The sequence below is a fragment of the Gobius niger genome, assembly GCF_951799975.1.
Source record: "Gobius niger genome assembly, chromosome: 11".
Taxonomy (NCBI): domain Eukaryota; kingdom Metazoa; phylum Chordata; class Actinopteri; order Gobiiformes; family Gobiidae; genus Gobius; species Gobius niger.
This window is the reverse complement of record NC_136862.1, coordinates 26,019,424-26,163,602: the sequence shown is the minus strand read 5'-3', so window position 1 is coordinate 26,163,602 and position 144,179 is coordinate 26,019,424. Positions and strand designations below refer to the sequence as shown.

The 144,179-nt window shown below is 42.0% G+C and overlaps 3 protein-coding genes across 4 annotated transcripts; 1 reads left to right on the top strand and 2 right to left on the bottom strand.

Moving 5' to 3' along the window:
- Nucleotides 1-6,634: 6,634 nt before the first annotated feature.
- Nucleotides 6,635-60,182, bottom strand: pdlim4 (PDZ and LIM domain 4). Its single transcript, XM_079565995.1, has 7 exons — nucleotides 59,796-60,182; nucleotides 48,089-48,240; nucleotides 32,440-32,524; nucleotides 21,583-21,881; nucleotides 19,007-19,164; nucleotides 12,458-12,596; nucleotides 6,635-8,069 (listed from the first exon to the last, which is right to left on the bottom strand). Exons 1-7 carry the CDS (start codon nucleotides 59,910-59,912, stop codon nucleotides 7,865-7,867), a joined length of 1,155 nt encoding a protein of 384 aa, XP_079422121.1. The 5' UTR covers nucleotides 59,913-60,182; the 3' UTR covers nucleotides 6,635-7,864.
- Nucleotides 60,183-88,574: 28,392 nt separating this feature from the next.
- Nucleotides 88,575-90,192, bottom strand: LOC306970695 (uncharacterized protein). Its single transcript, XM_079566723.1, has one exon. It carries the CDS (start codon nucleotides 90,135-90,137, stop codon nucleotides 89,043-89,045), a length of 1,095 nt encoding a protein of 364 aa, XP_079422849.1. The 5' UTR covers nucleotides 90,138-90,192; the 3' UTR covers nucleotides 88,575-89,042.
- An 11,274-nt stretch (nucleotides 90,193-101,466) lies between these two features.
- p4ha2 (procollagen-proline, 2-oxoglutarate 4-dioxygenase (proline 4-hydroxylase), alpha polypeptide 2) lies at nucleotides 101,467-141,418 on the top strand. 2 transcript variants are annotated; one of them, XM_079565979.1, is made up of 14 exons: nucleotides 101,467-101,565; nucleotides 105,557-105,653; nucleotides 107,640-107,791; nucleotides 121,393-121,530; nucleotides 121,747-121,986; nucleotides 125,442-125,638; nucleotides 125,883-126,059; nucleotides 127,493-127,563; nucleotides 127,808-127,907; nucleotides 129,155-129,208; nucleotides 130,907-130,972; nucleotides 139,226-139,294; nucleotides 140,376-140,472; nucleotides 140,716-141,418. In XM_079565979.1, exons 1-14 carry the CDS (start codon nucleotides 101,481-101,483, stop codon nucleotides 140,784-140,786), a joined length of 1,614 nt encoding a protein of 537 aa, XP_079422105.1. In that variant the 5' UTR covers nucleotides 101,467-101,480; the 3' UTR covers nucleotides 140,787-141,418. The 2 variants fall into 2 exon arrangements, with proteins under 2 accessions (XP_079422105.1, XP_079422106.1); XM_079565980.1 differs by lacking the exon at nucleotides 130,907-130,972 and adding an exon at nucleotides 130,786-130,845.
- Nucleotides 141,419-144,179: the final 2,761 nt, after the last annotated feature.

Here is a 144,179-nt window from a genome sequence, read left to right as displayed (position 1 = left end):
CTCAATGTAGTTTAGATTGTAGACGCAAGTTGTTTTGTATTGTACATCCAAAAGCTCTGATCTCAGCATCCTGATCACATCTGACCTTCTTGTTTCAGGCCCGCCACAGGGAGAAGTCCCCAGAGTCTCGATCCATGCCAGGTCTGACAGACTGAAGTACATCGCTGTCAGCCAGGCAGCCCGGAAACTGAACTCTCCCCATCATCTCCCTCTGCTACATTTTTGATATTGCTCTATGAAAAGCCTCCATTTAATCATTATGTTCTATTATTATATACAGAGGGTTATTGAAGGTTGGCAAACAATAAAGTTATCTGATTTGAACTGAATATGTAGTCCTTCCAATAGTTTTAGGTCACACAGGTTTTCAAGTATAAAAGTTCCCTGTGGGGTAATAAAGTTGAGTTACACAATTGTCTAACTTAAAGACACACCACGTAACATTTCACCCAATGAATATAATATAATACAAGCAATACAATACCTAAAGAATTAGCAAAGAAAAAATCTGGTGTGTTTACTTTACACCTCTCATAAGACCTGACTGTAACTTTACACGTCTCCATCATCCATGTCTGTTCTTTCATTACCCTCTGCACAAATAGCAGTTTCCATGTCTAACTGCACATTAGCAGCATGTTTTGTATCGTTGGCAACAGTGTAATCCAAAATGCTACACAGAGTGCCTTTAGGTAAAGATAACGGGAAAACAAATTTACTTTAGTTAAAGTATCAGAGTGAAATTCTAGTTACTGTATGTGAAAATACAGTATAAACCTAGTCACTTTCAAAGGTACTTTGTAGGTAAAAAGTAAAAGTATTTCACACCCTTTATATATACATCTATTTGATAGTTTTTATAATAGTTTGCCATTGTTATTGAACAGGTTCCCAAACTAAGATTTTTTGGTTCAATCGTGCAACATAAAACATATAACAGATGACTTAGATCACTAATAAACTATAAAAACTGTAAACTATAGACCATAAGGAAATGCATAAGAAGATTGAAATAAAAAATTATGATAAAGACAACAACAATTTGACAACAACAGCATGAGTGTATACAGAATGTGCAGGTGCTTTAGCAGCAGATCTAAGTGTGGAGAGACCACATAGTGCAATAGAGCAGAGCAAATGGCTGGAACAGATTATTACATTCATGAGTCTAATAAAGAGTTATTGAGTCTTGTTTTTGTTCATGAGTCAGACGGTGGAGGGAAAAAAACAAGTGGCGGGAGTCTTTGAGTCTGAGTGGACCATAGCCTCCTGCCTGACGGGAGAGGGGTGAATAGTCCTTGTCCAGGGTGAGAAGGGTCAGCTGTGATCCGATACCACATGGTGATGGAGGAGGTGAAGATGGACTGGATGATGGCCGTGTAGACCTGCACCAGCATCTTGGTCGGCAGCCTTGATGAGGGAGCTGATGGTTGGCTCCCATTTGAGGTCCTTTTGCTTGTGTTTTATGCCTTTTTACATCTTGGCCAGGGGACTACAGATGAAAAATAGCCCTCTGGCTAATTCTGGCTTTTTTAAACCATGTTTGTTCATGTGTTATATGAAATTGCACTGTCCCCTTTCAAATAAACCAATCTAGTCTAATCTAATCTAATCCTGGGTGATGGTGGTGCCCCAGAAACAGATGGAGTCCACGATGTGACTTTCCTGAAGTCCTAGTGAAGTAAAAGTAAAAAGCATTTATTATCAAATCAATTTCAATAAAAGAACCTAAAAGTACGTACTTTTTTTCTTTTTACTTGTACTTTATACTTACTATTTTCCCACTACTTGCTCTTTCCTACTATGGGTGCCATTTTGAGAGCTTTATACCATTGAAAAGTGCATCATTTTGTATTTGAATTCTCATTTGCAAATGGTCCTTATTTTGCAAACACATTTACTGTTCAAAATGTCTTCAGTCTATTGCTAAGTTTAACTCTCGATCCACGTTTGAGCCCTGAAACAAGCATTTGGACCCGCAGTCATAGTTCTGCTTTCGATTACTTCATTTCACATACGTGCTGATACATTATGGAGTGGGCATTTGGTCCTGAAATGTGATGATGACCAACACATTTTCTGCACCGTAAACCAAAGCTTCAAAGTCGGCTGTAGCTGATCCCCCGTTGGCCCATGTCCCAGAAAGGCATTAGCCCTATAGCTGTGGGGCAGAGTGGTCTTTTAAACCTGATTTAGTCCAGTTGGCTTTGTGAGTGTGTTTTGACACCGCTCCAAAGGTAAACCTGGAGTTCAGTTATTGCTCTAGTTAGCTGATCTAGAAGGATCCTTGTACTTGTGTAGGTTTAAAGGTTACTATACAACATCGACTTTTCTGAGGTTATCCATGTTCATGGAGTAGTTCTTCACTTATTTCACAAAGCTTTAAATTAAATCCTTTTCACTTTGGTGGATTCCTTTTCAACTTCTGAAGCACTTGATCTGGATCTTGTTATGTCATAGATGGGATACAAACATGTTGTCCACATTTTTAAAGCCCATCATGCATCACGGAACCGGATCTGAGGAGCTCTGTGAGAAGTGTGTTCATCCCGGCGCCAAGGATTTGCCTACGTGCTGTCAGTTGAAAGTGAAAGCTTGTGTTCACTGCTTTATAACATGTCATTCCCATTCCCACTTATACCTGCAGGAGGCGCCCCAGGACAAGTACTTTGGGGTTAAAAGTTCAAAGAATCAGGCTAAGAATGTTATATTGAAAAATCCGCTTAAACATTTTTATATATATTTATTTATATTTAAGTGCTGGATCTTTGGAGTCCAGGAGGATCTTGGTGGGTTCATGCATGATGCTGTCTATGTTATTTGTTGATGCAGTACAACTTAAGCAGTGGTGAAAGAAGCAAGGCCGTGGGAACCCAAGGTGCTAAGGGAGCTGTAGTACCCCCTGGTGGATTGTTTGTGTATTGCAAGCAATATTATTAAATAGTCCCTCAGCACCCCCCCTAACCAAAGCACATTCCCACGGCTGTGGGAAGAAGTAATTCTTTATACAATTCTATTAAATTGTGCACTCAAATACTTTTACTCAGTTAATTTCCACCACTGTAGCCGTGAATCCACATGCTACCCTCCCAGGCCCATGGAGAGCCTTCACACAGAATGTCTGTATTAGAATCAAAGCCTGCTCTGCTACTCCATGACCTGAGTTTTGCTTGTACAAGGTGGAGTCCTCAAACATGATTCAAAATCAGTGTTCGACATTAGTAACAGTCTGCAAGTTCCATGTGTAGGGAGCAAGAAAGTAATGTCACAAGTAAGCACAGGTAAATTACACTTTAAAGAAGAACTAAGTAACTTGTTTACCTTAATAAACCCTTTCCGTCGTCCCTCTGGGGGTAATACAAGTGTTCATGGGATGATTGGGCATCTTTCATCTCACCCTGGTGTCTCTGGCCAGAAAACCACCATTGCAACATCCCTGGGGCGCAATACACACTAATGGAATCACAAAGAAAAAGCTACCAAGCTAACTGCCGGCTAGCGCCACTTTAGCAGTGTTTACAGCCAAGTTTGAGTGAAAAAACGTTATCTCCATTGTGTAATTGGGTTGTGGCACAATATACAATATCCCTCTCTCCCTTTGTCTTTTCTGTCAGTGTAGTATTTACTCTCACAGACAGTTAATGAGTAAAAAACCAAAAGCAACACGCTATGACAGTGGCGCTTATGGCCTCTGGGGGCACAAGTTACTTAGTTCTGCTTTAAAGTGCAAGGTTTCATAAAGGTGTCCAAAGTGTAACAACTGTATACAATGTGTAATAAAAGTGCACAAGATGTAGTTTTGGCTGTTTATAGTCATATAGATTCATAAATTGGGGGAAATTACTGCATAATACTAACAAGCCATATCTAATGCAGGGTTTATACAGGCTTTTTAATGCCCATAGTTCCATCCATCCATCCATTTTCTTCCACTTGTCCGTTGCCGGGTCGTGGGGGCAGCTGTTGGAGCTGCCCAAATCACATTGCACCAGCCTCTATGGCTCCTCTTACAAGTGGTGGGTCCACAGAAGGACGGCCTCATGGTTCTATCCGGGCCTGTTGGTCTCTCATAAGGGGCTTCTGAACCGCTCTTTGTCTGACCCATCACCTAGGATCTGTTTGCCATGGGAGACCCTGCAAGGGGCACGAAGCCCCGACAACATAGCTCCCAAGATCATCCGGGTGCTCAAACCCCTCCAACACGTTAAGGTTCCAGGAGGGGTGCCCATAGTTTTCATATTTTATTTTTTCATTTTATTTGGTTTAATTTTTAGCTTTATTCCCAGTTTGAATCCAATGTAGTGCTTAATGACATTTAAGGCCTTGACTTTTGGCACAATTAAATTACTTTAATGCTTTTTTTCAATGCCCTGCTGTAATATGTAGCTACACATTAATGCAGGCTGTAATCTGCAGTGAGACACTATGTACAGCTGTACTAGACTTTGTACCCCTTTGTTACACATACACCTCCATGTTGTACACCCTTGTTACACTTATTAAACCTTGCACCGTAATGTGTGATTGCCTGTACTTACATGTGTAGTTACTTTCTTGTTACCTGTACCTACACAGGTTGTCATGGTCTGCTTTCTGTTGCCCTGTTTTAGTTTGTTTTCTTGTGTTTGTGTCCTTGGCGTTTTATTTTGACATGTCTTTTTGGTCTGTTGTGATTTTCTGTTTGACTTCCCTCTCGTCATTGCCTGCCCCGCCCTAATGCGTCTCACCTGTGCCCCGTTTCCTCATGTATTTCTACCCCTGCGTTTCCATTGTTCTTTGTCAGCTCATTGTCTTCATGTCCGAGTCTGTTCTTGCGTTGCTCCTGCTTTACTTTTGGCTTTTGTCAGTTTCTTGTTTGGATTTTTGCACGCATTAAATCTGTTTCCGTTGCAGTCTGCATTTTGGGCCGTTTCTTTTTCATTTTTACTTCAAATCGTGACACAGGTAATCTAAAGTGTTGCCAACATTTTAGCATGGTAAACATAATTGATAAAACACACTCTCCGTCTCCAAAGGCTCCATAATCCTTTCCCCCCTCCAAACAGTGCTTTTTTTTTTTATCCCCCTCATGTAAACACCACCTGGCTGATAAGGCCTTCACTTTGCTATGTCAGTCGTAAAAAAAGTAGAGATGTTCAGCCGTGAAAACACACCAGTGGCTTCTGAATCTTGACAGTTTTCAGCTCAGATTTAGCGCTCCTGTACGAGTCGATACCTCGGGAATAGGGTTACGAGATTCACTGCACCTCGGTGGTCTTACAGTGCAAGCTATAAACAAGCTGCCAAGGTCAAAAACGCCAAATGTAAAACCCTGTCTAAAGTAATCCCCCCCCCGATTTAAAGGATTTCACGGCGTCGTCTTTGAATTTTACAGTCCAAACCCACACGGCAAATGAACTCACAAACCCATGCAGCGTAAATGCAAGTGTTTTGTTTATTTGCAACATTGAAAATAAAAAAGTTAATCAGGAGAAGAAACCTTAGACATGAAAATAATAAGTTAGTTAAACCCAGAGCATTGTGTTAAAAAAAAAAAAAAAAGTTGTTGTTTTTTTAAGGCACAAGCAAGGAGTCCAAATTCTATATACAAGTTTGTAGGAAAATGGTGGAATATATACTTTTTTCACATCATTTACAAGTCACCATTCATTTGAATCCGTCCACAGAGAAGGAGAAGAAGAAACAAAAATACACTCTAGCGCACGGTTAAAACAGGAGAACGTTCAATTTGATGTTATTGGAAAGCAGGCGGTAGTTTTTCATGTCATACTGTAAAGATGAATCCACGATATCTAAACAAAACGTTCTATTGCTCCCACATGTTGGAGACGTTTTACAAGGCAGGTTTACAGCGGTTCCGTCTCAGGGCTATTTTTAAACCTGTCATAAAGGGCACAGACCTTATCCTTAGCTTGAAATTCCGCTCACAGTCAGGTGCATGCCGGGCACCGAGGTATTCAAAACAAATGCTCTTTTGTGAAAACGGGAATCAAGCTGCTTTTCAGACGTCATCTTCGCACGCGAGCTTCAAATGAGGTCTGTTTGAGTGTCATTTACGCGCAATAGGTTGCTTGGATGGAGGCGTTTTATGTGGGAAAATTTCTTCCGAGAAAAATGTAAAAGAATCTGCTTGCATTGAGGGTATAGGGCCAACACATTCACCAAAACATCTTCACACATTCAGTTAAAATGCAAGAAAAAGCACCGGCTGAATTTGCATAGATTAGCAAAATGATGTACATGAAAGTGTATAGGTATATTCTGAAGTTAGAAAGTTAGATAAAAACTATATTGGATAAAATGATACCAGTTAAAACTACCGAAAAATAATAAGAAAGGTTGATAAAGCATTACTGATTGTAATACATGTGTTTCTTTTGGCACTTCGACAGTCATTGTTTCCCTGTGAACAAATCTGAAATCTGTGCTCTATCTGATTTTTCCGGTTTAGAAGTTCCCCTATCACATTCACCCCTTCTTTTAGTTTTTTAGGGTAAAAGATCCGGCAAAGATTGGTTATAACGGTGTTTACATGAGAGAGTGTTTCCAGTAACTGTTTTGGTCTGTTCCCCAAATCCATCACATCAATCCAAAAGTGTTCTAGAAAACTAATCAACAAATCAAGCACTGCACCAGGCTAAATTTTTTTAGTAGAGATGCAACGATCCACCTTTGTTGCTTCCGATACCGATACTGGGGGTTTGAGTATCTGCCGATATCTGATATTAACCGATACCAAGAGACTTTCTCTGAGAGAAAAAGTCGTATCTTTTCTTGTCATGATGTTACAGATCAATTATCAATTCTATATAATAAAAACTAATGGAACAAAATTTACCAAGGATCACTGGACTTTTCTATGCTAAATATCCTTGGGTATATGACAGGCTATTAGTCACATTAACATAAACAACTCACATACAGTGATCTGATCATTACAACTTGTGCATTACAAATATGTTAGATCAGTTATTCTTCAACAGTATTTCATCTAAAATACAAACAATTTGATCGTATTAGGCTACTTTACTTAGTTCTATCCAGTGTTTCTGATCCAGCCTTGATAAGTTGCAATAGCATGTTGTCGCTAGATATAGCATGCTATTGCTAGCGACGGCATTTACCACAGTGATCAAAAATACATTTGTGCATGCCCGTAGTCACTTAGATTTAGTAGGTGAAAGTTGTGTTTTTTAAAGCGGGGAGAGACAAAACTGGTATCGGCTCAGTATCGAATATTAGTAGCCGATACCAAATATCGTATTTTTTCCAGTATTGGCTCCGCTAGCCATTACCAGTATCAGATCGGTGCATCCCTAGTTTTTAGCATCAGCGCTATGTCTGTAATAATATGGCGCACACTGCTCAAAGTCTCTCATTTTCTCAAACGTATCGCAAACAACAACTATCAGTTTGAAAACGGGTACAGTGCCTTTAATAACCTCGGACTAACGCTCACTACTCCCTCTAGTGGCAAGATGAGTATTCTGCATTCAAATTTAACATGTTACGACATTCTCACCGGAAAGTTCCAAAGCTCTGCAGGAAATCATATTTTGAATATAAATGTTAATAATATATTACAAAATAAAAAATACTATTTAACCCCAAATACAATCTTTCCTTTAGACATTAGAGCTGAGAATCTGTGACATCTGTTTGATAAACACTGTGGTTTGTACTTTCATGATAAAAGCGAGCTATTGTTTTTACTTTTCCAACTTTGCACCAAGCATGTAGAGCCTAGTTCATAAAAACAAAACAAAGAAAACAACAGCATAGCATCACGCTATAACCGCAGTCAAAATCCCCCACACAATATCATTTGGTCTTCTATTTACATGAATGAATCGCACGCTCCATCTCAGACGATCTGCACTTTGTTGTTGGGATAGACGGCCACGACGTCGTAGCCCTCCGGCGGCTGGACCCGGGCCATCGCGCAGGCCTCGCAGTAAAGGCTCTCCTCGATGAAGAAGTAGCCTCTCTGCTTCAGGTTGATGTTGCAGTCGTCGCACATGAAGCAGTCCGGGTGGTACAGCTTGTCCCTGGCCTTCACGATCGTGCCACTGGAATAAAGAGAGAGAGAGAGAAAGAAGAAAGTTCTATTAACGTTTTTGCTAGTTTTCTCAAGAGTTCACTCTGACTGGGCATTAAAAGTTATTCAAATTCAAAGCATTCATTTTCCGTGGTAAGATTTTTTTCGTTTCAAAGGAAAAGCATGTGTAAGCAATAATGTGTTAAATGTGTGTGTGAAATAGAAAGGAATAAACAAGAGCTTTTGGGCCCAGTATTTCCTGCAAACAACTCCCTGTTCAACCACAAGCACGTTGGTTAAACGACAGTCACCTGAGGCATCCTTAGATAAGCCTCATCCTGTATATTTTTGGTCATATTTGCATAAACAACATGGTCTTTTTGACATTCAGCCCTTATACGGACATGCATTTGCTTTGGAAATAAATATACCCACGGCACATCTGATAGGAAAATAACATTTTGTCACTCGGGACACAGGAACCATAAATGGGCAGATGAGTCGAGGAAGAGCAAATAAATTATTGCTTGAAACATGAGCAGAGTACAAAGTGTACCGCGCTATGAAACCAAATACAGGCTGATGTTGACTTAGCATTTGCAAATGAGGCCAAATTATGCTAATAAAGCATTTTTACAGCATGAGTTATTGCAGGTGCTGCGCTCCTTAAACGGACACACACTTGCCTTGGATAAGGTTTACGGTGTGCAGCCCTGGACTCTGACCAGCCTGGCCCAAATTAGCGTAAATGTGCACTTACCACCCGCCTTAACCTCTTACCACCCGCCTAAACCAAATGCATTCTGTCCGCTTTGGCTATTATATAGGCCTGTGTAACACCTCATTTGAAAGCTAAGACCCACAAGACTGATCTTTTCCCCCCGCATTGTTGCTGTTTGTGTCACCTTTTGTATGTTTTTTTTTTTCATATTTATTTTTTTTGTCACATTTTTGTTGAGTTTTTGTCACTTTTTGGTTGAGCTTATTGTCACTTTTTGTTGAATTTTTGTCACATTTTTGTTGAATTTTTGTCACATTTTTGTTGAATTTTTGTCACATTTTTGTTGAATTTTTGTCACTATTTGGTTGAGTTTTTGTCACATTTTTGTCACATCTTTGTGGAATTTTTTGTCACATCTTTGTCGCGTTTACATCCTTGTTTTCTTCAAATTTTTTTGTGGCTATTTTGGAGCTATTTTCCCCAATAAGCTTTTTGATTTGGGTAAAGCCAAACTGGAGAAAATGGGATCCGTTCAGGCGGAAGTTAAGAGGTTAACGGAGCACATTTTCTCCAGTTTGGCTTTTGCCCAAATCTAAAAGCTTCTCGACTGGAGAGCAACAATGTAACGCCTCATTTGAAAGCTAAGACCTACAAGAGTGATTGTAACTTTTTGTCAAGTCGCCTCAATTTTTAACCTCTTTTTTTGTTTGTTTTTTCATGACTTTTTTTTGTGGCTTTTTGTTGTGTTTTTGTCACGTTTTTATTGTGTTTTTGTCACATTTTTTCTATCATATTTTGTTATGTTTTTGTGGCCTTTTCGTTGCTTTGTTGTCGTGTTTCTGTTGCCTTTTCATCACATTTTTCGTCACGTTTTGTGTTGCTTTTCCGGCACATTTTTGTTTTCTTTTCATTATCTCTTTTTTTGTCGCTATTTTGATGCTTTTCTTTTTAGCTTTTAGATGTGGGTAAAGCTCGGTTGAGGCGGGACTGGTGGCCCTAGAGCCAGTGACCCTTCTGTGCTCTCCCAGAATGGACATATGGCCAGTCCGCCCCCGAATGTATGGGAGGTAAAAAAAAAATAAAGAAAAAGTTTCACATTTTTTGCTATAACGGGGAGCATTTCCAGCAATGAAGTTCTAGTGTCCAAAACATTGTCCACGTGTAAATTAATTTCTGCTTGATTGACAGTGTGGAGGAACTTACGAATTGTGTTACTCCAAAGTCAAAGAAAACTAAAAAAAAAAGAAAAAAAAAGCTGGAAATAAATCAACAATTCATCTGATTCCTTTCCCCAAGTGTCCGTGTGCATTTTTCAACTGTGAAATATTTCTGGGTTCAGGTCAAATGATCATTTAGGGACACAATTTCAAGGACTTCCTTCTTTGATAGTTAATAATTTGGCTTTGAAATATAAACAGCCTTCTTCTTCTTCTTATATGGTTCTTTTTTTTTTTTTTTTTTTTTACAAGCCAGCCCCAACTGCATCACACATCGGCCTATTTAGCAGTTATTTGTGGTTGGCATCTGATCAGCAGCATAGCCCCCATTGTAACACTCCAGTGCCGCTTGTGACCGCAGCGACAGCAGTGTATGAGGGCGTTGTCCATTCACTTAGCTGAGATTTTTCCTTTCTGGTTGTGGGAATAGGGGCCAGCCTTTAGCATTGAGTCACTTTTTTAACCACCTAACCACACGTCTCGCTGGATAAACTCCTGACACTGGCCTATAGAAGCTACTGCGGTAATGGCCCAACAGGTTTCTGAGCGTCTACAATGGGCTCCTATGTGAAAGATGACATCATGCTTTACCTGTAGTGGCTTTTATTGCGCGGGGATTACCGGCGCATTTGGTTTCCTTGGCATAAGGCCCTCTGTGTGTGTGGGTGTATGACATGTTTAAAGTTGCCTTGGATAAAACTTGTTTTCACACGCTACCACTCTGAATTATCAGGATAATCAGAATTACAGGTTAGACTCCACCAACCAACCATTTATGCACTTTTTACTACAATATGCCATGTACTGTTCACAATTATCTGAGACTGTTTCCACAATTGACCTGTTTGAATTGAGTGGTGAAGGCAGTCCCTATGTTAAAGTATGGCGAGGTATGGCATGTCCGTTTCATTGCATTGATATCATTTCATTTGCCATGAACACATTATAAGATTATGTTTGGTGGCTGTTGGGTGAATATCCGACGCCACAAAAAGCAGAAACTTAAAGCCACACTGCGTAGAATTTTACCCAATAAATAAAATTGAAATACAAGCATTTATTTCATAATTGAGATAAATACACAAACTAACATGAGCTTTTGCTGCTCTCCTAAGATATGACTGTAACTTTACTGGGAGTGAGTACGTCTCCAACCTGTCTCCATGGAGATGTCGACTAAAGTCAGCAGAATTGGAGATTTAAACGGGATAGGTCCTCATCTAAATCCATTCTTTGATTAACCACTGCAAAAATATCATTTTCTGTGTCGATCTGGTCATTGGGAGCATGTTTTGTACTGATGTCAACAGTATAGTCCAAAATGTTACGCAGTGTGCCTTTAACTGAACGTGATTTAGCATTTAGCACAGAGGGGCTAATTTTATACGTTAATTCTTATCTAGAGTTCATTAATGATTTCGAACTACACTTTGAAATCCCCTAAATGCGGTCAGTGGGTTGACAACAGCTGAATAAATACGGATCGTCCCAAAATGTGGGATGTTTGATGGCTAATGCTAACGGCAGGCGGGCTAGTGAACGCTGAAAGGTTTCCCGCACTAGCAGACTAGCGAGAATCAAATGCTGCTTCTCCTTTTTATTTCTATGGTTATATTACTGAAACAGAATTTGATATTATATATAGTCTATATACAGTATATATTTGTCAATCAAAATAAAAGTGATTGCTATATTGCCATACTGGATGACTAAGTGGGGTTAGGTAATTCATCAAAATTGCAATCTCAGTTATTGTCACGGTCCTCTTTATTCAAATTGAAACAAACATAGAGATGGATCCATATTAAATATATTATAGTCTTTCTATATAAGCAGGTCAATTAGATCTCTTAACATGTGTGTTACTTGGTTTTGTTGATTAAAGTGACGAAGTACATGTATTTTCTTGACTTTTTTCATGGGTTTATGGATGTGAAGACCCAAACTGGCTTCAGTGTGTCATATCGGAATTCACATTTAACATTTAACAACCATAGAGGCAGCGATGAAGCAAAAAGAGGCTGGAAAATCACTAACACATGTTTGAAAAGGTTTACAGTCCACCTGGGAATAAATCAGTCAAATTTTGGATTTCATACTACTCAGTCAGCATAACTTACCGTATAATTAAAATGAATTTGTAATTATGAGCTTTAGTGTCCAGGGCATTTCCACATCTATTAGTCAGAGCAGTCCAAGTCAAGGTTGTCAGTTTCAGTCGGATCATTCTCATACTGGACGTATGAGAATGATCCGACTGAAACTGACCTTTCAAAACAGTACATATCTATCTATCTATCTATCTATCTATCTATCTATCTATCTATCTATCTATCTATCTATCTATCTATCTATCTATCTATCTATCTATCTATCTATCTATCTATCTATCTATCTATCTATCTATCTATCTATCTATCTATCTATCTATCTATCTATCTATCTATCTATCTATCTATTGTTATGATAGTTCATACTCACACAATGCCGTTGCAGCAGCGCGTGCACTGGGGGAGCTTCTGTAGACCGGTTGTAGGACTGGGGATGGGGTTTCCCAGTTTAGGGACCGGGGACCGGATCGGAGACTTCAGATTCCTCAGTCTGTCGGTCGGGGACACACCTGAGAAAACAATGAATTGCATATTTATACACTGTTTTATTTTTGGTCTTGGCAGTTCATTCGTTTCACAGAAAAAACATATATTCCTATGTTTTAATGTAGAAATCCAAAAGAGCAGTGTGAGACAGGTGGAACGTGGGTTCAGGTGAGAATTGGAACAGCTACCCACTGGTTTATGGGTGAGCTTTAAGCCAGGCTGTCACTACCGCCCATCCAGAAACATTGGCATTTTTACTTTTACAATTTTGAAACAACATCCATGTAAAGAGAAGTGTAAGGTCTGAAATGCTGGGCAGGATTTCATATTGACAAAGAGCCCCCCCTCCAGGCAGCAGTGGGAATGACCCATTATAAAGCAATGAAAACAAGCTTTCACTTTCAGTCAATGGCATGCTTGCAAACCAGTAGTGCTGTGACGAACACACTTCGAGCACAGCACAGAAGGGTGACAGATCATAGGCTTAAAAAATGTAGTAGATGACAGTTTTGTGTTCCCTCTATGATGGAACAAAATCCAGGAAGTACCGATCGAAGTGTTTCAACAGCTTGGGAACAACTGCCAAAGCAAAAGGATTAATCATAACAAGTTGGTGTTTATGTTTTTGACAACAGAACAACATTATAACACCCAAAACAGCTCAAATTAGCCAATTTTCCATGATGTGTACGTCTCCTTTAAGTCCAAATCATAATCAAAACACCACGTGAATTCTATTATTTTGGGTGTTGGCATAACTTTAACACCTCTCTCAAAAACTCTCTGACCTCCAGAGCTCTTTTATGCCCCAGTAGGTTTGTGGAGGTCATAGTTCAAATTTGCTTCAAAGAATTACAGCATTTGTAAACCGTGTGGGCTTTCCACTCTTCAGGGGAAAGCCCTCCGAATTCCAGGCAGAGGTTGTCAGCTTCCATAAAGGGCCACTTCTTTCAAAGGTTTCCCCCCCAAGTGCTCCTAAAAACAGACTCCAGGGGCCGTTTTGTGTGCCCCTTTAGACCATTTTCCCCTCACACAAACACATGTAGCCTACTGTAGTAACTGACCACCAGCGGGAGTAGCCAGGAGCAACAGCAAGTAAAAAAAAAAAAGTGATTTCGAGGATTAAGCCAACGTCACACCACGAGCCCGAACTTATTTTGCCAGCGCCAAATTTCAAAGCTCCTTCCGCTCACCGTGACCGAGCCTATAGCTGCCCCGTGGTCCGTTACAGATCCGGTGTTTTCTTTTCACGGATTACGCTTTCTATTCTTCAACATTGTGACACCTGTTTGGTTAGCAATCTTCCCGGAGGTGTCTTCGCCTCAAGCCCAGTCCCTCAATAACATCATTATGTCATCATTACGCTCCTATTCTTTACACAAAACATGTCGAGCAGCCATTTTTACAACTTACACTCCGACACAAGTTAGAAAGACCGTGTTGTTTAAGACTAAAGAGTCTCAAGGTCCGTATGCAGTCCATTGAAGCGTGGGCCGGTGTTTAGAGTGCGGGAGAAAGAGAAGAACTGAAACAAAACACACTACTCCAGGTATGTTTTGAAGAGGAGAGGACTTTATTAAAAGGTATCACTCCTAGTCAGTTTTAGCTCATAAGTGGGAGACCCTCTACACAGAAAAGCTCAGCCGAGCCGTTCCCTGGAAGTGTCCGAGAGCCTGATGGATGTCTTTAGTTCACACAAGAGCAGCCTACTCCACTCCGGAGAGTCTCTTGCAAAACATCAGTTAATAATGAAAACGTATCATGTTGTGCTGATGGCTCTCCACAGTATAACAGTTCAATCCTTTATTCAGCTTTGTCCTCATCTTCAAAACCCAAGCAAAGGAGGCGCAGTGTAGTGTTTTTAATGAAGGATTGGACCGACTTTTTAAGATTGCCAAGGAGTCACGTAAGGCTATCAAAACACCTCTTCAGGACTATGTTCACAGCTTGTTTTATTCTCCAAAGTTACACCTGCACAAATGTGTTTCGTCAGCAACTACTGCAGCTAATTAGAAAATCGCACCTCTGTGTACCATAACAAGCTAACAGATCCCAAATGTAAGAGCTACGCAGCTAAGCAAATGAAGCAGCGGCCGAACTCAACGCTGGTCCTCCTCCTCCTGTGGAATCCTGGGTAACATGATACAACTGTTTACTTTACCTTTGAAAGTCCTGAAAGTCAACAAAGCTTTCCCTGCAACATATGTTCCCCGAGAGGTAAATGAGACCGTTTTATGGATCTTCATGTGTATATGTTTTCAATTTAAACACTTTTTTGTTTTCATCAATCTATTCAGTTCATCACTTCTGATGTAAAAAATTCGAAAGGTGGACTAATCTGTACTGAATTATTAAATGTAAAGAGAGTTTTCCTTCCTTGAAAGCCCATGAGGGATCAAGAAAGATGCAAAAATCACAGATCCAAGTCTTAGAAAAGTGCTGGATCCCTCCCCATATATAGGCATTAATCATCAAAAAGTACAACTAGCTGCCAAGTTTTTATTTCTTGCACCACAAATTTGAAGGGACAAGATTGAAGAAAATGTGTGACGAAAAGCCCAAGTATGCTCATGTAAATGATGTGAGGTCGTGGTTAAAACCTCAAAGAAGACATTACAGCGTTACGCATCTGGCTCATACAGAATGTCAAATCTGAGTTATCAAAAAGCACATCTGGCCAAACTGCCGCCGGGGTGGCGCTCACACTGATCGTATGGGAGACAGTTAGCGCTGAGACGATCCCGATGTCTGTGAATGAAGGGGGGTTAACCTGTCGATCAACACTCCGCTCAATGAGAGAGAACAAATACACTGGGCTTTGGGCTCTTAACCCCATCAGCGAGAGGACGTCCTCCGCTGTCTGTCAAACTCTGTGACAGCGTTTAAACCGCACCCATCTCACAGGCTCTTCCGTCACGTCCGGGAGAAGCCTCGATCGGTGCCAGGTCCGACTGCCTGGAGGACAGATTCATCTACCGGGAAGATGAACTCTCCCCTTCCCTCCCATTTACAATACTGATTTAGGTGTTTTTGTCTCACAGCAAGACGATCCCGGGTTTGACTCCGGAACGGTATCTTATTATTGTCGTTTATGTAAACTTGCTCCGTGGTGTCACAGCGGCAGGTTATAGTCCCAACAGAGATGTTAATCATAAACCAGTGTCGGCCTAAGGCTCGTCACACGCTGCTTTCGTCTCCATGCAAGCTGGTTACTGTCCACCCACATTCTTCAGCCTGTATCAGAACATGAGGGACTTTTCTTTTTTTTTTTTTTGCTCAAGGAGGCCACTGTTACACATTAATCATTTACTATCTCCGCGAACAGGACCGAAACCCACTTCTCCTGCAGGTCAACCCGTCGCTTAAGGCTGGGCTATATTTAGTCTGACATTGAGCTTGTCCTAGAGAAGTGGCCAACACAGGGGAGGTTTTAGTTGACGCTGCGAAAATTAAAGACTTTGATGACTTAAAGTGCATATGAGAAGTTTTAACTTCTTACAGCAACTCAGACCCAAGCATATTTTCTCAAAATAGAGACAAAAAAACAACAAAGAAGCAACAAAAGAGCAACAAAAAGGTGATGAAAACACGACAAAACAGAAACGAAAACACATCTCCAAAAGTGTGTCAAAAATGTGGCAACAATGTGCCAAAAAGTAATCCGTTTTGCAGACCTTAGCTTTAAAATGAGGCGTTACACTGGCCTGGTTAGTGGTCGGAGGGACCATTTGGTGCAGATGTGAGTAGCCTCGCTTCTGTCAGTCTACCCCAGGGGAAACTGTGACTCCAAATGTAGCCTACCACCATCAGCATGGAGTGTGAAGCACTTTGGGTGTGACTCGTGTCATATGAAAAGCGCTGTGCAAATCAGATTCCCCTCCTTTCCCTGTATAGGCTGTGAACTCCAGTCGAGAAGCTTTAGGATTTGGGTAAAGCCGAACTGGAGAAAATGTGCTTGGTTCAGGCGGGGGTTAAGAGGTTAATGCTTTTGACAATATGACTTATGTAGATGTATGACATATTTTGTAAGTAATCATTATCATTTTATTTCAGTGAAATAGTTTTAATGAAGAAAAAACCCTCCATGGGGCCAAACGGGTCCTTAACAACATGTTTGGTGTTTTTGCGTGACAGAGTGAATGTGTAAAGACCAGCTACGCATCAACTCGTCTAAGCTAAGGTAAGAACATATCTCAGTACGGAAAAACGGTGGCCTGTTCCTTTAAGCTGCTGACAGGAAGTGATAGATAGAGGTAAAGCGTTCACATTAGTTTGACTCACTGTTTTCCCATTGACATAACATGGTTGGCGCGGCAACAGTTTGAGATTTTTGCCTCTATCTATGTCACTTCCTGTCGGTGCCCAATAAGGAAGTGAAGCTATAAACCTCACAGAATGGTCAAACTAAAGAAAGATGGGTATAATTTTCAACAAAGTCTTAAATAAAATTGTGTCTAATGAGTCATATGCACTTTAGAAGGGCTTCATGTCATCGAGGGTATTTTAAGGCGAGACACTGCAGGTGAATAGGGAAAAACATTTTTTTTTTACAGATATCAATTTGAAACTTTTGCTGTCGATCACTGGCATAAATGTGAGGAAAAAAATACATTGCAAGTTTTCTGTCATTGTATCTTTTCATATAAGAACAAGGTGTTTTATGCCTAAAAATGTCCCAAATTTCGCATCTTTTCGGCGACGAAATCTGAATAATGGACAGAGCTACATTCAAATTGATGGTTTCATTTTATTGATGAATGAGTTGCCAAGACTTTTTCAGAGGGGATTTTGGATTTCTTGTTTAGTTTTAAAATAATCTGTTTTTAGTGTAAAAATGTGTAAAAATGTAATTTTCGCCTTATTTTTTGACATTCAAAACTCAATAAATGGGGCTAGGGATTAAATAATAAAAAATCCCTCTGAAAAAATCTTCCAAATATTGTTCAGTCCAAGGCTGGAAAGTGTGAAGTCTTTAGGCCCTACTGACGTGGACAAAGTGTCGCCACAATGACAGAAAAATGTGTTTTGAGAAAAAGGCCCTTGAAATTGCATTGTCCCATATAAGTCTATGGGGGAACATTGAATCAGTGCAATATTTAATTTAATCTATTGTGAAGATTAGTCATATTTTCTGTTTCCGCTTGAAAGCTTGTATGTTCAGAGACCAATTTGGCCCAAAACCTGAAAACTGAAAAAATGTAGTTTTGCCTGTAGCGTCTCCCCTAAGTAAAAAAAAAAGAAAAGAAAAATCTTACTCCACGTACAGTAAATGAACTGACATGAAATGAAACCGATACAACTAAGCAATCGAAGAGTTTCAAATTAGTTGAAACTATTTTAAAACAGGTTATGAACTGTGGTAGGGTATCAAGGAGCGCACAGACTTAAACTGATCAAGAACTTAAGCTATCAGTGCTATCACCTGCATATCAGTGACTTTTGGAAGTAGAGATTGCAAACTGCGACGCTGATTCACTCACAGCCCGATTCAGAAATCAAAGCATTTTAAGAAGCCCTTTCACGGCGGCGCGGATCTTCGTCACACGGAAATCGCTGAACGGACAGAAGCCAGACAGGAAGGCCGTAAATCCGAGGTTACAGTCCTTTGTTGAAGTTGTTTTCGCAGTAAATTTGCCTTAACAAAACTCGTCTTGAGCCATTCAAAGCACTTCATCTTTCTGCCGCTCACTCGCTCCCGTTTTGTCCAAATCTCTCGGCTCCTGTCGTCTCCTCCGAGCCTCAGCGACCTGCGCCGCGTCTCTATAAAAGGAAAACTATTCACCGGAGACGGGTGGGATTAGCAGAGTGGAGCTGGAGAAAGTAATGTGCCCCCGTCAACTCGAGCGGGCTCCAAAGAGGCTTAAGTGTACGCTTTTGACAGGTCTCACTTTTACTGTAGTTTATGTGCTTAGGATAGACCAAATCCAACAAAAGACAGTGTCATTTTTGTATTTAACAATAACCTATAAGGTGATATGTTGGCGGTTGGTAACAATAGGGTTTACAAATCACTTATTACAGCAGATTGTTTGTTTGTTTGTTAACTTTATTGTCCCCGTAGGGAAATTTGTTCTCTGCATTTAACCCATCCTTCGATGCCGCTGTTAGAATGTTTTTATTATTGCAAAAACCTTGGTCTATATCTGATTGCTTTGTAGAACCATAATGATAATGTTTTGAATTTGAATGTCTCAAGGCTGTTTATCCTGTAATGCAGTAACATGGTCGTAGTAAATACAGGACAGTGAAGAGAAGTGTGTCCTTAAACCTTCTATTTTAATATCCTCCAACTTTTTTTACTCCTAAGGACAACTTTTACCAATCAAACAAAGAGCGCTTTAACTATATTTTGAACGTACTTGAGGGACTTTATTTTGGAAAGGGGTGTAAAGCTCTACTTAGCAAAACGATTGAAAGCGTTCCATGTATTTACCTCCGTCTCCGGCCTCGAGGATGCCCTGCAGGTACTTGAAGGAGCCGGACTGTTTGGGTTGGGAGACAGGTTCCTCGTAGTCCTGGAGCATCCTGTAAACGTCAGACTGCAAGTCCACTCCGTCGCGGCTCACGGGGGACTGCACCGGTGGCTCTGGGCTGAAATAAAGAACCATAAGGAAGTCCGTTAAGGCTGCACAACTAATCACAATCCAAATGAAATGACAAATAAGAAAGCTTTTTGCTAAGAATAGATCCGAAGATTGCTCAAAGATGCGTTAGCGGCTCTAAGCACAACTCCAAGTATTTGTTTGATGACAGAACAACATGGTAGCGTTTGTAAACAGCAATAAAAAGTCACTTTTGCATAATACCCCCTGTAATGTAACTTCAGATAAAATAATTGTTATTTCTGCAGTTGGGAGTGTTTCTGCCTTTTCCGAGTGACTGATTTGAAGAAATGGAAAGTCAAAGCAGCATTCACGACATGTTCTTATAATTGTCATGCTACCTGTCCACTTTATGTATATTATGATATAAGATGTTGCAAACCAGGGTGGTATAAACACATAACTTTATCATAAATATTATATAGGCATTAGATAGGACATTTATCTGTAGATTTTTGTGCCGTAACCTCATCAAAGTCAAACGATGAGCAGGTTTTTGAGGATAGCCACGGAATAAAATCTAAATGTTTAAACTAGCTGAGAGCATGTCTGAGTCTCTTTAAAAGCTCCTCTGTTGAAAACCAGATTTTGATTATGTTTGACTAAATTTAGACTGCGCCTCGACTCCGATAAAAGCCCCGATGAGGCCGGACCACCAAGAGACAAGAAACATTTGAACAGCCACTCTTCTCTGTCCTCTTTCATGTACACAGAAAAGAGTCGGTAAATGCCGGCAGTCCTAATCACTCAGGTCCGGTGCGTTCATCCGCCCATCAAGTCGTTGTTTTTTGTTGCTGTTGAGAGCGCATCTGCTGAAAGATGTGTCCACCGTTCAGACCAATTACCCTCAGCTACAGGCTACAAGAAGTGGTTTGGTTCATTATCTCTTTATGGGAATGTTTGTCAAGAAAGAGAGAAACCACGATGAGGTAATAGTCATCAGAGTGACTTTAGAGGAGACGTTGCACAATGGTTGTAAATTGAAAGTGACAGTGAGCACGTCCCACCAGAACAGATGAGGATCTATCTACAGTGTGTCGGGAAAGATTGTCATGACTCTGACATCATGATTTGTAAATAGTTTGTGAAATTTTACTGCAACGCTGCCAGTAAATTACATGCAAGACTCACACAGAGGAGAGTGCAAGACTAAATTTGCCTCTGCAATAGGGCAGTGAATCAGACTAACCAGCGAATGCGAAGGAACTGGGGGGGGGAGCTTCCCGGATGTTCAGCCTCTAAACTGTAAACATTTATGAGTCACTTGAGGAGAAGATCCACAACATCTAATGCTTTCTGCAGGCTTCTGCCCTGCACAGGTGTGTTCCCTATATCCTCGCAAACCGCCATCTGTCAGTCTGCTGCAGTGTCCAGGCAAAACACCAAAACATACTGTGAATTACTATAAAGCGGCCAGTGTGTAAATGGATTTTACAAGCATTTTTTATAACGCAATAAGACTGCGGTTTATGGTTCATATTAGGACAATTTCGGATACACAAAGCCGCGATCCTTCATTAAAACTAGGTCAAGTGTAAGCCAAGATGGGGTTTAAAAGCGGTAATAAAATGCCCCTATAGGAAAGTTAGGTTCTGGCCTTTCCATTGGCCACTGTGGACCTTATGGGAAAGAATGTGCACACACATTTTTATTAATTTAACTGCCACTTTTCAATTTAGCCCAAAGTGGAGTTAACATAACATTGACGCTTGTTTTCATTTGCTTTCAAATCCGTCAGACCAATCTATCCTATTTTTCTGCATTTGAGTGTTAAAGGGAAGAGACTATATTGGACAGAGAGGAAGAAGTTTTCTCAAAGTTGTAGCAGAGCTGAAGGTGTCTATGTAAGCGCTCCGTCATTGTCATTGTTTTCAAAGTCTTCAACTGGATTGAACAGAGTTAGTTGGTATGAAGAACTTTCGCAGCTCATTAAATCAGATTCTTCACACTCATCTTTTGATCCTCTCTGTTCCGTTGCCTGTTTACCGAAAGCCTGAACTCTCTACAGTATTGTCCCGAGCTGGGGTGAAACCGGGGAACGTTGGGTCAGTCATGCATCATTACTACGAAGGCTTCTGCGATCTGAATCTGAGGACAACGATGGATTGCATTTGGATTGGGAGCCTCAGTGGAACAACTATAGATGTCTTTGAGATCAAGTTTCCAGATTGAGATGGTTGGCACATGTACAGATGAAGAATCGTGAATCGACGGGAAGGATGCTGGAGCCGAGAGTAAGACTAAAAAATGTTTTTTTATGGATGTTGTAAATCAGGACGATAAGTCAGTTGGCGTGAGAGAGGATGTAGATAGAAGAAGAAGATAGAAGTGGATGTAGATATTGTCTGTTGCGAAGCCCAGTAGGAAAAACCCAAAGGAGCTACCACCAACTATTGCAATCCATTACCTGTGAGAAGCACTGAGCCTGAGTCCGCCCATCTTGTTGGACAGACTCTCTCCGTTGTTCCCGTTGCTTCCGTTGTGCGAGTACAAAGCTGCGGGCGCGTTGTATTGGGGCGACGGGGCGCTGTACGGGGCATGCCCGTTCCCGTATCCCGTGTAGCTGTGTCCGTTGTTGGGCCGGGAGTGTCCGTTGTTCATGTAGGGAGTCGGAGAGGAGACAGGCGCAGGGGGAGAGGGAGGCTCCGAGCCGTACGAGGGTTTACGGGTGTAACTGGTGAAGCCGCTCGAGATCGGGCGGAAGTTCTGGGAAGAGAGAGAAACGAAGATAAGTTGAATCTGCCTGGTGTCTGAATGTCTACAAAGCTTGGATACGGGAGCTGGACAACACTGCCACTTTTCAGCAAGAATCATTCATCTCGAACTCTTGGTAAACTTTGGTCTATGTAACAGCCACCGAGAGAGGAGCTGGTTGTTCTTTTCAATAGCAAACCACACTCTTCAAAGAGAACAGACTTTCCACTTCATTTCTCCTTTGAATTTCAATATTTGGTTTAGCTCTTGTTGTAGATTTTTTGCAGATGTCTCTGTCAAAACAAACTACTTGTAAAGTGTAAATATTGAGAAATGTCTTTTCACTCAAGCTCATGTTTCAGCTATTTACAGCCACCAACAGAACACGATGTTGCGTTATTATTGAGGTATAAACCTTTGCGACCACTTGGAAGAAAGTTATAAACTACCTCCTCGTGTTCTAATGATACTTCAGTATTACTCTAGCACTACAGAGGCATAAGCATACAGGAAACAGTCCCAAGCACAGGAAGTTATTTAGAGCTAGCATTTTGTGGCAGAATGCAAAAAAACACATTCACATAAGTGCTACAATATAGAAATTCCTTTAATAAACCAATCTCAGTTCTTTCCCTGTAAGCCGCTGTTGCATCTTGCCACATCACCACTCAAATAAAATAAAACATAGTGTGTTATTTATGTGGGACAAACGAACCAACACCTACATTAAATTATAGCCTACTTATCCAGTGTTTAGACTCTGGTTAAACAGTGATGTCATGGCGCTGTAGTGTGACTGCCGCAGACAGTGTTATCTCCCTCCTCTCACAGATAAACCCCGCAGCTGACCTCCTCCACTCAAAGCTCTGATAAACTTTATTACATGAAGTCACCACCTCTGATACAGGCCAGGGCTCAGATTTCAAGCAGTCAACAACCTCGGGGACGAAACAGGGCTGCGCACGATCACGGTTTGTTTCATGAAAGGTGTTTAGCATCTGTCTACTTTATTAGGCAATTATTGAAGAAATGTCCATAGTTTATTGATCCCATGCTAAGCCTTTTTGCTTTTACTGTAAAGTGTGTATCAAAGTATTTTAGATAAACATGGTTACTTTGTTTTGAACATAAAATTTCAAATTCAAATGTTCTCTTCTCTCCACTGTCCTGGAGCTCTCGCAAGGACTGGATGTTAGCTGCACAGTCTCCTGACCTTTCTGCAAATGGGTTCCCATCAGCCTTTCATGGTTTTACTCATTCCTAGTAGAGAAGGTGAGCGTAAGGATGGGGGAACCCAGACTGTTCTTCTGTTTGATCAAACGAGTCACGCTCTTGTGATATTAAATTGATTGCTTGATCGAGTTACAATATATTTGATGTGTTTATGCTTCTTGCTTACCATTCTCTATAATTTACAACTGTTCTTGTACTTGGAGGCTACAAGAAAAGAATGTCTCCATTGTGGGACAAACAAAGGTTTCTGCATCTCATTGTGGTTAAGAATAAACGTACAACATTGAGGCTGGCATTTCGGGAAAAACTGTTTTTGGTTGACCATCACTTGAATGAACTACACACTGTGCCTTAAGAAGAATGAACCAACACCTACATTAAATTACAGCTCACTTATCCAGTGTTTAGTCTAAAGACCCAGACGCAGAGAGAACATGGAAGCTCAAACGGAAAGGTCCCACACTGTCCAGGAATCAAATCTAAATTCATATTGCTTTGAAGTGAGAGTGGCCCACGAAGCCTCTGCGCTGTCACAAGTGGTCACAACTGTGTGGAGGAGTCAAAAAAAAAAGGAAGCAGCCTGTCAGTTACCAACTTTTGAACTTGAGTAACTTGTCTTGGAGTTCAACCAGCGTGGGATGGAAAGTCACATTTCAGTATCCGCTGGTCTGAATGTGTGTGTTGAAGAGGGGGAGAGGAGAGACAGAGAGCTGAGTGCGTGTGGTGTAGATTTGGATCATGTTTAAAAGTGTTGGAACCGCAGGAGGTCCAACCTTTGCACCTCTCCAAACAGGACCCTGTCATTCCCACATGTTTGAGATCCTCCTGCACTGGACCACACGCACCAATCCACCGACACTCTCCTCCTCTGTAATCGACATTTCCACATTCGCATTCTGTACTTGGGAGCGCGCTCTTCAAGGACCCTGTCATCGGTCTCCCTCCTGCTGCCAACACAGATGACTCGAAAGAAATTGAAACCTCTTTCACATTGCTTTTTTCCCCCTCCTCAAAACCTCACTATGAAGTAAAGATAAATGAATCCCAAGGTCCAATGGCAAAGTGGCAGATGACGCTAGGTGTCATTTCATTTCAAACAAAGTTGAAAGCCTGCTGGACCATAGCATGCTGAAACACTCGGGTCACTGTGGCTTTCTTTCTCTCCAGTAGCCCAATACTTCTCACCATAACCACAGCCGAACCAGACCCTATCATTATGTTTTACAGATGGTGCAAGTCACATGACTTCATATTGACTTCATTCAACCTTAAAAACCAGACGAGCGCAAATACCGCTTTTGGGGGATTTAATAAAATATATATTATTCTAAGGTGTCTTTTTGCACCAGATTTTAAGCAGGCTATGTTGCAAAGCTATCTTCTCAGATTTTCCTGGCGTTTTGTATTTGAACTTTGACGTTTTCACGGAATTGGTCTAAAAGAAACAGGCCTCGTCGTTACACAAGCAACAAACCAGACGTGTTCACGCATGTCTTTATTTAGAGACTTAGCCAGACAAAGTAAAAGTAAATCCCTGAGAAGGTGTTGTGTTTCTGCTCCTGTAGTGACACGAACATACAAAGTCATTACAACCACTGGCTGAAAAAAGGGCATTTGGGGACAATGGGTTTTTTATCTTGATTTCTGTTCAAGTTTGGGACGTAATTTGATGCCTGTCTGGTGGCGTTGTTTCTTTGGTTGCTTTCACACTCGAAAGTAAAGTGGGCTCGGTTTGATTGGGGACCAAAACTGCAACATGTTTTTATTTTTCTACGGGTTCCAAACGCTACACTTCTCAACACAATTAGTCATTTCTCGGTCTAAACCCAGTTGGTCCATTTGCACTCGCTCCAGGCCGATATGGTGTGACTTCTTTGCCACTGCTGGTTTTGCCTTTCGTCTTGTAACACTCCGCCCTAACTTTTCCCTGAAACAGACACTCGCTCGGACCTCTTGGCAGATTTATTGGGCGCCACCATCTGGAACCTGCCACATAAAAAAAAAAAAAAAACGCCACTTTGGTCACTTGCCGAAAAACCGTACTCGCACTTGTAGGTGAAGGGGCTAGATCACCTTTTATTACAAAAAAATCTGGTTAATGCCAACTGTCTCATTACTGTGATTTATTGCTGGCTTTCAAGCCTGGACAATGTATGGGTTGAATAGGAACTGTGACAGTCTTCGCAATCAGCCAAAAATCCCAAATCACAAGTAAAACAGTCTCGCTGCATGATTGTAGTCAAAACATTTCAAATTGATACATGGCTTTGTTTGAAAAGGTCTTAGCCTATCTATTATACTTTATCTTTCGGGATGATTTCGCTTTTGTAGTAAATCTCAATGGCATCCAACTTGGCTCGAACACAGTGAAAGGAGGAAAAAAAAAGTTGGAGAAGCTCAAAGTCTTCGTGAGAAAGTGCATTGTCTGAGCCTGGTGCCATTGACCTGTTTCGTTGCGCTAACCAAGCAGAGCTAATGGTTTGTGCATTCGATTGTGAACATTTGTCTTCTTTGTTCTTCAGAAACTGCAACGTTTTTTAGAAATCGCCAACTGGTGAAATTCAGATGCATATTCAGATGCATTTTCTTTTTATTCCGATCATAGATTATCTCAAACATTTGGATTATAGTTACTCAAGTATCCTCAAAGCTTTTGTAGCGCTGTGTTTTACTTTCAGTTTTCAGTTCCATTTAGTCACACACCAGCAGGTCACAACACTTTTTCGTAGACGATTTACCTCATCCAACTTTACAAACAAAGAAACATATGGATTTTCAAAACATCTGTCTATTTAGCTTTGTCTGAACTTGTCATTGTGCCGACAGCTCATTTGCTTGGAGTTCTTTCCTGATAGGAGATGGAAAGATGGTCAAAGCTGCTATCTATACAAACATATAGGCTATTTGTAAATGACGACTCTTTGCATGCTTTGTTGACTATTGTAACCCCACGAAAACAAAATGAATATCTAGTTCTTGTATGAAACGCAGCACAGTTCCATTTTTCTGAATGAACTCAGTGACCCCAGTCGGGTTAAGAGAGTAGTAGACAGGGCGAAAGGAGGAGGGACATAATTGGAGTCATATGTTTTTCAGGCCCAGATTTTGGCCCGGCCTCTGGTCACAGCTCCTGCTCCTGGGCTAATCCTCCTGGGATTTCAAAATGAGAGTTTTCACGGCCGCGCTGCTTCGCTAGTCAAACACAAACCAGGTCATGGATGTGTGAGTTTGAAGATACAGAGAATACAAAAGAGACGCATCGTGAGATTCCAGTGAGAAAAAGAAAAATTGGAGAAAGAAGCCATCACATCATTTGACTACATAACTTAGGAAGAAGAAGTGAGATTGCATACATAACTCCAAAATCATTTCTCAAATGCCATTTATTCATGGCGCCATCAATCTGTTGTTATTGTCTGAAAATGGTAGCCTGTGTTTTGTGTTTACATGTTCAATTACTCAAGGTGTATTCACTAACTACGCTGCTCGCTTACTGTTATTCACACTGTTGCCTGCAAAGGGAGCTCCAGGCAAAATCCTGACCAGCCCCGACCCTAAGATAGATCGATTTCAATCAAAAACCTCAAATATCAAAGTTGAGGTACCCGACGTAAGATTTTGAAGTCTCATTTACGCATGATGTGTCCACTTCACATAAAGCTATAGCATCTCGGTCCGAGTGCGTGACTTCGGATGTGTCCTGGGCCGCGTCACTCGTCAGCTTTGACCCCGCCACGGCTCACAGAGAAAGACGGCGCTCACAAAAGCCCCTTTCTGCTCGGGTCATTTCGGAGGATTACGGCTGATTAGTGAAACGCAAACAACAAAACAAACGGGCCACAGGTCACTGCTCTAAAAACGGAAAATCTAAAGCCGTCTCTCAGCGCGCCAGTGGTTTAAACAGGGCATTAGGAGAAAGTCTGGACACTATTTAGGGAATTCCGACCTCTTTTCAACACCAAAGGTTTGCACTTTTAAACATTTCATTTGGGCCAGGAGTAGGCAGTAGACTGTATATTTGCAACATTGTCAAAAAGTCTAAATGATTTTAATAGTAAAAACATTTGACCATAAGGGGATATTGGTCTTTATTCATTTACAAAGGTATTTCATCTCTGTCCCAGTTTTGTTTGGCTTTTTTTATGGGAATTAAATCCTGGAAGTTATGCAAGGACTCGCTCTGTCAACTCCAATCAAAGTTAGTTTAGAGAAAGTGGTTTACAGCTGCCAGCACTCAGCCTAAATCTGAACTTCTCTTAGCCTCCGCATTGAGAGGTTTTTCCACAAGTGTTAGACCACGGCAGATATGACTGTAATGATAGGGGAGCAGCTGAATGAATGGCATTTTGATGTGTTGGCCAAAAAAACTCCTGTTCCTCTAGCACTGACCGAATCTGCATGGGGCCATTCCTACCAACTCGGAGCAGTCACTGTGTATAATGTGGGGAAAGTATTTTTGAAAACCTACCAGTGAATGCCAGGAACCGATGGTATCGTCTTACATAATGGCCAAAACGCAGTGTCACGTTTGACAGGTTAAAAGCACCAAATTCGGCTGGGAGTTCACTGCACTCAAAAATAGCAACTGAAAATCCAAGATAATGTTGCCCCAAGACCCAATCGCTTCAACTTGAGGGCTAAGGTTCCTCAAGACAAAGCTTCCTAAGGCCACAAAATTGAGTAGTCTATAAATATTAACGGAGTTAAGCTGCTTATGCAATGATGTCCGATTATTTGTCAGGAATTTGTCAGCTCCTGTGCCTGATTTTACCGGGAGAAACTAGCTGCGGCACAACTTTCAAGTTCTCACAAACACTTCCAAAAAGTCACATGAATTAATCTTATAAGACAGTGGAGTCTTGATCCTTGTCTCGTGCAACTGAGAGGACATCTTCTTCTCCCATGCAGGCTGTCTGGGAGCTGAACTTTCCCCTTCCTATGTTGATGTTCCCATGTATATTATAACTACTCATTTTAAAGAGCGCTTTACATGTGCTAGAATTGAGGTCAGTTAAACAAACTGAGAAATGGACATGCCTTCATATGTAAGTATGTTTGATGTCTTTTTTTCCCCAGCTGGCCAACATTAGATGAAAAATTTTACATTTCCAACAATGCCATTCATAATATACACTCTATCTACAGTTGAACAAAATAGCTCTTTAGGCAATCTCCTTCTCAATCTCCTTCCCATTGGCTAAAATTGACATCACTTTATCGTCTAAATTATCCAATCCAAATCCCATTAGAAAGAGGCTTATTTAGGCATAGCCACATAGCAAAGCGCACTTATTCCCCACCTAGCTCGCTATTGTTAGCTGGGAAAGTTGTTTGATCGATCATTAAAATGTGCTTACGATTTCAGCGGTGACTAAAACAGCAATTACACCTCATCAAAGTCGCATTAGAGAACACAGACTCGTCCAGCTCCGCCACAATGATAAGTGAAGGCAGCTCTGCAGAAGTGGCCCCGGCGGTGCGAGCAAGTGGTGGTTGGCTCCACGAAGCTCGTCCCCCCCCCACTGACTTACACTTAAAGAGAGTAACACAACACCAAGTCCAAATCTGTGTTCAACCGAAGAGTTCAACCCGGAGCACGGATCTTTTAAAAACAAGGTGGGTAGTTCCCTTTCAGCTCCTGTTAGTATGTCCTTGGGCAGGTTTCTTCACCCAACTTGCTGATGTCGTTACTGAGTGATCGATGGGAGCTGTCTCTCCAGCTCCGTGGATGTAGCCACTGTCGGACATCCTTGTTAGTATCGGAAAGGACTGCAGCATGTTGTTTTGTTGTTTTATAGCGAGGCTCTAGTGGAGGAGGGGCATGTTGTGCTAGCAGATCGTGAGCGCTTCCTGGTTATGTAGGGACGCGGGAGGCCCCATACACGAACTGGAGCATACCTGTCAAGTTGTGGACTTTAAAATACAAGAAGTTTTCCAGTGCCCGCTGTGAGCCAGCCCAACCAAGCTCCAGACAGGGTCAAAATACGGTAGTGAGTTCAGTTTGGAGGACTATATTTAGTAATAATATGGGAAATTTACAGGATAAAACTATGGGAAAACGATGGGAAAGATGTCATAAAAATACAGTAGATTCCTGGCCAAAATGGGACACTTGACAGCAATGACTGTGTGGCCACTTGAAAATTTGCCACAGGAGTGTCAAAGATTACTCAAACTACCCAACACTAAAATCTTTACTTGTTTTGATAACAAAACTATATCATAAAAACATTAAGCCTGATATTCGTTTAAACATATCGCTAAAAATACTACTTCCAAGCTGCTCGCTAAATGTAATATTTGAAGAGGAAAAAACTGCTCATGATTGCTTTACCTAAAAAGCAATCACTGTGATGCCTGGTCCCACATTTCTGAAGTTTTCATAATCACATTTTTTTTTTTTTTTACGCAGCTTGGCTCTCCGCACAGCCTTTATGGATTTTCCCAGGTTTCAAAGCTAAATATTACTAATGCTTCTGTAATACACTGGAAACACCTCAGAGGCTCCGCGGGTCACTTCCTGCGCAGGCGCTCGTTCCCATAAGTGACTGTACTTATTCCGACCAACAGTAAATGTCTGTGATTCAATGACTGGCAAAAGCAAAAATGGTGACGAGATGTAAAGGGTTGGGGATGTGACCTACTTACGCTTTGATTTCTGTGCCTTAAACCGTTATTAGTATTAAGGGGCTAATGATATATTTTTGATTGTCCTTTACAACTACACTAGCAGCACAATACTTTCAAAATGCAAGTGAGTCATTATTTTGTCAGATACATGCTTTTCTAGTGAGATTTTGCCTTACTGTTTCATCCGAGGCTTCAGTTTCTCTTTAAGACAACCTAATCTCAAGTTCTGTTGTCGTTCACTGAGTGTATAAGTCCATAACGTTTTATAGACTCATATATTTTGATAAAGGGCCAAGACTATCACATAGTTAATCTTGGAAGGGATTCAGCTGTGGACAATACATTTTCAAGCCTCGTTCTCGTGTCCATAAAAGTATCCTTCAAGCCGTAGTCGTGTGACAGAGTGGCTCTTCGCGACGGCTTTGTTCTCAACAGGACACAGACAGACGACGGTAAGTGCTTTATGACGCCTTAGGGAGCGGATGTTTCCTGGCTTCCTTTCCTCTCTCCTCAGAGGAATCCACCTGAGCGTGACTCGAAAGCTGCTCTTACTCCGCGGTTTCCAGATTCACTTCATTAAAGCGGGCACCGGAGGAGGCGGACAATGGCGATGGGTGCTAGAACAACAAACGTCGGGACACGGCGCAAAAATGTGAATCGACAGAACATAATGGTCTCACATTCCATGAAAGCACTCTCAGTTTGATGCCAAAACTTGATGCTTCTGTCTTTTTTGTGAGTGGAGAGCTGTTTTTTTGAGTTTGTGTTTGTGTATTCTCTCAATTGTATAGAAATCATTGTAAGGGTTTTCAAAGTCGTCAGCGAAATTGGTTTGAGTTGGACGTTTACTGTAGTAGATTTAGTCAAATTCTCTTCAATTTTAGTGTAGTTTAAGTCAATCTGTCATCTGGATGAGGCCTTTCTCGGTGGAGTTTGCATGTTCTCCCCGTGTCTGAGTAGATCCTCAAAATAGATATGGCTTCTTATTGATTTAGAACTCAATCGTTTGGACCTCTTTCAGCGTCTGAACTATAAGTGAACTGGTAATGTCCAGTCGAACAGAAGAATAAATGTAAGTAGTGCATGGGGGACAGACCCTTATCTTCTCATATTCCCCGAGTCTAAACCCCATCTGTCATCAGTGTCCGAGCCTGAACGAACACATGCGGCAAAAGGTTTTTGGACCTCGCTTTGGCATTTCCTTTATTTTAATCAGCGGAAACCTGAGCTGCCGCAGAGGGGCCGAGATCAAAACCGTGGACAACAACTGGACACTTGGACTGGACAGATACAACTGGATCCATGAAAGCAGGAATGCGCAAGACCTGGCTGTTCCCCCGCCGTTTCGCATCCAGAACACACAGAATCGATCCTTTTTTGGCGGGAGGCGTTGGCGCATTATGCTCGCTGTCACATGAAGGTGACGTCTCTGAACACAATGCCCCACTGTGCGCCTTGTCTGTAAGTCCAGCTCATGTGTGAACCGTGGACACACAACAGACTTCACTCCGGCTAATGACACCAGCTTCACCCTTTGGGCCCCCACCCTCTGAGGCATACCATAACACAACACTTGACAAATGGGCATCTTTTACAATATCGCTATTGTCCATTTTGTCCCCCCGTCACTGCACTTCTATTCTATGGAGGATCAAATTTTCTGATATTCGACACGTCTGAAAACTGGGATATGGCTTCTAGAGATCAAGCATTTTTCTTCCCATGTTGCCTCGCAAGTTATAGCGAGGAAAGTACATCTGTTTGGCAGCTTGTGCGAGTCAGGAACAATCAGGACACTATTCGAAAGCCTCGCAGTGCACAGAAAGGGCCATTATTGGACAAGTCTTTTACGGATCCAGTGTTTTACTGTTGCCATGGCATGTGTTTGTGATGTCAACAGACTCCGACACACACACCCTTAAATCTGAGCTCAAGCCTGGGTTAAAGTCCCCAAGTGTGGGTTAGCTTCCATGCACAGCGGCACCTAAATCACAGAAACAATGGGAGTGCATAGACATTGGGTGAAGAGTAAGAAACATCTCTCTCACCATGGCTTTGAGACTGTTCTTGTAACTTTTTGACTTCGTAAACACATGATATAGCGACCAGCCCCACCATCTGTCGCCGACACTATATACTGAGGAAAGCCTTGTTGAGTTTTATCATTAAACATGGGGGTATTATGCTTTTTGCCGGTATCTAATAGTGTCACATACCTCTTTATCATGATCGTACGCTTTTGTTGGTTAGAAAATGCAATATTGATCGAACAGCTAAAACTAATTATCCAGTAGTTTCACTTCCTGATCCTCCAAGTGAGCTAACACAAGCCCCTCCCACTCCCTTCTCTTGCTCGCCTTTGTTGCACAGCTGTGTCAATAAATAGGGGGGGAAATTGGAGCGCTTGAAAGGTATGGTGAGTGTTTTTACCTTGCGATGAGAGGATTTAGCTTAGCAAGAGATCGAGATGTGAGGAAAGCATTTCTTGGATACAACAAATACCGAAGTGCTACCGTAAAAGACTAGCCATTAGTGAAGATCCAATGATTAATCAAAGATGCGCTCGCAGCTCGAAACACAACTCCCAGTATGTTTTTGATGAGAGAACAACATTGTAACTCGGCAAAACGCTCTGGAAAGTGGATTTTGTTCGATAGTCCCCCCCTTTAAAGCCACTTAAATCTGCTTGTCTAATTAGTTTCATTACCTGTGAGTCTGGCTCGGCGTAGGGGCTGATCTTTCCGTCTTCGCTCACTGTCGGAGACCACACTCTGTCTCCTCCCGACCCCGACCTGAAACAGAGCAACAAGACCATCACGAATCGGTTAATGAAACGAATCGAAAAACACGTCGACCACATCGGGCACTGATCCATGAAGCTTGCAGTCATTACAGCTGCCCTGGAAAGTGTGGTCAGGAGGTATTTTTCTAATGAATATTAAACATGCTGACCCTGTTCGGTGGCAGCTTCTCTTTATATGAACGTGTATTGACATGCAAAAAATTATATGATTCAAACTTTTATGACGTATTTCGACAAAAAACGTAGGAAACTTTTGCGCGGCCCCTTAAACTACACGCATATGTGTGCACGTTTTCCATTCAGTCACAGAAGCCTGCATTTCAGTAGAAAGATACAGTCATCATCGCCACATTATAAATCAGTATGAGGCTGTCATGTACATTTTTATCCCTAGATTACTGTCATAACTGCAAGAGCCCACTCTGAGCCCGTCTTCTCTGCTGTTTAGATTAACAGTAATTGGCTCCAGAGGTATTTTCTCAACATGAATTACGCAAAGGCCGAGGCGATAAAATATTTCAAGTTTTACTTACGAGCAGCGTTGGGACAGGCCTACTGTGCGTTAAAAAAACAAAAAAAAACACTTTTAATCCCATGTGATAACAAGAATGCTCTGACTAAGAAAACATTCATTTTGAGGCTGTGAAATACTGTGAAAGTGTGGATTTGACTTGTAAATGGAGTTTTGCATAATCTTATCTCAGCCTGAAGTTTTGACTGCTGTTTTATCAAGGTTATTACATTGAGGAAAACAAAACTGTGCTTGATTCAGCACCTTTTACTGTTCTCTGGCCCAATTCAGAAAAGAAAAATGGCTATTTAGGCTGTGAACATGGTCATGGAGTAAACTTAAAGTGAACGTTGGTAAGAGGCTCTTAGTGCTCATTTTTAGTATATTCACTCAGTGCAATAGGGATTAGTGCAATACGGATCAGACAATAGGGATCAGTGCAATAGGGATTCGTGTAATAGGGATCAGTGCAATAGGGATTTATGTAATAGGGATCAGTGCAATAGGGATCAGTGCAATAGGGATCAGCGCAATAGGGATCAGTGCAATAGGGATCAGCGCAATAGGGATCAGTGCAATAGGGATCGGTGCAATAGGGATCGGTGCAATAGGGATCAGACAATAGGGATCAGTGCAATAGGGATCGGTGCAATAGGGATCGGTGCAATAGGGATCGGCCCTCCAAGGCTAAAAATGGGCGGTTGTGCAATACATTGTTTCAAGTTCTTTCCCGTTGTTCGTCATATGTTGTCTCACATGTCTCTTGTCTGTGTCCAGCTGTCTCTGTACATGTCCTGTATATAGAATCAAAGTACATAGTATCTTTTGTATCTTTTTATGTTTTCTGTAACACCAACCTGCAACGGGGTCTGCAGATGGAAATCACTCCAAGGCTATAATCTGGCATATTTACTTTTGTTAAATGTTCATTAATATGCATTGTTCCTCCTCTATCTCTCAAGTAAATAAATAAAAATAAATAAATAAATTCTCCTTTCTGATTTGAGAATTGCCCCGAGACACAAACAGATATTATGAATTGTTCATTGTGCAAAACGCTCTACACACCCTAAATTTTTTTTTTCTAAATTTTCTTGTCATTTTTGCTCTTTTTTTTTTGTCAGAAAATGATTCAGAACAGATCATTTACCAAAATAGTTGTCTACTATTTCAACAATAGATAAGTTATCGATTCATTGATTAGTTGTTTCAGCCCTGTAGGTTTGTACAATAGAAAGGCCTTAAGGATTATGTGTATTGCGCTTTTCACATGACACCCGAAGGCCTGCACATGGGACACACGCCCAAAACACACAAACACATTTTGACTCGTGCAGAAGATTATATGAACAAGGCCAGTAAACACACATACATACATTTCCTAATGAATGTAATACCTGCCATAGTCATAATAGACCTACATTTAACCCTCCCTTAGTCTTTACACTGTTGTTTTTCCCTCTCCCCGCTACAGTCTGCAGTCTGCATTTTTCACCGCTTGGGGCCGTGAGGGGGGCCGGTCTCCATGGTTCTGGCTGCTACATCCGAAGGCATGCTCTTTCTGAATAAAAAGCCCAACGGCGCGATGCCAAGCGGAGAGGACAATGTGAGCGCACTTCAGCTGACCTCTCCTTCCTCCATTCAGTCACACCTCACACACAAAAGTGTTGACGACAAAATAATGGAATGGGCCAGAGCGGTGAGGTCATGCTTCTGAGCCCGGTACACAGCAAAAAACTGAAAACTAAAATCTACACGAGCAAGGGTGATTTCTATTCGGAATATTTGTCCAAAACCTTGCACACTGAGGGGCCACACACAAACTAATGATATATATTTCACTTCCTGCGCTCGTGTCTGCAGCCAGAGGAGCATGAACGCCGGCCTTTCTGTGTAATCTTGGTTTCGCCTGGACAAGAGCCGGTTGGATGGTCCACAGTGAAATGAATGATGTGAGCAGAGAGTTTACCGACTGGCTGATGCCTCGAAAGCATCACTCTAATCGACAGCGGCAGAACATGGTTTCGATTTTGGAGTTTGCACTGTGACAAATAGTCAGAACACATTCGCACTGACACCACGAGAAGTGCTTTGCCAAATAAACACTTGCAAGAAGAGCTTATTGGGCCAAGCCTCTGTAGTAAACTTGAGAAGAGGCTCAATATGAGAACAGAACTGTAGTGTGTCCCAGGTTTTACTCGCACAGAATCCTTTTGCAATTTGTGCCATTTTAGCCTTACTGACTTAAAAAATCTGGGGCCGTTTGTTTTACTGGTCGAGATTTGTCTGAAGACTTTACCGATTGTCACTTTTTATGTATTGGCATTAAACTATGAATCTAAACATGGGAAAACGAGAAGAAAAAAAAGGTGAAATAGCTAAAATTATATTTCATTTCATCGCACATGGTAAATCTTGCAAAAAAAGTGAGATTTATAAATAAATTTAGCAAAGTTTAGCAAGTGTGCGGGAGATTCAGGTTTTCACATGATATGAGTATTACGCACGACCTCTCCAATAGATGTGTGAAGCACCTGCTCTCTTTAAGTTCTTTTAAATTGCCACCCTTTATTTCATAAGTTAGAACCTGAAATGTGTGTGTATTGGCTGCACTGGTCTATAAGTCTATAATAATCCACAATAGAGCTGGAAATACTGGACTTTTCTTTTTTACCAAATTTACCAAGAGAACGGTGGCTGACAAGTACACTTTTACTAATATGAGTAACTAAGACAGCGATACGGTGACACATGACACAATATTCAGTATGACCATAAAAAAGCTCTAAATTAGGCGCACTGTTGTATTAGCCACAAGGTTCAAAGTGTGGGGAAAAAGTAGCGGCTTATAGTTCTGAAATTACGGTATTTCTGGAGGATTCTCTTTGAGAAATGTGAAAAGTGTGCAAGGCAGTGATCAAAAACATAATTCCCATGCCTTCAGTGTAAAACCAATACATTAATAAAGTGTTTCCAAACTTATGAGGGGCACCATCTTATTCTTAATGACAAAACCGCATATGACTAATGCATGTAGCCACAGCCGCACTGGGGTAGCAGTCAAATCTAAATCTAAATAATGTACGCCTAATAGTTCAATCCATCCAAATAAAGTTCTCGATCACCATTCATCTCTAACTCCCAGTATGACGACCTCATGTGCACGGTTTTGCAGCGTTGGCATGGGCCTGAGGCAACGCTTTAGACATGAACTATGGAGGTGTTGCTATCAAGGCTTTCTCTATGAGGCGCCAAGTGTCTGTGAACAAGCAACAGTTACTGCGTGGGACGAATATTAACCCCCCTCACCTCTCCTCTCCCCTCTCTGTCTCTCCACTGTCCCGGGACACAAGGCCTTCATGTTTTTTTGGGTCGCTATGGTAACACGAGCGTCATACAAACGCTTTATTGACAGCAGCGAAAGATCATGGCTAATATGAGATATCCTTTTTTTCAAAGAGTGGCGCAAGTGGAAAAAGTGAGAATCCATCTTTTCAATGGCCTTTTTATTTTTAGCTGGAAGTTGCTTTCAGATCAAACGCCCAATGAATGCGTTTAATGGTAGCTGTCATGTGGCTACTGCTGATTTGAAGATAGTGCAATTGCCGTGACAAGTTAATGATTAGAAAGACGCAGACGCTACAGAGCAGGACCAGTTCACTTGTCATTCAAGGCGAACCATATAGTTTCATGCAAAAAAAAAGACCCTAGACCCTAAATCATTGGTTTAAAATTGGATTCATGAACCCAGATAGGGCTACGCGCCATTCTCCCCTAGCCGAGGGGGAAGAAGTCCTTTCATGGGAATCACAATTTTTCCCTCTCTTGAACCTTTTCTGGCAGAATATAAACATATTTATCACACACAAATAAAGTCAAGTTGTTTTTTCACAATAAATTATTCAATAGAGTGAAGAAAAACCCGGCGTTAGCATATAAAGCATGGGGCTAATGCTAGCTTCCTGGTTAGCATTGGCCGTTTTTAAAGTATTTATGGGCTGTTGAACCACTTTGCTCCTCTCCATGTCTCTGTATCTTTATTTAGTAGAAAAATCTATTCATGCTTCAGTGTTTGTTAAAGTAATGGTGGAGTAAAGGGAGAAAGTTGATTTTTTTTTTTCCCCCTTCTTTGTTTTCCCCCTCTCTGGCTGCATTGAACATGACCTGGGCAAATCCAAAGATGCCATGACAGGAAGTCTCCCTCATTAAATGTATTCAATAAATTAGAGCAGAACTAAGAGGCCATAAGCGCCACTGCAGGTGTCGTAGCATTTTGCGGTTTTTTTTTTACTCATTAATTGTCCGTGAGAGTAAATACTACAATAACAGAAAAGACAAAGGGAGAGAGGGATATTGTACATCCAATTACATAATGGAGATATTTTTTTCACTCAAACTTGGCTGCAAATACCGCTAAAGTGGCGCTAGCCCGCACTTAGCTTTGCCAGTTAGCCTGTTAGCTTCTTCTTCGTGATTCTATTAGGGGGATTTGAAAGACCCCCCATAATCCGATCAACACAACACCTCCAGAGGGACTATGAACAGTTTATTAAGGTAAACAAGTTACTCGGTTCTTCTTTAATAATATTTCCAGTATTTCTGAGTTACTTGAACAGGTATTTGATCTCTGTTTTGCGTAATCATATTTCTCAAAATCAGCTGGGGCAGGCAGAAGATGCTGGTGGGCCAGATGTAGCCCCCAGACCTGATGTTCCCTACCCGTGCCCTAAAGCGTAAGGCTTCTCTTCACTGTCTCTTCCAACTGCATTCTGATTTAACCACAGATAAAGCATTTGGCTCTTTCTAATGGTCTGTTCCAGATGACCCTTGTTGAAGACTTTCATCGAAGAGATGTGTCAAAAATCAAATGCCCAAGTCGAACTAGTCAGGGTCCACAAACAAAGATGGTTGAGGTTGAAGTCCAGTGACCAGTTCATCTAACAGATTATGAACATTTCTAAATTGCTTTGCATTGCTTTTGTGTTGTCTGTGGAAAACAACTAAGAATGATCACAAAATATCACAAGCTCATCCTCCAGTTTCCTCAAGAAAACTTCCATGGGAAAGTCTTCAAAACTTTAGCATTACACCAGCATCACGGACCATGGGAATACGCAGAAACGTATTGGGAGTGCTTGTAACATTGCAGTTTTTAAAAGAAAGCCAGGAAAACAATGTGTCTTTTTACCAACAAATCAAGAGTTTGAATTGGGAAAAAAAAAGAAATAAATAAAAAATAGTCTGGACCCACGAGGAAGGGAGTGCTTTTTTGGCATTACGCACTGTATGCTGTTATATCGTTGACTTGCACCCAGCATGACCTCTCGCTTACCCCTGAGGTATTAAAGCAGCATCCAGACCAGGGTTACAGAGTCTCCAGGCGGGACGGGAACAAAGCCTGGGCTCAAACACGCCCTGACGTCCCGCTGCCGTCTCCGTCACCTCCTCATCCCTCATCCCACCGCGCGCCTTCATGTGGCGGGTGCAAAAGTACATGAGAGGAACTGATTCAAAAGAGCAGCTTTGCCAAAGAAGAAACCACAACAGTCCCCTCCCTCGCCCCTCCAGCATCGAGTCTATCATCACCGGGATAAGGTTTACTGGCGGACCCCCTGTGGTCTGTATAGGCCTACGAACGGGACACACAAAACCGGTCTTTAAAAGGTATTCGGCTACTTTTTCTGCCAGAGGAAAGCACTTAACCTCAACTCGAGTTACAAAATAATGTAGGTGCAACTCCACTGGGGTTTTGATGTATGATCGGCTTGGAAATATGCCATGAGTGTAGAGTCTTTGAAGGGATGGAAAAAATAGAATGGTGCCAATCACAAGATCAGTTAAGCGGAGACGTAAGGGCATCCAGAGTAGAGGTCGACCAATAAGGCTCGACCGATAAGGGTTTTTCTAAGGCCAATGCTGATTTTTCTGGATTTTTATTGGCCGATATGCTTGGCTGACATTTTTGACCGATATTTTTGGACGATTTTCCAAATGTCTGGTATGTAATCCTGTGAGAGCAAATACATGGCCACTCCAGCAGTGGCTGGTTTTATTTTATTACTTTAGGTGATTCAATCATAGTTTCCCATTTGTCCCAACTTTGATCAGTTGTTGTTAGCATTAGCATACTGTTGCTAGCCACGACATATTGCACGGCGATCAAAAATACAATTGCGGAGGTTAAAACTAACTCAGCGATTGAATTATCCAGGTTCTCTGCTTCTTGACACTTGAAACTTGTATTGAATAAACTTGTAGTTAACCAATTTTCATTGCGATGTTTCTCTGTGTTCCTGAGCCTGAGGAAGTTCGCTCTTTCCGATGCAAAAGACGGGAAGATAGCTGATATTGTAAAATCCCCAAATATCAGCCTGTAGACGTCTAATCCAGAATAACAAGACAGTTAAATATGGAAAGCATTTGACAATTCAAGGTTTTGGAATAAAATCAACAAATGTCCTCAATTTCAGGTCACTTGGTTTCACTTGTCCACATTTGCACCTTCTTTGTGGGGGAAAAAAAAGTATTCGCAGCCAGTGTTAACTTAAGCGTGCTCTGAAAACCAGATCTGGAGAATGAGGAAATGAAAGCTGGCGGCCACAACTCAGCCGGAGGAAAATCTGACCAGAGGAAAACTATCCGGGTCGACCTGAGACTGTCTGACCCATTTTGTCCGGTCACCTACCGTTCAAACCTGTTTTTAGAAAATGTGTGCTTAATTTGCACATTAACGTTTTGGACACGTATTATGGAAGCAGAAATCGGTGTCAAATGTTTAAAGCAGTACAAAGTAACTCATGAGAGAATCAGAGGCCATAAGCGCCACTTCAGGTGTTGTAGCATGTAGCGATTTTTTACTTATTAATAGTCCGTGAGAGTAAATACTACACTGACAGAAAAGACAAAGGGAGAGAGGGATATTGTACATCCAATTACACAACGGAGATATTTTTTTTTTCATTCAAACTTGGCTATACACACTGTTTAAGTGGCGCTAGCCTGCAGTTAGCTTTGCCCATTAGCCTGTTAGCGTCTTCTTCATGATTCTATTAGTGTGTATTGGTGCTCCGACCTGGTGCAGGAAAAGCTGCAAGTGTTGTTTTCTGGCCAGAGACATTTGTCCTCTGCCTAGCGCTGCTCTCCAAATGATTTGTAACCATATATAGTCATATTTGGTCAGATCTTTTGCCCTCTTTGTAGCTTAAAGGTGCATTATGCAACTTTTTATGTGGGGAAAAAAAGAGTTTCTATTTGTGTGTATTTGACCTTGTAGTGACTGAGTGGCTTTAGGAGTGGTTAGCTACTTAGCAAGGCGCTTTTGCTTTCAAAAACGGTGGTCTCTACAACGCTCCAGGATCAGTTGTCATGTAGGTTTTTTGGTGAGACAGTCCGTCAGCAGTGAAAATCTTCCAAACAATTGATCCCGGAGCAATCGACCTAAGACCGCTGTGATGGAAGAAAAGTAAAGGCACTATGCTAATCACTCATACAGTCGCCGGGTCACTATAAGGTCAATTATGCACTGATATCAACTCTTTTTTTTTAATTCAAAAGTTGCATAATGCACCTTAAAATTATTTGTATTTGTAACTGAAACACTGAAAATGAGAAAAACGGCTTTCCCAGCTCCAAGCTCTGACCTCTGGGGACAAATGGAACTCAGCACTTGTGTTGGCCAATCCACTTTAGCCCATGCATCAAAGTTTGATGTCATTTAAGTGGTGCATACTCTCAAAACTGATCTAAGGTGTTGGTTAAATGCTGGATTAAAAAGATTAATGGGCCACATGTGCCCCGTTCTGCAGAAGCCCATTCTATTTTAAAACTGCCAGCTGCTGTGGTTGTTACATCAGCTACATTACATTTAATATATAATCATTAAGGGACTGAATTTCTTCAAATATTTCCAATTCTGTTTTCCAAAGCCGTTACAAATAGAGCGATGAATCATTGTTGCACAGTCTAGATGTTGACTCTGGACGCATTACTAGAAATCGCTTTCAAAATCTCTGCAGAACAAGCTCTTCGGTGCATCTTTTCTTCCAATCTGGCTCCCAAAGTTCAAGTATAGAGCCCGGCAAAGCCTCGTTGTTTCACCGGCGGATTAGACAAACACTTGGGGTAATGCTTCACTCAGTGTCACGGCTCGTTTTTCAGCACTTTTGACCGAAGCCACCAAGGAGCTGGAATCGCAGCCCAGCATCTGTCTGCCTCTGGGACCTTAACCGTAACCACGCGGGGTTTTTTGGCTTTTTGTTTTGGCACGGGCACGACCAGAGCTGTGGGGAAATACATGAAGCAGAGACAGGGAGGAGGTCAATGGGAAAAAAGTATAATGGAGCTCAGGACAAGAAACTCGAGTCAAGTCAGGTGAGCAAAGAAAAAACCACTGAGCCACTGTCTTGAGCTGTAGGTTTGGCCATACCGACCTATAGCTGGATCGAAACGCCAACCTTTAAGGCGAATGAGTTGGAACCATTGCAAAATGTTTAAAATCCACTCTTTCCCTCCTGTCGCTGTTTGAGCATGGGAGGAATCAGAGAAGAGAACCCGGGTAAGGTCAGGTGAACCCCTCCAGAGCTACACTTCCTCTACAGCTGGGTCACTCTGCTGATTTAGACGCAGACAAAGCAAAGCAGACACGGCACGCAGCTTTGACATTATACACTGAACACTGGACGCACTGGCGGCCATCTTGGATTCCCCTGGTGAAAAGGCGAAGAGCTGTTTCTGATCAGTGGAGCAGGAAACAAACGGGAAAGTGGAGTGAGTGGTTTACCTCAAAAAGAGCAGTGACAAGCCACATATCAGTGGAAAAGATTGACTGGAAACACAGAAAGATGCTGACTATTTCATCTAGTAATATTTTTGAAGCGTATGAGCGTATATGTATTAGCAGCAGATAAAGCTTAAAGCTGCAATATGCAACTTTTAATGTGGGAAAAAAAAGTTTGTATATTTGTACGTAATAGACATTGTAGTGACCCAGCGGCTGTATGGGTCAACATGGTGCCTTTATTTTCCAACACAGTGCTCTCTAGGACGCTTCAGGATCAATTGTTTGGAAGGTTGTCACTTCTCTCACCAGAAAACCTACAAAACAATTGATCCCGGAGCGTCCTGGAGGCCACCGTGATGGAAAGTAAAGTCAACATGCTGACCACTGCTATAGCTGTTGGGTCACTACAAAGTAAAATACCCCCAAAAAATCCACATAAAAAGTTGCATAATGTACCTTTAAGGTGAGGTAATATTGAAAACATTGGCAAATTTCTCTTCTTATGCTGCTTTTGCAGTGCTCCAGAAGCCAATTTCCAGACCTTGAGCTATAGGTTTGGTCACTGGTACGAATTATCTAGCTGGAGGATACAATCACCCACAAAGCACTGGACCCGAGGGTACTGGGGCAGCGCCATTGCCGCCCCCCATCCTCGAAAACTTACTCCCACAACCCATCAGAACCCTGGACTCATTACACAACTTTAAATCAGCTTTAAAAACATTTTCTTTAAAGGAATACATTGAAACATTTTGGATTATACTGTTGCCAATACAAAATATGCTCCTAATGGGCTGCTTCTAGTACGTAAGAAAACCTACAAAAAAATCTAATTTTTTGGCTGCCTTCAGTCAACATCTCCATGGAGACGAGCTGGAGACGTCCCCGTTCCCGGTCAAGTTCAAGTGGTGAGATGAGCCACATAGAGCAAACACACATTTGTTTGGTCAGTTTTTTGTGATGTTTTAACACAAACTTGTAATATTATTGGGTGAAATGTTACGCAGCGTATCTTCAAATTATGAAAAGCATAATTATGAAAAGCATAAAACAAAAGTTGGATGTATTATTGTTAGTAAGAAAGATTTAGAGAAAAATCAAACCTGCTTTAGAATGTAACACACAACCAAACACTATAAAAGAGTAAAGAACAGTACCACTAAATACCATTGAAGTTAACAGGCTCACTGTTTATCTGCAGTGCTGTACTGTACATGTCCGAATGCTACTTATTATTGCAACAGGACTCCTGCCCGTTTCACATTTCTTTCCTAAACGCTTAATGCTTTGCAACCCCGGTCCTGTAAAACGTTAGGGCAGTAAACTCACCAGAGCCGATGTGTTTTGTTTCCTTTATGACACCACACGGGGTCAAAGAAATAAAGTTTGTTGTTTCTCCACAAACATTTGCAGCTGCCAGGCCTCCCCAACTCCCATTCACACGAGCCTTCGACCCCAGAGCCCTGCTAAACCTGCTTCTAATAGGAATTATGAATTACAGTGGTGATATATAAAAGGGCTATATTCGGAGTCGTTGCAAACAAACAGACTTGAGTTATACAGCCATGCTGCGAGCTATAATTTTGGTTGGTAGGCTCATATTTGTCCGTCAACAGTGATGCAAAATTACAAGTCTTCAGCTTAACTTCCTCTCCATAGATTTGGGGATATTGTGTAGAGTGCAGGGTGAAAACAACTGGAGGCAAATATGTGACAGGCATTCAGGAAGTTGAAGGGTAATGTGTATCCCGAAAAAATACTCATCTGTATCTGTAAGAAAGGGCTCTTCAATCATGTAAAACTGTCTTATACAGAAGCAAGGTGGATGTTAGCATTGGAATGATGAGGGTTATGGAACTGGTATAGGATTTTCCAACCCCTTCATATCAATATTGATCGGTCAGGCCTTAAATATTGCTGGAATAGTATGATCAACAACTTTACCAACTTAGCTACAGTCCCTATATTTATGGAGTTCTCAGTTGTAAAGGAGTTTTCATTGGTAAATGATGTATTCAAGATTGGATGACATAACATTAGAAAGATAGGCTACTTTATTCATCACTAATTGTCATCTGATACCATCGGAGGCCAGTTCAATAACTAGCAGACATCAATTTAATATAAACACGGACCAGACGAACAACTACGCCATTTAACCGAGACGTGAAGCTTATACCAAGTGAAATTCACCCCTCTTCAACCCCTATAAAACTCCAGCTTGTGATGTGACCAGATATAACCAGTTAAATTGGGTAAGTCATGTTGAATAAAAAAGATGAAAACCTTTTTTGCGACACAGCCACCATAATCATAATTTTTTTTAAACATGATAATAATTCGACTTATTATTTGGGTTGCGCTGTAACCCTGGTTCTCTGATTGGAAAGACTATGCCTCCAGATCATTTTATGAGTGGAGAAAACTTGATAGAGAACTTCTATTTTTATATGCATTTCAACAAAAGCTACAAAAACAACAATCAAATGAATGTGATAGAAAATTGCTGTTAAAAGGAGCGCAAATTATTACTGTTCAAGGACAACGGTGAAAAAGAAGTGATTGCTGTGCGTGCGTTATTATTTATTTAAAAAGAAAAGGATTATCACAAAACTGTTGTGGTGAATCTCACAAAACAGCAAATAACTGGAGTTATTTCAACAACAAAACAAAAGAAAAGTTTGGGCAATGTTGCATTAATGAGCTCAATTTTATCTCATTCCTTGCAGAAGCCCCCCCTTGACTTCTAAACTCGAGATGTAGAATCAAACCACAAAATCAAAACCCTGCAGCTATTTTCATCAATAACACGTCATCGATCTCCTCCTCACAGCTTGAACATGACAGGAACCATTGTCTGGGTAATGGTTAACAGGCCTCGGACATTTTTCACCAAACAGAAATCATTACAGCCATGTGGCCACTCATTAAAATCTGCAGCGCGGGCCCGTTCCAGTGCTGCTTTCACAGCTCATTGGATTTCTGAGAGAAAGAGCCAGTCCAGCAGCTTCAGACTTTGGATCTTGTTGTTCTACTTTGCTGGTTTTATGATTTACCCGCTTTTTTATGGAAGACTTTTTGGAGCATATGGTTAAATGCGTTGTATGACCTATTTTCTTCAAAGCAGTGGTTTGAAGAAAATAGGTCTTCAAACAGAAACAGAAACTGATACTACGGTTTCTGTTCGGTATCAGTTTGATTTGGACTTTTTCGAAATTGTGAAATGACATTTTTATACTTATTTGGTCTAAATGTAGCTAATGACCTTTTCCTGTATACAATTTCCGATTATAGTCCCGTGTTCAATCTAGGTTCAGTCCTTGTATGGTTTTATCTAAAATGTAGATTGCCATTCCTTTGCCACACACCATTCATTGTGAAATGTATCGCTGCTGTCGTCCTATGAGGAGGCCAAGTATTGAATGACCCATTTTCTCTTAAGGTGAAACTCTCTGCCTTTTCCAGTTCAAACCTCCCACAGTCAGTGTTTACATTCTGCACATGTCTAACTCGGACACATCACAGACACGGGCTAAAACTTTGGGCTCTGAGTTGGGGCGTTTACTGCAGGGAACGGAGAAAGATAGCCATGCAAGATACTGCAGTTGAGCTATCTTCGGGTCACTTCAGGATTAGTTGTTTACGCTCTTTGCTGCCCTTTCACTTTCCAGATGCCGTATATCTGAGAAACGTTCACGTTCCGAAAAGAAAGCGCAGTTCTGAACAAAGGGGTCGGTACTTTGTGAATTGGGCCCTACGAAAAAAGATCAAGTGTTTAGAGAAGTGTCAGAAACAGTGTCGTGAAGGCTGCGTTCACGACATCCGAGAAAGTCATGTCATAATTTCAGCTGGAGCAGTGGCCGATACAGCTCAATGGGAGACGGACAGTTCTGGAGAGAAAATCTTCAACAGAAAATCTACAAATGTTTTCCCTGTTCACTATTTGGAAGTGATTGGATTCACAAACCTGCCACAGTCATCTTAAGCCTGGAAGTCCTTTCATCCGACCAACATCGAGCACAGCGCTTTGAACACTGTCCCCACTTTTGGACACCTCTACGAGACAGTCCTTTGAACTTTGTGCTTGGACTTATATTTGACGGCTACCAAGAGTTCCTAGCTGCCCACCAACTCAGTTTTGTTGTGATTCCATGTGAACGCGACCTATTGACAAAACAGTTGTGTGCAATCCGAGAAAACGTCTTGATCTTTGCGCACTAGTCTTGCTCTTAATGATCAAAGACAAGGGAGATTTCTACTTCGCCAATCTCTACTCCATCGAACACCCCTCCCGGAGATTCTGGCAACTTTGAATGTTTCGCAGATAAAAATAAAACGGTTCCACGTTGCTTGAAACATGAGAAAACACGTGCCTGAACATTAAACGCGACGCTGCGGCTTTTTGCTGCAGCTGCGAAGGAGATTTCACGGCCTTTGCACCGAGCGCCACTCCGCAAGTCCGCATATCCTTAAATAAATTTACTACCCCAATGCGGACGAACCACTTAACGCTTGGCTATGATCCTGATGTATGGATGACTTCTTCCTTTCGGGGGAGGATGCTGGAGCTAAAAGGGGAAAATAAAATATTCACCCGTCACTTTCCTTGAGCTTGGGCATGTGCGAGCGCGGATCCCCCGTTATCTGAAATGGTTCGGGCAGTGGTTGCACTTTCCGCTGCATTTGCAGAGAGAGGCCGAGTCCAAACCAATATGGGGAGAAAAGTCCATGTTAGCCGTAAAAGGAGAGGAGCTTGGAAACCATTTGATAGCTGCCTGCGTGCATCAAACCACAGTAAACGCTACAGGAGTACAGATCTCTGCGCGGCACTTTCCAGTACTTCGGAAAAGCCCAAGAATCTATTTAATAAGTGTGTGGGAAGGGGATGACATTTGAGTTTTTCCTTGGTTATCCCCATCTAAACTACTGTCATTAGCTATTTAGATAAATCGTTACACTTATGTGCAGGCACAGTTGGAATTCCTATGTTTCTAGAGGAGAGCGGCTCCAATTATTTTGTTGTTTTGTAGGCTATCAGATCAGGGAAAATGGATAGTTAACTAATGCGTCCATCCAACTGTTTATGAAGTTATGCTGGTGTCTTATAGGAGTTCGCTTTTCCGTCTCATGAAGCAGAGAAAACATTATGGACGTGCGAAGGCCGGCGGAAAAGGTCAGGCTGAGTCACTGTGCGCAGGCCTCATTTATGAAGACACGAAATGAATGGAGTTATAAAGCTGTCATCTTCCCCCCAAGACCAGGCCGAGCCAAGACGAATAAACCAAACACAGACGATGCGTTCCAGCAGTGAATGACCCGAGCCGTTAAAAAAAAAAAAAAAAAGCTCATATGAACTCATCTAACGAACCACGAACTGAGAGTAAGGCAGCGGGATTCATAGTGTCATCCATGCAGCGCCACATGGGCTCTGCTTGGACCGGCAGGACCATTTCCTTAAAAATAGGAAATCAAATTAACCATAGTGAAGATAGACTGGGTTCAAACGTATCATTTGAAAGAGCTATTTGTCTAGAGCACGTTTCAAATTAGTGGTATTGGCTAGCTGGATGAATGGTGCGGGATGGATTGAACACAAATGTAAACGGTAATATGTTTTCCCAGCAGCAAAACCCATCTCATTCCTATTTATATCTCCTGATACCTGTCTGTTGTTGCCATTCAATAACCAGCCTGCGGACTTTTCATTTCAGTGTTTCTCCCCTCAGACACCCACCTTTCTCAGCTACTAAACACAATCCTTGTACGGTAAAAAAAAAAAAAAACAAGAGTAAGAAATGCTAAGAATAGATGCCAGTGAAGATCCAATGATTACTCAAAGATGCGGTAACGGTACCAAACACAACTTCAGGTCTGTTTTTGATGAGGGAATGGCTTTGGTAGGTTGGTTTTGCCAAGTACCCCTGCATTAAGCAATCATAGTGACTTTCAGAAGTGGTTGGCTCTAGATAAGAAGACGACATATGAATCGTTTCGATCGTGATTTCAATTTTATTACTACTCATGTGCACTGAATCTTTAGTTTCCTTTAAAGAGGAAACAACAGCTATGGCTAATCTCCTTCTGATCGTTCATACTTCACTGGGATTGGTCAAATTACCATGTTACTATGTCGGGAACGAGACTTGGCCAATAGTTAGTGGGGAAGTGTTTGTGATGTCATTATGTATTATTATGTATAGTCGGTCTGTTTATGTATTTTGTTTAGATTTGAAGAGAAATTGCCTTAAGTTAAGAAAAGATACCTGCAGATGTTGAGCGCGAGCTGTTTGATGGCCATCTTGATCCTGTTCTGCGCCTCCATGTGCGTCATATTCTCCGTGCTCTCTCCGTTGATGGCCAGGATGGTGTCGCCCGCGCACAGGTCTCCCAGGGCCGCTTTACTGCCCGCCGTCACCTAAAGATATCATTCATGCCAGGCACCAGAGCACACACACGCCCAGGAGGAGACAAGAGACGGGAGAAGAAAAGACCACGTTACAAACCGGTGTCAAAATGTCACCGAGAGAAACGGCGGAGCATAAAGGAGGGGGAAATGCCGCCGCCAGAGTCAAACACGTTTCAACAAAAGCCGGTGTTTCTGTTTGATTTGTGAAAAACGAGCTGAGGCGGGACTCTCGGTTTGCTCGATCAACAGCCGCTGACAATGAGATAGGAGGTCAAAAGGGAGGCGTGGGGGCCATCTGCGATTGGACTAGGACCAGTTTTATTCATTTGACACCCGCTGTGGATTGTGGCTTTGTAAAGCGGTAGGAACCATTTTGTTGAGTTGACAACATTTGTCAACACTGGCTTTGTTATCTTTCACTGGAGAGAAAAAACACATCAATTTGACTTTTAAAAAAAATGAGTCATTTTTAAGGGGCTAGATGCAAGTTGGCCATTTTATTCTCACTACTGCCACCTCAGGTCATACATGTAACTGCACCTTCTATATTAAGCTTGTGCATGTGCATGTCTGGGCTCATTCTACACATTAGGACATTGCAGGAAAGTGTAGGTCTAGTCCCATTAAAGTAAAAATTGTCATTGTTCTCTTAACTCATTGACTGCCAATGACGTCTATAGATGTCAATTGAAATCCGACCGTTGACTGCCAATGACGTCTATAGACGTCAGCTGCAGCAAAGCCTTGAGCATGTCTGGTGTTTAAATCTTATTTGTGCTGCCTGATGCTGCCACCTAGTGACTTCATAAAATAACTACAAGTTCTTTTATTGAGTCACTAGGTGGCAGCATTGCTCTTTCGTTTTCTCAGCTTTTTGGTCAGAAAACAGCATTTTGGGTGATTTCATCTATTTTCTACCGACGATTACTACAGAAAGGAAAAAGGTACAAACAACCTTTTTTTTGATGAAAGAAGAGAATCTAATCTTTCTTTTGGTGGGTTTCGTGTTGACATAGACCTAAACCTAAATTTTCTGTGGGTCTTGAAAAAACAGTCAAAATCCTGAAAAACCTCTGGCAGTGGGGAGCTCTCTGATTTCAAAAATGGCTGGCAGTCAATGAGTTAACAATCGCCAACACTCAATTTAGGAGGTTCTTGGAGAGTAACATAGAGATCATAGAAGTATTCCCTGTTAAAACAAGGACACCAACATTCCAGTTCATAAGTACATGTATGTCACTAGCAAGCGCTGTCTATGCAAATGCACATTCTTTTCGCATGTAGAGTTTCACATTTTACAACACTTTTGCTTCATGGCCACAATCAAATTCACTAAAGCTATAACTCTGAATCAAATCTTAAGTGGATCGTCCACAAAAACCTCCCACAATGCGTTCCAGGTGAACCTTGAAACCACCTCTGTGTCATGTTATAGATTAAACATCTGCTGAATATAGCCCCGTTTCCCGTCTTCGGCTGTATGGGGCTTGTAAAACATGCACTTTAAGGATTTTCTGTGTCGGGGGTTTTGACAGAGCGCAGGTTTGTCTCTAATTGCGCTGCATGGCCGTTTGAGTCCACTGGGTAAGTCTCACCTTCAAAAACATGTCATGAGGCAATTCACATTTCCCCCATTGCTTTGATTTTTCAGGCCCGGGTGGGAGTTAGCATGAAAAAAAAAAAAAAGACAATCAAAATATAAAACCAAGTCAGGCAAGATAAAATGGTCCCCATATGTGGCTGCAAGATGGTGAAAAAAAAAAAGGAGGAAAATGTTGAAAAAGTGGTTGGATGAGTTTTATTGGATTCAATGTGTCTGTTCGAGCCAGGGCCAGTTCACTGATGTTAGCTTTAGGAATGTTTTTTCCAGGATTTCCACAGCTGTGTGCAATCGGTGTCACTCAGTGTTTTTGGAAGAAATATTCAGATTGTTTTACTGTCATATTTGTACAATCATAATTGGTTTCCCGCTTTCCACTACGCTGAACAAAACAGATCAGGATATTTTGAATAAATCAAGTTGACCTTTCCCTTTCTGTTTCTCTGAGATTGTCAATATTAGCACAAATCAAAGCTACTAGTAGACAAATATATGCGGAACAAGTTATTTGAATGTCTTCTTCATAAATTGTTGAAAATGGGACAAGTTTTCAGGCAATAGTTGAGAAATGATTGAGGTCAGAAACGAGAAGTGCGATACTGGGCCAGTAATAGCTCGCTTTGACGTCTGGCTAACAACATGCTAGCAAAAACAATGACGCCGCAAAGAACACACTTTGAGTGCAGATCTGCTCAGAAATTGTCCGGTGATGGATTATGGCCTTTAAACATGTGGAGGAGAGTTTTGTAATCCATCTATGACGCAACAAAATCTAGAAAATACAAATTAGAGTAGAAGAAGAAACAACCAAAGCAAATTGAGTTCTGCCACGTGAAGGAAGCAAAACACTACAACAAGGATTTTGATGGGAGAACAATGTTATGTTATGGTCAAAAGCTAAAAAAAGGAGTCAAATTTGCACAATATGGCTTCTCTAAAAAAATTATCATCAATGTATGTATCATCCAGGAGCTTGTGGTGCTAATACTGATAAAAATAGGAGACACTCAATTGTTACCTTATGATTGGTTATTGCTACTAGATTGATAATATACATAACGCTTAATACTGATGATAAGCTGACGAAGGGAAGCCCCTTCTGAGTGAAACCAAAGTGATATCTATGAAGTACATCTTTCAACAAAGCAACTACCAGGATACTCATAAATTCAACGCATAGTCAACTGTTCTGTACAATCAATCTGTCATTATCTCTCTTAAATCGTTCAACAAACTCTATTTTCTCTCATTTATCTCCATATAGAGTACTATGTATCTGTCTGCCTGACCTTGCAGTCGTTTGTAATCCTTATCAAGTTGACAAGCGCTCATTATAATGTTCACTTTGAGATGTTAAAAGCTATGGGCCTAAGTATAGCCTGTCGCTATTAGTAATTTACATGTCTAAACTTTTAAAAGCTCTGTGATTTTGGCGTTTCAAACGGAATCTTAAAGGGACTGAGATGAGTTTAAATACAGTAGTGACCAAGTTTAAACCAATGCGGACTTGGTTCAACCTTAGCCGGGCAATAAAGGCCAGTAGTAACACGCGGGACGTGAATGGGGGGAGGCAAAGACCAAAGGCTCATAGGATCACGCTCCACAGGGCACTAAAGCCTGAGTTTGTGGCTCGAATCAGGAATCCTAATTTACAGCCTGTGACCGCTGCCGTCTGCAAGTCAGATCTGCTCCGAGCCAGAGGTTAGCGGCACAAGCAATCATTATCGTAAACATGTTTTGCACAAGTCAACCTTTGCAATGTAAAATATGAAGGGGGTAGATTAATACTTCTGTTTTCCCTTTAAACTAAAGGGAAAATAAAAATGTTATTAATGAAACAAACAAAAAAATGTCAAATTGAGCTGTATTTCGACCCACTCACGCATCTTTGAGTAATTTTTGAATCTTCCCCAGAGCCTATTCTTAGCTGCAGCGGCAGCTCCCAAGCTTTTCCTGGGTTCCTATGTATCCAGTAAATGTTTTCCTCACCTCTCAATTTCTTCCGAAGCTTAACCCTTTCTTTGCAGAGTTAAAAGTCAAAAGCTCTCGCCATAGCTTCACTACAGCCACATGAGGCCGTCGGTCTATTTCTATATCTTTCTTCTTCATTGAAACAGCAGCACTGCTAAGAAAAGGCAGAATGGGAGGAGCTTATAGGAGAATCACTTGGAAATCCGTAAGAGAAACTAATGGATATTTTGTTTCAGTTTTGTTTCATTATTTTTTTCATATCAATATTGCATTTTCTAAACAAAAAAAGTCTAATATCAAAAAATACCTTCCAAAAGCATAATGTCCGATCTCTAAGTCTGGCACAAGGACCAGCTTACGACACTGAGGCTATTCACATTAATGAAACTATTTAATTGAAAAAGGATACATTCTTTCCAGGCTTGAGAATATTATTTCAAAAAGGAAATATTTTGTTTGTCACACTGATGTTTCTTTGTTTTTGATTTTGGACAATGTCCCAAATCCTGCTAGATATTGTCTTTTAATTGAGCCTTCCTAGAACAGTCTGTAATGAAATGAGAACCTATTTCCGCCGATGTAGCAAGAAGAATGCATTCTTTCCATTCAGAGCTCAATTTGTTACTCTTATTATGGGAGGAATTCCTCTGGGGCTTACACAGTGCAGGAGTCACACCTCTGAAGCAACAGGGAAAATAATATCGGGCAACCCGTCCGCCGCCTTTGTTTGTATGTTATTGTAGATAAAAGCCATGGTAATGACCTCAGTGACACCTTGTTTAGAGCCGCTGGTGTCAGGGATAACAATATGAAAACAATACAAGGCTTTGTGAATGAGCCAAGACCAATAACGGTTGATATTGATTTCATGTGGGGCTAATCCCAGTCAGCAGTCGAGAGAATGTCCATGTCAATCGGCATTTGGACATCACTGGAAGCCTTTGAATGATAATGAATTTGTCTTTTTGTGTGTGTATTCTTTAACCTCTTAAACCGTAGAGGCCTCTGATCTGGGGGCAGTTTTGGTCCAGCCAAGGGGGCGCCCTTCCAACCTTCTCAATGTAAATGTAAATTTACTTTCTTCAAAGTAAGACTTTAGTTCTGACACCATGAGTGACAGCAACATGACACTAAATACAATGTGCTCTTAATTTCCAGGAAAAAGGCCGAGTTATTATTGCTCTTCAGTCACAGACTGAGAAGTGAAGAAGGAAGTCATGGAGATTCTGCTTTAGACAGAACTGCAGACTTCTGCTGGATGTAACACTTATATCATATTCTGAAACTGTAATATGTAATAAAAACATATAATATATGGAAAATTATTACTACAATTCCAGAAAGAAAAATATGTGAAAATATTATTTACTCTCATTCTAAAAACAAAACAAAAAAACATGTCATTTGTAGCTGCTGGAGAGTCATGTGTGTCCCAGTTCCTCTGAGTCGTGGTGGGTCATGGTGGACCATGACAGATGTGGACAGGACTGTGGTAGATGTACTTTTACTTTGGAGAATATAGTTACTATAGTAACTGTGTCCAAGTCCTGCTACACCACGACTCAGAAGAACTGTGACAAACATGACACTACAGCAGATACTAGGTTTTTTTTAGAATGAGAGTAATTAATAATTAACATTTTAATCAAAAATTCAGTATGTTCACACCTATTACTAAGGAATACTGGAATTTAAATCTTTATTGTTACATAGAGCAGAAGTGTAGAGTTCTAACGCAGCATCTCCATGACTTCCTTCTTCACTTGTCAGTCTGTGACTGAAGAGCAATGAGGCCGCAGCCTTTTTACTGAAAATAAAGCTAACTCTTTAGCATCATGTTAATGTCTGACCTACAGTGTATCTCTGCAACCAATCAAATCATAGTAACTCAGTGTGGATTGGGCTTAAATGTGACCAAACGCCAATATCCAAGCTCTGAGACTAAAATAATGAAACCCTGGGCTTAACAGGTTAACTGTATAAAACCGATGTATTGAAAAGATCATTGCACAAATATTTGACATTGTAGTGACAGTCCTCCATCTCTGGGCTTTGTCCTTGACAGTTAGCAATACTCGAGCCCAGGGACAGGAGGCCTGGTCTCTTCCAAGAACCTGTCCGGTCACTTGTCTTTCAGAGCCCCCATAAACTCCCTGTCTTCATCCACTCACAACAGGAAATACTTCAGGAAAAAGACATCTGCTCACTTTTCCTCAATTTGTTGTTGACAAGCTTCTCACGCCGAGCTTAATTCTAGCCCTGCAGCAAAGTGCTCCCGCGCTAACCGTCCCCTAGCTAGCAATTATAACATGTAGCGTTAGCAAAGGAGCTGCTCTAGGACTGAGCTAGCTCACATGCGAGGAACTCTGGCATGTGGTCTGAGATTAGAGGTTAAGAGGGACACTGGGTTCAGTGAATGCAAATAGGAAGACGCAACGTGCCAAATATGAATCTATAAAAGAAAGAAAACAAAACTGTAAAATTCACTTGATGATGCGACTTGGTACTTACAGTCTTCCATAATGACATCTATCATCACTGGGTTTACTATTTTTGCTTTTTTTGTTTTGTTTAGAGAGGACAGTCCACATTATTGAGCACACAGCTCAATGCATTTTGGAAGATCAGTACTGCATTAGACATTACTTAGAAGTGAAAGCATTTAACTTTATGAGAACGTAAGATTTTATCCAGAGTCTCCCAATGTGACCCGAAGAAATTCCTGAAATTCCAGTCCAAGGGAAAATGGGCGACCGGGGAGAGCTTGCAGGTGTAGTGTGACAAATGACAAGTAATGGGATGAATTCTCATAACTTAGGCTGTCCTGGGATAACAAAAACAGGCAATTAGTGTCTCTCAAACTGCAGTTTTTTTTTTCTTCTGGTTTAGACAGTGTTTATGGGTCTTAATGATGGATGAATGATCATCCGCCGAAATCTTGTCAAAATAAATGATTGCCTTTGGTGATGGGCTGTGTTTGCCCATCAGCACATTGTAAATTCCTGTCCGCCGCCCAGTGTTTGCACATTGGCAGCTCGGGCAGCCCTCACTGCGTCACCTCCTGCCCCGGACACCATTTTAACACTAATATACCAAAGTCTTTAGGCACAGCTGGCTTATCCAACACATCCTCTCTAAATACTTTGCGCGTTAAATCAGTCAGATTTACTAGCTTCCTTTTTTCTCTCGCACTTCTGGACCCAGTGACATTCGGAACTGCTAAGACGTGAGCAGCTCTGTGGCAAATGTTCAGTGAAGCCGAAGTGCGCTCCCAGCCAAGTCATAATAGGCGCCGCGGGGCCAATTTATTATCACCACTTTGCGGGCCTGTTTGTGCTGGTTTACTGCCCTTGACGCATGCTGTAAGTGCTGTTTTCTAATTGTGAACCGGTGGTACGTACAACGCAGGTGGCACAGCACTTCGAGTTGTTCACGCTTTCATTCTCCTTTGAAAACTCGTGTAACTCTTTTTGTCAGAAATGGTTTAGATTTTTTTTTTGGGGTGGTACTTGCAGTGAAATAATGGCATGGAAAACCTCTCGTCTGCAACAGTATGGAGCCCATAACATCAAAACACATACATTTTTTCAGTTCTTTAATCTTTTAAATCACTGTTTTTAACCTCTTAACCCCCACACACACAAGCACATTCTCTCCAGTTATTATCCAGGTATCCAGGCATTACCCAAATCTAACAGCTTCCTGAAAAAAGTGACGAAAAACGAGACGTAAGTGAGGATGAAAAAACAACAAAAACACACATCTCAAACCAAAAGCTTTGCCCTGAACAGTTAACGGTTTGAACTTCTCTGGAGACATGTAGGGCCAAGATGTTACTGCACAAAACCAACAAAGTGTATTGTCTTTTTGACACAGTGCTGCTGCATTGGCCATACATCTTTTTCGGAGAGGTTCTACACATTGTTATAGCCGTCTTGGGCACCGACCGCGAAACAAAAATGCGGCGAGCAAGTGATAAATTACAACGGTAGGTGATACTCCAGTGTAACCTCAGCACTAAATTACATTATACACAATCCCACGGGACTAACTGCTTCCCACAATAGCTGTCCGTGACTACTTCCTGAAGCTAATTTTGACTTATTTCTCTATGAATCAGAACAATTGGCTCCCATAGTGAGATAATGACTGTGTTTGGCATGGGAGGGGAAGTTTTTTTCTTTTCTTTTTTTTTTTTAAAACTTGTTTCCGGAGGCTCTGACGTCAACTTGACAGTAAAATTTAGAGCAAAAGAAGAAGAAAAAAACAAGAGACAAGAAAAAGCAAGAAGAATGTGTCTGTTTGTGATGCTACATATTTCGCTAACTATGCAAGAGTCCTCCCAGCTGCTTCCCCTCAGTGCGCGAGCCAACTTTTGGATTTATTTATGTCAACAATGAGCTAATCAATGTAAACTGCTTTTACTGCTACCTCTGAAGCGCATCGTGTAATTAATTTCGTTTATGTGGTAATCAGAGAGAAATGCGAGGCTCTGTCCAACGCAGCAGCCGCTCCAAGAGTAAATGGTGCTTTTACAATAGCAGCAGACACGGCAAGAGTGGATGGAGTGCCGCTGGTGCATCCAAAACTGAGAGCAGCGTCCAAAACACAAAGCCCCAGTTGATTACTAATGATGGAAATGCGGTTTTACAATATGAAGTGCGGTCAGTTGTCTGCACACTATCTGGTAAAGTGGAAGTGGATTCGTCACACCCTTTCTGTCTCAATTCTCTCAATAAGTTGTCTTACTCAGCAAAACAGCACAGAAGGCAGACGTAATTTGATTGAGAAAGCTCATGCAATATTTACAGACGAACTGCAGTGCTTGCAGATTGACAGTCTGTGCTCACATTAAGAGAAGAATGAGTAAAGTAAAAGCTTGCTGTGACTTAAAGCAGAACGATGTGACTTTTTAACCTTAATAAATCCTTTTCGTAGTCTCTCTGAGGGTGATGCAAGTGTTAATGGGATGATTGGGGGATCTTTCATCTCCCCCTGTTGTCTCTGGCCAGAAAACCACACTTGCGACTTTTCCTGCCTACGACTCGGCGGCCCCAATACACACTAATAGAAAACATCTCTATCACTGCTCTTGGTTGTTCACAAAATCAGGCAAGTCCGGATTGTATTCTGTCTACAGCTTTCAGTTTGTTGATGAACATTTTGCAAAACGTTGCTATTTGGTTCATCACGATCAGAAGAAGCTAACAAGCTAACGGGCAAAGCTAAATGTGGCGGTTTAGCCACTTTAGCTGTACAACCAAGTAATATCCCCATTGTTTAATTGGGCTACGGCACAATACTATATCGCTCTTACCCTTTGTCTTTTCTTAGTGTTGTATTTACTGTCATGAGCAATTAATGAGAAAGAAAACTTAACATGCCACGACACCTGCTGTGGCGCTTATGGCCTCTAGGGGCAAGAGTTACATAGTTCTGCTTTAAGGTAGGTATACTTAATACTTTTTGTTGTCTTCATATGTGCAGGAAAAATCAGGTGTAAGCTGTAAGAGGCAAACTTCAGAACAGTTGTGGAGCTTTTTTTTTTTTTTGGCCCAAACTCATTTCTAGCTCTCACAATCCCTCCTGCATGTCCAAATTGTTCAACTAAATTGTTTATATAAACGTTTCAAGCCCGTTTACAGCTTGGAGCTTCTATTGAAAAAAATGACCATGCAACCCCAACTTTAAGATGAAAAAAATCAGCCAACTTGCTTTTTACTTTGGGGCACTTTTTAGAAAGCATTAAAGCAGCACTAAGTAACTCTTCCCCCTAGAGGCCATAAGCGCAACTGCAGGTGTCGTAGCAAGTTACGATTTTTTTTACTTATTAATTGTCTTGGAGAGTAAATACTACACTGACAGGAACGGTGAAGGGAGAGAGGGTTACTGTGCATCCAATTATACAATGGAAATATTTTTTTTACTCAAACTTGGCTGTAAATACTGTTTAAAGTGACGTTAGCCCGCAGTTAGCTTTGCCTGTTAGCATGCTACCTTCTTCGTGATTCCATTAGTGTGTATTGCTTTCTCCGGACCGGTGGCAGTCAAGTTGCAAACATGGTTTTCTGGTCAGAGACATCAGGGGGAGATGAAAGACCCTCCAATCATCCCATAAACACTTGTATTACCCCCACAGGGACTACGGAAAGGATTTATTACGGTAAACACGTTACTTAGTACTGCTTTAAAAGTTCTCAACAAAAAAACTTTGTAGATTTACTTTTTTCACACCAACTCTGCCCTTCATGCATGTTTTTTGGGGGGTTGTTGTTGGGGATACCACAGCACTCACATGCAGGGACGACATGCGGACTCCATTCAGGCTCACATGGCCTGGGAATCAAACCCACGACTTCCTTTCAGTCATTCCCAAACAAACAGCAAACAATGCTAAACCAGCAGACAAACAATAACCTGATCACCAAGGCTATGCAAAGAGGTAATGCTGCTTCATACCCGACTCAGCTGTGACTAGCACTGACTCACTGCTGTTTCACCATTGCATCACCGGCCTTCAAGGGAGTATTTAGCGGTAGCCTTAGCACCAAAGCTGACATCTAGTGACCTCTTAGTGCATTGTCCACTTCTCTACACCCATGAATCTATAAATTACAGCTCTGGTTTTGAAGTGACTGCAGTTAAAAGCCAGTTTAGTGGATGGTGGCGGTCGGGCTCCACAGCTGAGAGCAACACCTGGTTTCCCTCAGCGTCTCCAATGAAAAACAAATGTCTCTCTCTCTCTCTCTCTTCTCTGCCCCTCGAGCTCGAACGCCCGGTGTTTACCCTGGACTGCGTGAACTATATTGGCTACTGCTATCCGCTGCCAACACTTTCGACTCGACTCATATTTAAAATTCACAGGGACAGAAATGTTTATGTGGAGATTTGGACATAGAAACCGCAGTGTATGGCATATTGTTAGCCATGTCCTGTACTTGCTGTTTACTGGTGTTAATAGTGTTGTAAAGCACAGGGATTAGTTTGAAGTAGCATTTTATGAAGATGGAAAATCAGCCCGGGGGCTGAAGGAAAGCGGTGCGGCAAGTTTTCAAAGGAGTAATAGAGGTTGGACCATTTAAATATTTTGTTGATTAAAAATTGGCAGAGTTGACCAAAGATTCCCGACTTTTCCCGATTTTTGCCGCAGTGTTTACCCTCTAACTCAAGAGTTGTAGAAAGTAGCCACTGAATGACATCTGTCATCATTCAACAAAAGCATTACACATAATGTCATTAAATTTGCTATTAAGAAGTCAAATAGTATTCAGTCCCACCATTCTGAAATAATTCCACTGCTGTGCACCCACTGCTTTGTGCTTGCTGGCATAAATCCAATGGTCTCAGGTTGGGAAACACTGGAGAAGACTATCATTTCAGACCAGTGTTAGTGCACTTTCCCTGCTTGATACATACAGTATACTGCTGCAACTACAGTTTAATAAGCCAAAGTTATACAGTCATATTAGTCCAGGCATGGCTTTTATTTCAATTATGTGTGAGAAGAAGCCTTTCTGAATATGAAGGTGCTATAATAGGTGACTCTCCAGAGGAATGTGATTCCTTTGCCCAAAAAAACAGAAAATTCTCACAGAATGATCTAATGACCATACAGTATATCATTTCCATGGAACTTTTTTCATTTTACATGTCAATTGTGAATTTGTGACAAGTCATCAAGTCATAGCCTATCAGTGAAGATAGCCTGCCAAACTGATAGGCCATTTACACAGAGCTTTGTTTATTCAAATCAACAGTGGAGTTCGTTAATTGCGTAGACTCCGTGCGTAAAACTCGAAAGTCCACTTTATTCAGGAAAAAAACTTGACACATTTTGACAGCAAACTAGCACCACGTGGATACCATCTAACCTTGTTACTTAAAAGCAGACAGAAATACGTAAAACGCCTCGCCAAAGGTGCCCACTCCACGGCGCCTTTCACCCTGTCAAGGTCCAATGAATGAAACGGCACTCAGCGGTGTTGCGACCTACCCTGGAGACGGTCAGAGGCGTGCTGAAGTCCCGTCCTCCCACGAGTCGAAACCCCCAAGGAGAGGGTCCCATCAGCGTCACGGTCTGGGGCATGTTGTTGTTGTTGTTGTTGGGCATGTATCGCGTTCAGATGGAGACAGTACAGTGCGGGGATGACAGGCGCAGATGTTGGTGAAGGCAAAGCGTCCAGTGCCTCTCAAATTTGCGTGCGTAAAAACAAAAACAACAAACAACAAACAATGTGATAGTCCCTTCGCCAAAGAAGCTGCTACTAGGCAACGCTGTGCCGGCTGAGAAAACTTTGCACCGGTCTTGATTCAGGTTTAAATAAACGAAGCCGCCTCTGACGCATTTGACGTGGGAGACTGGTTGTCCTCTGTCCCGGCCCCCTTCTTTCTTTCTTTTTTTTTTAATGTCAGTGCGCCAGAGGGAAGAGGAGAGAAGCGGGGAGGGAGGAGGGCGCAGAGCGGAGCGGGGGAGGTGGGTGGTGGTGCGTGGTGGCGTTGGTGGTGGTGGTAGTGGTGGTGGTGGGGTGTCCCGTGGAGGAGAGCCAAAGCACCGCAGAGAGAGAGAGACCCACTGCTGCTGCTGCTGCTGCTCGGAAATGTGAACTGGGAGAGAGTGGAGCGCCACAGCGGATAATTCCACACGACAGGCGTCATAAAGGAAAGCCCACCTCGGTCATTTTAGATACAAGCTTGCAAATACTTTCGCTGTTTCGGTTGTCATTTTGGTTCAGCGTGTTGTGCAGTAGCTTATTTTTTCATACCTTGCTTTGGTTTTCAGTTCACTTAAAGGTTTCAAAGGTTGTCAACGTGGAGAATCAATGGACTGGACTTTGTAACCGCATCATAGTTTAGCAGGGGTTCTAGGTGGGGACTTGGGCTTCGGTGCTTGTCAAGGTCCCAGGGACATCTACAATTTTAGATATTATTCGTTTTATGAGAGAGATTTAAGTTTGGTATTTCTCTGGTTTGAATGTACCCACAGTTTGGGCAAAAATGTAGTTCAGTTAAAGGGACACTGCGTAACATTTCGGACTATACTGTTGCCATCGGTACAAAACATGCCCCTACTCACCAGCTCAACACAGAAAATGCTATTACTGCAGTGAGTAATCAAAGAATGAATTTGTATGGGAACCTAACCTGTTTAAATCTCAAATTCTGCTGACTTTAGTCCCATCTCCCTGGAAACGATCTGGAGACGTCCCCACTCCCGGTAAAGTTTCTGTCATGTCTGAGGAGAGCTGAGCCTCTCACAGCAAAATCACATGTTAAAATCAAATTCATGAGGTATTTTTCCAATGCTGAAAATATCTGTCATAAAATAAAAGCTTGTATTTCAATTTTATTTTTTGGGTAAAATTCTACGCGGTGTGGCTTTAAAGGAACAGGCCACGGTTTTTACATACTGAGATATGTTCTTACCTGAGCTTAGACGAGTTGATGCAAACTTGTTTGGTCTTTGTGCGTGCCCTCAGTCACGCAAAAACACCAAAGATGTTGTTAGCATTTAGCCTCTCCTCCTCTCCTCTATGGGGCCACATGGGGGTGAAGTTAGAAGCGACCAAGCTCTTCCACGTTTCCCCTATTTAAAGTAGTAGGGGGAACTATATTGTAAAGCGTAATAACACCTTAGGAGCACTTCGACTCTGCACAGTAATGTCTTCACTTAACTGCTCTGTGGCAAGAACATATCTCAGTATGGTCTATTCCTTTAAGATCCATCTCTTAGTTATGTTCCGATATGACCTGGCCGATGATGCAAAGGTTCTACTTGTGTAAAGCTCAGATAAAGTGTGAAAAGATCATCTGAACAGAAATACTACTGTGTTAAAGCCAAGGTGTTTGTTTTTACCTTTATTCCAACAAAGAAAAGCACTTGAAATATCGGCACAAAGGTTTTTATCCTTGCTTTTGACTCATCAAGCAAGTAGTGTAGAAAGCCTTTGTGAAGCAACTTTGAAAAACCTTTCGACCCCCAGCTCTCGAAGTACTCATGGTTTTTGAAACAGTTCCAGGCTTCGAGAAATTGAGATGGAGTCGACATCCCAAAACAATAAGAAAAAAAATGAATGTATTTTAGGAGGTCTGTAGTTTACTATTGACTGTGCCGGGCTCGTGAGCAAAAAGTTCAATGTCTCTTTACAGCCTACAGAAAAATGCATGACTTCCTATGACTTGTAGCACTAGAGCTGACTAGAAGTGGGTATGTCGAAATATTTACCTTAAAAGGAACAGGCCACCGTTTTTCCAATGCTGAGATATGTTCTTACCTGAGCTTAGACGAGTTGATACGTACCTTTCTGGTCTTTGTGCCCGTGGAAGAGCTTGGTCGTTTCTAACTTCACCCCGTTTGGAGCTATAGGAATATGCTTGGAGAGGCCAAATGCTAACGACATCTTTGGTCTTTTTGCGTGACTGAGGGCCCGCACAAAGACCAGACAAGTACGAATCAACGCGTCTAAGCTCAAGCAAGAACATATCTCAGGATGTAAAAAGAATGGCCTGTTCCTTTAAGACTTAGAAATTATTATTCAATTAGAAGTATAAAGTAGTCATTCAAATAATCACTGAAATTCCCAAACACTGTGGAACTGTGAAATGATGTAAGTCGAAACAAAAAGTACAAGAAAAACATATTTTACACCTGTTTATTTGTCAACAGAGGGTGGAGAATGGGTAAGTAAGAGCATTGACGCCGTTACTTCACAAAGTTACTTCTCTACAATGATGAAAATGTAACAAAGCTCTACCCGGCTCCGAGGCTGACCCAAGCGCCACAATATACTAGCCCTAAATCCCCAAAGCTCACATGACCTAAATAGATCCCTCACAAAGATCATGTGTGTCACTGCACGTGTAGGGGGGGGGGACCCTCCCTGTATCCACTGCCCCACTTCTTGACTCTTCCCTCTCCCCAGACACCTCCCCAGACACTCAGCAGAGTGACTCACGCTGGTCTCCAATGTGTGATGTTTTGGATGAGCTCATAGAGACATTCCTGGGAACCTGCCTTCTCCGATGGCTTCGGGCCTTTGAGTAACCCACTCCACTCTCTACTCTGGTGATGTCAGACGGTGAGTATCAGATGTCCACGTCAGAGCGGATCAGTGAGGGCTTGTTTGATTGAGGTCGATCACGCCAGTTTAAATGCGATGATACGTCTGTCATATTGTAACACATCCGGCAAGACAGAACAACTTTACCAATGAGTGACGTGTATGTCTCAAGAAAAGTTCCATTCATTCATTTGTTTACTTTATGAACTCAACTGAAAAACAAGATAAAATAAGAATAGCTAACACACTTAATACACAAGACATATTACAAACCAAAGCAAAGGAGATTGGTGGATAAAATGCAATAAAATAGCTGCTATAAACGTGGAGCCTCAATAGTAGTGCCAAAGTCATTTTGTGTTTGTGAGTCTAACACAGAGTTATTTAGTGAGTTATGAGTCTGATGGCAGATGGAGAAAAGCTGTTCTTGTGCCAGGAGGTTCTAGTCCGTAGCCTTCTGCCCATGGACAGAGGGTAAAACAGTTCTTGTCCGTAGTGACAAGGGTCAACAGTGGTGCAGTGACTTTCCTCAAGCTCACCATCATCTCCATCGTACCAGGACACCAGCCGGTCCACCTCCCTCCTGTAGGCAGATGCGGTGAGCCCGATGAGGTTTGGTGTGATCCGCAAACTTGATCAGTGTTACAGACTGAAGATTGCTGAAGATTTAACTGACCTTTCACAAAACACCGCCTCAAAACGGTCATTGTCCAATCATACCTCATAGCGACCGTTGCTACCAGACATTCCCCGAATATCCTCCCATAGAAACAAACGGACCTGTTTCTCAATCTGGAGGATATTGCACAGATGTTGCGTCAAAAAGAGTCACTTAACACAGACTTCATGATACGTGATCAACTCCACTTCTTGCCGGACCTAGCAAACATTGGGTAAGTGGGCGGGGCTTATGCAAAAGGTCATTTGGTGTACAGGAAGAAGAGCAAGGGACAAAGTACACTAGATCCTGTAGGTTAGTCTTTGCTTGCTTCAAAAAAATGGAGGAAACTCGTCGATTAGTTCAATGCAAATACCTGTGCATTGTGTTCAGTTAAAGGCACACTGCGTAACATTTTGGACTACACTGTTGACATCAAGTACAAAACATGCTCCCATTGACCAGCTCGACACAGAAAATGATATTTTTGCAGAGGTTAATCAAAGAATGGATTTAGATGAGGACCTATCCTGTTTAAATCTCCAATTCTGCTGACTTTAGTCGACATCTCCATGGAGACGAGCTGGAGACGTACCCACTCCCAGTAAAGTTACAGTCGTGTCTTAGCAGAGCTGAGCCGCTCACAGCAAAAGCTCATGTTAGTTTGTGTATTTATTTCACTGATGAAAATATCTGTCATGAAATAAATGCTTGTATTTCAATTTTATTTATGGGGTAAAATCCTACGCGGTGTGGCTTTAATATAAGTCAAGATTTATGGCAGCCTTTCAACTTTGACTACCTGCATACGCTACAGGTGTATAGTTCTTTAGGCTTTATCATAAAATGTGGCTTTCCAAACCACTTCAAAGCTCTCCACAAAAACAAAACATTACAAATAATCTCCAGACAGTAGACTGTGCTAAAGATTTGCTGCAGACTCAGCCGATCTGCCTTTTTGGGTGTGCATCTTCTTCAAAGCCTGTTAGCCATAAATCTTTTTTCCAACTACAGAGGACCTCACTCCGCTCTGTTCTTTCACTCTGCATGGTCAGAATTGGATTGACTCTCAAAAGAAAAGCTTAGCAATAGACCCAATAAATCATGCAAACAGTATCTATCCTTCGACTCTGACATTTAAAGCGGTGGGGAGGCAGGTAAGACTAGAAGTGTTGTAATCCTGGTCACTGCTACTGTCTGGAAGAGTGAGGTCATACAAGATGTTGCACACTTTACAGACTTGGACCAAATGATTAGCACTGTCAGTGTGATTTACAATGGACGACTTTCCGGGAATAAAACAAGACATGGACTGGCACTATGCGTTCAAGAAGGTATTTTGGATGATGAAGATGAGACACACACACACACGCTGTTCACTGTTTTAAATGCTTTGACGCTTATATGGTGCGTTGTTTCTTTCTTTAGCTTTATTGACCAAATTTGAAGCACAAGAAGTGAAAGATAAAGGTTGAAAATGTTGAAGTACAAGAGTTTACAGGTGAGGAATGGGGATGGGGAGGTTCAATCCTTACAGCAGGGGTGTCCAAAGTGCGGCCCGGGGGCCAAATGCGGCCCTCAGACCAATTTTTGTTGGCCCTTGGCCTTTTTTCTGAATCAGTAAATATCAGAGATGGTCCTTTTTATTTGAAATGTAATAATTCGACACAATTCTAACCTAACAACTAGGTTAGTTGTTAGGTTAGAAACAACTAACCTAGTTGTTTCTAACCTAACTAACCAATAAAATGTGTTTTTCACATTTTATTGTGAGACAGAGCTGGCATGGAGGATGATCACAGGAAGTGATCAAAACTAAAGCAGGTAAACTGAACCTTCTGTCTTACTAAAAGAACAAAACTATAATAGGCTAAGAAGACAGTGTGAATCTTTTACAAAGAGCTGGCACGAAGGTTTTAAGCATAAATTACGGTGTGGGGCACATTTTAAACCTCTGCTTGTCAAAGGTTTCATGGCACTAACCACCGCCTCTATGGCCCTTCACCCTGTGTACGCTTCAATATGTGGCCCCCCATGAAAAAAGTTTGGACACCCCTGCCTTACAGTGTCATTCGGCCAAGTACTTAATGTCAACTGCATAACACCTACTGTGATGGAAAATAAAACTCCTTATGCAATACATTTGGTAACCTATATGGTGCCATAAACAGCACATGCACCTTGAAGCTTTGGCGCATAACTAATAGAAAGAACTGTCCCAGCCTGGACCAGATCATAAAATTGACAAACGCCGTCCATAAATCAGCATTACACAGTTTGTCAAAGAACCTTTAAAAGTTTTGTTTCATGCCAACACAAAGGTCTGCCCTGACATTTCAACCATGTGTGTACCATGCAAGAGGTAAAAGGATTAGCGCCACTACAGATACGCACAGTAAAACAAGTCACAAGAGGCCGTAAATTTGCAGGGTTCTACCCGTCCCAAGCCTGTATAAATGAAGGGTCCAAGTGTAGAATGACTGGCAATGACTAAATAACTCGGGGTGCAGTAACATTGACACTGCAATTCAATGTAGCACAGATTTTCATATATTGTTACATTTGGTTTTACATACTTGTTTTACACGAGTGAAGCAGCAATTTTATAAGAAAACTGGGGAAAAAAAGCTGAAATGTTTATGTTCTAAAACACAAGTGCCATAGAAAGACGGACAATTCTATTTTTAAGTAAAGATACCCAGGACTCACTCATGGCTCTTGTGTACAGTAGTTGAACTCTGATATTTATGGAATGTTTACCTCTTCTTACAGTATGTGACATTTACAAAAAGAAGATAAGATAGGAAATGCTTATATTATTTTTCTTCCCACAATCTTCAAGGTGCTTTGTGCAACTGTTTATGTGGGAGTGAAGCGTGGCACCTTTACTTTCCATCCCAGTCTAAGCCAGTGGTTCTCAGCTGGAACCATTTTAAGTGGGTGCCTTTCTTTCAAAACGAACACTAGTGTAGTAAACTCGACACATCTTTTAAATAATGACTTTTGATCACACAGCTTCAACTTGTGGCTACTTAAAGCAATACTAACATGTTTACCTTAAATCCTTTTCATAGTCCCTCTGGGGGTAATACAACTGTTGATGGGATGATCGGGGGGTCTTTCATCTTCCCCTGGTGTCTCTAGCCAGAAAACCATGTTTGCACCTTGACTGCCACCAGGTCGGAGTCACCAATACACACTAATGGAATCACGGAGAAGAAGCTAACAGGCAAACGGGCAAAGCTAACTGCGGCCTAGCGCAACTTAAACAGTATTTACACCCAAGTTTGAGTGAAAAAAATATCTCCATTGTTTAATTGGATGTACAATATCCCTCTCTCCCTTCGCTTTTTCTGTCAGCGTCGTATTTACTCTCACGGACGATTAATAAGTTAAAAAATACAACATGCTATGACACCTGCAGTGGCACTTATGGCCTCTAGGAGTATGAGCTACTTAGTTCTGCTTTAAATGCTTTCAGTAGGTCTTCTAGTAATGACACTAATGTGTTCGTACAGCCAGACCTGTGTGTGTTTTCGTACCTGACCGTTTCCGGTGTGGGACAAATGGTATCAGGAAGAAAGAACATTGGACAGAATGTGATAAGGAAACATCAAAAGCATGCACACGAGCCACCAGACTACAAGCAGAACAAGAGCAGCTGAAGTCTGCCATATCAGACCACTGCAAGAGGGAGAACCACCTCATGGATTGGGACAATGCTCATGTTATAGGCATCGAGAGCAACAAATCAACGGTCACCGAAAGATTTTCTGATCAAAGCCATCGAGATGTGGAGGCACGCCCCCCAGACTGTGAACCGGGACATGACAACCTCTGAGGAAGGCCACAGTTGCAGCAAAACTGTCAGGTACGAAATAACACACAGATCTGGCTTTAGGAAGAACACATTAGTATACTTAAATACTATACTTTATCAAAAACACAGGAGGCTATTTTACATAAAACAGATAAGTTCCTATTCGGGTGTCAGCTTGTAATTCAACAGTGATACCATAATATGTCGAGTCATGGCAAGCGACTGTAAATGCCCTTGTGATGTTTCTGACTAGAGCAAAGAAAACCACAATCATAGTAATTTTTCCTTTGCGGCTTCGATTTAAATCTGTGGCAGTTTTAGTCCAATCTGAAAAGTCATTTATCATTGTTATACTGACTCCCATTAGCCTGTTGCTTCCATTATTTTGATGAATAACTTATGCAAATCTGAGTGGCATCCAAAAGCCTTTCAGATGCCAAAACTTACCGCAGAAGTATCTCTTGATTGGTCACACACTGAAGGCATTACCAAGAAAAATATTTAGTGCTTTCTTGCATTTTTCATTTCTTAACCGCGCGCAGTAGCCCGTTGAGTTTGACTCAGGCTAAAACAATGGTGCCACTTACAGAGTTGAGCCCCGAGCGTCTCGTGGGGTATCGGACTTGTTTGAAGGGGAACTGCAAAGCTTAATTCATGTGGTTGTAATATTTGCTGAGTCAAAAATGGAAAGCAGATGGGGCTTCGATCATCAGAAGCCCTGGGGCTATGTCAGACGAGTGGAGACATTTCTACAAGCGTCCTTATCTGAATACAATGCTCTTTGCGGTGTGTTTCTAACGCTATATCGGACGATTTGTCTCAGCAAGTCATCAAGTCATGTACTCTGAGAACTTTGGCGTCATTCCAATCACAGATGCAAACTTGAAGCTCAAATGTTAAAGACTCAAATCTTGTTTAATTGAGAACAAACTTTATAACTTCTCTCACCTGTGAATGAATTAGCAGAAGATGATATTGTTTCTAGGTGGGGTGACAGTGAGTAGAGCGGGTCGTCCTGTCTGATTTTCTTTTTTCATTTCTGTGTACTCAGGTAAGGGGCACAATCGTCTGAAACTTCTAGCTAGTTCAGACTAAACCTACCTCAAGTCAGGGATATGGGTGGGCACTTCATCCCAATGTGACTCTTGTACTGTATATTTTACAGAAGGCTTGTAAAATATCCATCTATCTTTTTTTCTGGGGTTGGGTCGCTGAGGCAAGAGCTTTGCCTTTCGATTCAGCTTCTTCGTCACTTCGTCTGAAACAGCGACAACATCAGTGCAGTCATTGCACCAACCTATCTGTTAATCTCACACTCCACCCGTCCCTTACTCATGAACACACCTGAACTCCTAAACTTGAGGCAAGCACTCTCCACCAAGCTGGAGAAATCATATATATGCAGGAAAGAAATTATAATCTTTTTTTGAAAGATAACTTTGATTCGATATCTTTTCAGCATTCATTTCAAAATGACCTTGCTGTCTATGGGCCCCACGTTGGAATTCCATCATCAAAACAATCTATATCAGGGGTCACCAACCTTATTTCAGCTGAGGGCTACTTTAAGAGCATTAAGTTGTTCGAGAGCTACCAGTTAAAAACAAATCCTAAAGACTTAAACGTACACTGTTCACTTATATGATATTGACCCCATATTATGTTAAAATAGCTTTATTTTAAACTCATACTGAGTCACAAGAACCGAAATAACTGTAATTTTAAGAATTAGATTTAAGAAAATGAAGTGTTTTACACTTTAGAAAAAGTCCCAAGGGCTACTGGACATGCCCCAAAGGGCCCCTGGGTGCCCGTGGGCACCACGTTGGTGACCCCTGATCTATATCTATATCATCTATTGAACTTTAAATTATTTTGTATTGAACTCAAACTCAGACTCTATTTTAATGACTCTGATTTGTGCATTCTGAACTTGGACTTGCAAATTGAACACCAAAATATTCAACAATATTCACTCTTATAAGCAAGTCATGGCAAAACTAGCATCTTCCCATGCAATACACTAAGTTTAGCAAGAAGCATAGCCTTAAAGCTCAATTGTAAATCTTGTTTGCGTGCAAGTCTCTTTAACGGAGTGGTTTCTATAAGCGTTTAGCCAGAAGAACAGGAACTTACTGTGCTTATTACGCTTAGATAACAAAGCTCCAGTCACGGTTGCGTTGGTCATAAAAAGCATGAATATGCATCTGGTATTTGCAGACATGTGTTCCTGCAGCCGTCACGTATCGCTAACATGGCATTATAGGCTGCTTTGAATGTGTCACGTCTTGTCTGGGCCCTGCATTATGTTTAAGGCTGAACTTTGTGTTTAGCGCGAAGAAGAGCAGGGTCACTGTAGTGCAACCAAGGAGCGACTTTACGATCTTAAGAACAGGCTAAGTACAGGATTGCCGGAGTCTGGAGTATGACTGTAAGGGTGTCGTAGGCATTTGAGAGACTATTTAAAGCAATAGCACTGCACGACAGCAAACAATTTTTGGTCAGGGGGCCGGGAAACTGCTGGTTTTGTACGGTAGTTTAACGTTGTAAGTAGTAAACAGGCAAACATCCCTAGTAGACATATACATTTAAACGTTGGACTATGGTAACATATACAACATTGTCTAAGTTGCCATACAGAACAAATGATTGATTGTACTCATTTAAAGATATGCAAATGCAACAAACTAGAGACTTAAAACAGCTGTACCCCGTAGCATTTTGTAAACAGTATACTTCTTTCTGCTACTATTAAAGCCACATTTGGTGAGTAATAGCGGTTTCATGGAGGAGATGGGGGAGATTCTCCTTTTCTTACCGAACAATTGATCATAATGTGATAAAGTTTATTAAATGAGCAGCGCAGGAAGCCGGGGGGTCGTTAATCCAAATTCGGCTTCTTCAAGTTCAGGTTAATGCAACAACTGTCAAGTTCCCCTAACAGAGATGTGACGTAGATAAACAAGGTTACAATGGGCCCTTTGTGAAAGTGTTTTGAGAGCGAGAGAGAGAGAGTTCTCAGAATTAACAGCAAACAACAGCACACAGTGTACTGTTTACTGTAGAAAAAGGTGAGCGAGATAGAGTTTTACAGCCAAAAACAGACTGGGAGGTTAACCAAGGACAAAACAGGAGCATATGGAAATGTTAGCTTCTGCACTCAGACATTTAAAAGCAGAGAACGTAAGATTTATTTATTTTTCAATATTTTTTTTCAAAGCCAGATCCGAGGACTAAAACCAGATTGGAAGTAAACAAAGGGATGCTCTCCCAGACTCCCACTTGTGACCAAACACTTCCTGATCAGTGTGGGACTGTAGTTTTTAAAGCTCAGTGACTGAACTCTGAGGTTCTTAGCTTTCAAACGAGGAATAAGACAATTCATGCAACGTGGGACTTAAGCTTGTACCTCATCGGCAGCTTAAAGCAACCTAAACAACAGTGTACACAGACATTAAAGACTAAGGGGGTCATTTATCAAGACAGGTGCTAAATAGCAAATTGGAATTAGAATAGCATACTTTGGAGTTTGTTGTGGCAGAGTAGGCTAATAGGTTAGCTGTGAGTTTTGTTTTTGTGTGTGTGTAGTGGTCTTTGAGGCTGAGAAGAGACATCTAGGATCATGTATGAACAAGGTCCATTGAATCAATACAGCGGGATATTTCTTGATTCTCTTCTCTAGCCAAGTTTTGCCATGTGAGTGTCCACCATCCTCATCACCTGTGCACTTTATGTGCCACTTTTGCAATCTTGTGGAACTCGTGCTGACAGCACAGAATGTGTTGTTCAATATCCCAAATATTGGTATTGTCCATCCATCCATTTTCTTCCACTTGCCGGGTCATGGGGCAGCCGTTGGAGCTGCCCAAATCACATTGCACCAGCCCCTTATGGCTCCTCCTGCAGGTGGTGGGTCCACGGGGGGACGGCCTCACGATTAAACGGGCCTGTTGGTCTCTCATAAGGGGCTTCTGAACCGCCCTTTGTCTGACCCGTCACCTAGGACCTGTTTGCCATGGGAAACTCTACCAGGGGCACGAAGCCTCCGACAACAGAGCTCCCAGGATCATTCGGGCGCTTAAACCCTCCACCACGTTAAGGTGGCGGTTCCAGGAGGGGTATTGGTATTGTGTTCTTGAGAAAGGTACTTGCCATACACAACATACACATGGTTATGAGTATGTGTGAGTGCGTGTCTGAACTGTTTCTTGGTAGAGAACTCATGAAGCTATTTACAGCCGTTTAAAAGAGAATGTCAAATCAAAGGTCTCTGCGTTTGACCCAGTGGGCGAAAGATAATCCACATACAGACACCAAACCAGGGACAAGACACGGTTTTAGAAGTAGCATTTTTATTGTGCTGTTCATTGTATCAAAGGGAGCGTCACAGCCGGCCTGGTGTGAGAAGCCTTTATACAGTAGATGTGTGTTCTCCGTCTGTGCTAATAAATGAGTCTTAAGGGATTGGAATTTCTCATTGTCCTGATCCCTCTGTCTTCTAATTGTGGTGAGGAGCTCTGGAAACAACATGTTCACTTCGCTGTTGTTCTGAGAAAGTGGCCAACCCCAGTCTACCCAGTGTATCCTCACTTCCCCCTTTAACAACGACACCATTTGTACAACAGCGCAGCGTCTGGTAAAAAGCTTAGTGTGGTGAATTGTTTGGGGCCAAACAAAGTACAAGTAAGTCAACAAGGAACCTTTTTTTTCCCCTCATGCATTCTTCCAGACCACCAAGTGTTTGCACGTGCTACAAAGGCTGAAAACCACAAAACCTATCCCAATGTGTTTCACCAAAGGAACAGGTGTTTGAAGGTAAACGGTAGTAAAGATAAACTGTTCGGATAGAGGGAAAGTCCCAATACTGTTCAATGTGGAAAAATCTCCATATGTGAAAAAATATATACTTAAAGGAGGTTACTTAGGTGAAAGGGAATGATAAAGGTTAGTATATAATTAAAAGAAAGTAATGAAAGATGTCATAGTTCGTGATAACATATGATTAAATTTTACGAGACCAGACGAGACTCCGTCAAGCACAGTAAATAATATGTATTGGAATTGAAGCGCTATAAATCAAAAAGGAAAGAAAGAGAATATAATATTAGCTTCAAATTAACGTTAGCCTTTAGCTTCAGGGCTACACAGATGCAGACGAGTAAAGTTTATGTTGTAAGTGATTATCCAACTGCTGCTTGTTTTCTGCCACATATACTCTTTACATCAGGGGTGTCCAACTCATTTGGGTTGAGGGACGAAATCCGGCTTCCTCAGGCCATATAATGTAAACAGGAAAATACTATTGAGAAAACATTTTTTCCAATAAATGAATGATAATGAGCGGTGATTTTAAAATAGTGCTGATTTGGTCAAAAGCCTGACAGGACTGTAAAAATAATAACAGCATACGCGTGTATTGCACTTTACAAGCCTGTTTCACAAGTTTCTCAAAGTACACTGTAGTCATTATTTCATTCACTCCACAGCCACAGCCGCCCTGGGGCACACTGACCATTTACCATGTGGCTATTATTTGTTGTTTATATCGTATCTCTTATTATGTCAGTGCCCTCTGCTGGACACGTGCGGAATTCTTTCCTTTTTGTTAAATTTAAGTTGCCCCCTAGTGGCTGGAAAGAGCACAATGGTTATTTCCTTAAATAATCATTAACTCCACACAGGAATGGGCTAGAGACTTTTCTTTTTTTTAGTATCTTTTCATGGATTTGTGCTCTACAAGTCAGGGGCCGGATTAAATCATCTCAAGGGCCGGATTTTGCCCGCGGGCCGCCAGCTTGACATGTCTGCTTTACATATTTATTTATTCCTTCCTCAAGACATGGCTCATAATGGAATCATAAAATAATGTGTATAGTGCTTCAAGATGTCCGTCCGTCCGTCTATCTATCTATCTATCTATCTATCTATCTATCTATCTATCTATCTATCTATCTATCTATCTATCTATCTATCTATCTATCTATCTATCTATCTATCTATCTATCTATCTATCTATTCATCCATCCCTCGACCCCGTCTATATTATGGCATGTGACTCCATCTCCAGTTGTACAGCATGTTTATAGATATTGTACATGATCGTTGCTGACATTAATGCAATATGAACCAACGAGCAAATAAGATTAATAAAAGAACAATCCTCAGCTGGTTTCTCTCTAATACGGCGCTGTGGTCCAGATGGCTGCCACATTTGTCATGGTCTCGTGGTTTTCGCCTTTTTTGCAGATAAGCTCCAATGAACTAATCTCAAGCAGTACCATAATCACTTCCACCGTTTACCTTGTTAAGCGTGTAAAATGATCCGAGATAGAGCCAGGTGTGTAGGATTTAGGTTCTGGTTAACGTAGACTTGTTTTGGAATGGTCCAAATCCCTGCTGTCTCATGCTTTGTATTAGTTTGATGGCCCACTGGAAACTTAAGTTCTTTCAGTCAACTTCGTCTGGTTATTTCTGACTGCACTGCAAAAAGAGATGCCTAAAAGTCTGATTTTTTTTTCTATAAATATGTATATCTGTTAGCCAGTGGTTTGCCAGATCTTTTTGAATAGAACGTTCAATCCCCATACAAAATGAAAGGCAAAACCAGTCTCTATTTAAAAGTATGGTGATGCCATGTCCGTTTCTCTGCATTTATATAATTTCCGTGGTTTCTCCATCGTTAACGTACAGTTTTATAAGACGATGGTTAGTGGCCTCTAGATGTGTATCCGACCTCACAAAAATCAGAAACTTGACTAAAGAGGTAAGTAAGTAAGTAAGTAAGTAAGTAAGTTTTATTGAGCTTAATTTGTCATTGTCATTTGTCAACAAAATAGTGTTCAGTTGTTAGTCCTGAGCCACTGCGACTGTGGGTCATTGTGGGCCAACCTGACCAGCATCTTTTTGGAGGTAGAGGAAACCGTAACACCTGGAGGAAACCCGGCTGGCTGCCTTCAGTCTCCTCTGATCCTCTGAAACTGTGCAACGCCTCCTGGGTTTGTCCCTGTTTCAGAGCGTGGTGTCCTGCACTGGTCAGCTCCACCTCCTCCTTCCTCTTCCTCCTGCGCAGCTCCCTCCGCACCACAACAGTCTTTCACCATCTTCTGGGAAGAGCTTAGCAGTTAATCTGTTTTATTCTTCAGTGAACGTCCATTAGCCAGAACAATAGAAGGCATGTATGGCTTAGCTGTGAGTCTCGCCCGGATACCTCCTTGTTTGTCTCTTCTTTTGCTTCCTGTTGCTCCTCTTGTGACGCCTCCACTGTGCTGCAGGTGTAGGGGCTCGTCAGCATCTCAGAAGAAGAAACGTGTGGGTCTCAAATAAGTTTAGCTGATAAGATAGATGTAGAAGAATAGATTTGTGTTTTTTTACTTTTAAAATGCTGCTTTCTTTAGGACCATTATGGACTCTGTAGTGAAAAAATCCACCGAGCCCCACAAAAACATGGCAAAGACGTACAAAGTGTCCAGTAAAACAATGTGTAGCACAGAAACCCCAAATGCAGTTAGGAGAAAAAGGCAAAAACAAAATGCAGCTGTACAGAGAGAGAAGGAGGTTGCTGCCTGTTTACATGTCGCTATGAAATATGATTTAGCACTTTTATACACTTATTCTTATTCAAAGTAAAATCTTAAAAGATATGTACGTTGATTAGTGATTTATAATATCACCTAAATGTGGTTAATGGGTTGACAACAGTTTAAAACATCTGTATTGTTCATAATTTGCAATGATTGATGGCTAGATGCTAATGGCTAAAAACACATTGAACAAGCTAACGGACTCTGAAAGGTTTCCCAGACCGCTGGCTTTAACTGTCCGCATTAAGATGGAACGCCACTTCTCCGTTTTATTTCTACGCTCTCTACGTCAAGCCGTCGGAGCCTTTTTTAGATTTATTTAATCAGAACTTGTATCAGTGTATTCTGAATTGAGGTCATTCCAGGTGACGGCCAATTCTTGTTTTTGCAGTGTCGGAGCATTGGTGAGATGGCCCGCTGAAACCTGAGTTCTCCAAACCAGTTTAGTCCAGTGATTCCATAAGCCCCGACAGAATGAGCCCAAACTGAGTCCAGATTTACAGCGGATTTACCCCACGCAGCAAAGGAAGCGGGACATGAGCGGGTGAGCAAGTCTGTCCTGAGGGTGCTCGGGGTCAGAAACCAGAAAACCATAAAAAAAACAGGATTTTCTTCAAGACCGCAAGCTAACACAGCGTTTGAAAACAACTGTGTGAAAAACAAGATGCTTTCAGGAAGTGCATTATGGATTTTAAACATGACTTTGTGATGAGGTTTTTATGCTACATTTAGTGAATAAAGGCCTTGTACCTGACTTTTTGGTTTACAGAGAATCAACAATTAAGTGACTAAACTCATTTCGAACTTTCCTAATACATTTCTAACTTTCCAATTCTTCACAGGGAGGAGCTCAGCACAACTTAGATTAGCAAAAGCAGAGCATACTGTCAAGATAAGGCTAACAACAACTAGCCTACCGGTTAACGATAAGAAAATGCTTCATGATTTGATGCAGAAAGCGCACATTGGTCTTTAATTTCACAAATTTCTGCTTGTACAATACACTGAAGGAAGAAAAAATGTCAACAAATTTTATTCCATAACATATATTCGGGACAGGACCTTTAAAGGGACAGGCCACAGTTTTTACACACTGATATATGTTCTTACCTGAGCTTAGACGAGTTGATGCGTACCTGTCTGGTCTTTGTGCGTGCACTTAGTCACACAAAAAGACCAAAGATGATGTTAGCATTTAGCCTCTCCCAGCGTATTCCTATAGCTCCAAATGGGGGGGAAGTTGGAAGCTACCACGGGCACGCACAAAGACCAGACAGGTACGTATCAACTCGTCTAAGCTCAGGTAAGAACATATCTTAGCATGGAAGAACTGTGTGCTCTCAGTCACGCAAGAAGATGTTGTTAGCATTCGGCCTCTCCCAGTATATTCCTTTAGCTCCAAATGGGGTGAAGTTAGAAGCGACCAAGCTCTTCCACGGGCACAATGACCAGACAGGTACGTATCAACTTGTCCCAGCTCAGGTAAGAACATATCTCAGAATGGAAAAACGGTGGCCTGTTCCTTTAAGGATTGGAAGTAAGAAATGTGTGTCTTGCAAACAGCTAAATAAAACTTCATTACTCTTTAAGTCTTTAGTTACTGGTTTAGCTAATTTAAGTTCCGTGGTGAAAGCAAATCACAGACTCCACTCATACCAGGCCCATTCATAAAAGTGTTGTGATACAGAACAACTATTTGATCAAGCTCTGCCCATAAACCAAGCATGTGGAGATAAAAGCTTCAGGTATGTCCATAAAGGTTTTATTTCTTACAGCGTGGAGCTTAGCTATGTTCCAGAGAAGTATTTATTGTTGAATTTTGCTTAAAATATGCTCCGTATCTCGCAGTGAAATGCGATCTTTTAAGAGATTCACGTATTTGCCAATCGTGTCAAAACAAAAGAGCTTGTCAGTTTTACAATTCTTGTGAAGGCAAAGGTATGGCGTCGGATCAAAGAACTGTGTCCCATCGCCTAAACCTGAAATAACTTTTTTCCCCCTGTACTTCCAGTCAGTCACTCCACAGTTTATACATTATAGGGTCATTGTGTTTTGCCTCAGAGGAGCAGTGAAACTCGCTCTGAGCTCGGGCTACTGTACAGCAGCTGCAAACGCCCACACGGCACCAGGCGTTATGTGCCGTGAGCGGGCAACACGATGACCAGCGCAACAAACTCTTGACATCTTTCTTTTACGATATGACTTCGGCAATTATAGGAGGCTCACGAAAAGTTTCAAGTTACTATGGTCTTTTCTGGCTCGACCACCCAATCAACAGGTAGATTTACGGCATTAGCCACAGACTTTTCCGTCCAGAGAAGGCAAAAGGAATGCCAAACAGCTCTGATGAGGGAGCCATGAAACCCAGTGCCAAGATGCCCTCCCCCAAACCCCTCTTCACACAGCAGCCCCTCCCACCAAAAAACACTCAGGAAATTACCCTCGTCTGGGCTTTGTTTCATTTATGTCAGGGGAGCTTGTTTACCTGGTTTTCCTGTGATCCTACACAGGGATTTATGCAGCATTGGGATCCAAGTCCAACTGATTGTGAAATATGAAAAAGTCCCCGACAGCCTCCAAGAAATGGCGAATAACGAAAGTGAAACGTGATACGGATTGATTTCCCTTTTCACTTGACCTTAAATTGTTTGCCGTCATTACTTTCTCTTTTGCATTACACAAAGCTTGAAGATTTGGAAGATTGTTTTTTTGGAGACATTTCCGGTTGAGCTTTTGGGTGAGGTTTTGGAACTCATTGTGCAGGTGGTTCTGAGTTTGTGTAACCCAGTCCTGCCCATGCTCTTTGCGTTCTCCTTCTGTGTATCTACGGTCCATCGCTTAGTTTACCCCAGAGTGAAACAAACAGTGGATCGTGTACTTTGGTTTGGTTGGATGCAGACTTTCGGGTTCCGAACATGGACCACATCAGAATCTATTCGCGAAATGTTTGTCAAGACTGTTGGTGCAGATGCAGTCGCCGCCGCAGAGCATCAACAATTCAGCTTTAGAAACATTCTTACATGTGGTCAATTTGAGGATCTCCACCTGCCATCTGTTTTTGGATCAAAGTAGTGCAATTTCTGTACACAAAAAAACGCAGCCATTTCAGCAATTTCAAAAAGCTCAGCACAGTTTTGACTCGAACTTGAAAGATTCCCACAGCGCCCAATAGGAATGCGTTGGAACTTCCCTGATTGAATAAACGCTAAACACCGTTAGGAAAGTCTTCGTAATTCGGCCAGGCCTGTCATACAGTGTTTGTGCTGTCACTTCAAATGAAAAGATTAATGAATCATGTATAATGTGATGAATCAGATTGTGACACCAAAGATAAACTACTGATAGCTTTGATCTTTGAGCTCACATACTTTCTAGTTTTTGTCATTGTTGGCTTTGCGTGTTGATTGCGCAGGAGCTTCGCCGCATGCACACTGTGGAAACAAGAGTGATGCACAATCTTTCTTGAGAAAAGCAACGATCTAGAACCGTGTGATATGGATTGAATTCACTTGAATGCGTATCGTTTTAGTGCGCCGTGAGTTCAATAGGCGGAGATAAGATTCTGATAAGTTTCTGTAACTGTCAAAATGTCGATGTTTTGATCTGGTGTGTACATATGCTGCATTACCTGGGCCTATCCGCATGAAACAGAAACACAATCCACTGATAAAAAGCAGTGGCATCAATCTTACTTTACCCACTCCTACTAAATAACAATCCGGTTCAGCGTTTGTGGATTTTCTGGGATTTCTTTCAAAAACAATACAGGCACAACATTTGTTTGTTCTGCTTACTGCCCAACTCCTGTTCTGAAAACTGTTGTCCAAAGCATAGTATTGTCTCACCTACATTACTGCCCTATAGTGTGGTCCAATGCTACACAAAAGCATCTTCAGAGACTTCAAATTGCTCAGAACAGAGCAGCTCGAGTTGTGCTTCACTGTCCTTTCCGCACTAATGTCCGTGAGATGCACAGGAGACTGGCTTGGTTAACGGTTGAGGCCAAACTACAGGCCAGTCTCCTCATGTTCATGCACAAAGTTGTGATGGACAAACAGCCCAGTTTTTTGTTCAACAAACTCTTATTCAGCGGGTTTGGTCACAGATATGTGACTCGCCAAGTGACGACAAACTCTTTGGTTGTCCCCAGACCCAAAAGTAACTCAATGAAAGAACTTTTCTGTACAGAGGAGCAAACGCCTGGAACGCGTTTCCTTTTAATATCAGAAATACTAAGAGTAAACCACACTTTAAGCTGAAAGTAATGAGCTCAGTACATGTGTAGTACGTGTGTTATATGTGTCCTATAAGGTTGCATGATTATATTAAATGTGTAACATTCATGTATTCTATTTTAACTGTTTTGTAATTTTATATTGTGTCAGGACCCCAGGAAGACTAGCAACCACTTGTGGGCGCTAATGGGGATCCTAATAAAGAATAAGAATAAAACCTTCTGGAATAATGACATCAACTTCAAGGATGTCATGAATATTGGTACCAAGCTTCAAATAATTCTCTAAAATTACTATCACATAAGTTTTCACCCCCCCCAGACTAAAAATGTTGTACTTTTGTGGTCAGTAGCAGATTTCAGCAGTGCTCCTCTGAGGCCCTGTTTTAGTCAGTGGCCCCTGCTGAGTGGTAATTGAAGCCTTCTTCCCTCAGACCTAATTTCATTACAGGTGCACTGGTCTTTGGCATTTTTAGGGAAGAGTTTTTTCCCCCCCTTTTTTTAATAGCTACTTGAGGCATTCTCTTGCGTTGTCACTGACATCATGTCTGGTTTTAAATTCCGACCAGAAAGCTTCAACAGCACCAGCCGCCGAGAGGGGAGTCAACGCACATTCCAGTTTATTTTGAAGATGTTACGATTACGGGAGTCACGCCTCGCCAGTCTGATGCTCCTATCTGATTGGCTTAGGGTCATTTTTTCCCTTTCTAGTCTAGTCTTTGGTCTCCGGCCAAAAAAAATCTATTCTAGTCTCAAAGAAGATAACACTGACATTTTGCGGATTCTGCTTCTTTCACACAAGTTGCACTCTGTCATCAGATCATTTCAGCACTTAAATAGTCTTCACTACACTGCGTTATTCTTATAGCAGCCCTTTGACAATCGCCATGCTGCTAATTTGTCATTTTGAAATTCATTGCAGTTCAACTTGTTGTCTGCAGGGGGTATCAGGCACCCAAAGGCACCCAAACACCTTGCATTTAGAAAGGTGGCACATTGGTGCAGCGGTTAGTGCTCGGGCTTCACAGCAACCTCCCTCTCTCTTGGTACAGCAGTGTTTTTTGCCTTTTTCTGCTAACTTAATTTGTAGTTTCTGTGTTCCGCGTTGTTTTACTGGTTACTTTTGTACATATTTTCTGTGTTTTTGTGAGGTTACGCAGACTTTTTTTTATTTCTTATGCAGAGTCCTTGTGGCCATGAAGTAAAAGTTTTTTAAAAGTAAACAAACAGCAAGCGTATGAGCTAAAGACATTTAAGACTACAAAAGACTTCTTCTGAAACATTGAACACACACCTGCAGCACAGTGGAGGCACCACAAGGCGCTACAGAAAACAAAAAAGAGAAAAACGAGGAGGTATCCAGGCAAGGTTCGCAGCTAAGCCCTCTATCCCTATGTTCTGGCTATTGTACTGTACGTTCACTGGAGAATAAAACAGATGAACTGCTATGCTCTTCACAGAAGATGGCGAAAGAAAGTTGTGGAGAGGAGGGAGCAGAGGGAGCTGTGCAGGAGGAAGAGGAAGGAGGAGGTGGAGCTGACCAGTGCAGGACACCACGCTCTGAAACAGGGACAAACCCTGGAGGCGGTGCGTCATTTCAGAGGAGCATAGAAGGTTACTCCGGTCTCCCCTACCTCCAAAAGCATGCTGATGAGGTTGGCCTACAATTGTGGCGTGCTCAGTTGCAGCAGCTCAGGACTAACGCCTGAACTCAATTTCGCTGTATCGTTGTACAATGACAAATAAAGGACTTCTTACTTGTTCATATGTTTTTGCAATCACACAGACACATGAGAATAAAATGTTTTGCAAGTTTGCTGTCATTTTATGTTTTAATAGAAAAATAAAGCATTTAATGAATAAAAATGGAAAAAATTGCCTTTGTTTTCAGCAACAAAATCTTGCTAATCGATAGAGCCAGGTTTAAATTTATGGTTTTATCTCGTCTTAAAAGGACAGAAAAATCTCTATATTCTATACTATATACTATACTATAACTTACTATATGGGTCCTGTATTTTCCTGTATACTTATGATATTGTCACATTCAAACAGTTCCTTAATCGTCATATGCTTTTGCAATCACATAACTTCTTGAGAGAGTAAACCTTTACATGATAAAACAATTACAGACGGGAGCAGATGCATTGGAAAAACTCCACAAATCTTGCGTGAACCAAGCCGGGTAATTGTCGGGGAAAGAATGTCCAAATAGGTCAAGGATTAGAGCTGTAGTAGTTTTGTAAACAGTACTTGTCCAGCCTGCAACACTGTGTTTCTCATTGGGCTATTTTATTGCTGTGGGAAACATTCAAACAGCAGCCAGGAGCAAGGGCCGAATATTCAGACCAAGTTTAGACCGAGCTGAAATCTCTGGGGGGCTGTTTATAAAGTCCTGTGCTCCACGGTCCCGACCGTCTTGTTTGGGCAATAAACTATCTAAACTCAAGAAAGTCAGCGTTTTTTCCAAGTCTATGAGGACAGTCCACTCTCGGCAAACCACGGCTGAGAAGTGTATTAGAGTATCATGGAAATAAGCCTGTAGAGTCCTGAAGTGTTCTTTGTCTTACGTAATGTTTGTATAAAGCCGAGTGTGACATGTAGAAATTTATGAATCTGTGATCAAAGAAGTCGTTCATAATTACCTGGATTTTATTTTCTTTAATTGTGTGTCAATCACACGCTTTGATCAAAGAGAAATAGCAGCACGCAACTGTTTAGTTTTGGCAGATTATTTGTTATTAATTGTGATATCACTGCAGGTGTTGGAGACCAGTTTGAATAAGATATGATCATGACACCAATTTATTCATTGTTGTTATTGGATATGGAATAATAAATGCACATTGAGTAACTTCTGACTTACTAACTAGCTACTAAGTAACGTAAACTAACCAAATACACAACCAACTTTCTAAATAAATAAATGACTGAACATACAGTACACTGCCTGAACAAAAAATAAACAGAAGGTCACCCCTCACTAATATTTGGTTGAACTGCCTTTAGCTTTGATTGCAGCATGCATTCTCTGTGGCATTGTTTGAATAAGTTCCCACAATGTCGAAAGATCCAGTGTTGCATTAATTTCTCACCAATATCTTGTATTAATAGAGGAAGGAGGCTCGCTTTGCAAGTGGATCACTGACTTCCTGACGGACCGGAGACAGCATGTGTGGCTGGGGAAGATTGTCTCGGACACTCGTATAAGGCAAGGCAGGTTTATTTGTAGAGCACAATTCATACACAAGGCAATTCAAAGTGCTTCACAGTTGCATACAATTACAAGAAAACAGATCAAATCAATAGAACATCAACATAAAAAATGATCAATTACAGTAAAAGGCAACTGTTTTTAGCCTGGATTTGAACATTGTCAGAGTTGAGGCTTGTCTCACATCCTCATGAAGACTGTTCCAGATGTTTGCTGTCAGAGATGTACTGATAAACCATGAAAAGACTTGTACACAAGCAGCTGTTTTAAATTCTATTCTCTGAGCGACAGGAAGCCAGTGCAGAGACCGGAGCACTGGACTAATATGGTCATATTTCCTGGTTCTTGTCAGGACTCGCGCAGCAGCGTTCTGGATGTAACTGTCTAACAGCTCGTTTAGAGAGGCCAGTGAGCAGGCCGTTACAGCAGTCTAACCTGCTGGAGACTACAAACACTGGAAATCCTCAGGGCTGTGTACTTTCCCCCTGGCTCTTCTCCCTGTACACAAACTGCTGCACCTCCAGTCACCAGTTTCTTAAAACTGATAAAGTTTGCGGACGGCACCACGCTCATCGGGCTCATCTCGGACAGTGATGAGTCCGCCTACAGGATAGAGGTGGTTGTTGTGGCAGTCCTGGTGAAGCCACAACAACCTGGAGCTGAATGCCCAGAAGACAGTGGAGATGATCGCGGAAAGACACAGCCCTACTGTCCCCCCTCGCCCTGACAGACTCTCCCACTCCCATCTCCATCGTGGACTCCTTCAGTTTTCTGGGCACCACCATCACCCAGGATCTCAAATGGGAGCCAACCATCAGCTCCCTCATCGAGACGGTCCAGCAGAGGATGTTCTTCCTGCGGCATCGACTGCAGCACATTGTGCAGGCTGCTGAGAAGGTGACTCCCTCTGAGCTCCCATCTCTCCAAGACCTGTTCAACTCCAGGACCCAGAGGCGTGTGGGTCGGATCACAGCTGACTCTTCTCACCCTGGACACGGACTATTCACCCCTCTCCCCCCAGGCAGGAGGCTACGGTCTATCGAGACCCATACCTCCCACCACTTGAACACTTTTTTCCACTCATTCAATGTGAGCCTGATGAATTCTGGCATTGACATCCTGGAATATGCCTGTGCCATCTGGGAAGAAGATAATGGTATTATTTATACAGCCAGGATTTACAAACTTTTCAAAACATCTTTCTCTTTCTTTATTTCATATGTCACTTTATAAACCCTGTTATGCAATTGACAAATGACTGCGCTTGACAACTTCAAAATTAGTCGTGGTTCAGAAGAACATTTAATCGCTGTTAGTACAAAGTATTTATGTCAGATGCCCCGACAAGAAAGGGCAAAGACTGGATCGGACATGTAACAGGCCTCACCTACTCTTTCTGTTTTCCATGTCTGTTGTTTGTGCATCTGCTGTATAGTCTAGAAAAAAAAGAAAAAGAGTTGAGTCAATATTCGCGGACCTGTAATTCACTGCGAATTGAATGGTGAGGTAATGCTCCGGTGACACGGCTGAATAGTCAAATAAGGTGTGTGCAAACAGATACACTTCCGAACTATCCGCTTACCAAAGGACAAGTGTTCACATGCACAAAGCCGCCACAGAGGAGGCTGAGAGGGCTGGGAAAAATAAGTGGGGGTGATGTTTTGAGAGCTATTACGATCATTTAGTGCGAGATGGAGGGAGAAATGAGCTCAAGAGAGAGGCCTGTATAAACATTATATCAATACGTAGTGAGTTGTCCTGAACATTATTCAATCATTGACAGTAAACAGGATCGGCAATTAATGAAACGAAAGCTTTGTAATAGCTTTGACTTCTTGTTTTTGCGGTCAGGGTTGTCTTTGTCATTAATCTTGTAATTTTCGCGAATTATTCTCTATTATCGTTGTGCTTTTGTTGGAGAGTCACATAAATCTGCTCAACATTTACAAAAACATGCAATAAAGGTAACCATTGAACAACTTTTATGATAAGATAAGCCATACATTACCTTTTTTTCAATGGTTCACCGGGCCACTTAAATAAACAGGTAAGCTAAAGAGAGGATGGTGGTTTGTGGTATTTGTGGTATTTGGGGGACTTCAGCATTGATGTTTTACGCTTAATAAGTAAAAAAAAAAGTTTGATTGAAGTGCAGTTGGCTGAAAACAGGAAGAATGTTAAAAAAAATACATGAGCCTCCATTTTTAGCTAACGGGCATGATAACAAATCAATGGCGTAGTAATAAACCCAGTTTGAATGCAGAAACTGCTCAGAAGGAGCCCAGAAATGATAATACTTTAAAATGCGGAGGACACTTTGGGACACTTCACTGTGGGAACTATGTTGTAACATCGATAACTTGCCTTGTCCTCTTTAAAACCTCACAGCGCCAGGATATGGCACTGTGTTGAGTTGTGTCATGGCACACCTCGCACCTATACAACTGCAGAGGATCTCAAACACTTGTGTCCATCGGCAGCCCACCGCAGCAGATAGTAAATCCCTGTTATTACTGCCACGGCTCTTTTAACGTGATGGATCGACCCTGAAGTGTTTGAGTGAAAACAGTGCGAACTCCACTGTTATAGCTCTGTCTCGTGAGGCTCGTGCTGCTGAGTGCTGACAGACAATTGTAACCTGAACCCCAGCCTCCTTATCAGTGCTGATAACTAACAATAACATTTACCAACATAACATAAAAGATTTATTTTTATGTGCATTGAAATATGAATTGTCTGTATTGTCTCTCTATATTTACAGTGTGTTGCACATCACTTGACTGAATCTGCCATATCGGTGTTTCTGGACAAAAGTCAATCTGGACAAAAATAATCAGGCTGTTTTCTTAAATTTAAGACAAGCATTTGTTGTACTGAATTAAAGAATACTGTTCAATCTTTAAAAAGTTCTAACCAAGCCTTAAAAAAGATCAATCAGCCTTATCAAACAGACGCCACAGTCAATCGAGTGAGGTCCTTTGTTTGGATTGTTGACTAGGGGTCCCCCAAGGATCCAGCCTAGGGCCCACTTTATTTTCTCTCATCATTATTAATTTGATGGATGTCTTTCTTATTGTCTATAAATGTCTGTATATTTAATGTACTTCTCTTTTTCTCACTCAAAGAATCAAGACTGTTGGGATACTGACGCATGTATCAAATGTAATTTTTCAGTTAGCAATTAGCAAAATCATGAGAATACATTTTGGTTGATATAATTTGCAAACTACCCAAGCTTTAATTGGATGTTGCAAAAGTGTGTCTCTACTTTGCTTTCTGCCTCATTGCCAAAGGAGACCATCACCGTCTCATAATTAATCTTCCCCTGGGACAAAATAAATGGTCACTGTCAGACCCCTGAACTCCTCGAACAGCTTTGATTAAAAACGGTGTAACTTTAAACCAGTGCCATGTGAGTTCACTTTCATTCAACAGCACAGGTCACCACGAGCAAAAACGTCTCCTATTATGTTTCCTAACTCCTCCCCTACACACTATCCTATGACCAACAAACTTCCCCCTGCATTGCCATCCAGTTCAAGCCTTGTACTAAGACACCATCTGGAAAAGGTGAAAATGACAAGAGCACTTTGAAACAAGATGGCACTAAGCACAGTTCTGAAGCACTGACATCATTTTTTGACAAAGCAACGCCATAAAATATTTTCTTCAAAGATGCCTGACACATTCCTCGCCCTTGTTCTAGTACAGGGTGTTTGCTCTCTTATTAGTTTCTATGTTGTAAAAGTGCAACATAGCAGACACAGGGTTGGACATTCCGTCGAGTGTGCACTAAATCATGGCACGTCAGGAGCAGAAGTGTCAAGATAAGCCTGCGTTATGCCTGCTACAGAGGTGGGAGAAGTATTCAAAATATACACAGTATGAACAGTGACTTCAGTACACAGTATGAACAGTGACTTCAGTACTTTTGAATACTTTTCGAGTGTGTAACTTTCAAATATAACCACATTTTTAAACTGTGCGCTCCTCTCTCTGTCAAGCAGAAGTAGAAGCTGCATTGCCCTCTTTTATCTGTTTGTGAGCAAGATTACTTCACAATGTTGTGATGTTACAGAAGCAGTATTGCAAAGAAATACCTTGGGTTATGCTGTCCTCTTTTGGATAGAAGTCACAAATACAATAATAGTTACTGTTTGTGGTTTACAGAGCAACAGTGACATCTGCTGGGTAGTACACAAACTCACAAAAAAGGGTAAACACAAAATTGCAACTATTATTATTATTATCATTATTATTACTATTATCATTATTTATTGAAACGGGGACAATGTACAGAACCATTAGTCTTTACAAGAGGAGATGGTTTGTACCAGATTTAGCTCAGCAGCTGTTTTCCATCCGCAGTCCCTGGACAGGTGTGAACATAAAGCATTACAATTACAATCTAACCAATCTACAATAAAATCACTGTATTACTCTTTACCACCATGTCATTTTAGTACAAAGATTAAAGAAGAATCTATCTCTTTGCACTATTGTTGATGGGGCAGAACTTCCGTAACATAGCCCCATTTGCCCTTCTTTCAAAACTGCAGAACAAATCGCCCAAATCATTGATCTCAACTCGGGCCATCAATTAATAATGATAAAACTGTGATCAAAAAAAGAAAGACATTTGCAATACAAATAATGTGAAACACTGTTTACATCCAAATAGTTGTAGAATAAGCTTTAAATAATCCAATAAAGAACATGCTCAGAAAGGTTTTTGTGCTTTTTCCAACAGATAAATTCACTTTTGGGTCCCGATCTACCAGCTGAGAACCACTAACCTAAAAGTGTCATAAATCTTATACAGGCAATAGGTAATTGTTTTTGAATCACTGTTTAGAATCACTTGACCATCCACGCAGTAAAGTGAAATATTACTGCGCAGCCGTCGAAGTTCTCCTATATTAATAGGCCTTGCAATAGTACAGGAATCGGTTAAAACCTGTGCCAGCAGTGTACAAAAATACTGATGTAATCTCAATCACAAAGGGTTTTACACCTAATTAGAATGATAGCTCGCCATTTCTCCAGGCTAGGTAATTTCATATCTAAAATAAGCCTTCATTTTCTATGGGGAAAAAAAATCATTTGATAATTAATGTCAGGAAAGCATTACTGCAGAAAACCAGAGTAAATGTAGTATTTCTTTGTGATCAGATGTTCAAAAAGAGTCAGCTCTACAGCAGGTTAAAACCAGCTAAATCCCATGACATCATCACTTAAAGCTGGAGTCCCTGACTTTTTGTTGTTGAAGAGTACATTTATCTTTGTCACCTAAGAGCATGTTGTGAACGCAGCATAAAGCAGACCTTGGTGCTATGTCTTCACCTAAATGTTTATGGAGCGACGGAAGGTGAAAGAAGAATCTAAATTAGAGCAATTTATTTTGTGGGTGGTCCCTCCTGCTTCACTTTGCCACCGCTCAAAGCTGCACACACAGGCATGAAACGTGAATATAATTAATTTGCTGGAACAATTTGGATATGCAGGAGGGATTGTGAGAGCTAGAAATGAGTTTGGGCCAAAACTAAAAATGTCAAAGTTTGAACAGGAAAAATTAGGTACCCCAGCTTTAACAAACGTATTCTGAGGTTGCCATGGTTACCATGAAGATAAATAGCACTTCTGGTCCTGTGTTATCTCGGTGATGCGATGGCCGAGCGGCCCTAGTATATCGCACCACTGGAGACCCCCGAGTGGGTGGCGCCCTGCCCATTGCCCTTTCTACTACACAGATGTTATCACGGCGTGTGGTGAGCTACACACGCTGCGTTGCTCCGTGGAGGAAAGCAGGACGCCTCTCTTCTTTAGCGGTCCAAGTTTTTGGAAAACACGCCGACTCTAAGGTCCAGGGTTCGAGCCTGGGCAGGGTCACAATAACACAAGTTTGCTTCAATAAAAAAATATTTCTAACATGTAGGTCAGGGGTCTCCAACTTTTTTAGAGCAGAGGGCTTCTTCAAAAGCATTAAGCTGCTACCAGGTAAAAATAATATCCCAAAAACTTGAAGTTAAACTGTTTAATTATAGATAATTAAGCAAATAATAGAACAAGCTTTTAAACAAATATACGGAGTCTCAAATAGCCTAAATCTACAACTGGGGATGCCCCAAAGAGTACCTGGGTGCCCGCGGGCATAGGCTTATTTTTATATGATCAATTGGAAACAGTCCCCGTGTCAAGAAATCCTTTATTTTCAACCGTTATTTGTTATTCAATATGTTCAAAGTTAGCTTTACAGTCAATTTCAAACATGGAGAATTAAAAAGAAATTGCTCTCAATTCCACAGTGTGAAACGTAGAAAGCAAAATCTAAATACATGTACGCACAGAGGGAGGCAGCACAGAGCTCAGAGTCCTTAAGGGCGAGAGTTCAGCTTCCTGAAAGCCATGTGGAAAAAGCTTTCCTTCAGTCGGCTGGACCCGGCCTGGAGACTCTGCAGTTTCCACCTTTAAATACAGCACGATGGGTGTTTGGGACCACCGACATATTCAGCTCCGGCACATGTTCCATTACACCTGCTTTTAACATTCCTCGAGGAAATCTATTGCATAAACACTGGAGAAAGCAAGTGTTAAAACCAATCAAAGTCTGGGGGGGGGGGAAAACTAAAGCTATGTTACAGACCAACAGCTAAAAAAGTTGTTAATAAAACCAGTCGCTAGGGGGCTGTGTGGGTCCTCTCGTGCGCTCGGAGATTGGAGCTCACTGTGAACCCTTTCTGACACACCGAACACCTGTAAGGCTTCTCCCCCGTGTGCACCCGCATGTGTATCTTAAGGTTGTAGCTGTCCGCGAACGGCTTGCTGCAGAACTCGCAGCAGTACGGCCTCTCCCCCGTGTGCGACCTCATGTGCACCTCCAGGTGAACCTTCTGTCCGAACGACTTCTTGCACATGGGGCAGCTGAACGGCTTCTCGCCCGTGTGCGTCCTCCGGTGCGAGTTCAGCGCGCTCGTTTGGGTGAAGGTCTTCTTGCAGATCGAACAGCTGTAAGGTCTCTCTCCCGTGTGCGTCCGCTTGTGGACCTCGAGGGTGCCCTTGAGCGCGAACGTCCTGTTGCAGATCGTGCAGCTGTAAGGTTTCTCCCCTGAGTGGACTCGGCTGTGCAAGTCCAAATGCTGCTTCCTCGTGAATCTCTTTTTGCAAACGGAGCACTCGTGTTTCTTCGCTTCGCCTCCGCCGTCAGCGCCCGACTCGTCTCCGAAGTCGTTGACGCTGGCGCTCGTCTCCGGGGCAGGCTGGCTGTGGGGCATTTGGCTGTAGAGGCTTCCGTCAACCCATTCCTCCTTCTGCGCGGTCACATAGCTGAACGCAGGGCCCCTGGTGGAGTCATCGGCGTCAACGTGACCGGCGAGCCTCCACCTCTCGGGGTGTAAATGTATCTCTGACCCTTGTGCTTCCTCTCGGTGCTCAGATTGCCTTCGCTGAAGCACCGAGGCCTCTTCTTCTCTCTTGGACTCACCCTCCTGCTGCTGCACGGTCTGCTCCTCGGGTTCCTCTTTGATCACTACCTTGGTGATTTCCAGATTGAGGTCGAGGCCAAGGCACGGCGGAGGGTTCATCTGGACGCCCGGGTGGTGCTTCATGGCCGTAGCCGAGTCGAGGAGCTGCTGTTTTCGCTGGTTTTCCTCTTTGGAGCGATACAGTTCCTTCTCGTACGCCGCTATCGTGGTTTCGAACAGCGCGAATATCTCCTCGGCGGCCGCAGTCAGCCGCTCGTTCACCAGCGTTTTCAGCACTTGGCTTTTCGACATGTTTACGGTCTGATGTTAGCGTTAGCCGCTAGCTAACCACAGGGCAGTCTGACAACTTCTGCGAACGTGACGGGCTGCACGGGTTTATTACCGTATAACAGCACCAAATGGCGCACTAAAAATGTTTTGCACGCTCTTTGAAATGTAGACTAGACTTTTGAAAACATCACCATTATACAGAGCCGTGGGAAGATATTTTAGTTTAGGGGGTGCTGAGGGACAAAATGTACCCCCAAAATACTTTTTCTGTGCATAAATCCTATTTATTAACCTCTTAACTCCCGCCTGAACCGAGAGCATTTTCTCCAGTTCAGCTTTACCCAAATCCTGTAGGCCAGTGTAACACCTCATTTGAAAGACCTACAAAACTAAATTGATTTTTTTCCTCACATCAGATTTTTTTTCGTGACTTTTTTTTTCACTTTTTCGTCAAATTCTTAGCATATTTTTTTTGTCAAATTCTTATCACTTTTTCGTCCATTTTTTCTCAATTTTTCGTCAAAATTTTCTCACTTTTTTGTACATTTTTTGTCACTTTTTCGTCAAATTATTCGCATTTTTTTGTCAAATTCTTATCACTTTTTCGTCCATTTTTTCCTCAATTTTTCTCACTTTTTTTTGTCATTTTTTTGTCAATTTTTGTCATTTTTTGTAAATATTTTGTCACTTTTTCGTCAATGTTTTCTCACTTTTTTCACATTTTCATCCTTATTTTCCTCTCAGTTTTGTTGCTATTTTCACACCATTTTTCCAGAAGCTTTTGGACTGGGGTAAAGCTGGAGAAAATGTGCTCGGTTCAGGTGGGAGTTAAGGGGTTAATATTGCCTGCAGTTCACAAACTATCCACCAGGGGGTGCTGCAGCGCCCTCAGCACCCTGGGTTCCCACGGCCTTGCCATTATATGTATGTAAAATAAAGAAAAACATAAAATAATAACTTTATTGGTATATAACTTTTCTTAATAACAATTACAAAGTGCTTCACAGAAAAAACAACACATGATGAATCCAATTACAACAAATACAATCAAAATGTTTATTTTAGGTTGGCCTGGCTACTTGTTGGATGTAATTTCAAACACACTGGTAGTTTACAATAACCATGGCATGTCTGTAGAGCTTTTGAAAGTGTATTGAAACTTTAAAGGAACAGGCCACCATTTTTACACACAGAGATATGTTCTTGCCTGAGCTTAGACGAGTTGATGCGTACCTGTCTGTTTTTTGTGCGTGCGCTCAGTCATGCAAAACAACCAAAGATGTTGTTCGCATTTGGCCTCTCCCAATGTATTCCTACAGCTCCAAACAGGGCTGAAGTTGGAAGCCACCACGCTCTTCCACAGGTGCGCACAAAGACCAGACAGGTACGTATCAACCCGTGTCTCTGTGTGACCATCCAAAACACGCTGAGCCTAGCCTCAAATAGCCTACCTATCCCAAGATGAATTTGTCTCATTTAAAAAAAGAAGGAAAAAATGGTCACTTGGTGCATTTCCGACATGACACTTGAAAATCTTTCTTGATGATATGTATACAAAGCATTTGCAAACAAGTAGCCTAACCACTGTGCTACCTGCGGCACGGTAGTACAGTGGTTAGGGCTCGTGCTTCACAGCTCGAAGGTTCCGGGTTCGATTCTGTGTGGAGTTTGCATGTTCTCCCCGTGTCTGCGTAGGTTTCCTCCGGGTACTCCGGTTTCCCCTACCACTAAAACATGTACAATAGGTCAGGATGAATGAGAGTGTGTTTGAGAGTGCGCGTGGATGGAAATTAGCCCAAGGCTTTAATCCGGTGTGGCGTGTTTACATGTATGAGACCCATGTGTGTTCATTAACATGCACTGTCCCGACCAAACAGGGGCGGACTGGGACTGAAAAACAGCCCTGGACTCTGACCATTCTGGCCCAAATTAGCGTAATTGTGGACTTCCACAAATACGTATTTTAACCTCTTACCACCTGCCTTTACCGAGGTCGATTTTTTAATTTTAATTTATTTTTTATTTTTATCATCAGCAAAAAGAACGGGAAAGGTGGTCGTAGAAACAGAAGCAAAATCATTAATATAAATAATAAATAATAATGGTTCATATTTTTTTAATACTGGGCTTTACCCAAATCTAAAAGCTTCTCGACTGGAGAAAAACAATGTAACGCCTCATTTGAAAGCTAAGACCGACAAAAGTGATGGAAACTTTTTGTCACGTCATTTTTTTGTTGTTTTTTTCATTATTGTTTCGATCATTTTTTGTTTGTGTTTTTTTCTCATGTTTTTGTTGCCTTTTCATCACATTTTTTGTCACTTTTTTGTTGCTTTTCCAGCACATTTTTGTTTTGTTTTCATCTTCTTTTTCTCGCTATTTTGATGCTTTTCTTTTGAGCTTTTAGATTTGGGTAAAGCTCAGTTGAGGCGGGACCGGTGGCCCTGGAGCCAGTGGCCCCTCTGTGCTCTTCCAGAATGGACATATGGCCAGTCCGCCCCTGCGACCAAACAAACCAATAAATAAATAAATACAGAAATACATTAAATATAACGTTTCGTCCACTTGACAAATTAACAAAATAACAGTGACAGATCTTACACTGAATGAAAAAAATCCAAAACGCTTTATTTAAAATGGTAGCCGGCTGGATTTCTTTGGCCCCAAGCTTTATAGACAGCCCACGAAATAAGTGTCTTGAAAACTTTACGGCCGTAGGTAGGAAAGCTGACGTAATGTTTCAGAGGCGCATTAAAACAACCACACTGAGTGAGGAATGTGCGTGCGCAAGTGCTCGTGGCACTACGGTACGTTCTCTGCAGGGCTCTGTACGTGGCAACGTTAAAACATACCCCGTGTGTGCGCTATTCATAACCCCGGGGAGTCGAGCCGTCCTGCGCCTCATAACAGACTGCGTTCTCAGCCTTTCCGCCGCGGGAATAAACAGGTAGAGTAAGATTTGATGCTTGAACGTTTAGCTCGAAACGCGTCTCCTCTGTCATCACAACAGCGGAGGTGGTGTTAGCGCGCAGATGTAACATGTTACGGTTGTCAAGAGATCGATCCGACAGGTTTTTGCAGCGGATGGTGGAAAGGTTTGGAAGATTTTCATGCACATGACTTGACAAATGTTCGTCTGTAATCATCACCGAGTCAATCAAGTGAGAGTTGGGTTCTGCCAGGCATGTTTTGTGCGGAAACATGCACAGACTTGGGAGATGACGCGTTTGTCTTTCCACGCGTAAAAGCGAAAGTTTCAAAAGTTTCCCGGTCGATCTGTAACATTGACTGCGTTTGATACCAAAAGGCACCGCTTGGAACAGGGGGACGGTTTTATTTTGTGCTCAAAGTCACTAGTTTTGCTCACTTAGCCCGAAAGGGACTGTGGCCACTATAAGCGCGTACAAGTAATAGGACTTTTCTAGAAGAAACACGACTTGGCGCAACGTCACGTCCCAAACATCCAGCCGGAGATGGAGCCAATGGGGTCAGCGAAGGGGGAAAGCAAAGTGTGAAAAGTCAACACACAATACAAAAGTTTTAGTCTTCTGTCTTTTGAAGGGGGGTATGCTTTGAATGCCATAGATTCGTAGTCTTAAAAAAAAAGAAGAAGAAGAAAAAGAAGAAGTTTGGTTATGAAGTGAAAGTTGGCAAATGAGGGGGGAATGTACTTAAGCAAATTGGGTTTTTTATTCCACTTACAGAGGACGTTTCCAGTAACCATTGTGCTAATCCACGACTTCAAACACCTCGCAGTCTGAATGCAACTTGAAAGCAAACTTATTAAATTGATTCTGCCATCCAGCTTTGGACCATATGCTGCCTGTAGCCTGTCCCATTTGGTTTGCCTGTGAGGTGGGGTACACCCAGGATAATCACAGGGCAACTGCAGACCACATGTATTCACTTGTGTGCACAGTAGTTGCACAGTGAAGTTAAAAGTGGTAACATATTAGCCAAACATTATTTACAAAGTGTCTCTGTCTTTTGGGCAATTGCTGCGAACATTTAGGCTTGTATTTGCAGCTTTATAGAGTTCGGGAAAGTCTACAGTTACCATGGAGATCGGCCATCTTTGCAGCTGTTAGCGTACATTTCCATTGACTAACATTAGCTAAAAACAGTTTATTAAGTGGAGAAAATAGCCGTGGAACAGCTCCGTTTGCTGCTGAGTTACTGCTGGTAAATACATCTAACTCACTGTGGTGTGCAAGTGTTTTAATGTGAACAATAGCTCCAGTATTTTAACTTCTAAAATCTCCATTAGTTTACAATTGCTGCTAATCCCGTAATGCTTAGCGATATGACGTCACATTCCCGAACTCTATACTGGGGATTTGGCCTATCCTGATAATGTAAAATAAATCTACTATATTAAAATATTATAAAACCACACACAAAACACACACACAGGCTGCTTTCGTTTGGCTGAAATGGAAATGGATGTTGTAGATGTTTGTGTGATTTTCAAGCTTTCAAAAGAGAAACCACTGTCCTTTAGTAAACAGCACAAAGGCCATTGAATTGTTATAAAAGGCTTATACTGGTCGGAGCACTTGTGCAGCGATGCCCTGCAGTCACCACCATGACTAGGTTAATGCGATGTGGCAGCCTCTGGTCTGGTTTTGATTTAATGAAAAGGGACAACTCCATCTGTCATCTGTAATGACGCTGCAGTCCGGTTGTGGGGGCGTGTGCAAGGTTTGCTCCTTGATTTTCGTCATGATTCTATATTGAAGCATTACTTAAAGGGACTATACAGTTTAAAAATGTGAAAAATTATGTATTTTCCTCCCCATACATGTTCCAACAATGTCCTAATGTGTAGAATGAGCTCTGACCTGTTCACCACAACTGCCTCTAAAATCCTCCACCGTCACTCAAAACGGTGTTACTTCAGGTCCGAAGTGCCGTCATTAATATAGAAGGTGCAGTTACACGTATGACCTGAGGTGGCAGTAGTGAGTATAAAATGGCAAACTTGCATCTAGCCCCTTTAAGTATACTGTGCTCTTTTCGCAAGGGAAACATCACAATGATTAATTATGGTGCTCGGAGTCATTGTCAAAAGGAGTGTCCTAATGCTATAACCCATAAAACGTTGACTTCCTGTTTCGATCCAGCATGGCAAAGCTCGTCTCATTGGTCACTTGCAACATTACAAGAATATAATTACACGTTTTAAGTGTTTTGTCTGTTAATAGGTAGGCAGAAAGAAAGCTGAAGTAATGAACTGCTGAACTAATGAATAAGATGATGCTTTTATTTTGGCGCGCTGGATCGAAACAGGAAGTCACTTCTTGGACGGCATTGTTATGATTTGAAGTTATGCACAGAGTCCATCCATCCATCCATTTTCTTCCACTTTTCCGTTTCCGGGTCGTGGGGGCGGCTATTGGAGCTGCCCAAATCACATTGCACCAGCCCCTATGGCTCCTCCTGCAGGTGGGAGGACGGCCTCACGATTAAACGGGCCTGTTGGTCTCTCATAAGGGGCTTCTGAACCGCTCTTTGTCTGACCCGTCACCTAGGACCTGTTTGCCATGGGAGACCCTACCAGGGGCACGAAGCCCCCGGCAACAGAGCTCCAGGATCATTCAGGTGCTCAAACCCCTCCACCACGTTAAGGTGGCGGTTCCAGGAGGGGTTATGCACAGAGTCAATTACCCAAATGCAGGTGTTCCCCAAGCTTTTCAGGTCATGTCTGTAATTTATTTTAAGGGTCAAACCTTTATATTTGTTTTGTTATGTGGTGTATTTTACCTATTGTTCTTAATGCATTTTACTTTTCTTTTTACATTTATATATCCTTGTAATCTGGATTTTCTCTTTGTTTACATTCTACAGCAGTTGTTATCTCCAGCTGTACTCGGTTCTCTTGTTCAGCCCCTCGCAGTGTAAACAAATGCATGATCGCTTATGCTAATATTTACCTTAAGCCGGGGTCACTCTCTGTAAATATTTCAGGGCCTTTATGAATGAATATCTCACTCTAACTACAGTCAACCTCTTGTTGTCTGCACTTGGATAGATCCAGTCCACCCATATCGCATTAGCACTGAGGCGTCGGGAGCACACTTGAAACCTGAGATAACTATTTGCCTCATTTACTATTCGGTTGCCTAAATTAGATGCTATTTGGACATCGCCAGTGGTTGCCTCTATCAAAATGGTACAATGGCATTCATATTTTAGCTCATAGTCAATCACGCCATGCGAAAGTATTCAAAAAAACACTTCTCAGTAATACCCTTTCTAAAACTGAACTTTTGACCTTGTTCTCATCATTCCCTTGCATTAGCTCGACGTGTTTGCCGTCGACAAGTAAATTCATGTGTTGCGCACGGCCTCTAACAAGAACTTGAAAACCGTATGCTAATTTTACTCCGAAATGCAGAACATGTCTGGCCAATGCCTCCAGATATCCACTTACTTTATCTCTCTCAAAATACATGTCGAAATTCAACGGACTATGCTGAGTCATTGTGATAGCCGTTTGCAGTTTACTGGAAGTCGGTGCTTTCTTGCCAAAAACCTAGATAAGCCTCCAAGTTGAGAAGCATCATGATACGTTAATTAATTTGGGCGTTTTCAGCGCAAATACCATTTGACGAAAATCCCAAAGTTTTCTTTAACTTAACAGCTCTGAAGTCAACCCTATGCAGAACTGGCTAATGACAGTTGGACATAATGGCCTCTTTCCAGGTCAGTGTCGGGAGAGCCGCAGCCTGTTTTAACTTGAACAACACACATGGGTTGTAAATTACACAGGGTGCAACAAGTCTGGTCCTCTCATTATGTATTCAAGAATGGAAATGCCAGGGTTTTACTGTTTGGGTCAGTATGCAACTCACAAGACATGCTAGAAGACCCCGTGCACACGAGTCAAAGTCATTAAATGAATTGTCACCAAATTGAGGCCAAATTTTGTAAAGTTCCTACCTTTGCTGATTTCCGCAACTAATTAGAATCCCTGATGCCATAAATTTGACCAAGGAGACGACAGGCAGATTTTAAGCAAACGTTTCAGCAAAACTTGCAGTTTAACACGTTTTGGACCATGCATTTTGTCACTGTAAAGTTAAGCAGTGCATTATTTTCAAGAAACTATAGATTTACAGTGATAGTCTGGAAGTCTAAATGTATTACACATTTTATAAATATGTGCAATATCAACCACCTGGTCTTGCAGTTTGATGTAACGTAAGTAATAATATGATTTTTTTGTGAAGTCCCTCCTTCCCAGATCTCAGCCTCTCAGCCTTGTATCCTCCTGCACTGACCAATGAGATGATCCTTTCCTGTGAACTAGCCTGTCGGGTCCAATCAGGAGGAGAGGGGGAGGAGCTTGTTCGTTTAGTTTCAAAATCTTTTTTCTCCCTCCCCTCATTTTGCATATATTATTATATTATAGACGTATAAAGTCTGTAGTACATTACTTCCAGACTATCACTTTAAATCTATAGCTCCTTGAAAGTTAATGCTTTGCTCAACTTTATAGTGACAAAATGTATGGTCCAAAACGTGTTCAACTGCAGGTTTTGCTGACATTTCCACTCAAAATCTGCTTGTTGTTTCCAATTTACTTTCATTCATCCAAATATTTAACAATTTGAAATCCAAATTAGTGATGGGGGGGGGGGTGTTTTGTATTTGTGGCTTTAAAAATATTGTGAATTGGATGTTTTAATGGCATTAAAAAGCGTTAGATTTGACATGCTGAAACCCTGCCTATCAGAATACAAATGCAGTTGCAATGATTTTGTTTCTATCCACAATTCTCATGTTCTTTTGTTTTTCTTTTTCTATAAAGCACTTGACCAGTCTAGTCGTGAGTTGGACCTGAGACGCTTTGGTGTGAAGTGTGTGTGTGTTGTTTTACGCTTTGGCACGTGGAGCCCATGGCCGTAAACCATTTGTTCTGTCATTCCCAAACTCGCAGCTTCCGACGTGACCGGACAGCTCTTCTCCCTCCAGCCTCACACCATGCTGCTATTTTTTTTAGCCCAAACGAGTTGATAAAAGTCTCATCTCGATGTTGAAGCTTGTTCCATCGTCCTTTTGATACCGATCGTTTCTTGACCTGCATACCAAAGCTTTTGTGGTGAAGTCGGCTCGAAATGACTGTCATTGTAACACGGGTGCGAGGCTGCAAATGGGTTTCCCTCTCAAATTAAACTATGTATAATCTTTACAATCTTGCTTAATTGCTGCTTTGACTGCGACGGTGGCCACAAAACGGAGCGCTGTGTTTGTTGATGCCATAAATTAAATCGAATTTTGTTTTGTCGCCTGCAGATACGAGCTCCTGAACCAGACAGTCTGCGTAGATTCTGCTTTAGGTAAGGCATCTGAGGGACAATTAATATATATATATAAGTTTGACCTCATAATGGAATCAGAAACTGCTCTGGTTCACAGCTGCACTCTACCATACGTCTGCAGTGGTCAAACATTTGCCTTTTTAAATCCATTCCCTCCATGCAAATATACAAAGATTTGCAACTCTCCACTGTGGCACCCTCATGTTTGATCAGCTGCTGTTTAGAAAGTGACTTAAGCAGATGTTATTTAGGTGAAAGTAATGCATGTTTTGCCTTATCCCCCCCTTCAGAAGATTCCTCAAAACGTCAGCCCCCCACAACAGTAATAGAAGAGCCGGATTCAGGCGTGATTATATACTGCAAAGCTGAAAGTGCATGTTTTGGTAATGCCTCTGTGAGTTCAAAACAGCAGCAATGAATGGAATAGAGGTTTTTTGCCTCAGCATTTCTGTTTGCAGTTAAGCCCCCTCAGCGTGCTTTATATCAGGGCTGTAAAGTCAGGAATGCAAAGATGGGGAACATAAAAGTGAATGCCTTTCCGCTCTATAGCATTTGTCGAAAACTCTTCCCTTTGTTGAGTGGACTGATTTAGGTTAACAGGCGTCTAATTGAGCGCTCCAAATACACATTTTTAACTTCTAATTACATTTGTTCAAACACCCCCCTTTTTTGTCCCAGCACCCAAAACCCTCTTTTATTTCTAGATCCTGATTTATTGGAAAGACTATGGCACACACTTTGCGACAAGAATATGAAATTTAGTACAAAATGATGATGAGGATAATAATTGGGGCTGCACAACATATTGCAAAAAATATATAGTATCACAACATGAGGTGATGCAATATCGGATATCGCAAAATCACTTAGCCTAAAACAATAAAATGCATGTGCGGGGGGAAAAAAAATGCAAAAGTTCAGATTGAGTTAAAATTTTAGCCTTGTTTGGATCCTGGTTTAGTTTTAAGTCGTGTTTTGACACCGTGTGCTGAGAAAACAATTTACCAATGATTTGTGTTTAGATTGAATTGATATAATACTTTTTGGGTTTTGATGATGATGAATAATAGTAATACTAACATGGTAATATATTAGGTATAGGAAACAAAAATATATGCACTTGTTATAAAGTGTAACATATTGTGAATTTTGACTTAATGTAATGCATTGTTGCATTTGTTATAAATATGTAACTTAACCACCAAGGACTAAGCTATGTTTTTCTAGCGACCACATTATTATTTAAATATATGAATGGGGGTGGGAGTAAATAAGCTTGTCTTCTTCCCACTCCTTCTCAGGCTAACATGTTAGTTTATTTGTCCAATTATAGGGGCAAGGAACGTTGTATGAAAGTTGAAGATGTTGTGCCTTGTCTCTGTACTTGTTTTTGTACACTACGTGTGTTTGTATGGCTCAAAATAAAACATTCATTTCAGTTCAATTCAACGCACCGTGTGTAATTTTTACCCCTTTAACGTGAACTTCTGGACCCCCGCCTGAACCAAGCACATTTTCTCCAGTTTGGCTTTACCCGAATCTAAAAGCTTCCTGAGAAAAACTGTCAAAGTGGCAACAAGGAGACAAAAACTAGACTGAAAATGCAACAAAAGAGCAACAAAAATGTGACAAAAAAGCAATGAAAAGGTGACGAAAATTTGACAAAAATCAAACAAAAAAATAGGGAAAATGTCAAAAAAGTGATGACAACACGGGGTAAAAATATCTATTTAGATCATTTTTTGGGGGGTCTTAGCTTTCAAATAAGGTGTTGACCTTTTAGCTTTAGGTAATGCTGAACTGGACACAATAAGCTCAGTTACAGCCAGGGTTAGGAGGTTAAACATTTATAGACCAAAATGTTAAAAGATAATAATAATGATAATGCATCAGTTTTATATAGCGCTTTTCTGGACACTCAAAGACGCTTTACATTGCATTATTCATTCACTCCATACCCGGTGGTGGTAAGCTACTATTGTAGCCACAGCTGCCCTGGGGTAGACTGACGGAAGCGAGGCAACCAGTCTGCGCCATCGGCCCCTCCGACCACCACCAACCACTCACTACATTCGCTAGACGTCCTGGTGTTACTAAACGGTCTCCCATCCGAGTACCGACCAGGCCCTTCCCTGCTTAGCTTCCAAGGTGTGACGGGATTGGGCATCGCAATGGCGGTATGACCACATACCGCCATTGAACATTAGTCTGGCTATAGCTAGACAAAATATCACGAGTTATTTTCAGTCTGGGGACCACCAATTCATTTTCTCATAGGAGAGGTGTGTTTTACGATTGTCCTACCCGCTGTAAACTTTCGAGCTAAACTATTTAGAACACGGTCTAAAGCTTGATCAAAATATGGAGTCGCTGCTGTCACGTTGGATCTGTAAATAAAAAAAGTCGCTCCTCGTTCTGTGATTGGTCTCCAAATCCATGAGGAAATTTCGGCCATGGTCCCCAGGCTATTGTGCAGTTCAAAATGATTGGAGTGCACACAGCAGCGTGGGGATTCCCTGGCAAATTGAATATGTGATTTTTGCCAGATTGAATGGACGGGATTTCCTGAAAGAGTAGGACTTAAGGAGATTGCTTCGGGGTGACTAAAATAGTTCATAATGACGAACTAACTTCACTCTCTCTTCCTTCTACCTACCGTTAGCACTACAGTTTCACTCGATTGGAACTCAGGGAAAATGACCAAACTTTCCGTAGTCAAACCATGTCTGACTCAAATTGAAAACAGTGTTATTCCATGATCTATTGTTGAGAGCGTGTCAGCATTAAATACGTGGGGAAATAGTCTGATCATCCATAACCCTGAACACCACAGTGACTCACTCATTATAGCAAAACTCATGGAAGGATCCTGGTGATGACATCATATGACTTGGAAACGCTCTCTCCTTACAAGAAGCCACTGGGACAGAAGTGTGTCTGGTTCACGGCTTGTTTTTGTATTTATGAATTAGACACCGCCTTGCACTTAGTTATGACAATTTGATCCTCTTTGTATTTTCCAGACTTCTTCAGTGAGACAATGCGTGAGATGTCGTGGTGCTGCTCTTGGCTCCTGCTCTGCTGGTGCTGCTGCTTCACTCGGGCTGAGGTCTTCACTTCTATAGGTAAACAACCCATCACTCCCGGGAGGAGGATGTTTTGACAGATTATTCACAAAGGGAAATACAAACATTTTAAAGCACACATACTTTAGTCTATAAGGTAGTGATATTATGCTGCATGGCGTACGTTACTGTAGAGTTTTAAGGTTGTAAACCAAGTAATTAGAGATGCACCGATTCAGCTTTTTTGCCTTTGACATCAATATCCATTCTACAAGACTTCCATAAAAGTGGCTGCTGTGAGTGAAAAAGTGAATAATCCTTTTTTGTAACGAGGTCACCTTTCTCCACTAAATATGCTTGGCTACATGACAGGCCATGCGGTTACATTAGCCTAATATAAACAACTCACAGCCTTCATTGATCTGATCATTAGCAACTTTACTATTACACATATGTCGATGCTGTTATTCTTCAACAGCATTTCATAAACTGAATCACAAACATTAGCCAGCATTATTTTATAATTTTCGGTTCGACTTCGCTTCTCTGCAATTGAATTCTTCGGGTTCAGAGCTTCAAAAATAGCTACAGCAGGTCCATATTCACTTGGATTAAGTTGGTTAAAGTTGTGTTTTTTAAAATGGCGAGAGCCAAAATAGGTATCGGTTCAGTATTGGATATTTAGAATCGATGCCCGATACTGGTATTGCATTTATTGTTATGATTTTACATTAACCATTTTTGAAATATGGAAACAGAGAAATGTCAAACTAATGTTAAAAGGTTACCTGAAATGTTAGGATGGTCTCAATTTACAAAACACCCGAGGCTTGTGGTCGTTCCATCTTTTAATGACAGTTATTTAAATGTAAAAACAAATATGTATCTTTTTTTTTTTTTTTTTTTTTTTTTATTAAAGCAGTACTAAGTAACGTGTTTACCTTAATAACTCCTTTTTGTAGTCCCTGTGGGGGTAATACAAGTGTTTATGGGATGATTGGAGGGTCTTTCATCTCCCCCTGGTGTCTCTGGCCAGAAAACCATGTTTGCAACTTGACTGCCACCGGTGCGGAGAAAGCAATACACACTAATGGAATCACGAAGAAGAAGCTAACATGCTAACAGGCAAAGCTAACTGCAGGCTAACGTCACTTTAAACAGTATTTACAGCCAAGTTTGAGTGAAAAAAAATATTTCCATTGTATAATTGGATGCACAGTAACCCTCTCTCCCTTCGCCTTTCCTGTCGGCGTAGTATTTGCTCTCCAAGACAATTAATAAGTTAAAAAATCGTAACTTGCTACTACACCTGCAGTTGCGCTTATGGCCTCTAGGGGGCTATAAGAGGGGGCCATAAGAGTTACTTAGTACTGCTTTAAGTGATGAGTATATAAGATACAAAGTGCACAATTACACAAGTGAGAAGAACACAGGACACAACAGAAGAGACAAATGGGATACACATGGGGAGGAGGGATTACGTGATTGGATGGATAAGTAAAACAGAACTAAATGAAAGGGATATGATCACGTGTGATCATACGTCGTCATTACATTGACACTCCGAGACCTGTATCCTCCACCCCACCCCCCACACCCCCAACCCGTTGGTCCATCCTCCTCCCCACTCCCCCGCCCCCCCCTCACCTGGAGGGCCCGGGCCGCCCCCCCCCCCCCCAACATCCACCCCAGCCCCTAGGTGCAAAACCAGGTCAGGGACAATCCGCCACACGGAGCCTTCAACCCCAGCCCTAGTTTTTGTTCCCTTTTCCCATGTTTTGTACCTAGATTGGTGTAGAGTGCATTAAAATAAGCATGAGGCTTACCCTATCTTTTTTTTCAACAAATATGTATCTGAGTTTTACAGACAATGGAGACGTTTGTGATCTGTGCATCTTTACCAGTAATGCAATTTTTGTTTTTGAGAGAATGTCAGCAAAAAGCGTATCATAAAACGATATTGGCTCAGCCCTGATACAATTTCGCCCACGTCTTTAGAGGGTCCTGTGCTTATAGTCTAGTTGATTAGACTTAGATTTAGAAGAGCATTTTTTCTTTCATTCTTTGAACCCCTGGTGGTCTACTCAAAAAGAAAGTATATTGTATTTTCACCAAAAGAAGCGAACCTGCTGTTGGACTAAGTTATAAGGAATCAATGAAGCCTATAATTCCCAGCCTTATCCAGCCTGAGCTTTTTGTTTCAAACCCTAGTATCATGTGGAGCATCGAGTTTCCCTCCGTATCAAACACACCAGTAAATGAAAGCCGCTTTGTTTTAAACTAAACAGAAACTTTTCAAGCCTAAAGTCGACTTCCACAAATTCTTCTCCTACATTTGCTTTGCGATGATTGTCTTGAAAATGGTCACAGTCTGACTCGGAGGTGGTTTATTTTGACTCGTCGCTTGCATAAGAATAGCCCGTTTTACAGACCTCTCGGGACTATGTTTAATGTGTGTCTCTTCTGCATCATAAAGAACTTTAAAATAGAATCTAGGCCATATACGTCAAAAATATATTCTTCCCAAAATGGCTATATGGTCAATGGCCTTTTTCCACAGAGATTTTTCATTCACTCCTCACTCGGTGTTGGCAATCCATGCACTGTATGTAGCCACAGTTGCCCTGGAGTAGACAATTGTTCACTCTTTATTGCCGTTTTCTGGCGAAATATAAACATATTTATCACCAACAAATAAAGTCAAGTGTAAACCGGGTCCATATGGATGTTTATTCACCGCATCATGTTAGCATTCTCCGTTATTTATGTATTTATGGGCTGTTGAACCACCATTCTCCTCTCCATGTTTTTGTATCTTTATTTAGTAAAAAACTATATTCATAATTCAGTATTTTTTTTGAATTATCAGAGAAAGTTTAGAATTTTCTCCAAATTATTTTCCCCCATAACATGACCATATATGGGCGATTCCAGAGATGCCGTCTGTATCTATTCATCTACAGGCAAGGCGAGTGAAGTGTCTTGCCCAAGGACATATTGATATACTACTTCTCAAATTTAGAATAGAAAGGTTCAGGAAAAACAAAAACATCTAAAGAGGTCAAAAAGTCAGCGGTCGAAAAAGATTTAATATTTTGAGAGCTTAAAAGTATAATTATCTATATTATATGGTGCACCACAATCCACTTCAACTCACTCTCTGTAAAAGATTTCTATAAAAACACAACTCATTGTTAATTTATTCCTTTGAAATGTTTTTGTATATGAATCTGCAAAAGTGGCCATTGACTTGGCTTCCCTTGTGAGTTTACGTATGGCCGTGGTGTTGTTGCCTTTGTGCAGTGACCCTTGTATCCACTGCTTTATGGATGGCTGCCTCTGTGTAGTTTGCTGAGTAACTCTATACGAGTCTCAGCTTCCCACAGGGTACAGCCTAAACAATGCAGCCACCAAAAACACGCTTTCATTATTTCATCTTTATAATAAGAAAATAATAATAATATTATTAGTTAAATATCAATGCAGCTTTTTGCTCTTATTAAATACATTACATTCTGAAAATAAATGACTAACATTATACATTATGGCGGCACATTCATTTTCTTTTTTTTCTGTGATGTATTATATTATGTATTTTGTTTTTATATCAAGATTCAGTTCAATGTAAATTCACACAATAAAAACAATGAAAAGGATATTGTATGACATAAAAATAACGGTAGACATTGTGGTAATAAAATCACACATTAACTGAAAATGTGGAAAAGTTCGGGTTCAGTCATGTTTTTTTTTTTAAAAATTGTCTTTTTATTTTTAGCCTTGTTTTGGTCTGGATTTGCTCCTTTTTAAGTCTTTTTTTTGACAAAATAAAACAAGCTGCTTACGCTTCTTGTTTGAATGTAATTTAAATTGTACCATGTTTAAATGGTTTAGTAAAATATCTCAAAAATCAAGTTATACAATATTGAACTCTCATTCCTCATATCGTGCAGCACTTGTAATGAAAATAATGGAGTGAGAGCAAAAACAATGCCTGTTACTACTTTAATATTAGGTGTATTGTAACTTTCTCCTCTTTTTTTCTACAAAGGTCAGATGACAGACCTGGTTTTCACTGAGAAGGAGCTGGTGCACTCTCTCAGAGAGTACATAAAAGCCGAGGAGTCCAAACTGGCTGCAGTCAAAAGGTAACTCTACAACCCTGAGTTTGTGGGAAACTTTAGGACCACATGGACCTGGAGGTGGGGGCTGGATAAGGGTCAGCTGATCCGACCGGAGCTTTCACAATTGGTTTCTGTTCAGACTGGGGCCTTTTGGCATCTATGCACAGACTACTGTTTCATGATAGTGCACTATGTTGGCTTTATATTTCCAAGGTGTGACTACTTACACACTCCTCAGACATTTTATCATGCACAAGATAATTATTATTCACATGACTTCATTTAGTATTACACTTATTGTTTTTCATAAACAATTTTTCATATCTGGAAACACAGCAACGGCAAACTAGTGTTAAGGTTACCTGAAATGTTTGTTGCATTTAGGGCGGCCCCGTTTGGTCGACTACAATTTTCTTTGGTCGACTAAATGCAAGAATTTTTTACATCGATTAAGATGGTCTCATGTTATACAACACCAGAGGCGTGAGGCACTTCTGTCTTTTACTAAGAGTTATTATCTGAGTTTTGCAGACATTGTGCCCGTGTGGGCATGGGCGGCAGCTGAGGTCTGCAGCTCTGTGTCTTGGAGAGGTGTTGCCTTCTGGGCCAGACTTCTGCAGGCTATGAGTTGTTCATTCCACAAATAACATGGTCCTAACATGGTACTTTAACAGCCCACGCACGAGTCTAACAGCCTGCCCGACTGCCGGTGGCTCTGGGGAAAGACACACACAAAATATAGAAAATGAAAGTGTAGCAACAGGGCCAGCAGCAGACGGACCCGCTGTGTCCATTCTGGCTTTGTCCAGGACAATTACGACGAGGAGCACGGGTAGAAGTACCACTTAATTTGTATTTCATGGATGTATGATGACAGTCCCCTCCTGGAACCGCCACCTTAACGTGGTGGAGGGGTTTGAGCACCCGAATGATCCTGGGGGCTCTCTTGTCGCGGTAGGGTTTCCAATGGCAAACAGGTCCTAGGTGACGTATCAGAGACTAACAGGCCCGGTTAAAATCATGAGGCCGTCCTTCTGTGGACCCACCACCTTCAGGAGGAGCCATAAGGGGCTGGTGCAATGTGATCCAGGCAGCTCCAACAGATGCCCCCACGACCCGGAAACGGAGAAGTGGAAGAAAATGGATGGATGGATGGATGGATGGATGGATCGATGGATCGATGGATGGATGGATGGATGGATGGATGGATGGATGGATGGATGGATGGATGGATGGATGGCAGTACATGAGCAGATGTCAGAGTGAGCTGGAATCCGAGAATGAAAGGTGGATTAATCTATTAGTCTATTTGGATATAAATGCAGCATTTATTTGCAATACAAATACAATTTATTATTATTTATTATTATTATTATTATTATTATTATTATTATTATTATTATTATTATTATCATTATAATTATTATTATTATTATTATTATTATTATTATTATTATTATTATTATTATTATTATTACTTACTTACTTACTTACTTACTTACTTACTTACTTACTTACTTACTTACTGTAGTTCTTCTATGTATTAATACTGATTTTATGGTTTTAGAATGCAGTTTGGGTCAGATAGGTTCTAGTTTTCCCAAGGATTGTTTTCAGTCAACCAAGGATTTTTTTGGGCAGAGGGCTGCCCTTGTTGCATTTCTCTCTAAATTGATATGGGATAGGGTTGAAGTCAATGATGATTCAAAAATGTTAAATCAAACCTCTTCAAAAAGGCACTTGGTGAGGACATTGGGGCCCAGACGCAAGCCCAATGTAACTTTACTTTAATATGGCAATACATTTTTCTTTCCTTTTCTTATTTGAGCATTCGCACCTCTATCACTTCACAGCAACACAAGCACAATAGGAGTCGGCCAAAGCAAGAGCCTATTTGATTGTACCTTACAAACAACAACAAATGACATGGTTTTCCACTCTTTTCATTCTTTGCAGCATCCTTATCATGTTATTGAGTGATCATGATATATATCGTCTTTCTGTTTTTAGCTGGGCCAACAAACTGGACTCCCTGACTAAAACGTCCACATTGGACCCTGAGGCTTACTTGGCTCACCCCGTGAACGCCTACAAACTGGTGAAGAGGCTGAACACGGAGTGGTCTGAGCTGGAGAGCCTAGTTCTGCAGAACCCCTCTGATGGTAAGCTGTCCCATCACCAAAGACAACTCGTTTCCTCACTCATCTCCTTTGTAGATAAATTCAAGTGACAGTCTTTGAGTTTATTACTGCGTGGATCAGAATTGACCTTCGGGGCCTTGAACGGGGCTCGGGGGGTGGTGGTGGGTACTCTGGTTCAATTAAGAGGGGAAGGGGTGGGATGGATGGCAATCATAGAAATGCCTTATGCTATCTGAGAGCCTGTTCCTACAAATGTGTACGTCTGTCAGCAAACGGCTTCCCGGACCTGTTTGAATTGAGCGTTCTATCCCCATGAAAATGAACGGTGAAGCCAGGCCCTATATTAAAGTATGGCGAGGTACGGTTTGTCCGTTTCATGGCATTTATAGAATTGATTTGGTTTCTTTATCATTAACATATTACAAGAAGAGGTTTACTGGATGTGTATGTGACACCATAAAAGCAGAAACTTGACTGAATGAGATTTAGCATTTAGCTCAGAGGCCACTTTTAGAGGCCAATTCTTATCCAAAGCAAAAACTCAAAAGATCTGTTCATTGATTAATGACTTCCAACTCGGCTTTGATGGGTTGACTACAGCGGAAAACATCTGGATGGTTCATAGTTTGTGATGTTTGATGGCTGAATGCTAACGGCTAATGAAATGTATACTGGACTAGCTGGCTTGCTAACTTTGCGCATGTCTACGTTAGGATAGAACACCGCTTCTCCCATTTCTACGGCTTCATTGTCACTCTTTTTTTTTTATTCCCTATTTCGCAATCTTACAGACTTCTACTTTAAGATGTGTTGAGATTGAGTGGAGGTAATGTAAATATAGTTGAAGGACGCTGAGTGGAGCTTCCAAGAAACCAGGAAAGAGAAGCCAATCACCACATACACGAATGGAAATGAGCGGCCTACTCCAAAGTGAAACAGGAAGAAGTCCGAAGGAAGAGTGTTTGATCTTATCTCCACGGCAACTGTCATCGTGCGATTTTGGGCACGTCGCCCTTGCACACATGTCCAGAAAAAGTGATGACTGCACAGAAAGGAAATGGGTTTGTGCCGTGTTCAAATGCTCCAGCTGCCAAACATTTCCAGCACAGGCCTCGCAGCTGGTCTGTGTTTGAGATTTTGGCCACTGTCTGTTTAAAGAGAAAGTGTAAAGCAAGTTTATTTGCCTCTGAAGCATTGGTGTTTGTTGCTCGAGTGAGTCTGTAAACGTGGCAGTTGGAGAAAAAAAACAAGACGACACCGTTAAGTGTTCATGTTAAGTTAAACAATGGGTTGAAGTGCTAAAATGTGAAAAGCAAAATCAATGCCAGATAGGAGCCCCCTAGAGGTCACAAACCAGATTAGCTTTGTGCTCCTCCTGGACTTTGACAAATGACCCTTTGTATCATTATTGGATTTGGGGGGAAATACTTTCTACCATTGCCGTATCCAGGACTTTAGAAATAGTGAGGTCCATATTAATCTTCCAACAGGGGCTGTGGGTGGTCCTCCCCCAAAAACCTTTGAATTGAACAGATTTAATTTAGTGCAATCTGGTGCATTTTAGATTACCATATTTCATTTGAATCAGCGTTTTTACACAGTAACAAAAAAAATCAGAAATCGGTAACATTATAATAATCTGCAAGTGGAATTATATATATTTTTCAATGTTACTGATATTTAGGCCCGAGCCGGACGCAGTCCTGGCAAGGGACTATTGTTTTTGGGTGGTTTCTTATTATTATTATTATTATTTTTTTTTTTCTCCGGAAAGGATCGCGTTTTTGACCCGCTAAACGTGGGTGAAAGCTCCCCAAAATTGGCGGAGGCAATGAGGCGGCGAAAAAATTTATGATATTGGACGAATGGGACACGCCCACAACAAAATGGCTCCACAGCGCCCTCTGGAAGCGGACCCCAATTCAAAAAAATTGGGGCGTTTTTGGGCGTACGCCCGAATCACTCGCCACAGTGAGAGGGGACATCAGGACAAGCCCAAAACTCACTTGGAGCGCCACGCCCACTCGCACAGGGAGGCGGCCATCTTGGCTTCAAACCCGGACCTCGTCTAAACTCATTTTACGTTTTAACGAACTAGTCCCTGGTTTTTCGTCGGATTTAGATCACATTTGGCACAGTGCATCTAGACATATTGAAATTCAATATTTGCCCAGCGTTTCTCAAAAAAGTTTCACCGTTTCCTCGTAACGACGCGGCAAAAAACGCGTAGATTTCGCGTTGTTTCGAAGAAAGCTCACGCTCACAGGCATAAGCCCACAGAGCTCATATTCATGTCACTAATGCGCCACCTGAAACTGAACAGAATGAAGCCATTAATGTGTAGCCTGCTCCCAGGATAGCGCCCCCTAGCCATACCTTGAAAACTGCACTTTTGAATCTTTTTAATACAATGATGCCAGTATGTTCTAGACACTTTTGGAAACCAAAAAGTACATTATAGTCATGTCATATTTTCTAAGATGTGGGCGTGAATTTGACTTTTATGTGGGAGTCTATCTGGACCTGCCTTGTGTGTCAACAAACTAGTCCCTGGTTTTTCAGCAGAATAAGCCCATACCTGTTTAAACAGACTCTCCTGACACGGGGCTACAAAAAATACCTGACTTTTTTTTCACTCAGACCCCCCCGTTTCGAATGGCGCCCCCCCAAAAACACCTTTTGTCATGTAAATTTGACACCACCTCGCAGGCACGCGCTCTATCCAGTCTGGATCATACTTGGCTGACAGAAGGCCACTTACGGTCTGATTCCATAGAGATCAATTACTTCACGGTGCACATCACTATAGCGCCCCCTGCCTATACCCTGAAAAATTTTGTTTGTCCGATTTCCACGAAACTTTTCAGATGTCTTCTACTCATCATAACAAACAAAAAAATATATTACACCATGCCTCTATCTCGCTCCGTTCTCCTAATATTTAGGCCCGAGCCGGACGCAGTCCTGGCAAGGGACTATTGTTTTTGGGTGGTTTCTTATTATTATTATTAGGCCCGAGCCGGACGCAGTCCTGGCAAGGGACTATTGTTTTTGGGTGGTTTCTTATTATTATTATTATTATTTTTTTTTTTCTCCGGAAAGGATCGCGTTTTTGACCCGCTAAACGTGGGTGAAAGCTCCCCAAAATTGGCGGAGGCAATGAGGCGGCGAAAAAATTTATGATATTGGACGAATGGGACACGCCCACAACAAAATGGCTCCACAGCGCCCTCTGGAAGCGGACCCCAATTCAAAAAAATTGGGGCGTTTTTGGGCGTACGCCCGAATCACTCGCCACAGTGAGAGGGGACATCAGGACAAGCCCAAAACTCACTTGGAGCGCCACGCCCACTCGCACAGGGAGGCGGCCATCTTGGCTTCAAACCCGGACCTCGTCTAAACTCATTTTACGTTTTAACGAACTAGTCCCTGGTTTTTCGTCGGATTTAGATCACATTTGGCACAGTGCATCTAGACATATTGAAATTCAATATTTGCCCAGCGTTTCTCAAAAAAGTTTCACCGTTTCCTCGTAACGACGCGGCAAAAAACGCGTAGATTTCGCGTTGTTTCGAAGAAAGCTCACGCTCACAGGCATAAGCCCACAGAGCTCATATTCATGTCACTAATGCGCCACCTGAAACTGAACAGAATGAAGCCATTAATGTGTAGCCTGCTCCCAGGATAGCGCCCCCTAGCCATACCTTGAAAACTGCACTTTTGAATCTTTTTAATACAATGATGCCAGTATGTTCTAGACACTTTTGGAAACCAAAAAGTACATTATAGTCATGTCATATTTTCTAAGATGTGGGCGTGAATTTGACTTTTATGTGGGAGTCTATCTGGACCTGCCTTGTGTGTCAACAAACTAGTCCCTGGTTTTTCAGCAGAATAAGCCCATACCTGTTTAAACAGACTCTCCTGACACGGGGCTACAAAAAATACCTGACTTTTTTTTCACTCAGACCCCCCCGTTTCGAATGGCGCCCCCCCAAAAACACCTTTTGTCATGTAAATTTGACACCACCTCGCAGGCACGCGCTCTATCCAGTCTGGATCATACTTGGCTGACAGAAGGCCACTTACGGTCTGATTCCATAGAGATCAATTACTTCACGGTGCACATCACTATAGCGCCCCCTGCCTATACCCTGAAAAATTTTGTTTGTCCGATTTCCACGAAACTTTTCAGATGTCTTCTACTCATCATAACAAACAAAAAAATATATTACACCATGCCTCTATCTCGCTCCGTTCTCCTAATATTTAGGCCCGAGCCGGACGCAGTCCTGGCAAGGGACTATTGTTTTTGGGTGGTTTCTTATTATTATTATTATTATTTTTTTTTTTCTCCGGAAAGGATCGCGTTTTTGACCCGCTAAACGTGGGTGAAAGCTCCCCAAAATTGGCGGAGGCAATGAGGCGGCGAAAAAATTTATGATATTGGACGAATGGGACACGCCCACAACAAAATGGCTCCACAGCGCCCTCTGGAAGCGGACCCCAATTCAAAAAAATTGGGGCGTTTTTGGGCGTACGCCCGAATCACTCGCCACAGTGAGAGGGGACATCAGGACAAGCCCAAAACTCACTTGGAGCGCCACGCCCACTCGCACAGGGAGGCGGCCATCTTGGCTTCAAACCCGGACATCGTCTAAACTCATTTTACGTTTTAACGAACTAGTCCCTGGTTTTTCGTCGGATTTAGATCACATTTGGCACAGTGCATCTAGACATATTGAAATTCAATATTTGCCCAGCGTTTCTCAAAAAAGTTTCACCGTTTCCTCGTAACGACGCGGCAAAAAACGCGTAGATTTCGCGTTGTTTCGAAGAAAGCTCACGCTCACAGGCATAAGCCCACAGAGCTCATATTCATGTCACTAATGCGCCACCTGAAACTGAACAGAATGAAGCCATTAATGTGTAGCCTGCTCCCAGGATAGCGCCCCCTAGCCATACCTTGAAAACTGCACTTTTGAATCTTTTTAATACAATGATGCCAGTATGTTCTAGACACTTTTGGAAACCAAAAAGTACATTATAGTCATGTCATATTTTCTAAGATGTGGGCGTGAATTTGACTTTTATGTGGGAGTCTATCTGGACCTGCCTTGTGTGTCAACAAACTAGTCCCTGGTTTTTCAGCAGAATAAGCCCATACCTGTTTAAACAGACTCTCCTGACACGGGGCTACAAAAAATACCTGACTTTTTTTTCACTCAGACCCCCCCGTTTCGAATGGCGCCCCCCCAAAAACACCTTTTGTCATGTAAATTTGACACCACCTCGCAGGCACGCGCTCTATCCAGTCTGGATCATACTTGGCTGACAGAAGGCCACTTACGGTCTGATTCCATAGAGATCAATTACTTCACGGTGCACATCACTATAGCGCCCCCTGCCTATACCCTGAAAAATTTTGTTTGTCCGATTTCCACGAAACTTTTCAGATGTCTTCTACTCATCATAACAAACAAAAAAATATATTACACCATGCCTCTATCTCGCTCCGTTCTCCTAATATTTAGGCCCGAGCCGGACGCAGTCCTGGCAAGGGACTATTGTTTTTGGGTGGTTTCTTATTATTATTATTAGGCCCGAGCCGGACGCAGTCCTGGCAAGGGACTATTGTTTTTGGGTGGTTTCTTATTATTATTATTATTATTTTTTTTTTTCTCCGGAAAGGATCGCGTTTTTGACCCGCTAAACGTGGGTGAAAGCTCCCCAAAATTGGCGGAGGCAATGAGGCGGCGAAAAAATTTATGATATTGGACGAATGGGACACGCCCACAACAAAATGGCTCCACAGCGCCCTCTGGAAGCGGACCCCAATTCAAAAAAATTGGGGCGTTTTTGGGCGTACGCCCGAATCACTCGCCACAGTGAGAGGGGACATCAGGACAAGCCCAAAACTCACTTGGAGCGCCACGCCCACTCGCACAGGGAGGCGGCCATCTTGGCTTCAAACCCGGACCTCGTCTAAACTCATTTTACGTTTTAACGAACTAGTCCCTGGTTTTTCGTCGGATTTAGATCACATTTGGCACAGTGCATCTAGACATATTGAAATTCAATATTTGCCCAGCGTTTCTCAAAAAAGTTTCACCGTTTCCTCGTAACGACGCGGCAAAAAACGCGTAGATTTCGCGTTGTTTCGAAGAAAGCTCACGCTCACAGGCATAAGCCCACAGAGCTCATATTCATGTCACTAATGCGCCACCTGAAACTGAACAGAATGAAGCCATTAATGTGTAGCCTGCTCCCAGGATAGCGCCCCCTAGCCATACCTTGAAAACTGCACTTTTGAATCTTTTTAATACAATGATGCCAGTATGTTCTAGACACTTTTGGAAACCAAAAAGTACATTATAGTCATGTCATATTTTCTAAGATGTGGGCGTGAATTTGACTTTTATGTGGGAGTCTATCTGGACCTGCCTTGTGTGTCAACAAACTAGTCCCTGGTTTTTCAGCAGAATAAGCCCATACCTGTTTAAACAGACTCTCCTGACACGGGGCTACAAAAAATACCTGACTTTTTTTTCACTCAGACCCCCCCGTTTCGAATGGCGCCCCCCCAAAAACACCTTTTGTCATGTAAATTTGACACCACCTCGCAGGCACGCGCTCTATCCAGTCTGGATCATACTTGGCTGACAGAAGGCCACTTACGGTCTGATTCCATAGAGATCAATTACTTCACGGTGCACATCACTATAGCGCCCCCTGCCTATACCCTGAAAAATTTTGTTTGTCCGATTTCCACGAAACTTTTCAGATGTCTTCTACTCATCATAACAAACAAAAAAATATATTACACCATGCCTCTATCTCGCTCCGTTCTCCTAATATTTAGGCCCGAGCCGGACGCAGTCCTGGCAAGGGACTATTGTTTTTGGGTGGTTTCTTATTATTATTATTATTATTTTTTTTTTTCTCCGGAAAGGATCGCGTTTTTGACCCGCTAAACGTGGGTGAAAGCTCCCCAAAATTGGCGGAGGCAATGAGGCGGCGAAAAAATTTATGATATTGGACGAATGGGACACGCCCACAACAAAATGGCTCCACAGCGCCCTCTGGAAGCGGACCCCAATTCAAAAAAATTGGGGCGTTTTTGGGCGTACGCCCGAATCACTCGCCACAGTGAGAGGGGACATCAGGACAAGCCCAAAACTCACTTGGAGCGCCACGCCCACTCGCACAGGGAGGCGGCCATCTTGGCTTCAAACCCGGACCTCGTCTAAACTCATTTTACGTTTTAACGAACTAGTCCCTGGTTTTTCGTCGGATTTAGATCACATTTGGCACAGTGCATCTAGACATATTGAAATTCAATATTTGCCCAGCGTTTCTCAAAAAAGTTTCACCGTTTCCTCGTAACGACGCGGCAAAAAACGCGTAGATTTCGCGTTGTTTCGAAGAAAGCTCACGCTCACAGGCATAAGCCCACAGAGCTCATATTCATGTCACTAATGCGCCACCTGAAACTGAACAGAATGAAGCCATTAATGTGTAGCCTGCTCCCAGGATAGCGCCCCCTAGCCATACCTTGAAAACTGCACTTTTGAATCTTTTTAATACAATGATGCCAGTATGTTCTAGACACTTTTGGAAACCAAAAAGTACATTATAGTCATGTCATATTTTCTAAGATGTGGGCGTGAATTTGACTTTTATGTGGGAGTCTATCTGGACCTGCCTTGTGTGTCAACAAACTAGTCCCTGGTTTTTCAGCAGAATAAGCCCATACCTGTTTAAACAGACTCTCCTGACACGGGGCTACAAAAAATACCTGACTTTTTTTTCACTCAGACCCCCCCGTTTCGAATGGCGCCCCCCCAAAAACACCTTTTGTCATGTAAATTTGACACCACCTCGCAGGCACGCGCTCTATCCAGTCTGGATCATACTTGGCTGACAGAAGGCCACTTACGGTCTGATTCCATAGAGATCAATTACTTCACGGTGCACATCACTATAGCGCCCCCTGCCTATACCCTGAAAAATTTTGTTTGTCCGATTTCCACGAAACTTTTCAGATGTCTTCTACTCATCATAACAAACAAAAAAATATATTACACCATGCCTCTATCTCGCTCCGTTCTCCTAATATTTAGGCCCGAGCCGGACGCAGTCCTGGCAAGGGACTATTGTTTTTGGGTGGTTTCTTATTATTATTATTAGGCCCGAGCCGGACGCAGTCCTGGCAAGGGACTATTGTTTTTGGGTGGTTTCTTATTATTATTATTATTATTTTTTTTTTTCTCCGGAAAGGATCGCGTTTTTGACCCGCTAAACGTGGGTGAAAGCTCCCCAAAATTGGCGGAGGCAATGAGGCGGCGAAAAAATTTATGATATTGGACGAATGGGACACGCCCACAACAAAATGGCTCCACAGCGCCCTCTGGAAGCGGACCCCAATTCAAAAAAATTGGGGCGTTTTTGGGCGTACGCCCGAATCACTCGCCACAGTGAGAGGGGACATCAGGACAAGCCCAAAACTCACTTGGAGCGCCACGCCCACTCGCACAGGGAGGCGGCCATCTTGGCTTCAAACCCGGACCTCGTCTAAACTCATTTTACGTTTTAACGAACTAGTCCCTGGTTTTTCGTCGGATTTAGATCACATTTGGCACAGTGCATCTAGACATATTGAAATTCAATATTTGCCCAGCGTTTCTCAAAAAAGTTTCACCGTTTCCTCGTAACGACGCGGCAAAAAACGCGTAGATTTCGCGTTGTTTCGAAGAAAGCTCACGCTCACAGGCATAAGCCCACAGAGCTCATATTCATGTCACTAATGCGCCACCTGAAACTGAACAGAATGAAGCCATTAATGTGTAGCCTGCTCCCAGGATAGCGCCCCCTAGCCATACCTTGAAAACTGCACTTTTGAATCTTTTTAATACAATGATGCCAGTATGTTCTAGACACTTTTGGAAACCAAAAAGTACATTATAGTCATGTCATATTTTCTAAGATGTGGGCGTGAATTTGACTTTTATGTGGGAGTCTATCTGGACCTGCCTTGTGTGTCAACAAACTAGTCCCTGGTTTTTCAGCAGAATAAGCCCATACCTGTTTAAACAGACTCTCCTGACACGGGGCTACAAAAAATACCTGACTTTTTTTTCACTCAGACCCCCCCGTTTCGAATGGCGCCCCCCCAAAAACACCTTTTGTCATGTAAATTTGACACCACCTCGCAGGCACGCGCTCTATCCAGTCTGGATCATACTTGGCTGACAGAAGGCCACTTACGGTCTGATTCCATAGAGATCAATTACTTCACGGTGCACATCACTATAGCGCCCCCTGCCTATACCCTGAAAAATTTTGTTTGTCCGATTTCCACGAAACTTTTCAGATGTCTTCTACTCATCATAACAAACAAAAAAATATATTACACCATGCCTCTATCTCGCTCCGTTCTCCTAATATTTAGGCCCGAGCCGGACGCAGTCCTGGCAAGGGACTATTGTTTTTGGGTGGTTTCTTATTATTATTATTATTATTTTTTTTTTTCTCCGGAAAGGATCGCGTTTTTGACCCGCTAAACGTGGGTGAAAGCTCCCCAAAATTGGCGGAGGCAATGAGGCGGCGAAAAAATTTATGATATTGGACGAATGGGACACGCCCACAACAAAATGGCTCCACAGCGCCCTCTGGAAGCGGACCCCAATTCAAAAAAATTGGGGCGTTTTTGGGCGTACGCCCGAATCACTCGCCACAGTGAGAGGGGACATCAGGACAAGCCCAAAACTCACTTGGAGCGCCACGCCCACTCGCACAGGGAGGCGGCCATCTTGGCTTTCAAGTGGCCTTTTAAGTGGCTTGTAAGTGGCCCACCCATCCTCCGTGAAAATCCCCAGAGGTCTTAGCCTGGCTGCATACTGGCCTCTGTCAGAGGCCTCTGTCTCCTGAAATTCGCCAAATTTTCAAATGTCTCCCTTTCTTCACAAAAGCTACACTCTTGGTCTCGTATATACTTATACTACCCCTCTGTCAAAGACAGCAGCTTTAACATGGACGTTTTTGCCTCCAAATTCACGTTTTTCTCAACTGTACAATCACAGGAAGTTAAATTCGTCTGTTTCCTGTCCGTCTCTCTGTGTGTTCCTCGTACTATATGGGTCTTACCAATATATTTCTTCAATATCGAGGGTGCTGCAGGGCTGAAACCCCCTCTCAACGATTCTTTGGGCAGCCAGGAATTTACCCCAATTACAAAATGATAGAATATATTACTTTCTAAACTGTTAATCCGTTTCCTGCAAATACACAAGTGCGGAGTCTCTCATGACATTTATTTCACATCCGCTGTTATTTTATCAGCTGAAGTAGCTCCATTGGTAGAGAGCTGGGTTAGTGTACAGGAGGTTGCTGGATCAAACCTAACTGTCTCTTTTCATCTTTTTTTATTTTAAACCCAGAATATTCTGGGAAGAATATGAATCGTCGCCGACGGTTCCACACTCATTAAAAACAGGGAAATGACCCCTCCAGTGTGTTGCGAGTGCCATGAGTTCAGGACGTTTCCTAGAAGTTCTTGTGCCTCCGTGGCATCACAGCTTGAGCGTTAGATTCCCAACCATTAGGTTGCTGGATCAATATTGACTCTTTCTGACTTCAACTTTTTTTTCTTTTTATTAACCGCGCTTATGGTCCCACCCTCATGAAAAACGTTTTCAAAATATGCGTCACTAAAGAGAAAGAAATGGGGGGAGAGTGGGGAGACAGTTGAGGAATCACTGGGGGAAAACGTCGAAAACTATCGGGGAAATGTTCCGGGGGGGGGGGGACATGACATGAAGAATTCTAAAATGTAAATCTGTTTCCTGCAAACACACAAATGCGGGGTCCTGTCATGAAATTAATTTCACATCTGCTATTTAATACACTCAGTTGAAGTAGCTCCATTGATAGAGAGCTGAACTAGTGTACAGGAGGTTGCTGGATCAAATCCCAACATTGACTCTTTTATTTCCTTTTTCTTTTGGACTCAGCACCTTCCAGGAAGAACTCACTAAAAACAGGGAAATAACCTCTCCTCCAATGTGTTGCTGCGACCAAATTTCAGCCTGGGAATTTAGAGAAACCAAGCCATCATCAGGCCCGTGTTTCAAGTGAAGGAGGTTGCTAGTCCAAACACAGCCATGACACTTTTATATTGCCTTCACCTTTTCCATGGCCTGCTGCACACATTGTCACAGCCTAAAACACATGAGTGCAGGACATTTCACAAGAGTTCCTGTGCCTGTGTGGCATCATAGCTTGAGCTTCAAGTTCCTAACCATGAGATTGCTGGATCAATACTGCCTTTAACTTTTTTATTTTTTTTTTAACTGCGCTTATGGCCCCATCCTCATGAAAAACTGTTTCATAATATGCATCACTAAAGAAAAAGAAATGGGCAAATTGTAGGGAGACAATTGAGGCAACACTGGGGAAAATGACGAAAACAATCGGGGAACTGTATGGTGGGAGCATGACCTGAAATTACCTCTCTCCTCCAATGCTATGCTGGGAACTAACTTCTGCTCGATAATTTAGACAAAAGTAGCCCACATCGGGGTTCAACTACCATGGAGCTACAGCTCAGTGATAATGTGCTTGTCTGTGGTGTAGGAGGTTGCCAGTTCAAATATGGCTGTGACACTTTTCTAATGCTTTCATTATTCTTGCCTTGCCTGGCTAACGCCTTGCTGCTGTGTGCACTCGAATCATTACGAACTGCACAGCAGCCTGGGGACCATGGCTGAAATGTTCGCATGGATTTGGGAACCAATCACAGAACGAGAAGGGACGTCAGGATGATGACGACCTATTCGATATACGGAAGTTTGTAGTATATTTATGGAAAAAATAATACTCATAACATTTCCGGATCAAAAATGACAGTAGCAGACACGATGGCTAAGTGCAGTAGCGCCCAATAAACAACTATGGATAATGTAAACCACACCTCACAACTCCTACGAGAACAAGAATTGGTGGTCCCCAGACTAAATATCACGGCTAATTTTTGCCGGCATTTAATAGGATTTGTGATACAGTGAAGTCTGTCAGTGATTTTAACAGTTTATACAGTGTTAAGAGTTTCTGCAATTTAAACAGTTTTTACAGTTCCTGCAACATATAGGGATTTTCACAATAGCACTGTAATGCAATTTAGAGGTACTTTCACATAAAATGCACTGTAATGCAACTTCAAGGGACTTTCGCATATACTACACTGTAATGCAACTTAAAGGGACTTTCGCATATAATGCACTGTAATGCAACTTAAAGGGACTTTCGCATATAATGCACTGTAATGCAACTTAAAGGGACTTTCGCATATAATGCACTGTAATGCAACTTAAAGGGACTTTCGCATATAATGCACTGTAATGCAACTTAAAGGGACTTTCGCATATAATGCACTGTAATGCAACTTAAAGGGACTTTCGCATATAATGCACTGTAATGCAACTTAAAGGGACTTTCGCATATAATGCACTGTAATGCAACTTAAAGGGACTTTCGCATATAATAAACTGTAATGCAACTTAAAGGGACTTTCGCATAAAATGAACTGTAATGCAACTTAAAGGGACTTTCGCATCAAAATGAGCGACTTCAATCGTGGGGCTCGCAAGGACCTAGTGTGCTGAAGAGTGGTCGCAAGGGACGAGAGCGGAGGTGGCCGCAAGGGACGACAGCGGAGGTGGCCGCAAGGGACGAGAGTGAGCGGGGGCGGTTGCAAGGGACGAGTCCCCAAGAGCGAGGGCCTTCATCGCCGCTTGCGGCTTTAATTCTTATTGATTCTCTATTTAAATGTAATGAGATGTTTTATCTTCATTGAAGCGCAGATTTTTTTTTTACTTACCAACTCAAATCAAGGGAAAATGTAATTATTTCAATAAAATTGTACTTATTTCTAGATTACTTTTATCAGTGTTTAATGCTAGAATTACTTTTATAATTTTTATCTATATTCATTTACAGTAAAAATCTAGAGAGAAAATAAAAAAGACCTTGGTGACCTCAGTGGTGGCTACGGCCATGCTTATTACAAGTCTAGGGAACGTAACTTACAATCATCATCTTGAACACAGTTTAAATTTGCGCAAAAATCAAATTCACTTAGGAAGTAACATAGTGGGATCACTCTGATGACAAATGAATACCAACATCCAATGTTAGAACAGTTCATTCCCACATGTTTATTTGTAGCGCATCGCTCAATTCCTGTGTTCATGCTTCATTAAAAGACAACTGTGGAACTTTCCTCAGCTTTGATTCCCAGCGTTCAGTGATTCACCTGTTGTTTTGGCAGAAGATGGCGCTGTTTCTCAATACATTGTGCGACTTTTATGAGCTACTTTTAACTTGCTGGTTTCTTGGACTGATTAATCTGTCTTTTAATCACGTTAATCTGAACGCAACTAGATGACGCCAGATCCCAGATTAGCCTTTGTATATAAATAGGAAAGAGCGTGTGGGTGGTCAGAATTTTGCTTTCAGTGTATTTCTTTTTTACTATGACTTTATGCACTGGATTTTTATCACACTGTTGCTGTTTTAAGCCAAAGGAGAGACATTCATGTTTGAAACCTCTGTCTCTGCTCCAGGATTCATCTCCAACATGTCCGTACACAGACAGTTCTTTCCGGATGAAGAGGATGAGACGGGAGCGGCCAAAGCTTTGATGCGCCTTCAGGACACCTACCAGCTGGACTCGGAGGCGTTCGCCCTGGGGAAACTGCCAGGTAACCATGTCCGTGTCAAATAAATATTGAAAAGATTTAGTTTTACAACTAGCAAAGGCTCGGTCAGTGGAACAAGTCGAAAGCATGATTTTCTTTCACTGGTTGTGGATAATGTTTTATTTTGTATCTGGGTTTTTTTTAGGGGAGAATTTAAAGCTACTTTCTATTATCCTGCTTTATCTTGCTTTTTCTTTTTTTTTTGTAACCATTGTCCAGGCACACACTCTGACGCCCGGCTGACCGTGGACGACTGCTTCGGCATGGGGAAGACGGCGTATAACGAAGCCGATTACTACCACGCGGTTCTGTGGATGCAGCAGGCCCTGAAGCAGCTCGACGCGGGAGAGGAGACGGAAGTGACCAAGGCGGACATCTTGGACTACCTCAGCTACTCCGTTTACCAAATGGGTGACCTGCCGCGGGCCATCGAGCTGACACGCCGACTGGTAGCTATTGGTAAGAAGAAAATCCATGAAGAAATAGGTGTATGACAAAATTGTTTACATCACACATTGCAATTTTTCCAGCCACTACACGATATACAGTGCCTCTCGAAAGTATTCAAACACCTTGGACTTTTGCACATTTTGTCATGTTTACAACCCTAAGCATGAAAATTTTATTTTGACTTTTTTACTGAACGTTCACACACAAGTAACAGACAACTGTAAAGTGAAAACAAAATGATACATGATTCTGTTATTTTTCAAAAAATAGAAAAGTGAAAAGTGGGGCTTGCATAAGTATTCGTACAGCATTTTCTGAGTGCATTAAATTGCCTTTATAACATTCCTAATGACTCCAGAATGTTCACTCCTTGGCCTAACGGTTAAATAGAGGTCACCTGTGTGTAATCTACTCTCAGTAAAATTTCAGCTGTTCTTTTAGGCACTCAGAGCTGTGGTCGGAGTGTATTGGTCACTAAACAACATCATGAAGGCCAAGGAGCACCAGAGAGGTCAGGGATAAAGCTGTGGAGAAGTTTAAAGCAGCGTTAAGTTATACAAAGATTTCCCAAGATTTAAACATCTCCTGGGGCACTGTTCAATCCATCATTCAGAAATGGAAAGAGTAAAGCACCACTGCCAACTTACCAAGACACGGTCGTTCACCTAAAGTATTAGATCGAACATGGAGAGCACTGGTCAGAAATACAACCAAGTGCCCCAAGATAACTCTGGAGGAGCTGTGAAGTCCTGCCGCTGAGCTGGGGGAATCTGTACATGGGACAACTATCAGTCGTATCTACACAAATCTGGCCTTCATGGACGAGTGGAAGAAGAAGGCCATTATTGAAAGGAGGCCATAAGAAATCCCGTTTGAAGTTTGCTAGAAGTCATATGGAGGACACAGCTCCATGTGGAAGAAGGAGCTTTGGTCAAATTAGAGAAAAATTGAACTTATTGGCCCAAATGCAAAACGCTATGTATGGAGCAAACCTTACACTGCTCATCATCCTGAGTGCACCATCCCCAGTGTCAAATATACTGTGGGGCTGCTTTTTCTCAGCGGGGACTGGGGAGATTGTAAGAATAGTTTTGAAGATGGATGGAGCCAAATACAGAGACATTTTGGAGGAAAACCTGCTGGAGTCAGAAAGAGAACTGAGGCTGGGGCGGAGATTCACCTTCCAGCAGGACAATGACCCTAAACACAAAGCTAAATCTACAATGGAATGGTTCAATAAAAACATATTAATGTGTTAGAATGGCCCAGTCAAAGTCCTGACCTAAATCCTATTGAAAATCTGTGGAATAATCTGAAAACTGCTGTTCACAAACGCTCTCCTTCTAATGTGACAGAGCTTGAGTTGTTTTGTAAAGAGGAATGGGCTAAAATGTCAGTCTCTACATGTGCAAATCTTGTAGAGTCAGATCCCAAAAGACTTTCTGCTGTTATTGCAGCAAAAGGGGGTTCCACAAAGTATTCATTCATGCTGTATGAATACTTATGCACGCCCCACTTTTCACTTTTCTATTTAAAAAAAAAAAAAAAGAATCATGTATCATTTTGCTTTCACTTCACAGTTGTCTGTTACTTGTGTGTGAACGTTCAGTAAAAAAATAAAAATAAAATCTTTATGTTAAGGGTTGTAAACATGACAAAATGTGCAAAAGTTCAAGGTGTATGAATACTTTTGAGAGGCACTGTAGACACATTGTTGATGTAGAGCTATACCAATGTGGATATTTTAGTTAAAATGATTAATGATTCCAGCACCAATTGAGCACCAGGGTCAATAGAGGGTCAATAGTACACTGCTTGGACAGTAGAGGGCAGCACTGCACTTTTTTTGCTGCACTTCCCAAACTCTGTCACATAAAGTATAAGCACACAAACACATTTGCTTTGGGTGTAAATGAAGAGCAGGGGGCTCCTTGACTTTGAAATGAGTTATATTCAGGATCTGTTGCGCTGGTCTACTTTCCTTTGACGATCATCCAGGCGAGGCGCAACCCCTTTAAACATGTGGTTGTTTCAATTAAAATATTATATTAAAAATGTTTTCATGTGCAAATTACTGATTATGTAGAGTTATGGTTCAGACCTAATTAAAGGAACAGGCCCCCGTTTATCCATACTGAGATTTGTTCTTACCTGAGCTTAGACAAGTTGATACGTACCTGTCTGGTCTTTGTGCCCATGGAAGAGCTTGGTAGCTTCCAACTTCACCCCCGTTTGGAGCTATAGGAAGATGCTGGGAGAGGGCAAATGCTGACAACTTTGGATGAAAGGTTTTTGAACCAATGGTCAATAATGTATTATCAATATTTGTCTTGCATGAAGAAGGTCAGTATACAGTACTTACAGCAACAGGAAAAGTATTTCTATCAATTTCATTGCTGGCAACATTGGCAGTCATGTATTAAGAAAAGCTAACCTGTGGTGAGGAAAGACTGCATCCGAGAAAAGTGTAAAAACCTTTTTTTTTACAATATTATGTTTTGTAACGACAAATGAACCCTTCCAAGTTCAATGTCTGTAAAATCCCAACTCTTCTCGTCTCTAATGATTTCACCCTGTGCTCGCTGTTGCTAAAGCAGAGGGTGTAGTCCCACCACAGGCTTGCCTTCTGACCGGTAACTGCTGCTGTATTTCGGGCACCAGGGCTTGTATTGACCACAGCACAAGGCATGTTCATGGTCAAGTCAAAGGAGTCTTTATTACAGAGAGATTTTATATTATTATTAGGTGCTATATCCGACAGTCATGACATAAGCCAATGCAGAGGAATATAGTGCAGGTGCTGTCTACATGGCACATTCATTAGATTAGCAGCATACTGTTGAGATTGCCTCAGGGCAGCTCAAATAAAGCAGATCCCGGGTTTACTTTCTTTAGGTGTACAGTTACTATTAGAATATTAGTGTCACATACAGTTATGCTCATAAGTTTACGCACCCTGGCGGATATTTGGTGGGTAGTTTTTCTTGCCGTTATGATTTGAAAACACTAACCATGACTGATATAACAGGTGTTATCATTTATATTCCTTGTAAAATCCACAAACCAAACAATCAAATTATGAGCTCAAATGTATGTTACAGTTACAGTAGTATTTTTGTTGAGAACTTACAACTTATGCTCCACTACACGTGGAAAGAGAAATAAAACAGACACAAAGTGTGAAAGCTACTAATGATAACGCTTATTTGCACAAACTTCAGCAAATACTTCAGTTATTTAGTATAGTAATGAACTTTGACCACCACTGCTGGTCAGTATGTGACTTTGCTGCTGCAGGAATGGCATCTAGCTCGACTTTTCACACCAATTACCACCGAAGAAAAACAAAGTCATTCTTTGTACCAGGCCTGACATATTATACCAAAACGTAGTTTCAAACTAGGACCAACCCTCAAGAGTGTTCAAAGCCGCTGTGATTGTGACCGGGCATTGTGTGCTTACAGACTCTAGCCACCAGAGGGCAGGAGGGAACCTTCGATACTTCGAGACGCTGTTGTCCAAGCAGATGAATGAGCAGCGCCAGGCGTTTGAACCGGCCTCCGAGGAGCCCATCCAACTGGGGACCTACACCCGCCCTAGAGACCACCTCCCGGAGAGGGAGGCGTACGAAGCCCTGTGCAGGGGAGAGGGGCTGCAGATGGTGAGGAGTGTAGAAAATATGCACAAAACATGAAAACAGTGGAGGAACAAACAAAGGAGGCAGTTGATGAACAATGTCTAGATCAAGATCAAATCAGGACTAAACTGGGTCTAAAAAAAACAGTCAAAGTAAAAAGAAAAAAAAGGTATCAAACAGAATTGGAGAACGAGAGTGTAACCCATGTCTAAACCAGAAAAAAAACTAATCAATCTATTGACTTCCTTGTATGTTTGGGTTGAACCAGAACGAGGCCCGTCGCAGCCGCCTGTTCTGCCGGTACGCGGATGGTCAGAGGAACCCGCGGCTCCTGCTGCAGCCGCTCATGGAGGAGGACGAGTGGGACAGCCCCCACATCGTGCGCTACATCCACTTCATGTCCGAGCAGGAAATGAACAAGGTCAAGGAACTGGCCAAACCCAGGGTCAGTAACAACATCACTTGTATAAAATGGTCAGCTTTAGCGAACTACTTGAAATTAACTACGGATTTAAAGATTTTCCAGATTATACGGAGATTAGATGCTGCTGTAACCTAAAAGATACAGTTCTGCAGGGTTTTAATTGAGCTGGGATAGAATAAAATGACTATTGTCTAATTGTGATTGTGGTGTGGCTGTATATATAACACAAGTAACACTTTATAATTACTACACCTTATTTAGCCTTAAAGCAGTACTAAGTAACTCTTGCCCCTAGAGGCCATAAGCACAACTGCAGGTGTTGTAGCAAGTTACGATTTTTTAACTTATTAATTAAATAAAGTAAATACTACGCTGACAGGAAAGGCAAAGGGAGAGAGGGATATTGTACATCCAATTATACAATGGAAATAATTATTTTCACTCAAACTTGGCTGTAAATACTGTTTGAAGTGACGTTCGCCCGCAGTTAGCTTTGCCCGTTAGCATGTTAGCTTCTTCTTCGTGAATCCATTAGTAAACAAAACATGGTTAAACATGGTTTTCTGGCCAGAGACACCAGGGGGAGATGAAAGACCCTCCAATCATCCCATAAACACTTGTATTACCCCCACAGGGACGACGAAAAGGATTTATTAAGGTAAACAGGTTACTTTGTACGACTTAAGTAAATGATGAGTTAGCACGTAATTAGTCATGAGCAATTCATTAGTGACTAACGCTTAATAACTACTTAACACATGAGTGCCAAAAATGCAACTTCTGAGTGATGAACAGAACTGAAATGAATGACTATCAAAGACTTGTGAACAAAGTGAACACTGGCCGCCACATATTGCGGCCGGTGTCTGGGCATAGCCGTGGCATCCAGCGCTTCTGCGGGGGCTGCTGCACTCTATTGCTCAGGAACCGAGGCACGTAGAATTAAAAACGTTTTTTTGTGTCCATGGCTATAACATAGAATACACTGTGGTGCTACAAATAATAATAATGAAAAATGGTCTGGATTGTTGCCACTCCACAGCTAAATCCCAACAAATCCCGACTTGTGCATGATGAATTAAGTGTTGATTCATCATTTATTAAGGTTAAATAAGGAGTGAATTCAAATACTTCATTATTGTATATGATATATGGTTCTCTCGAGACAGGTCCAGATGTTTAAAATGTTGAGGACATGCTTTCACATTTTTGATGAATGTATAAAATAAGAGTAGAGAGAGTAGAGGCCTACACAAATCTAGTTTCATAAAAAAAACTAAAATCACAAATAAAACCGATATCTGTATGATTTTTGTTTTAATGAATCTAGATTTCTGTCTCTCAGTGGGTAAGTTTATGCTGTATACCCCTCACATGGATTTTTTTAATTTGTTGAAGTTGAAGTAGGTCCGTGTGTTTTTGGGATGATTGTATTTGTCGATGTTGTTTTTCAGCTTGCCAGAGCAACAGTGCGAGATCCCAAAACGGGCGTCCTGACCACGGCCCAGTACAGAGTGTCCAAAAGGTAGCAGCCTGAAATCTACTTTCTATAGTACATTTTATCATAATGTTGAAAGTCAAAGTAGCCTCACCTTGACCCATTGTTTATCACCCACTCAAAGCAATACAAGGTTACATCTTTTGTCCCAACAAAAAAATTGTCCTTGAGAGATTTCCATTCAGACTCAATTGTACATTATCTTCAGCTTTGGTTAGGATGACACACTTATGTGTTTCTAAATCTTTTGTTGTATCTTTTATGTTTCCAGTGCGTGGTTAGAAGGAGAAGATGATCCTGTCATTGCCAGAGTTAACCAGAGAATAGAAGACGTCACAGGACTGACAGTAGAAACAGCAGAGCTTCTACAGGTATATTTTTGGGCATTTCAGGGCAATGTACAATTTTTTCAGAAATATTTTTCCTAGGACCATCAAACTGGTCGTCAGCCTCAGTATCAAAGCTTAAATTAGCAGAACCCTGCAAGGAAAATTCAGCATTTTGATACGATGCAATTTTATAGGTTCAGATGGCAAAACATTTGAATTATTAGGCTCGAGCGGCCTGCCGGCACAAGGGCCTATTGTAATCGCAATCACAGCACAGTGCACACGGCGCACTGAACCTAAGTGCGCGGAGCGCACGAAAACAGCGCGAAGCGCTGTCCCCATGTCAACCGTAAACTCACCGTGTAAAACAGTGAAGCCCTGCAATAATATACTTATTATTGCATGAAAATGAATGGGGGTATATAGTGTGAATGTTATCCACATTTTTTGGCTATGTTTCACGGTTTGTTTGCGGCGAAGAAGAATTTGAGAAGAATTTTACGATTCATCGTAAACTAAAAATTGCTCCCATTCGCATAAACAAACTCCGATTAAAAATCGGAAATAAACATTTTATTGACCTTTCACCCCTGGACGCAACAAATGTGAAAAAGTGACATTGGGCGCGATAGCGCCCCCTCCAGGTACAGAAGAAAAAATGCATTATGGGAAAAACATTTGTTTCTCGGAAATGGATGAAATTCGTTACAAAAATAGTTGATGGCGTCCCGATCAAAAAAGCCAATGAGACCCATATCATATTTTGTACGGTGTTGCCATGGTGACACCCAGGGCCCCCCATGTTATCTAATGGGGCTGACACATAAATCTCACATTATACAAAATTACAACGCGTTAGCGCCCTCTGTCAGGAGCTTGTGGACAGTGGTCATGGAAATACGGCCGGTTAGGGCCGTCTGATGCTAATTATGGTATTGAAAAGATTATGGGCGCGCTAGAGCCCTCTGCAGGCTGGAGCCATTATTCACATGGAGAGGCTAAAAATGTAGTTTTGATGTTTACTGACAAAGATTAATGGCACATCGGGGCAATAAAATGCAGTCTGGCGCCCTTGGTAGGCTTATGGCGCGGCAATAGAGGCGCTAAAGGAGGCCCGCCCCTACAGGGCCGTTCGATGCCGCTTGCGGCTTTAATTTGACTTTGTGTCTCGTCGTGATGAGTGGAAAGTGGATACTGAAGCTCCACCAGTTAAAAAACACTGTTTTGGAGAGAACAATATGACAATTACCTTTTTGGTCTTGATCTTTTCCTATCATGCATCTGTGCAGGTTGCCAACTATGGAGTTGGAGGACAATATGAGCCACATTATGACTTTTCAAGGGTAAGAGATTTTGTGCATGAGCCTTGAAGCCCTAATATCTATCTACTTTTCTTTATCTGGACTTTTTGTTAGAATTTTTTCCCTATGGAGTTGTTAAAGGTCCTATATTGCGTTATATAGACTCTTGTAGCAGATAGATAGAGAGATCATTTATTTGTCACATACAATGTTAAAACACTTAGTTCATAGCATGTAGTGAACTGATATGGAAAACATCTCTGTCATTATAAGCAGTCAAAAAAGCATAAAAAGAAGCTACAAGAAAGTGTTCATGAGGCATATAGCCTAGAGCAGGGGTCACCAACGTGGTGCCCGCGAGCACCCAGGGGCCCTTTGGGGCATGTCCAGTAGCCCTTGGCACTTTTTCTAAAGTGTAAAACACTTCTAATCTAATTCTTAAAATTACAGTTATTTTGGTTCTTGTGACTAAAATAAAGCTATTTTAATATAATATGGGGTCAATATCCTATAAGTGAACAGTGTACGTTTAAGTCTTTAGGATTTGTTTTTAACTGGTAGCCCTCGAACAACTTAATGCTCTTAAAGTAGCCCTCAGCTGAAATAAGGTTGGTGACCCCTGGCCTAGAGGGTAAGCTCATGTTGAATCTCTGAGTTCCTGCTCTAAGAGAGAGTTCATGAGGCGTATAGCCTGGGAGATAAAGCTCATGTTGAACCTCTTAGTTCCTGCTCTAAGAGAGCCATCCCTCTGGAGCAGCTCATGGCGGGGATGGGGAACGTCTGCCTTGATTTGCGGTGCCCTGTTCACACAGTCCTTCGATACAGCTCTTCAGGATGGAGCAAAGAAGTCCTTGTGATGCACTTGGCACAGCGCACTGCTCTCCTGAGTGCCTTCTCGTCCCTCGCTGTAGCACTCCCATACCGCACACAGTCAGACAGCTGGTGAGCAGTGATTCCACTGTAGCGCACTAGAGGTTTTTCTGCAGCCTTGCTGAGATGTTAAAGTGCCCCAGTTTCCTGAGGTGATACAGCTGCTGCCTTGACTGCTTGACTCCAGTGGAGATGTGTTGGTCCCATGTCATGTTCTCAGAGATGTTTACACCCAGAAATAAAATGCATAGTATGACTCTATAAAATGAGCAACATACCAATATAGTGTATTGGGCTTTAGGTCATATGTTCCTAGAAGTACAGACATATCATTTAAAAAAACAACAAGTTATTATGTTGTCCCCCCATCAAAAATACACCTGAAGTGGAGTAGTATTTCACTTAATTCTGAGCAGTTCTGCTCTCAAAGTGTGTTCATCACGGTGCCATCAACCACGCTGTTCACACAAACTGTTTATACTGAGCAGTAGTTCCCATTGCTGACTGAAGAGGGAGCTTCAGGGGAACTCCTCACCCCAAATAAATGTTTTTACGCCTCAATCATGCATGATATGTTCGCTTTAACAACGCCATAGTCACTGTATACTGTCCACTGTGTCCATCTGTATTTAGGTTTCACCACTTTCACCTTGAGGACATCAGTGAAGAACATTTAATGAAGCTCTGCTGATTTTAAGTTGCAAAGTTAATAGAGAGCAATATAGGCTCAATGTAAATATCTTTTGCAGCGTCCTTTTGACAGCAGCCTCAAGGCCGACGGAAATAGACTTGCCACGTTCCTAAACTATGTAAGTAACCGGTATCCAGCCTCCTCTCAACGTGTCCTGTTTGTCGATCTTATCTTTGTAGAAGGATGAGCCCGATGCGTTCAAAAGATTAGGCACCGGAAATCGCGTGGCCACAATGTTGAACTACGTAAGTACGAGTCGCCGGTCGCCGCGATGAGGAGAATGGGGGGCCGCCTTCGTTTTTCATCTTCTGTGTACAATAGCTTTTACGGGCAAATGCACAAGCTCTGGTTCAATCTGGGACTCGGACTGATTGATTCATTTCAGATTGGGGCTTTTCTAAAATGGGACAGAAGTCTCCACAAGTGAGTTCACAGTGAGTTCAGAAAGTATTCATACCCCTAGCCTTTGAAATGAGAGAAAAATTATTCATATTTGCATATACTGTAAATAGAAGCTGTGTCTTTCTGGAATTGAGGTCATAACTTAAAATTGGATTGAGAGCAAATTTTATGTTTCTGCAGCGTGTCACTTTTTTAGTACAGTTAGTAATGTTTTTCTTTTTAAGTACTTTTTTTTTTTTTTCATATTAGTGAAAAAGAAATACCAGGGTTTTAGCATGAGATTGGCATATAATAAAATTAGAATCATTAGGAAAGTTTAGGAACGTTCTGAACACACTGTATTTCCTTGCTCGATCAGTTCCAGTGCTTATTGTGGAGAGTTTTGTTTAGCCATATCCCATTAACACACTGATGTCCTAGTCGCTCTTTGTTTCATGTTTTTCTAACAAAGCAAAAAAAATGAAATGAAAAAAGAATGTTTGCATGTTGTAAATGCAGCTTAGTGCCTCTTTTAGTAATGATAAGGCCGCACGATATGTGAAGAAGCTGCCGCGCTGTCGCTGCCGCGCTGTCGCTGCCGTTAGCCTTGTCTATAATAAGGCTTCAGCTTGGCGACCCGTCATACATGGCCTAGCCGAGGACTATGAACACATTTATCACACACAAGTGAGGTCTAGCCGAAATCTGATCCATATGGATGTTTTTCATAACAAATTGTTCTGTAGAAGCGAAAAAACGGCACTTGTTAGCATATGTAGCGTGAAGCTAATGTTAGCATCCTGGTTAGCATTGTCTGTTTTTTCAGTATTTATGGGCTGTTGAACCATTTTGCTCCTCTCCATGTTTATGTATCTTTTATTTAGAAGAAAAATATACTCATAATACAGCATTTGTTATAGCAATGGTGGAGAAATGGGAGAAAGTTCAGTTTTTTTCTCCCTTATTGGTTTCCCCCGTCGAACGTGACCATATACAGGTGAAACTCGGAAATTTAGAATAGAATATATATAAAAGGTTCATTTATTTTGAACTTATATTCATATATTATTAAATTAATATATGATATAGACTCATGACATGCAAAGTGACATATGTCAAGCCTTTGAAAATTATGGCTTACAGCTTGTGAAAACCTACATTTAAATATATTATGTTTGCCTGGATACACCTGAACTTTACATTGTCATATTTATTGCTCTGTTTTATTGCCTTTATGTTCGGTGCAGCCCTGTGAGGCAACTTCTGTTGTGATATTGGACTATGCAAAACCATTTAACTTAAACTTAAACTTACTTAGTACTTTTTATGGGCCTCTATTACCACCCTGAATATCTCTCCCGGTTCGCCACCCTCTTTCACATCATGAAACACTCCTCCTTTGACGTTACAGAAGCTTGATGAAACAATGCCGCTGTGAAATTACTGTTCTGAAAGGAAAATGCGGGCCAAGCAATTATTACGTGTGAACCTTTTATGTCTGACAACTTTTTTTTGGCACTTCATCCTCTGCCCTGAGAACGACTCTTGACATGAGTCGAGACGCGTTGGGAACAGTAAAAAAGATATTGCCTGCAGAAGTATCTGTGTGGCATGGAAATAATATTCAAACACACTAGTAAGTGAGTTTTCTGTGTGCCTCGGATTTCATTCAGTTATTTTGCACATTCAGCTACTTTGATGCTTTGATAAAACTTTACTGTCCACTGTCTTTTCACTCGAATGAAAATCGATGTGATACTTTACCAAGGCTTCATCTATGTAGGTCTGTTGCGCTTGTGGAATTAAACATACTGAATTAAGGCATTCAATTGGAATTATAGAGCATTAAATCGGACTTGCTGCCACCTGCATAAACCCTGGTTTGGGAAAACTACTAAAAGGATCATGCAAGATTGCTCTGTTTTATGGCCTTAATGTTCGGTGCAGCCCTGTGAGGCAACTTCTGTTGTGATATTGGACTATACAAAACCATTTAACTTAAACTTAAACTTACTTAGTACTTGGCATGGGCCCCTTTTACTTGAATTAATTAATTAACTAATTAATTAATTAATTAACGCCTTAATGCGGCGTGGCATGGATGCTCTCAGCCTGTGGCACTGCTGAGGTGTTATGAAAGACCAGGATGCTTCAGTAGTTCCCTCAGCTCTCTTGCATTGTTCAGTCTCATGTCTCTCATCTTTCTTTTGGCAATGCCCCATAGACTCACTATGGTGTTCAGGTCAGGTGAGTCTGCGGGCCAATCAAGCACAGTAATCCGATGTTTTTTGAACCACGTTTTAGTACTTTTTGTAGTGTGGGCAGGTGCCAAGTCCTGCTGGAAAATGAAGTCAGCGACTTCATAAAGCTTGTCTGCTGAAGGAAGCATGAAGTACTCTAAAATTTCCTGGTAGATGGTTGCGTTGACTCTGGACTTAATAAAGCATAGAGGACCAACAAATCATCACAGACTGTGGGAACATTTTGACACTGGCCTTCAAGCATCTTGGATGTGCTTCTCCATTCTTCCTGGAGACTCACGATTTTTGACCCTATCTCCCGCGGTGCTCCTGCGCAGTCATTTCTCCCGCTAAACTCCCGATTTTACAGTGAAGGAAACAAGTATGATGGTGGGGGATATATTTGCATGAACTGGCTACTCTGACCTGGAGAAGAAGTGCCTCTGCCTCTCTATCTATCAGCACTCTTTAGCCGACTCAGTGCTGTTTGCATAACTATTCATTTAAACTCGACACCGCTGCTATGGGAGACATCATCCACTTTGGCTTTGCACATTGTGCCTTTTACCATTGAGCGGTCCCACAGGACAGCCCCACAGCGCACACACAGCCCCACAGCGCACACACAGTCCTACAGCGCACACACAGCCCTACAGCTCACACACAGTCCTACAGCGCACACACAGCCCTACAGCTCACACACAGTCCTACAGCGCACACACAGCCCTACAGCGCACACACACAGCCCTACAGCTCACACACAGTCCTACAGCGCACACACAGCCCTACAGCGCACACACACAGCCCTACAGCTCACACACAGTCCTACAGCGCACACACAGCCCTACAGCGCACACACACAGCCCTACAGCGCACACACACAGCCCTACAGCGCACACACAGCCCTACAGCGCACACACACAGCCCTACAGCGCACACACAGCCCTACAGCGCACACACATAGCCCTACAGCTCACACACAGCCCTACAGCGCACACACAGTCCTACAGCGCACACACACAGTCCTACAGCTCACACACAGCCTTACAGCGCAGACACAGCCCTACAGCGCACACACACAGCCCTACAGCTCACACACAGTCCTACAGCGCACACACAGCCCTACAGCGCACACACACAGCCCTACAGCTCACACACAGTCCTACAGCGCACACACAGCCCTACAGCGCACACACACAGCCCTACAGCGCACACACACAGCCCTACAGCGCACACACAGCCCTACAGCGCACACACACAGCCCTACAGCGCACACACAGCCCTACAGCGCACACACATAGCCCTACAGCTCACACACAGCCCTACAGCGCACACACAGTCCTACAGCGCACACACACAGTCCTACAGCTCACACACAGCCTTACAGCGCAGACACAGCCCTACAGCTCACACATAGCTCTACAGCTCACACACAGCCCTACAGCTCACACACAGCCCTACAGCTCACACACAGTCCTACAGCGCACACACAGTCCTACAGCACACACACAGTCCTACAGCGCACACACAGCCCTACAGCGCACACACAGCCCTACAGCACACACACAGTCCTACAGTGCACACACAGCCCTACAGCGCACACACAGCCCTACAGCACACACACAGTCCTACAGCGCACACACAGCCCTACAGCGCACACACAGCCCTACAGCTCACACACAGTCCTACAGCTCACACACAGTCCTACAGCGCACACACAGCCTTACAGCGCAGACACAGCCCTACAGCTCACACACAGCCTTACAGCGCACACACAGCCCTACAGCTCACACACAGCCCTACAGCTCACACACAGTCCTACAGCGCACACACAGCCTTACAGCGCAGACACAGCCCTACAGCTCACACACAGCCCTACAGCTCACACACAGTCCTACAGCTCACACACAGCCCTACAGCTCACACACAGCCCTACAGCGCACACACACAGTCCTACAGCGCACACACACAGTCCTACAGCTCACACACAGCCCTACAGCGCGCACACAGTCCTACAGCTCACACACAGTCCTACAGCTCACACACACAGTCCTACAGCTCACACATAGCTCTACAGCGCACACACAGCCCTACAGCTCACACATAGCTCTACAGCGCAGACACAGCCCTACAGCTCACACATAGCTCTACAGCTCACACACAGCCCTACAGCTCACACACAGTCCTACAGCGCACACACACAGCCCTACAGCGCACACACATAGCCCTACAGCTCACACACAGCCCTACAGCGCACACACAGTCCTACAGCGCACACACACAGTCCTACAGCTCACACACAGCCCTACAGCGCACACACAGCTCTACAGCTCACACACAGCCCTACAGCGCACACACATAGCCCTACAGCTCACACACAGCTCTACAGCTCACACACAGCCCTACAGCGCACACACACAGCCCTACAGCGCACACACACAGCCCTACAGCTCACACACACAGCCCTACAGCGCACACACACAGCCCTACAGCGCACACACAGCCCTACAGCGCACACACATAGCCCTACAGCTCACACACATAGCCCTACAGCTCACACACAGCCCTACAGCGCACACACACAGCCCTACAGCTCACACACATAGCCCTACAGCTCACACACAGCCCTACAGCTCACACACACAGCCCTACAGCGCACACACAGCCCTACAGCGCACACACACAGTCCTACAGCGCACACACAGCCCTACAGCTCACACACACAGCCCTACAGCTCACACACAGCCCTACAGCGCACACACACAGCCCTACAGCGCACACACACAGTCCTACAGCTCACACATAGCCCTACAGCGCACACACACAGTCCTACAGCGCACACACACAGTCCTACAGCTCACACATAGCTCTACAGCGCACACACAGCCCTACAGCTCACACACAGTCCTACAGCTCACACATAGCTCTACAGCGCAGACACAGCCCTACAGCTCACACACAGCTCTACAGCTCACACACAGCCCTACAGCTCACACACACAGCCCTACAGCTCACACATAGCTCTACAGCTCACACACAGCCCTACAGCTCACACACAGTCCTACAGCGCACACACACAGCCCTACAGCTCACACACAGCCCTACAGCGCACACACAGTCCTACAGCGCACACACACAGTCCTACAGCGCACACACACAGTCCTACAGCGCACACACACAGCCCTACAGCTCACACACAGCCCTACAGCTCACACACAGTCCTACAGCGCACACACACAGCCCTACAGCGCGCACACAGTCCTACAGCTCACACACAGTCCTACAGCGCACACACACAGTCCTACAGCGCACACACAGCCCTACAGCGCGCACACAGTCCTACAGCTCACACACAGCCCTACAGCGCGCACACAGTCCTACAGCTCACACACACAGCCCTACAGCGCACACACAGCCCTACAGCGCACACACATAGCCCTACAGCTCACACACAGCTCTACAGCTCACACACAGCCCTACAGCACACACACAGTCCTACAGCGCACACACACACAGCCCTACAGCTCACACACAGCTCTACAGCTCACACACAGCCCTACAGCACACACACAGTCCTACAGCGCACACACACAGCCCTACAGCACACACACAGTCCTACAGCGCACACACATAGCCCTACAGCTCACACACAGCTCTACAGCTCACACACAGCCCTACAGCACACACACAGTCCTACAGCGCACACACACACAGCCCTACAGCTCACACATAGCTCTACAGCTCACACACAGCCCTACAGCACACACACAGCCCTACAGCGCACACACACAGCCCTACAGCGCACACATAGCCCTACAGCGCACACATAGCCCTACAGCTCACACATAGCCCTACAGCGCACACACAGCCCTACAGCTCACACATAGCCCTACAGCTCACACATAGCCCTACAGCTCACACACTCACGTTCACACCGTCATCACGCATTCATCGCTCTGTTTGTTTTTGTACTTCATTAGCATGAGGGAACGAGAGAGTCGGCTGGTCAGCCCCTCCCCTCAGCGTTACATGGACACGTTACTCACACCACACTATGTGACTAAATAATGTTTAAAAAAAAGCATATAGTCCTTTGTAGACCTTCAAATCCTCAGATTATAACATGCAAATTCTTATTTAACGCTTTATGGCATAGTGTTGTCCTCAGGACACAGAATGCCAGAAATTATTATTATTTTTTTATTTTTTTTATTTTTTTTAAATAATGACCATACATGTTTCTGTCCAATGAAATCATGGGCTGAAGTAGGTAGGAGCATTTGTGTAGGGGTGGAGCAGTCCTTTCAGGATGAAATTTCACAGGTGTTGCATATGCCAGATAACGGTAGCATAATTATCATGTGCATGAATATGTCAAGAAGCATATTAGATTGTTTACACATGTTTTTTGTTTGTATTTATTTACTAAAACAATGTTTTTTTAGTTTATTGCATCAAGGCAACATTGTAGCACTTTTGTTGAAAAAACAAAAATAATGTTAGAGATAGGGAAGAGCTCGAATGGAAAAAGTTTGTTCTGTCAAACCAAAAAGTGGGTTGGAATATGTTTTTGCCTTTAATACAAAAATTCATGCCATAGAGTGTTAGGCATATAATATTTTCTGCAAATGTTTTTTAATTGAATCTAAGATTGTTTTAATATAGCCTATTTTCCATTGTTTTTCCTTTACATTTTGTCCTCACTTTTTGAGCTCAAGTGTCTGACTTTTCACTTGTCTCTCGACTTGTGATACTCTTTAACAATTTGTCCTTAGTGGAAAACAGAATCATTTATGGAATATCAATGAAACAATATTTCCAGAACAAGTTTCCTTCATCAGGTTTAAGTTGAATCACAGAAATAAATGAACTTTTCCACAATGTTAAATTTTTTTTTTAAAAGACGCCGGCTGTGTCTATTACCCCCCTGAATATCTCTCCCGGTTCGCCACCCTCTTTCACATCATGAAACACTCCTCCTTTGACGTTACAGAAGCTTGATGAAACAATGCCACTGTGAAATTACTGTTCTGAAAGGAAAACGCGGGCCAAGCAAATATTACGTGTGAACCTTTTTTGTCTGCCAACTTTTTTTTGGCACTTCATCCTCTGCCCTGAGAACGACTCTTGACATGAGTCGAGACGCGTTGGGAACAGTAAAAAGATATTGCCAGCAGCAGTATCTGTGTGGCATGCAAAAATCCGCGGACTCACCGCTGTACCAGTGTGTGAGTTTGTTTAGACTCTGCATCAACTTATGCAAGCAAACAGGAAGCGGAAGGCAGTTAGTGGCATTATTAGTGGTTTTGCAATAATATTCAAACACACTAGTAAGTGAGTTTTGTGATTCATAATTCTGTGTGCCTCGGATTTCATTCAGTTATTTTGCACATTCAGCTACATGCTTTGATAAAACTTTACACTCCACTGTCTTTTCACTTGAATGAAAATCGATGTGATACTTTAGCAAGGCTTCATCTATGTAGGTCTGTTGCGCTTGTGGAATTAAAAATACAGAATTAAGGCATTAAATTGGAATTATAGAGCATTGAATCGGACTTGCTGCCACCTGCATAAACCCTGGTTTGGGAAAACTACTAAAAGGATCATGCAAGATCACCGGTTTTATGAACCATTCCCATATTTCACCTTTGCATCTCTGCGAAAGTATTGCACAATCACTGTTTGAAATGCACTATCGGATCATGTTTTTCATAACTGTAAAGCCAGTCTTTGAGCGGAACAAACCAAATGTTTAAAAAAAAAATGTGTGAAAGTGCTCTTAGGCGTCTTGTTCATCACACCGCTCACTTGTTTGGTAGCAAATAGAAATGATAAGTAGCAGTTGATTTATTGATCTATTTATGATTTCTGCAGATGAGTGATGTGGAGGCTGGAGGCGCCACAGTCTTCCCAGACTTTGGAGCATCCATCAGGCCCCGAAAGGTGAGATGAGAAAAAACTTGACCTTAAAAATGCAATATTGCTGTATGGTCCAAAACACAATCAACTGCAGTTTTGGCTGAATTTGTACATATCCTTATTCTGCAGTTGTTTGCTTGTTCAAGATTATTTAGGCGTTAAACTCTATTACAGCTAATGCTATGGGATTGTAACTGTAATGAATACTCTAGTCTAGTTTGTTTTTTATGGACTTGTGAAAAGGCCATCCACGCCTTCATCAGCTCGAGGATAGACTACTGTAACGCCCTCTACACTGGACTTAACCAATCACTCCTCAATCGGCTTCAACTGGTACAAAACGCAGCAGCTCGTCTCCTCTCCAACACCTCCAGACGCTCACACATCACCCCAGTCCTCCGCTCTCTCCACTGGCTCCCGGTGGCGTTTAGGGTGGACTTTAAGGTCCTGATGTTTGTGTTCAAGGCCATCAATCGTCTGTCCCCGGCCTACCTCGCCGAATTAGTAACGGTCTACGAACCAGCCAGAACTCTGCGCTCCTCTGAACACTCCTCCCTCGTCACTCCCAAGTTCAAATACAAAAAGTTTGGAGGCCGGTCATTTGCCGCGCGAGGCCCAAAGCTGTGGAACGCACTTCCGGTACAGTTTCGAAACATCACAGAGCTGAGTGTTTTTAAATCACAGTTGAAGACACATCTTTTCAGAAAAGCTTTCGATACATAGCCACCGACTCGATTGCTGTTTTTATGTGTTTTTGTATTTATTGTTGTCTACTGTGATTCTTGTTTTTATCCTGGAAAGCGCTCTGGGCACCTTCTGGTTGTTGTTGGGCGCTATACAAATAAAATTTGACTGATTGATTGTGTCCCACGGCAGCATCAGCTTTCCAGAAGTGTCGAGTGCCGTGAGTAATGTACATAGTTGACAAAACACCAGGACGTTGCGTGTGTAAAGTGCGCTGTTGCAATAAGCCACTCTCAGCGTGAGTCCATGGGGCCGAGCTGCAGCTGTCAGAGGCTCGTCTCCTGCTGCTTTTTTTTCTTTTCTTGCCATTTATTTACAGGGAGCCACTGAGTTCACCTCTTGCACTTTTTCACCTCCACAGGGCACTGCTGTGTTTTGGTATAATCTGTTCAAGAGTGGAGAGGGCGACTACAGGACCAGACACGCCGCATGTCCCGTCTTAGTGGGGTGTAAATGGGGTGAGTTAAAGAAGAAGCTCTGACAATGCATTTCTGCCATCAATGGTTTAGTACAGTATAATATGTCAGGCAGGTGAAGTGTCCTGCCCGAGGATGAGACTTGAAGGGTCAACGCTATTGGCTCTGTGCATTGGAATATCTACCTGCCAAATATCAATCAAAAGCTGTTTACAAAGCTTTTGATTGACCAAATCTACTACACCTTCTTGTACACCATTGACAATGCTTATTCTTTGTTTCTAGTGTCAAATAAATGGATTCACGAGCGAGGACAGGAGTTCAGGAGACCTTGCGGCTTGACAGAAGTTGACTGATAACTACAGAAACTTCAAAACTGAATCTACAACAACACTCCTTTTCTGTGCCTTGTTTTGTTTTTACACAGTTTGTGCAACTTGAAAATACTCTCTCCATGACTTGATTATGCCATATGTCTTATTCCCCCCCAAGAAAATACTTTATTTTATAACAAACTAATTACATCAATAGCATCTTAGTACAACATAAGTGATATACTGTTGATGTTTACTACAGTAACATGGTTTTAACGCGTTGCCGCTCCTCATCGTTTGACACCGTTCAAAAGTTTGGGGTCAATGTTAATGTTGTGAAGGCCTGTTCTAGTTGTAAACGGGTGTTTTTAATGGAATACCTACATAGGTGTGCAGAGGCACATTGCTCCAGTGTTCATATGGAACATTGTGTTAGCTAATCATGTTAAAGGATAGTTGATGATTAGAAAACCCTCGTGCAATTATGCTAGCACTGCTGAAAACTGTTGTGCGGATTAGAGAGGCTGTAGAACTGGCCTGGGTGACCCCAAACTCTGGAACGATAGCGTATGTTCCTTTTTTCTTTCTTTCTTTCTTTCTTTCTTTCTTTTTATTTATATAGTCTTATAAATTATTCCTCCTGTCACAAATTGTGGTCTTCATTCAAAAAGGAAAATGTGAATAAATGTCTTTTTGATACAATTTTTTTTTTGTCTCTAATATGTTGTATTCGATCTTTCATTGAATTCATGAATATTCCAAACTCGTGGTCTATAAAATATGAATAAAAAGGACTAGACAAACACTTAAAAAGGCGGAAAAAACATAGCCAATGGCTGTGTTAACAACATGCAGTACATCATGTGATGCTTTTTCTGACGCGTTTACGTCAGTTTTTCATTGCATTTTTGTCACGCTTTTTGTTGCTCTTTTGTGGCTTTTTGTTGCTTTTTCATCTCTCTTTAGTCATGTTTCAGCTGCTTTTTGAAAAAAAAAAAAAAATAGTGTCATTGCTGCTTTTCCGGCACGTTTTTGTCACTCTTGTGCAGCTTTTTTTTTTTTTTTTTGGGTCACTTTTTTTCATCCACATTTTCGTTGCTATTTTGGGTAAAGCCAAACTGGAGAAAATGTGGTCAGTTCAGGTGGGGGTTAAGAGGTTAAAGTTTGTGTAAATATGGTCATTTTAAACCTGTATGACGTTTTTATTTGCACAATATTGAAGAAACCATTTTATAGTACAATCTTCAATTGACCTAATAAACACAATTTACTCCGTTTGTAGCCTCCATCACGTCATTGAGACCTGTAAACAGGTCTTAAGGTGGTGGACAGTTGCAAGTACCTGGGTGTTCACCTCAACAATGAACTGGACTGGTCCCACAACACCAACTGCCTGTACAAGAAGGGCCATAGTCGCCTCCACCTTCTGAGGAGACTGAGGTCCTTTGGAGTGAACAGGCCTCTGCTCAGGACTGAACAAGCTGGTCAGGAGGGCCAGCTCTGTCCTGGGCTGCCCCCTGGACTCTGTGGAGGAAGTGAGGGACAGGAGGGTGTTAGCCAAGCTCACCTCCATCATGGACAACACCTCCCACCCACTGCACGGGACTGTAGAGGCGCTGAGCAGCTCTTTCAGTGGAAGACAGAGACACCCTCAGTGCAAGAAGGAGCACTACCACAGGTCTTTCATCCCCCACTGCTGTCAGACAGTACAACAAGACTGTGAAGTAACATGTGCAATTACCACCATGCAAATCTACGTGCAATATTCTCTGTACCAGCGTCACTAGGACTGTAAACTTTGCACTGCCAATGCTGACCTTTTATAGTCTGTTCTAATTTGTATCTATTTTTGTTATTTCTGCCCCTTAAAGGTGCATTATGCAACTTTCTATGCAAAAACAAGAAGATATTTGTGCATATTTGACCTTGTAGTGACCCAGCGGCTGCGTGAGTGGTCAGCATTTTACTTTTGAGCACAGTGGTCTCTACAACGCTCCAGGATCAATTGTTTTTTAGGTTTTCTGGTGAGAGGCTCCGTCAGCAGTGAAATCCTTCCAAACAGTTGATCCTGGAGCGTCGTAGAGACCACCGTGATAGAAAGTAAAGGCTCTGACCACTCATACAGCCACTCGGTCACAACAAGGTCAAATATGCACAAATATCAACTTTTTTTTCCACATAAAAAGTTGCATAATGCGCCTTTAAGATGTTTGCTTTTACTCTTTGTACAGATGAGATACCTATTTTACTATTTAACTATTTTCACATTCCCTGTCTATTTTGCACACCCTGAGTGATCTTATTGAGAGCCAGATGTAACAAGTGAATTTCTCCATTGTGAGATCAATAATGGATTATTTTATCTTATCTTATCTGAAGAATTGGGATGCTCGCAATGCGTAAGGCACCACATCTATACATTTTAAAGTTGACACACATCCTCTTTATCTATAAACAAAACAATCAGGTACACGGCCAAAAAGCAATTGTGCATTTGACTACTCCTAGCCAGTTCTCAAAATAAAACCCTATTTGCCATAGCCTACAGTGACGAAACAAAGGGAGAAACATGAGCCGTTACTTCACACATGATTAACTGTTTGATAAAATAAAATGGCATGTCATATCTTGGGCTGTTTCACTTCAGGGCATCTCCCATGAGACTCTGAAATATTTTCTGCCAAACAATTTACAGCTCCTTAAAGACCAGTAAGTGGTGAGATTTCTAACACCCTGAAGAGGCAGATTAAGGTCACGGCTGTCAACAATTAGATGAATGACATAAAAGTGAAATATAACTTCCCTTTGCTGCCTCCACTGTTTTTGTCAGAACATTTTGGTCTGCTGCTTTTGCCCCATCCTTCTTGGTCCAGATGGAAGATGAGCCCACGTTGCACCGACATGAATGTGAGCAGAAAAACATGTTTTCTTTCATTTGATTTTTCAGATCAACATAAGGCATTGTATCGCTTACATTTTGGTGTTGCATGCATGGACACACACCCTCCAAACTGCAGCTCAAGGGCTTCCCTTCCCTGATTCCCCTTGAGAGGTTTACACTGCGTTCCAAATTATTATGCAAATTGTATTTTTGTGTCAAAAAGGTAAAAAAATAATAATAATAATGAAACTCATGGATGGTGTTGTGTCTCGGGGCTCTATGAATCACTGACATTAATCTCAGAGGCCTGGGATGATTAGTTTTCAGGTTAAGCCCAGTTAAGGGAAAAACTACTGAAAAAGGGTGTTCCACTTTATTATGCAGATCATTTTCAAGCAATATGGGAAAGAAAAAGGGTCTCTCTGCTGATGAAAGGCATGAAATAGTTGAATGCCTTGGTCTAGGTATGAAAACCTTCGATATTTCATGAAAGATTGAGCGTAATCATTGTCCTGATAAGAGATTTGTGGATGATTCAGAGCACACTCGGGTTT

Coding starts and splice junctions, on each gene's coding strand:
- pdlim4 (XM_079565995.1), bottom strand. CDS start 59,912: ATGCCCAACAACAACAACAACAACATGCCCCAGACCGTGACGCTGATG. Junction 48,241..59,795: donor CGCCTCTGACCGTCTCCAGG/GTAGGTCGCAAC, acceptor TGATATCTTTAG/GTGACGGCGGGCAGTAAAGC. Junction 19,165..21,582: donor AGGCTCAGTGCTTCTCACAG/GTAATGGATTGC, acceptor TCTTTATTTCAG/CCCAGAGCCACCGGTGCAGT.
- LOC306970695 (XM_079566723.1), bottom strand. CDS start 90,137: ATGTCGAAAAGCCAAGTGCTGAAAACGCTGGTGAACGAGCGGCTGACT.
- p4ha2 (XM_079565979.1), top strand. CDS start 101,481: ATGCGTGAGATGTCGTGGTGCTGCTCTTGGCTCCTGCTCTGCTGGTGC. Junction 121,531..121,746: donor CGCCCTGGGGAAACTGCCAG/GTAACCATGTCC, acceptor ACCATTGTCCAG/GCACACACTCTGACGCCCGG. Junction 129,209..130,906: donor CACATTATGACTTTTCAAGG/GTAAGAGATTTT, acceptor TTATCTTTGTAG/AAGGATGAGCCCGATGCGTT.